The sequence below is a fragment of the Lagopus leucura genome, unplaced genomic scaffold (genome assembly GCF_019238085.1).
Source record: "Lagopus leucura isolate 7727_CA_CO unplaced genomic scaffold, USGS_WTPT01 Super-Scaffold_797, whole genome shotgun sequence".
NCBI classification, from domain to species: domain Eukaryota; kingdom Metazoa; phylum Chordata; class Aves; order Galliformes; family Phasianidae; genus Lagopus; species Lagopus leucura.
In genome coordinates, this window is record NW_024962259.1 from 2,102,819 (window position 1) to 2,244,079 (window position 141,261).

At 40.0% G+C, this 141,261-nt stretch overlaps 6 protein-coding genes, 1 long non-coding RNA gene and 1 other non-coding gene across 32 annotated transcripts in view; 6 read left to right on the forward strand and 2 right to left on the reverse strand.

Moving 5' to 3' along the window:
* Window positions 1-7,815, forward strand: part of PITPNC1 (phosphatidylinositol transfer protein cytoplasmic 1) — a 71,081-nt gene extending 63,266 nt beyond the window's left edge. For 4 of the 7 annotated variants that reach the window (XM_042865083.1, XM_042865086.1, XM_042865084.1 and 1 more), the window contains one exon: window positions 3,409-7,815. In XM_042865083.1, the coding sequence (XP_042721017.1) occupies window positions 3,409-3,668 (260 nt within the window). In that variant the 3' untranslated portion in view covers window positions 3,669-7,815. The other 3 variants (XM_042865088.1, XM_042865089.1, XM_042865087.1) reach the window with 3 other exon arrangements.
* A 1,821-nt stretch (window positions 7,816-9,636) lies between these two features.
* On the forward strand, window positions 9,637-21,033 carry NOL11 (nucleolar protein 11). Of its 2 annotated transcripts, none has more exons than XM_042865268.1 (18): window positions 9,637-9,804; window positions 10,575-10,688; window positions 11,563-11,619; window positions 12,197-12,342; window positions 12,629-12,686; window positions 13,073-13,211; window positions 13,587-13,784; window positions 14,369-14,445; window positions 15,119-15,242; window positions 15,868-15,971; window positions 16,147-16,224; window positions 17,097-17,281; window positions 17,578-17,703; window positions 18,415-18,633; window positions 19,029-19,107; window positions 19,865-19,957; window positions 20,202-20,309; window positions 20,624-21,033. In XM_042865268.1, exons 1-18 carry the CDS (start codon window positions 9,655-9,657, stop codon window positions 20,735-20,737), a joined length of 2,169 nt encoding a protein of 722 aa, XP_042721202.1. In that variant the 5' UTR covers window positions 9,637-9,654; the 3' UTR covers window positions 20,738-21,033. The 2 variants fall into 2 exon arrangements, with proteins under 2 accessions (XP_042721202.1, XP_042721204.1); XM_042865270.1 differs by lacking the exon at window positions 9,637-9,804 and adding an exon at window positions 10,009-10,112.
* Window positions 21,034-23,814: 2,781 nt separating this feature from the next.
* Window positions 23,815-70,452, forward strand: BPTF (bromodomain PHD finger transcription factor). Of its 11 annotated transcripts, none has more exons than XM_042865328.1 (32): window positions 23,815-24,661; window positions 33,866-34,688; window positions 38,591-38,814; window positions 39,971-40,171; window positions 40,632-40,820; window positions 43,210-43,380; window positions 43,512-43,687; window positions 44,565-44,920; window positions 45,180-45,311; window positions 45,627-45,756; window positions 46,060-46,195; window positions 46,568-46,786; window positions 47,078-49,502; window positions 49,962-50,086; window positions 50,318-50,446; window positions 50,735-50,885; window positions 51,643-51,685; window positions 52,873-53,125; window positions 53,550-53,711; window positions 54,630-54,778; window positions 55,186-55,309; window positions 55,780-56,003; window positions 57,299-57,521; window positions 57,753-58,636; window positions 59,431-59,513; window positions 60,975-61,200; window positions 61,622-61,974; window positions 65,235-65,408; window positions 66,098-66,290; window positions 66,571-66,655; window positions 67,452-67,638; window positions 68,796-70,452. In XM_042865328.1, the coding sequence occupies exons 1-32, from the start codon at window positions 24,019-24,021 to the stop codon at window positions 68,800-68,802; spliced, it is 9,600 nt and encodes a 3,199-aa protein (XP_042721262.1). In that variant the 5' UTR covers window positions 23,815-24,018; the 3' UTR covers window positions 68,803-70,452. The 11 variants fall into 11 exon arrangements, with proteins under 11 accessions (XP_042721262.1, XP_042721260.1, XP_042721261.1 ...); XM_042865326.1 differs by having other exon boundaries at window positions 69,538-70,452; XM_042865327.1 differs by having other exon boundaries at window positions 55,186-55,294; window positions 69,538-70,452.
* Window positions 70,453-72,253: 1,801 nt separating this feature from the next.
* On the forward strand, window positions 72,254-76,134 carry LOC122176646. 2 transcript variants are annotated; one of them, XR_006177793.1, is made up of 3 exons: window positions 72,254-73,039; window positions 73,122-73,221; window positions 74,921-76,134. It is a non-coding gene; the product is annotated as an uncharacterized LOC122176646 (long non-coding RNA). The 2 variants fall into 2 exon arrangements; XR_006177792.1 differs by having other exon boundaries at window positions 73,122-73,212.
* On the reverse strand, window positions 73,507-79,978 carry CUNH17orf58 (chromosome unknown C17orf58 homolog). The gene is made up of 5 exons (XM_042865338.1): window positions 79,504-79,978; window positions 77,032-77,652; window positions 76,829-76,909; window positions 75,165-75,356; window positions 73,507-74,645 (listed from the first exon to the last, which is right to left on the reverse strand). Exons 1-5 carry the CDS (start codon window positions 79,565-79,567, stop codon window positions 74,458-74,460), a joined length of 1,146 nt encoding a protein of 381 aa, XP_042721272.1. The 5' UTR covers window positions 79,568-79,978; the 3' UTR covers window positions 73,507-74,457.
* A 569-nt stretch (window positions 79,979-80,547) lies between these two features.
* TRNAR-CCG lies at window positions 80,548-80,620 on the reverse strand. The gene has a single exon. It is a non-coding gene; the product is annotated as a tRNA-Arg (tRNA).
* Window positions 80,621-80,931: 311 nt separating this feature from the next.
* Window positions 80,932-88,290, forward strand: KPNA2 (karyopherin subunit alpha 2). Of its 5 annotated transcripts, none has more exons than XM_042865177.1 (11): window positions 80,932-80,948; window positions 83,111-83,221; window positions 83,321-83,458; window positions 83,849-83,937; window positions 84,569-84,837; window positions 85,542-85,636; window positions 85,729-85,992; window positions 86,599-86,832; window positions 86,921-87,103; window positions 87,209-87,358; window positions 87,823-88,290. In XM_042865177.1, the coding sequence occupies exons 2-11, from the start codon at window positions 83,150-83,152 to the stop codon at window positions 87,913-87,915; spliced, it is 1,587 nt and encodes a 528-aa protein (XP_042721111.1). In that variant the 5' UTR covers window positions 80,932-80,948; window positions 83,111-83,149; the 3' UTR covers window positions 87,916-88,290. The 5 variants fall into 5 exon arrangements, with proteins under 5 accessions (XP_042721111.1, XP_042721110.1, XP_042721107.1 ...); XM_042865176.1 differs by lacking the exon at window positions 80,932-80,948 and adding an exon at window positions 81,446-81,636; XM_042865173.1 differs by lacking the exon at window positions 80,932-80,948 and adding an exon at window positions 82,332-82,398.
* Window positions 88,291-101,065: 12,775 nt separating this feature from the next.
* The window catches only part of SMURF2 (SMAD specific E3 ubiquitin protein ligase 2), a 56,304-nt gene continuing 16,108 nt past the window's right edge, over window positions 101,066-141,261 (forward strand). For all 3 annotated transcript variants that reach the window (XR_006177753.1, XR_006177754.1, XM_042865048.1), the window contains exons 1-9: window positions 101,066-101,190; window positions 124,689-124,727; window positions 126,224-126,332; window positions 133,113-133,246; window positions 134,407-134,472; window positions 138,039-138,123; window positions 139,288-139,371; window positions 140,094-140,296; window positions 140,461-140,545. Coding sequence is in view for 1 of the 3 variants with exons in the window: in XM_042865048.1 (XP_042720982.1) it covers window positions 101,139-101,190; window positions 124,689-124,727; window positions 126,224-126,332; window positions 133,113-133,246; window positions 134,407-134,472; window positions 138,039-138,123; window positions 139,288-139,371; window positions 140,094-140,296; window positions 140,461-140,545 (857 nt within the window). In the remaining 2 variants the exon portion in view is untranslated. The remainder of the gene's footprint in view (window positions 101,191-124,688; window positions 124,728-126,223; window positions 126,333-133,112; window positions 133,247-134,406; window positions 134,473-138,038; window positions 138,124-139,287; window positions 139,372-140,093; window positions 140,297-140,460; window positions 140,546-141,261) is intronic.

The window sequence follows — 141,261 nt, forward strand, 5'->3', positions numbered from 1 at the left end:
GAGCCATGCCAAAGCAAGAGTATGTCAATTTTTAAAACATATTCCCATCCTCAACTGATAGATGCAGGGATCAGAGAATAGCAGCCAGCTGATCTTGCTGATCAGTCAGTGGAATTTCTGGGAGATTTTGCCTCGATCAGAACAGCATTCAGCATTGTACTCCCTGCAGTGCGATCAGACCTTTCTTCTGCATTGTAAATGGCCACTGAAGAAAGGGTGGGTTTGGGCTCATGTGCACCTGCTTATCTTCAGAGAAAACAAAATTATCCAATCTCAGTTGGATGCATAAGAGGTTGTTAAACATCCATTTTGCATTCTACTATTTGAATGGTTTAAAATGCAAAAGTTCAGAGTGCTTCAGTCAAAAAGCCAGGAACGTGGAGAGTGGAAAGGGTCTGTGAGACTGGTAATTTTTTGGTTGACCGGGAAAGAAAGTGAATGACTCGTTGACTGACTAATTTAATGTCATCACTAACCAGCTACCAACAAGGTTAGAGGCAGCACTTTTCAGAAGTGTATACCTGCAGTCTGTGCAGAAGAGTGGATTTCTGTACAGGTGCTCTGATTCAGATTGTGGAAACTGTAAGAAGCTGTGTTCCTCATTTAGGCACTTCAAGCAGATGCCTAAAATTGAAAAACATTAGTGTCTGCAAATAGAAAAGGTGTGGTAATATTTGCTTCTAAAGATATTATTCTTTTGCTTCTACTGACTGAGCTGTAGAACACAGCAATGGTTTTACTCAAATAACAAGCATGGGGCAATGCCTGCTGTCCTAAATCCTTTGTTCTTAGTAAGAAGTCTCACCAGCCTGATACAAGGTTACCTGCAGCATAGACCGAGAGTCAGATTTGACTTTGGCTCTATGCTGCAGCATTTGCATTGAAGGAAATATGCCATTCTGAGTTCCCATGCAGCCAAATTACCATGGAGGTCAGGACAGAATTAGTCATTAAAGAAAAAAGAGACAGCAGGTGCATTTCCCACAGTCTGAACCTTTTTAGCTCAGGGTAAGTACTTGTTTTGCTTGAGTGTAAATCAGAACAGAGGAGATTTTAAAGTGAGTGTGAGCTAAAAAGTGAAATTTAGCTGAAGGGACAAAGAGTATTTCGTATCTGAATTTAAAATCAGCAGTCTTGGAGAATATTTTGTATTAAGACTTCCATCAGTCTTCACTTAAATGGACAGTAAACTGATAAATCTTCCTGTCCTGTTTCACTCTGATTCATTCAAGATAAGCTTTATTTTATTTTGTAGAGAACTCCTCAATCAAAAAGAACTGAGATAAATGCATGGTCTTCCTTCGATGTCAGAGTATTTTCAAACAGTTTGGGTTCAGAAAGACTGCACTCTGTTACAGAACAAAATGCAGTGAAATCAGCAGACCAGGTTCAAATCTGTCTCAAAGACAAGTAGGTGCAGTTCCTCTGAGACCATCTGTTTATTTCCACCACTTATCTCCGATTTGAAAATTGCTTAGTCCTCACCCCTGATAAGTGGCACAGCTCTGCAGGCTGAAAGGGTCCTTGAAGTGTAGTCTGCATCCAAGTGAGAAGGCAGCTGGCAGCTTGTGTGTTTTGTGTTTCATGTGCTGTTATACAACATAAAGCTTCTTCTGTGTAACATTTACAGCTAAGGCTACAGATGCCTGCTGCTGGGTAAGATTAAAAAGTTTCAATGTACTGAAAAGGTAGGATTTTGTCATACATATGGGAAGCACTGTTGCCAGTCCCATGTCTCAGACATCCAAAGGTGCCAGAATCTTAAGTTGATTGAAAAGCCATTATTTATATTTCTGGGTTTGTTTGTTTTGTTGTACTTCACAGAAAGCAAAGAATCTGTAAAATGGTTTATGGAAACCTGGATGGAACAGCCAAAGTGCAGTCTTGGAAAAGAATGCCATATACCAGGAGATTTATATAGTCATCAAATTGAAAACAGTGGAGAAGAAAGAAGAGAGGGGGGAAGCAGAAATGGCTTTTGTTATTTGAATATGAAGTGGTCGTTATCCATATCCTACCAAAGTCCCCCATGGGTTGGATCAAAAGTTCCTTTCTTACCCTGAACATCACCTGACTCTGCTGTCGTAGTGCCAGTGGGGCCAGGGAGCAGCAGAACTATCTGACATGTATTCAAAAAAATAAACAGAATTATCAGCTGACTGTTTTTTTAATCACATCTCCCAAAGATTTGTTGGGATTAATAGAATAATTGCACAGAGAGAACTTAGAAGAGATTTTACTGGACATCCTCTCATGTGTTGTTTTTTCCTCTTTGGTGGCAGTCAGCTATTTCAACTGGTATTTATCAGATACTGGGTTTTGCTCTGTTCTGTTTGGGTGGATCTGAATATGCTGAATTTCATTCTGTGAATCCTTCAAACACAGATTTACCAAAACGTTCTTTGAAAACCTTAAAATGTATTTCACTTGGCTCAGTGGACATCTTGCAGGTGGTACAGGCGTGAAGCAGCAGGTTTCAAAAGTGCCTTGCTGATGTTTTTGCTCAAATTATTTGCCATTCATTTAGGATTTTATCAGAAAAACTTTTGCACAGCTCAGTTTAGAAAACATAAAATCACAGAATCGTAATTTAGGTTGGAAAAGACCTTCAGGATCATCGGGCATTAATGCTGGGTTCACTCTGCCCTCTTGTGGGTTTTTACAGCACTGTGACACATTTGTCACCTGGATAATAAGGCTTTCACTCCTTTTAAAACATCCCATGGACCTTCTCTGTACAAAGTGTCCTTGACCTCTCATCTCATTTTGCCTCTATTTTCCAAGGTATTGAGCATTGGATTGTTGGAAGGCATGTTGTGACTGTATCAAGTCAGAGAGAATTCTGTAGGAATTTGCAGTAGAAAAGCATGATGTCCTCAGTTATTTGTGTGCCACTGTAACTAGAAGTAAATGGAAGCTGTGCATGGGGAGAGAGAAATGTTCATCCCTTGATAATTATGGTGAGGAAACAAACCCATTTATCAGCTCATGCTGATAATCTAGGTGAAAAGAAGAAGAAAAAAAACACCTGTCAGTTCTGTTTGTAGTTCTGAAGAATTCTACCTGCTGACTCTGTATCCAAGCATATTTTTAATTGCCTGTGAAATATCCTGATTTTTCCAGCAATTAAAGAGGTAGTTCTCTTAGTTCAGTTTAGACCCAGATGCAGACAGGCCCATTAATACGTGCTTAATGTGCTCAGCATCTTTTGTTTTACACTGTCCATTTATTGTACTCCAATCAATGCATTAAAATAGGAAGGAATTCCTGCAAGACATTTAGTGATATGGCTGATAAGCAGACATTCTCTGATGTAAAATTCGGATTGAGGTGGTTTAACTGAGGTAATGAAATCATCGTTCAGAAGGATTCTGACATGCCCTTTATCTTTTTTCCTTCTTGTTGAAGACATGACGATGGATGAAGTCCGAGAGTTTGAACGAGCAACTCAGGAAGCTACCAACAAGAAAATTGGCATTTTCCCACCTGAAATATCTATCTCTAACATTTCCATGCCTTCTTCAACCCGCAGTGCTCCATCTAGTGCTCCGTCAACTCCTCTCTCTACAGATGCTCCTGACTTCCTAACAGTACCCAAAGACCGGCCTCGGAAAAAGTCTGCACCAGAAACCCTCACTCTTCCAGATCCAGAGAAAAAGAAAAATTAAATTAACCCAGCATGATTCCTCCTGATAAGCCATGGCTACCACAGCAAGAGTAACATATTGTAGTTTCTAGGAAGATCGTGGTGGTTGGTTGGTTGTTGATGTTTGGATATTTTTGCTTAAAATAATTTTACTGTTGTGGAAAGACTGTTTCTTTCCTCAGACTTGATCCTCATAATCTTCAGAGAAGTGCATGCAAAAGAACATAGTTGATAGATCTCAAGTAGTGTTCCAAGCCATATGGTCCATCTTACTGACATACAATGAAGTCGTCTGAGGAGAACTCTATAAAAGAAAATCTTTCTGTAGCAGTATCTCTATGTACAAATCCACATCTAGGTCATAGCATTTATATTTAGGAATAGGTATTTAGTAAAGCTGCCAAGGACTTCTGAGGCAAATCTGTGCCAACCAGAATGCAGGGTTAATAGGAAAAAAGCTCCCTTCTTTTTTTTTTTTAACTGATTTTAAAATCCTTCCTGTTCTCAGGCTTGTGTGTATTCATAAACCTTTGACCTGCAACTCATTGTACTTGAACACCAATAACAATCACTCAGAATCATATCGTGCTTAATATGACTCAGGATTTGGGGCTTTGCTAACAAAAATGAAACTTTTCAAACCTAAAATATCACTGTATGAAGCCCCAATTGTAATTAATTATATTGACTTTGAGGCCATTTAAGTATTTCTATCTTGCACAGAATTTGTAAAAGAAACCACCTATTTCTTGTAGATAATGTATTTTAATAGCTCTCCCCTGTCCTTTTGTGATAAAACTTAAGTTCATGCTGGTGTTCGTCAGTGGTGTTCTATGTACAAGATTGGGGGAAAAAAGCAGCTAAGTTGAGCCAGTTGAGAAGGAAAACCAATGAATTCTGTCTTGCCCACTCTGGAAGAAGAGTGGTGGTTACCCTCTAAGACCTTGAATGTAAAGGAGAGAAAATATGAGACTCTTTTTTCTTTCCTGCCTCTCATCTTTCCTAACCAGCACAATCTCTGCTGTCAGAAAGCTGGCTCTGGGCTTCACCACTGTCTCTTAGGGAAGGGATGAATAAAATCAGTCACTTGAAAAAGCAAATGAATCTTGGGGCTTCTCAGTCCCACATAGGGTGGCATTAAGGAAACAGCAGTGCTCCTCCTGGTCTGTGTGTGAAATCACTCTTCAATCTCAGGAATTAAAATACAGAAAGGATGCTTCCCAGCATGGAAGTGTAGATTGTAGGGGGAAGAGAAATGAATTTCAGAAGTGTTCTCTTCCTTCATTTTTTATCAAAAAGTAAACTCAGTGACAAACCTTCCTTCTGGCCCCCCCTTTGGGGTACTTTGTTCTCTTTCAGACTAATTGCTATTTAATTAATGTTGTCCGTATCTATCTCAATTGGTAGCTGTAGTAGGCATTAAATAAGCTGGTCTTCTATTCCCAGTGAATGATAGCTATTACCTGAATCATATGATTAAAGTGAGTAGTGTTTTGTACCACTGGTGGTGATGTACATGGATGCAAAACAGTCCTCCAGAGCTGAACTGTCACTGAACATTGAACAATCAGTTTGGGGATGGCCTTTTACCTGCACAGGAAGTTTGTGCCATCTTCTCTGCACAATGCTATGATTTGACTGGCTTGAATGCACTGAACTTCTCAATGGCTGTAGATCCAACAGAAGTTATGTTGAATGTGTGGTATTTCTAGAGTAGTTGTAGAGCAGGGAAGGTGATTCTGCTGTCAACCTGCACTGAAAACAAGTGTATATTTGTTTGATAGTTTAAACCCTGTACCTAGCAAAATCTAGAAGCTCCTTGTAGGTTAGCTATGATCTGACTTCATGTATTTTCCCACTTACTGTCCATGTTTTACGTTGTTTCCCAGAGGTTGTAATTCTGTGTAGTCAGTAAAATAGCAGGTGATAATAATTTTTCGTTTGAAAATAGCTACTGTGATGCTACAAACAAAACTTTCCTTCGTTAGTAAATGATTTCATCTTAAAATTGTGAGAAATAATAATGACTATAACTGGTCTAATCTCTTTTTTTTATTATTATTATTTTTTTTTTTTTTAATTTAGTAGCATGATTGGAACATTGGCTGAGAAGGGAAACTCTTGAAAAGACAAAGCATTGATTATTATTTTTTATTTCCTAAATTTAACATATCAAAATAGTTTGGGTCACCTCTGCCTATTGATAGTCTTATTTTTTAAAGAGCTCGTTGTTTGCCCAAGAAGAAATTGCCCAGCTCTAGTCATCACCTCCTTGTGCTTATGTGTTACTGTTTCGATACAAGTTTTGGTATCTGATGCAGATTATTAGACCAAAGCAGTCATATCTTGTATTTGACTGATTCGTTCCTAATGCCATGTGGAGATGTGGATTATCACATCATGTAGGATTTGGAGATGAGACGTATGATAATTACTGACATGCCTGAATAGGACACAGCTTACTAGCTGCATGGCAAATACTGTAGGAGAAAAATGCTGATCGTGTTATGGACAAATCGCCTCCCCCTGCATGCGCTGCTGCCGTAGCTGTGCCACACGATACTGCTCCAGAGGAGCACCAGGTTTATTGACCAGACAGCCTGAATTCACTGCTGGCCAGAGCGAGGTTCATGATTATCCACATTACCTCCTTTTTGCTCACTAATGAAGGCAAATAAAAAGATGTAGAGTGTCTCATTGCTTTCGGTAAGAAATATCCCGGGCTTTCCATTGCCTGTGCTTGTAACCTCTGCTGTGTTCTGCTTTGTTTTCCCCGTCAGCCAGCAATTAACCAGTTTGCCCAGAAGAATTTTAAATATCATCTCTTTTTCTGTGTGTGGTTGTTGTTGTTTTACATTTTTATATAGGATAATGTTTTCCCAGCAAACACAAAATCACAAAAAATTAAATGGAAAGGAAGGTCAGAATGTCAGTAACATCTTGAGGCAGAGGTTCTTTCCGTTACTGATTTTATCGCAGTGCTTTCTCTTGTATTTTCAAACTTTTTATGTGAGGAGAAAGAAGGTATTTTGCAGGTGTTAGCCCTTCTTTTGCAACAGTAAATCACGTGGTTGGTGAGTATGATCGTAAGAGGATGTTGGCACCCTGCAAAGCTGACGAGGCACAGTAGCTGTGTTCCTATTCTCTGCCAGGGCAAAGAATTACATGATACAGCTCTGCTAGGACAGGAAGTTTTCAGTAAAGACAATACAGTTCCAGAGCAAATAATGTGATTAGTTTGTTTGGGTTTCTGTTAAAGCCTTCTCCCAGCTTTGCTCATATTTCATAGGGAGCAATTGAAATAACAGTTCATTGTGGTCTCCTAATAAATTCAAAAGGGTGGTACCTGTAAGGACAGTGAGGAGCAGCACATTCCTGAAACAAGCTGAACGGGATTTCTGATGAATGTAGTTGTAAATGACTGGATAAATCCTATGGAAAGAAACTATTTGACCTTATTCTTTGGCTTTTTTGGTTATTCTGGAAGGCGATTTTGTCACATCTAGTAGCCAATTTGCATTAATTGCTGCTGTAGAGAATTTGAAACAGAAATGTTTGTTCCTTGACTTTTATTTTGTAACAAGACTGCAAAATTTGTTTAAACTGCTTTGAAGCTTGCTGCACTGTAACTTCAGAACAATGTGCTAGCATTTGAAATAGCCAAACAAGTGTGCTTTGTAAGAGTTAGTGAGCACAGTAAGAGAGATTCATGATCTATCGTTAGGAGCTTTTCTGTTTCCATTGTTTGGACTTGGTTTTATATGTGCAAGTTAAAATTGCTAAGTAAGTCTAACAATGTTTTGCTTTAAAAATGAACAGCATGATCATTGAATTACAATCTCCTGTAGTCTTATGGTGTCACTTTAAGAAGTTTCATTGTTTTATTTCATTTCTGTGGTAATTCCCTGTGACTCTGAATGTCTGGTAATTCATTTCTTTTATTTAGAACTATGATAGCTACATTAGGCAATACATTACTACCATCAGAGAAGGACCAAGTCTCGAATTGCTCTGCATGTTAAATAATGCAAGGCTAAGCAGGAGAATTTGATTGGTATATTTTTCATCCATTTCACTTAGTTTCTGACTTTTCCAAGTTATTTATTATTTTTAATATTGTATTTTTCCTCGTGTTTTGTTGTAAATAAACTGCCAACAACTATTCTTTACAAGTGTGGCTGTTGTCTTTTACACATTGTTCTCTGGCAAGGAACATGGATATTTCTACCACCAGCTCTACAAGTCAGTTCCTCAAAGTAAATAGCACAACGAATTGGCATTGTAAGGGAAATTGAAACCACTTTCCCGCACCTCCTAGATTTTGTTGCTCCTCCACTGCAGGGTGAATGCCCTGTCAGCCTCAGCTTAGCCCATTCATTTGTAAAAGGCCACTTGGTTGATAAGCTTTCACTGGAAATTAGAAATTAGAATTTCTAATTCTCATTGGTGTGTTTTGCAGCCCCGTGTTGTGGTGAATAAAGGGAAAGAAAACAGGAAAGCTTTCAAAAGAAAGAAGTCTTCCATCACTTACCTACAAGCCATTTCCTTTGTTGACGTAAATTTCATGTGTAAAATGATTCTTTGAGTTTTCAACTAAAAGCTTACTCGATACACATCAAGTTTTCTCCGCCCCAAAGGAAGTGACTTATTTGCTTATTCCTATAGAGATGTTTCACAATAGTGTAGATGTGGAAATAAGGAAAATCTGTGTAAAAAGCATGTAAGGTAGAAATCACAGAGTGTGCCCTTCAACCTGTCAGGTTGCCACAGCTGCTTTGGGAGTCAACTCTGCATGCAGCAGAGGGTGCCACGAGGAGCTGGCATCCTGGGAGCTCCTACCAGCCCCACAGTGCAGCTGGGGAATCACTGAGTGCCACGTCCCAGCCAAGCTGGAGGAGTGCCTGAAGCAGTTCTTAGACTTTCATGACCAGCTGAAGAAATGCAGACGCAGGAATGCAGCAATGACGTCAGTAATGACCCATAAAGTCCTGCCAGAGGGAATAAATGAAACACCTGGCATGGAAACACGTCTGTCATGCACAGGTGCAGCAGTGGATGGGATGGGATGGAAATATCCAGGTACAATCCAACATTGAATGGTTTGGTAACAGCAGGCTGGGGCAGTGCCTGCACGCAGCTTTGGTTCTGACTGCTGTTGTCCCTCAAGTGTGCTTATGACCGTTCTCCACTAGACAAAGGCAGAGCTGGACTCCTTGGCAGAGGTCTGTCTGCAGCACAGCCTCAAAAAGTGCTCACAGCACGTGGCCTCTGACAGCACGCAGCAGCTGGGGCCTGCGGTAGGCATTGGTTGTCTTGCCTTTTTTTGGTTGGGTTTTACATGTTGGATTTGTGTTGCTAGGGCTTTCACAATTTGCACACAAACAACAACAAAAAAAAGACTAATGCACACATACATCATGGATCAGCCCAAACCTGGAGCTGATCTTTGCTCAGGTTGTGTCAGTTTGCACTCCTGCAGAAGGAATGCATTCATTACAAAACTCTTCTATAATGTGACATTTCCTATGGCAGAAGTGCCTTTAATTAAAGCAGCAGCACTTCACTGTGTAGATGCAAAACCACTGAAGCCTTTTGTTGAACACCTGTGCACATCTCTCCAGCACCATGAAGCCCTCACACATCACACTGGAATGTTTGGGGTTAATATCACACATGAAATACATTGGAAACAGCTGAATAAATAAAATCCTAACTGTTCTTAATGTCCACTTTGAAATGGGACAGTGAAAAATTATCAGCTCTTCGTTTTTTTGTAATACTTAAAACCCGCAGCGTTGTTTCTATACATGCTGAACGCCGCCTCACCCGCAGCTCCGCGGCAGCGGCACAGCTCTGCTCTCATCGGACCGGAGCGGAACTTCCCGAGCGGCCTCGTCCATTTCCGCCGCCGTCTCGCAGGGGGGCGCTGCCGCCTCGCCCAGCCTGCGTAGTGCGCAGGCGCAGTGTGACGCCGCTGCTGGTCTCGCGAGAACTGAGCGCTCGCTAAGATGGCGGCCCTGTGCGAGGCCTTCACGCTATGCGGTTTGGGGCCCACCGGCGGCGTCGGCCTCGGTAGCGGCCTTCTGGCGCTGGAGCCGGGTGCTGATCCCGACCACGTCCTGCTCACCGACCGCGGCAGGACGGCCACGCTTTTTAAGGTAAGGGCCCAGCCCTGGCCGCTCGGGTGGCCCGTGTCGGAGTACCCGCGCAGCGCCTCGCGGGGAAGCTCCGGGGATGCCGCGGGCGGAACGTGGTGGGAGCGGCCTCGGGCAGCGGCCCCGCTTCGAGCCGCGCTGCTGGGGAGCAGCCGCTGTCCCTCCCCACTTACCTGTGCTTCTCTCCCTGCACCCGTGGCAGCGGCCTTAGGCGATCTCCCGAGTGGTTCCCGTGCTGTTTCTTTTCCTCTCCGTTCCCGTGGCACGCAGTATTCACAGCCCAGGGGTTGTCACCTCTCCGTGTCGCTCAGGTGACGGCATTTGAGCCCAATTGTCAGTTTGTTGTCAGCTGCCTTCCTGTTTGGTGGAGAACAAAGATTTAAGTGTGCTCGCAATACTCGACCTGTAGGTTGTAGTTGCTTCTTTTAACGTATGCATCTGTTGCAGCGACCATTAAATGAAACTTTCTGAAAACGCCTGTCTCTATGTATTTGGTCACGGGGCTGGGGGTTGTGTCTTAATGAAGCCGTGGTGTGATCTCCTGTCATGGGCCATTTCTCCATGTGGAAAAAAAAAACAACAAAAAAAAAGCTCTTAATTAACGCAGAGCTCCACTGTACTCTGAAATGCTGGTATTGCAGTTAAGAACGCTAAGTTATGAGTCCTGTTAGGGTGGAACTTTTCTTATTTTTATGTTCTCATTTGGTCATGAGAGCAATCCCCAGCATGTACTGTTGCATATTAATTACGTGACTTTGTCCTGATTTTTCTAGGTCTCAGATCAGAAGCCACTGGGCTGTTGGTCAGTTAAACATGGGCAGATTATCACGTGTCCAGTTGTATGCAACTTTGAGACTCACGAATATATAGCTGTTCATGATAACAAGGTGAGATTCTTTTCTTAAGGGGGAAAATGATGTCACGAGTCATCTGGGTGAATGTAGGCAGGGAAGAGATGGGGAGCGCTAGATTCTTAGCTAATGGGAATGTGTGGAGCTCTCAGCACTTCATGACAAGCTTTCAAAGCCGGTAATGGTGCTTTAGTGCTGTTGTATCTCAGGTCATCTCTGCTCTTATTCTGGATAGGGCTGTGCAGTTCTAAGGCTGCACAGTCCGTTTGTTAGTGACATGAAAACCATCTGTGCTGAGCATCAGTTACACAGTGGCCTTTTAAAAACTGAAGCATTCTCAGTGAAGAATGCCTCATGCACACATTTACTAAGAGTAAGCTTTTCTTGTTGCAGACTGGTAGAAATTTAGAACTGCATGATTGTTATATTGAAGTGGTTCAGGACTGCATCCTTGTCTATCTACTCTTGTCTTATGGTTAAACGTTTCCTGGTTGTGTACTTTTGGCAATGCTTGCTCAGCACTTACTGATCACTTGGCTTTTTTATTGTTAATGAAATATTCTTTTTGACCTTGAAATGTTCCCTTCCAGATCATACTGTCTGTATCTTAATCTGCCTCCATTGCTTTGATCAACTTGAATTTAGAGTTCTGCTGTCTCTTTTTTGTTAGCCACATTCTTACCTATCACTTCTTTCAAGATCAAAATGTTAAGCTGTATTTGTATTCTTGTGGTTTCTGTTTCAGCTTCTTCCCATGCAAACTTCCTAAGTCTGTTTTCAGTAAGGCTGCTTAAATACTTAGCTGCATGTTTTCCTCCTTTTTCAGTAAGGTGCAATTGCTGTTATTTTATATGATAAGAAGTCGATGTGCTGCTGGTTTGCTGCTTAAAAAATGATATTTCTCTTTAAGGTTTTACGAATATGGAAGGATAAAGATGTTAACTTGGACAAAGTATTTAAAGCAACAGTAAGTCTCTTACGTATGTTCACTTTTAATGCTTTGAATCTCAGGGGGTTGAAGAGGTGCAGACTTTTATAATACTGATAGCATTACAATTTAGCTGATAGGTGTCTTGATTTGTGGTTTGTGATGTTATGGAGCATTGCAAGGGATCCACTTCAGTTGATAGGCTTAATCATCAAAGCACCACACATAAAGTGATGGCTGTCCAACATTTGAAAGGATTTTTGTGATTGTGAATCGTGGTGAAGGACAATTATTTTCTGTTCTGCTGGGGGACATGACAAACAGCACTTTGTGTAATGGTGTATAGCAGTTGTTTGAGCTCTTTACTTCAATTTTTCTGATGTCATTTATAAACTTCATGCTCATTAGGATGCTTTCCTGGCTTTCTGTTGGGTAGTGATTTGCATTACCAATAGCATTTCCAAAAATAAGCATTTTTTTGGTATCTTGCAGGTTCATCATCCTTGTGTTACTCATTTAGTAAGATAACTTCTTAAAAAATGTTATGCAAAACACTTGGCTTTCAAGGTAATGCACTGATGAACATAGGACTTAAACAGTTGCCTTTTATTTTTAGCTTTCAGCTGAGGTGTACAGAATACATTCGCTGCCCCATGCAGAGCCATTGGTGTTGTTCAGAGGAGGGGGTGTTCGAACTTTAGATGTTCTTCTGGAAGCTCCACAACAAGAAATTGAAAACGTCATCTCAGATGAAGTTATCAAGTAAGTGATACAAAGTTATGAATCCTGATCCTTGATCGGAGGAACTCACATTGTTGCACCCTTCTTCGGAGGAGGAGAGAGGAAACCTTAAGGTTAACATCCCAAGGTCAAGATCTTGGGGTTGATTTGTTGATGATGATGATTTTTTTTTTTTAATGCATTGACTTTTAAATCCTCAGACTTTTAGTACAGATATAAAAGTAAGAGGCTGCCAGAATAATTATGATGTGATTTTTAACTGTAGTCCCAGCACTTAGAAAATGTTTGTACCTCTTTCTGCTTTCAGGTGGAGTGAAGCATTACTGGAAGGTCAACAACCTGTCTTAATTTTCGTTACAGAGAAAGTGAGTTTAACAAACGTTTAGCTTTCACAACTGCAAATCTAAATCCTTCTTCTAGAATCCATTGCTTGTTTAACTGGATTCTAAGAGATTTTAGTGAAATAATTATTCTGTGTGCGTGTTGTCTGTGGCCAGTACTGACACAGGGCTGTTTTCAGGGCTGGATAGCTTGGCTCTTAAAAGTTCAGAACAGCTAAGATTAAATATAATATACAATTGATTGACTTCATTTCTCTCCTCATGCAGTTGTTCCTCCCTGTGAATCTGTTTGTTGCATCAAACACAAATTCCTAGTCTTGTTAGCATTCAGAATAATTCAGTAGAAATATCTGAACTTGTTAGCCCTTCTTTCTGTCAGTTAAAGACAATCTTTTTCCTCTTTGTTTTAGGATGGGGATTTTTTTGTCTACATACAGAAACTTAAGATGAGGAGTCTACATAAATACAAGCTTGAACAACAGGAATTGTCTAATCCGCTTTGTTTCACAGCATATATAAAAAAGCAGATTATCACACTTCTGTGTTTATGTGAGTTGAATTTTCTAATGTTTTTTTAATATTAAAACCATAAGTTACATAGAAGGACATAAAATACTGATGTTTGTGAATTCCTGTTTAATATTTTTGCTCTTCTCTGTTGAACGTTCTATAACAGCAAATGGTAGACTGAACAGTTAAATTTTCCTGATGTTTTAATTGTTGAAAAGGCTTACTGATCTTCAACATTGTAACTTGTACTTTAAAAAGCTCCTGAAAGCTGTGCTTTCATTTTTCTGCTTTGCATGGTAATGTGCCCTTTAAGTATCCTATTTTACTTCTTTTCTCAGTGCTCATCTTGCCATGTTGTATTGAATAGTTTTTCTTATTGTCAGACATAAAGACATCATTTGTTTGCTTTGACAGACTCCAGTGACTCTGTATATAAAGTTCTGATACCTCTACAGCAAAATAGTGAAGAGGAAGAGCAAACTCTATCCAAATCACTACTACTAAACCTTTCAATATCTGGAAGTGCTCTAAAAGGAACTTCTTTTGTTATTCTTGATAAAGACCATGTTGCAGTACTGGGAAGTCTAGCAGCATCTGGTGAAGAATCCAAAGGTAACTGGAAAAGTCAGATGAAGGTGTCTGAAGTTCTACAACATTCTTAAAGCAGCAGGTGTTTTGTGTCTTGCTTTTTGTTCTTGATTGTTTTTGATTAACACAGCAGATGAATAAAGAGCACTGCTGTTTCTTCTGTAGTGAATATTACAAACACTGCATATTAAATGAAAAGGTTGGCTCTTAAAACTGAGATACGCAGGGAAATGAACCTCATGCACTGTAATAAAATGGTATCTTAAAGAAGTTGAATACTTGTTTCATGACTGAACTTCTGAGATGTGGGATCACTGAAAGTTAAGCCACTGAACAGCATTTTATGACTGAAAGTTACAGAGATTTTGGTTCTTCTCACTGCAGCTTTTTCTTCAGTGCTCTTGGCAGAGAGCTGGTTTTCGGACTTGTTTGTTGAGAGACCTAACCAAAAAGACACATTGCGTGATGCTGAGTACATTATTAAGCAGAGTTATTTTGAAACAGTTACTTGTGTTTCCTGAAGTGTTTCTAACTGAATGTAACAAAGGAAAATGTAGCATCTTTTGTTGCTTTTGGGTTTGTCACATTTCTCTCTTTATTTTTCCTAGAATGCCTAACAATATGGAATACAAAATTTCAAACATTACAAGCTTCAAAGGAACTGCCCCTGGGAACCAGTGGACAAGTGAGTTCAGTCTTTACTTTGTGGCTCATAAACCTTCATTGAGTGCATATGGCACAATGGAAAGGAGACCAGCAAACTGCAGTTATGGTTCTGGAAGAGCAGTAAATGCCAGCTTCTGAAACAAAACTAATATGGCCAACTGATGACCTGTTTTTGTCATAATCTCTAAACAGGAGCATGGTTTAGCAAAATCCGTAGTAATTCTGTACTTCTGGTTTTTGTTAGCCTTGTTTGGTGAGAATGAAATCAGTTGGTATTTATTACATTCTGAAAGCTTGCAAGTGACCATGGTTCAGAACATTCAGCTGTCAATAATAAGAGAACTGGAACCTAATAAATAAATGCACTAGTTAAGTAGAACAGCTGACTCATTTTTGTCATAAAATTGTACAGGAAGGAATTTAAAAACTAATAATTAAAAAAATCAAGTGGACCTGGTGCCTCAAAGCAGTCACTTTAGTTTAAGGCATCCTTGGAAAATATTCAACAATGCAGTCATTTCCATAAGTAGAATCAACAGTCAATGAAGGTCTGTTAATGTGTTAAAAGCTACCAAAAATAACTGCTAAAATCATCTGATTGCTGATTTCCAGTTGAATTTTGTAGTTGGAAATTAAAGATTAGCATGTACAGAAATGCACTCCTCATTAACAATGTGTTTAATGTTTTGTAGCTGTGGTGTTATGGGGAAAAATTTTTCTTCACTCATGGAAAAGTGCTAACAGTAGTTATATACAAGTGTGAAACTTCATCCTTGGCAGCTGCTGTGGGAAAACTGAAGGACAGTCAAACCTCTGGTAAGAAGTTCTCTGACTGCAGTGATGGCTAGCAGGAAAACTTCTGAAATTGCATAAAAATTGTTTTAATATTGTTGTATAAAATCAGTTAAGCCTAAACTGCTCGAAGTAAGTTGGTGTATTCAGCTGTTAGATCTTAGTGTTCTTGGTGAGAACGTCAGAGAATTTGAAGCATGCAAATGTTTGAACTTATGGGGGCTTCGTTGAAGCATCATTCAAATGCTGCAGTTATTGAAAACACTGAGATGCTGGTATAAACATTGAACCAATTAAAGCACAGTCTTTTATGTTGTGTTTTCAAAGCACTTATTACTAAGTGGAGCAGTACCAAGCCTAAGTTTGTAAACTTGAGGTTAAAGAAAATACAAGTGAGAAGTACTGCTTAGCACTGTACTGAGAAAATGGCAAATGATGTTTGCAATAAGTTGTGGAATAACTTTTCTCCTCCTACCAGAGACTAAAAAGGGAAAACATGCAGAACGTCTCAAAATTACTTACTGCTAAGAGAAAACAGGGAAGTTTCTTTGCAAAAAATGTATTACACTTCAGAAAATGCCTATTAGCATCAGAAGTTTTTAATAAGTAGCATTGTTAACTTCATGTAGCTTCATTTTTGTCTTCGCAGATCTTTCTTCATTTGTAAACTGGAATACTCTTGGAGATGAAGAGCTCCTGGTTTCCTATCAGTCACAGCAGTCTGTAGCTCTAAAGTCTGAATCCAAAATGACAGTAAGTTAACACAACGAATGTGTGAGCTTGTGTGTTTTGTGTTTGTCTCTTCCCAATGCTGCTACTTTTAAATGTAATTTGTAGCAAATGACACACGATGTTCCTATTTACCTTGCTTGAAATCCTTGAATTGCCTCTTTGGAGCTGAATAATAACTCGTTTTTCCTTATTACAGTTAAGATCAAAAAAGAGCGCCGTTGAGAACATGCAGCCAGATGCCTCCACAATTGGGCAGTTCTTACTATGTATAAAAGTAAGTACACCAAGTGGCCTTAATGAATTTTCAGTCACATTTGAGAATATTCCAGGCACCTCCTAAGCTGTTATCTTCTCACATCTCCTCTTGTGTAGATCAAGCTGAAGAAGCTGCCTTAAACAGGTTTGTTGGAGGATTCTGTTATTACTGTGTAAAAGTAGTGTTTGGGCACGATGAAGTTTTGTCTTAGGAAGATGTAATATAAGTGTTCAATATGGGGTTTATAAGAGCTGTCTGAATTCTGAGAACTTGCACGAATGCATTTTCATAAATGCAGTAAATAAGGTGAGAAGATGTTTCATCTGTTTTTTGTTTTTTTTTTTAATAGTTTAACTTTTTTTTTTTAGTCTGTTTTTCACTTTGATGATATTTTGGATCTAGTAAGTCACAGTGCTAGGAAAAAGGTGCTGTAAGTTGCTAATTGTAGATTATTTGTCACATAATTATGCATCTTTATTGTTTTCAGAAGATAACATTTAACTTATTTCCAAAACAAGTCAGAGAATGTACTTGCCTACCCATCTGGTCACTTGGTTCAATATATCATTTGGTGAGTCAGCATTGAAGCGAGTCCCAAGATACCATGGGATGGGTTGTGTTGGACAGGACCTCAGAAGAGCACCTCATTGCAACCTCCTGCCCTGGGCAGAGGCACTCCCCACTTGATTGCTTGGTGTTGCATCCAACCCGACCTTGAAAATAAACATAACGGTGACACAAAAGATATGGTAACTGTATCTGTATTCTGATACGGTTCCTTTTGAAATCTTGTTGCAAGTGTTGTGATACTTTGATCTACTGCCTTCCTCTGTGAGCAGTCCTCAAACCTATGCCTTGTACATCTGAACTGCGTGGTATTTCATTTTCAGGATGCTTCCACAACTGCTGTTGAAGGTGAATTGAGACAACTGTTGTCAAAAGCACAGAGACCAGATTTTCAGGCCACCATTGGATGTGTAATAAGTGCTCTAATGAACAGGTGTAAAACAGATCCAATGTTCTACCCTCGAAACTTCCTGGTACAGATGATCCAGAAACGAGAATTATCTTACAGGTGATAATTCTGGATTATTTTTTTCTTTTTTTTTTGTTTAAAATTGTAAGCCAAAGTTTCTAAAAAGCAGAAATTCAGTTCTTCATTTAAAAAAAAAAAAAAAAAAAAAAAAACCTCCTTGATTTATCAGGTGCTTATATTTGGTTTCCTTTGAAGTCTATTGCTTGTTTTCTGATGAAGCTGACAATTCTCAGATGGATTTTTGTGTAAAACAAGATTAATCCTTCTGCATTCTTTGTAACTGGAGCTTTCAGTGAGTGTGAACTCTGCAGCCTATTCTTTTCATATTCTAACAGTTTGTGTCCAGACTTAATGGCTGTTGCTTTAGAGAAAAAAGATGTACATCTCTTACAAATCTGCTTACAACGGTTTCCAGATATTCCTGAAGAAATTACTTACGCTTGCTTGAAAGTATTTTTAAGGTAAGTTGGAATCGGTCTTTTTACGTTATTTTTGTTTAATTACTTATTTATTCTTCACCAAACCAGGACTTTTACTTAAAGCAAGTTTTTAGATGAGTAATTAAGTGCATAAAACTGTTAATTCTGAGTACAGCGTGTGTTGCAGTCCTGCAGACTGACATGCTTTTTACAAATGCCCGTTGCATGCACGTATTCTAAAACTTGTATAAACAGTAATTAAAGGAAAATGCTTTTTGGTAAACTTGCTGGCTTAAATGGCACATCCTTCTACATGCTGGCCATTTACTGTTGAACAGACGTGTTCATCTTCTGCCTTAAAAATAGCAAATATTTATTACTGAGCAGTAGGAAAGCCGTAGCTGTCTTATAGGTTGAGGTAGTCCCAGCAATGTCAGAATACAATGACAGTCTTGAACAGTATGTGTATAACCTTTAAAGAAGCCTATGGCAACATCCAGTAGTTCAGCAATTTGCATTGTTGGAATACTTGAGCAAAAACATGTTGCTCAAGCTAATGGTAAAGGCTAGCTGTTTTCTTGTGGCCTTGATCCATTCTGAAACTCTCATTTTGCTGTGTATTTTCATACTCGTAAGCTTCAAAGAGTCAGTGTGTGTTGTTGTGGGGTTGATGACATTGTTGGGCTTTGTTTGTTTGTTTGTTTTTAAGCTAACACTAAAAACACTGAATGTGTGTGGAATTTTTCTCTATAGCATTAGTGATGATTATCTGGAAGGAACAGACGTGGATCTAGAATCTGTAATCTCTTACATTGATATTGAACCAAACAGTAAAGTTAAGACTGAAGTTGTAGAAAATGGTTTCAGTACTGAACTGGAAGAAGATGGTTGTGATGTCAAAGGCATGAAGGAAACCCATATGATGGACAATGTTGAATTCTGCCCTGTTGGACCTCATAAGGCAGCATTATTGTATCCTCTGTGCATTTAAATGAAGGACAGTCAGTGTGGTATTTATGATTTGAATGTCTGTGTGGCATTGCTGAAAATGATCTTTTGCTATTGCTGAAAATTGCTCTGTACCAATTTAAATTTATGGAAGTGCAGACTGGAACTTTGTTCAAAGCAATTTAGTCTCAATGCTTTTAATGTTTGTCTATTGAAATGTTGGACGGTTCCTTTCTTGCAGTAGATGGAACTGTGTTCAAGCTGACTATTATGTTTCAGTTGCTGTATATATTTCATAATAGAAATAGCAGATTCAAAAAGACCTCTCAACCTACAGAAATATTTTAATTAAGGTTGGTTTTAGTTTGTAGTAACCAGTATTTTTCCTGCAGTAACATTTCCTCAATAGCATTGCACAGAAATGCTGTTCTTCATTCAGCTTACAGTGAAACGTTTCTTTTGCCCCATCTGAAAGACCTTCCAGCTCAGCAAGCTGTTGTAAGTATTTTGAAACAAAGAAAGCTGAAACGCCTTCATTATTTGGGGGAAAGAAAAGAAGAAGGTGTTGGTGTGTGCATGTGTTTGTTCTGTATCAGCAACTTGCCACTAGTATATGAAAATAACATGACTAATAAGATCTAATGCTGTGAAGTATTCCATATATCCCAAATGAACACATACTATTTATTATAGTCTGCTTATTTTAAATAAATGTAAGAAAGAAAACTTGATTATGACCAGATCTGCATGAAAAATATTTCAATGGTGTAGTACCTACTCCTGATTTTTAAATGCTTTTAAGCTACTGAGATACTAACTTAGTCAGATGTGGTGGAAACGGAGATTTAGAAAATGCAATTAAAACCAGAACAGATTAAAAAAAAAAAAAAAGAAACCAACCCAACAGTAAACACCAAACATCAGAACTGCACTTATATTAATCAACACTGACTGATCTCCTCAAGTCTTATTCTGGAGACAAAAAAAAAAAGTAGGACTTGTGCTGAAAGTGCACCTGGCACGAACACTGGAACAGTGCCTACCACAGAATGTCACTTCACACTGAGTATTCCTGAATTTTCAAATTCACAGCTATAGATGATGGAGGAAAGCCATGACACTTATTTTTAATGCTTGAGTTTCTTAATTAAAGAAAAAAAAAGATTATCACTGTGTGTTATTACCTTGTGCAGGGCAGAACTCCTAGGTCTTAAATGTTTCTTCTTACAAAACATTCAGTCTTTTCTCCTCTCAGCTGTTTCTCAGGTATTTGCACTACCTGTATGTGAAATGCAGTGAAAAAATCAACACAACTCTTCCTGGAGTACTCCCTCCAACTATAAGTCAGGTAAGCAACTAGTTCTAAAAAGTTGGGCCTCCTTCAGTTTCTCTAAAATCAACTGAGGCTTTTGTTAATTCTGTAAGGTATTGCTCATTAGTGGACCTTATTGAGTAGCATGATGCTTTCTTTTCTATCTGAAAATAAATATCCTGTATTAAACTATGAAGCCATGTCTTTTTGATCAGGAGTTAGTATTTCACAGTGTTTTTGAAGTAAAACCCATGTCACTTCTGTTTTGTTTTTTGTTCAGATTATGGATTGGATGTGCCTATTACTTGATGCTCACTTCACAGTTATGGTGATGCTACCAGAAGCAAAAAGATTGCTTTCAAGCATGCATAAGTTTGTGAGAGCCCAAGTAAGTTTTGCATAATGATTTCATTGTAGTATTGAGTTAAAACATGGCCATTAGGATTACTCAGGGCAGGGTTGGAGAAGAACAACGCGTGTAAATAGACAGTGTATCAATTACAATATATTGAGTGTTATAAGCCTATTCCTGAGCACTAAATACTGCTTGCTTGTCTTCATCATCTTGATCCCTAAAGATGCTGCATTGGTTTTGTTTGAATGTATTAAACTGTGTAAGACAGCAAATGGCTACATGGTATGAATTGTGTAGAACAAGATTTAAAATCTGTTTTGTCATAAATGTGTGGTCTTTGTTTTTAGGTACGATTCTACTCTGAACTTAACAAAATCGAAGGAAGTTTGCAAGAACTGCAAAGAATTAAATGCCAGGAAAACTCTCAGGCATATTCTATTGAAGTGCTGGAACTTATTTGAATATGAAATGAATTATTAACAAACTTGTTATTGATTCCTTTTATGACAAGGATGTATTAGCACTCCATATTGGGGATGTGAAAAGTTGAGTTTTGTGCACAGGAAGAATGCGGTTACTCAGTAGCTACGTGGGGGGTTGTGTATTAAAAGCTCTTTTTTGACTGGATGATTTTCATATATTTTCATTGTAATTTTGTTATGCAGTCACAAGAATATCCTAAAATTCTATCTGATTCTTGGCCAAGAAGTGATAGGATATTTGTAAAAAGGTTTCAAGAAATGTTTCATCAAATCAATTGTCGCTTCTATTCCATTTGCTTCTTTTTCACTTACAGGCAGTTGGATTCTCAGATTCTTCAGAGCTCTCTAATCTTTGCTCTGGTTAGGATCTATAGATACTCTGAGTTTGTTTCTTTTGTTTTCTATTTTTAAGTTGATTTTATTCTCTATGTATACATACACATTCATATTTATTATTTTCTGAACAAGAACACTTAGCACCAAACTAAGAACATTTTTACCTACATTCTTGTCCATTTCTTCTAAGTACTTTTTCAGAGTGAACATCTCCAGTTAACCTCATTCATACTGCTTGTTCTGTACAGCTTGGATTCTAGCATTCCAAAATGTCATAGCTTTCTGAATGCAAGATTTGCTGAAGGTACTGCTGATATGAGCAACTGTGCATTGTGCTTCTGATGAGGCACACACTTGAAACTGATCTGTTACAAGCTACTTGTTGGACTAAAGGTCTGTCTGAATGAAAGCTGATCAGAGATGCAAGAGAGATATGGCACGTAAGCTTAATGCTAGATTTCTTAAGATTTAATATAAAATGAATGTAACAAGCAGAAGCCTCCAGAGAAAAATGAGTACATCAATAACTGTTCAGAATAACACATAAAATCTTAATGACCTTTTAAAATAATATTAAGTGAATATTAATGTATCAGCATATTTATATGCTTCATATTTTTCATTGTAATAAATAAAATGGTAGTTGATAATTTGAATTAATCAGCAAAAGTCATAAGCCCTTGCTTCCTCACACTGACTTTAGTCTGCAGCTGAGCTCTAGTCTTTACCTCACATAGCAACAACTTGGTGTCTGATAAATGCACGTGTAACTGACTAGAATAGAATACTTAAATTCAGCACCTTTTACGAAGTGATTTGGAGGAAAAAGAATGGACAAAAGCAGCTCAGTAATTTAAACAAGAGGATTTGCTGAGTTGGTTAAGGCCGTGCCTTCCAGCTGTAAATTCCTAGGTTCTTCAATTCTTTCCTTTACCCTTGGAGAAAGGACTTGCCTAGCTACCAGCCTGGAACAACTAGGCTGTACATCTCCTGTGTACATTTTGAGAGAACCTATTTCTCCTCATCTGTCTCAAGAATAGATGCAGTATAGGGTATCATATGTAAAATTCTTCTTTCTTTGGTGTTCAACTCACTTAGATATAGGCTTTTTTTAATTATACCAATAGACTGATATTTATAGTCCTGACTCTGAAAGTTAACATACCTCTCCATGCAACCATTTCTCCAGCTCTAGAATTAGAACTCTTTACTAAACAGGATATTAAGCACTTCTAGATGACAACTAATAAATGAGAGGTCATTAAGAGACACAGTGTTCTGGTTTACAGCAAATGTTACTTGGCACCTTTGTCTATTTCAAGTGATCAAAATCCTCACTGCTTTATAGATGTTAACACACGTAGTGCTATGGGCTGTATGTGGATTTGTGCAGTACATACACAACAAAGTATTTCTTGATTCACCCTTTATAGGTGGCAGAACTCACAGATGTTTCACAATGTGAGACAGTAAAACAACTTATCCCCTTCTGTGTATCAATGTACTTGTATGTTTGTAGAATTGCTACAGTCTTCTGCAAGCATAAGATCTCAAAAATTGACCCAACTGAAGAGTTAGCGAGAAAAAGGCTGGTTGTAGGTATTGAGAGATGCTGACGGGCCTTGGACTGCCTTTATGTTTTATCCTGCTTTTGGTCAGGAAACTGATACTTTCAACTGAAGTGGTGGTATTAGAAGCCCAACAGGGCATCTGCTCTCTGTGGATTTTTAAAATCCTGGAGGCTCAGGCAAATGTGAAAATGAGGGAATACAAACTAAATGAAGCCCAGCTCCATTTTGTAGAGCCAAGTGAGCGGACACAGCAGTTCAAAGAAACTACACTGACTAAAATTCAAAGAGCAGGACCCAGTGAGGTCTTTTCAGTCTTGTTCTGCTTTACGGTAATCCCAGCAAGGTAATGGTGAGGTGTAAAAACATATTCATTTCTGCGTGAAGGGGAAAGATTTAAAGCCCGGGATCTTAATATGGGACACGGGTGTTTGGGCTGAGGAAGGCTGCCAGCGCGGTGCAGGCGGGGGAGCCCGCCCTGAGGGGAGCCCGCCCTGAGGAACGATGGCAGGAGCGGCTGAGTCTCCTCAGGCCGCAGCGGCGGGCGCAGCCCGTTGCCTACCTGCGCTCGCAGCTGTCCCGGGCGGGACACGCAGCCGGGCTGAAGCTGTGGGACGTGGAGCGAGGGGACTGCCCTGAGGGCGCGAGGCGAGCCCTGGGATCGAGGACCGGTAACGGGCGTCTTTATCCAGGCGCAGGGAGACGGTGAGTCTAAGGTGGGCTCGCATCCGCCTCCAATGCGGGCAGCGGCCTCGGGGCAACTTTAGCAGGGGGTTGGGGAGAGCGGCGGACAGCCCCGGGAGCGCCCGGCAGCGGGGCTGAGGTAACTTCGTGGTAGGTGGCGTGCCGGGACGGCGCCGCGACAGGCGTCGTGACAGGTTGTGGGTCGGAGGGCTCCGTCCCGGTGTGAGGGGACGGCGGCAAAGAGGGCGCTGAGGGAGCGGCGGAGGGGCAGCGCGTGCAGCAGGGATACCCCTCGTCCGAGCGCGGAGCCGCCCCCGAGCGCCGGCTCCAACATGGCTCTCGCGGCCGGCGGCTGCCGCGCCCCCTGGCGGCGGCTGGCGGATGCGGCGGGTCACGTGAGGCGCTCGGGGCCTGCTGCCGCCGCCGCTTCCCCCAGTCAGAGCGGAGCGAGCCGAGGCAGAGACGAAGAAACAAGATGGCGGCCGGTGGCGATCCGGAGCGGGACGCCGGCAATTCGGATTGAGCCCTCGGCCCTCACGGCTCGGCGGCCCCCCTCCCCGGCCCGGATCCCTCGCAGGGGGGGGAGCTTCCCCGTAGCCGCCTGTCCGGACTCCGAGCGCCCTCCCGAGCCTTCCTTTCCCCTCCCTTCCCCCTCCCGGCCAGCGCCCAGAGATGCGGGGCCGGCGAGGCAGGCCGCCCAAGCAGCAGCAGCCGGCGGCGGGCACCGCTCAGGCGAGCTCCCCGGCTCCGCCCTCCGCGGCGGGCCCCATCGGGGGGCTGAGGTCCCGGCAGCGGGGCAGCAGCCGCGGCAGGTGGGCGAGCTCGGCCCAGGCGGAGACGGCGGCGGGGCCCAAGCAGAAGGGGGCCGGGGCTGCCCAGGCCTCTTCCTCCGCCGCCGTCTCCCCCAGGGGGGGCAGCAAGAGGAAGGGAGGCAGCGGCAGCAGCAGCACCCCTGGTGGGGGAGGCAGCGGCGGTAAGGGTAGGGGCAGGGCCGGGGCTGGAGGAGCAGGGGGAGGAGGCGGAGGAGGCAGCTGCAGCAGCCAAGGCAGGGCTGCCTCGTCCAGGAGGAGCATCAGCAAAGTGGTGTACGATGATCATGAGAGCGAAGAGGAGGAGGAGAGCATGGTGTCCGACGAGGAAGAGGAGGCAGACCCCGAGGATAACCAGGACTCTGAGGAGGAAGAGGAGGAGGAGATCATGGAGGAGGAGGACGACGACGACTCTGACTACCCCGAAGAGATGGAGGATGAAGACGATGCCAGTTATTGCACTGAGAGCAGCTTCAGGAGCCACAGCACCTACAGCAGCACCCCAGGTAGAGAGTCAGCGGGATAAATCGCACCAGCCCAGGGCAGCACACACGCTCCCTCTAGGTTTGCAAGTCCAATCCGCATGCATTCTTCCTCCCATCCTTGTACGTAAGGGATGCCCGCAAGCACTCACAGGGGTGAGGGGTATGCAGCTTAACTCCTGGCAGCCCCACAGGTGCGGGGGGGCATTAGAATGTGCTTACAAACGCAGCGAGGGGAGGGAAGGAAGGAAGTACATGCTGGAACAAGGGGCGCTTTGCAAATATGCATGGGGATTCTGACTGCTGCAGAACTGCATGGTACACCAAAACGTGTTACAAACAACGTCAGAAGTGCATGGAGCGTTCACTTACTATTAAAAAGCAAGGAAATGAGATGCGTGCCTTGCAAAGGGGTCATTTTGAATAAATGCAGCAAAGGATGACTTATGCTAGCAAATGTAACTTGATGTTGAAAAGGAGCACATGCAACTTGAAGTGGCCTAAAAAAGCCATAAGCATTAGAAATTTGTAAGTTTTCGAAATCAGAGTATACCTGGAATCAAATTTACTGTCTTTAAGACAAAATGAGCTTTCCAAGGAGGGAAATGAGGTGCATTGTTCAAAATGGAGATTGCATTGTTATAGTTTGGGGAAAAGTGCACAGGGCCTCATTGCAAGGGTGTAAACCTAGTTTTACTTAGTAGGGCACGGAGATGAAAAGGTGGAGGTTAAGTCAAATGTCTGGGTTTTAAATCCTGCAGTTATTTCAAGATGTGGCAACCTTTAAAACTTGCATTTGAGTTAAAGCTTTTTAAGTGTCTTTGTGATTAAATTTTGTTTTTTGGAACCTCATGTGACAGATTTGGGCTCAGTTTTTCTTTTAAGGCCTATACTTCTGGTTGTCCTTAATTAGTTCCCTAGGTATATAGGTTTCAAGCTTCAAAAATTCTTTATCTAAACTTTAGCACTTTAAATTCATTTGAATTCATTCCATAACAGAGTTCAAGCTTAGAAAAAAAATTTTTTTAAGTCTCTGAACCAGGAGAGTAGTTAAACTTAGGTGTAACCTAGGAGTGTTTCTGAACTGGGCTGCAGGATGATAAACAGTGGCCAATTTGGAAGGGGGCAGGAACAGATTGGGGTTTTTTTTATGTTGGACTTTTTTTTGTTCGTTTTAAATGTAGTTTTGAGTAGTTAGCTGGGTTTTTTTGTTTTGTTTTTTTTTAAACATGAAGTGTCATTATGTGTGTCATTTAGTTTTATTTTAGGGAGTCAGTGGTACAGCCCATTATATGACTTTATTACAGTCCTTTAAAAAAGTGTGTGGACACTAACCTATTAAAAATCTATATCCACAAACTTAAGAATGTAAATGAATTCAAATAAATACATAGATTACTATATTAGTTAAACTTAAGGGGCATTTTTTAAGGTGTTAATACTGGTTTATTTGTTGCAGTTGTCCTGCAATGAAATGGATTTTTTTTTTTTTTTATATGTTACCAAAATTTGAAGTACTTTCCTCACTTTTAGTTCTTAATTTTCTGTTCAGTTTGGTGACTCATTAACTTGTTTGGGGAGTGTTTTTGTCAGGGAAGGAATCTCTGATGATGTTAATTGTCTAGGTCAGGAAGGTGTTTTTGATGTGAACATCCAGGTTTAACATGAGTTCTAGGAAGTATGGGTGTATTGTTTTTGAAATATAGTGAAGAATTTTGGCAAATGACAAGATGCCTCAGTGTGTTTTACTGTGTGCAAGCAGAGACCTGTGCAAGCAGGTTGTAGGTGGTATTTAAGTGTATCAGAAAACTCTTCCCTGATTTTGTGTGTGTATTTTTCACCTGGTCAAGGTAATTTATTTCTAAAAAGTTTGTGTAAGCATTTTCATCTTTATTTACTGTATTACTGTAGATGTATTACTTACATCTTTATTTATTCAGCTTTTTTACGCTGTGTGGTTGATGGTTATAATGTTGATGTTGGTTAGGCTTTTACTGGTGGCTCTTATTAGTTCAGTGTTGGCCTGATTCCTCTCCCCCCTCCTTTGCAAAGAGGAAGGTACAAACTTTTCATTTCATCAGCTCACTCTGTGTCTTGTTTCTCTTGGATGAATACCTGCATTGTGAATGTGCTACGCAGTGGTGGCACTAATTGAAATCTTCATCTTATCGGAATCCAGGAAGAGACCCTAAATGTTAGAACAGTTTTAATGGTCAAGGAAAAGATCCTTCAAAACCCAAAGAGTAGGGCAGGCACACAGCGACATGCCTTCAGGCTCCAGTGCTCTTTGACCCAGGTGCATGCTGAGTCTTTAGCTCTTCAGAGTGTTTTACCTTCCATCTATTTATCTTCAAGTAATACAAACTGTAACATACAGTGACAAAGTTCCTGTGGTTATAACAGTGCAACTTGGTGGAGTATCTCCTTTGTTTTAGTCAGCATCACAGAATCATGCAGTCCCACCAGTTCTCTTAGATGAGGTGATGTACAATTGTTCTCTGCTTATCTCCTCTGGATCACAGGCAGCCTGAATTACTGACAACCAGGATGCAGTATTCAGGGCTGAGGAGTTCATTTTGTAGAGCAGAGTATTGAAAAATCGTAGTAACAACCAAACTGTCCTACTAACCAAGATTTGCATTTAAATGGCATTCCACTTAAATGGGTGGCAGACTTTCCACATTTTTTTCTTTTTTATATTCTTAACAGTTACTGTAAAAGAACACAGTACAATGTCTCTAGCCAAGTAAGGCGTGATTTTTGTGCTTCACTGTGGTATTATGGTATGTCTCAAACTTGAACAATGATTACTATATTATTATAAAAGTATTTGGAGAATCACAATATTTGGAATAGTAAAAATGCCTTCAATATCACGCTTATTAATGGAATACTTAAAGTTTATGTGGTTGGATGTGTGTGACTGCTGTCTCTTGTTGGACTGGCCTTTGGTGGGGGGATTTTATGTTCATGTTTTTCTGTAATTCCTTTATCCCCAGAGGGCAGCTGTACTTTATGGACAGGTGTCCCATATATCTTCTCACTAAACATTTTACCGTTACCTGTTTGCTGTAACAAACCTTTAGGCTCATCACAATTGGGTTGTTTTCCACACATAGTGGAATTTTAAAGAAAATCAAGATGCTTAGAAATCCTTTTTTCTTTTTTCTTTTTTTTTTTCTTTTTCCTGGAGACTTTGTTTGCTTTTTGCTTTTTTTTTTTTTTCATTATCTAAAGCTTGGCATCTAGATTTTGGCTAAGAAAATCATCAGCCTGTCTAACAAGCTAATGCACAATGCTGAAGATGCAAGTCAAAAGATCTGTCATTTAAGATACATTAATTTCTTTAGACGGATATTGATGGGCTGTGAGCATTACAGTGATTGACTGTCGCTTTTGTTAATTAGTTATTTCACCAGAGAGCTTTGATCTTCAGGGTGAAAGAATTTAACTGGAAACCAGTTGCTCCGTTTTCTGTCGGTAGTAATTTTACACTTTAACAGACTTTCTTGCTCACAAAGAGTTAAGTGGAGGCACGGAGATACAATTGTAAGATATGCAGCCTCTTGTTTATGTGTGAGAGGATTTGTCAGCCTCCCAAACATCTCACCTGCTCTCTACATCTGGCATGCTCTTATTTTACAATTTAGGGATTTACACTTTGATTTGCTAACTGGAGAACTGTCGCTTGTTCAGCCAGCAAGTCATGAAAGATACAGAAGGCAAGTTCAAGTCTTAGCAGGGAAATAGCATGGGTCAAATTAGTGGCTGATACTGCTGTAGAGACATGCAGATCTGCACTTTGTCTTCAGCCATTTCTCTAAGCAATTCTGTGCAGCAAATACTATTCTCAGGGAGCGTACATTTTAAAAGATAGGAATCATTTGATGTACTGCAGATGAATATGGAGTTCAGTCATTTTTATAGGTCTGCAGTAAAATTTCTTGGTCAACCTTTGTGCTGCATAGAAGTGGCGTCAGGTGAGTAGCTGGGGGCTTTAGTCAATTAGAGGGGGAGCTGCTAGAGCTTACTAACTTGTGAAATTAGTTATAGCTTATCTTGAATGTGTCCCAGCTAAGAAATGGTCAGAATGTAGAACTGGTGTGGTAGTGCTGCTTTTTTTGTTTAATTTGCCTGGGTTGAGGCACAAAAGAAGTGTGACTGAGTACTTCTCAGAATGACAATGTGAGATCCCATTGGCTGCTTGTTTTGCACTGGTTCTTCAAGTGATAAAGTGATGCTCTAGAGTATAGAGATTGTTTGTTCTTGGCTCCTACTGACATTGCAGTGCTGATCCCAATGTTGAAAAATGCTCACAAAGCATTGGTGGTGCTTGGTATGTCTCATTTTTTATGTTGCCTTAGATTTGAGTTTACCCTGTTGATTTCCTTTTTCCAACCAAATGACTTTCAGTTAGGTGTGACTGCTGCAAAGCAATGTATTGGAGCTGTGCTTATGATAGAATTACAAATGCATCTTGTTCTGAAAGAGATCATTTGAGTGCTGAATCTTAGACACATTCTGCTTGTCATGTCAAAAGGAAATGGAAACATTTCACCCATCCTAAGAAAATAATTTTGATTTTTCTGTTACTGCTTTTCTTCAACAATTCTTATTTTATGTTAAACTAATTCACTTTCACTGTACAGTTTTTTCCACTCTGGTGTAAGCTGAGCAAATACTTTCCCAAGAGGTTGACTTTTAATTAAGGAACCGGTTTGGATCTTGCTGTGACAAACATGTAGCTGTATCCAGTTTGCATGCTGCTGGGAGAAAGGGAGCAAAAGTGAAAACCCACTCAAAATGTTTTCTTAGTACTTTTATCAAATGTTGTAAGTTTTCTCAATGATATCCAGCAAGAACTTTTGTTTCTGTGCATTCCATTTGAAATCTGAATGATGCAGAGTAGTATATGGGTGGGAGATGTCTGATTTTGTGTTCTTAAAATTGAACAGAAATGAGGCTGCAGGTTTAGAAAAATGGTCAGAAGTCAAACTTTCTAGGATGAAGTAAAGCACAGCAGAGGGTGTCTTCTCTAAAGACTGCTCATGCTTCCAGGACATCATGTAATTGCCAATTGGTCTTTATGTTGGGAAGTTTCTGTAGTGACTCATGCTCTGAGACACAAGTCTAACTCAGTTCTATTTTACTGAAGATGGACTTTTTATATAGGAGTAGCATGGTTTGACTTAAACTGTGGAATTTGAAGCCAAAATTCAATCTTCTTTCTTAGGATAAGTTGAAAACCCTTTCACTTGCTGGCATAAATTCTGTGCTGTGTGCCTGTGAGGTTTTTTGTTCCATTTTTTTCCTCCTTCTGTGACAGATTTCTGGAATATGTGGAACTGCAGTCTCTGTTCTTTCCCCTGTACTCTACTGAGTTTATTCTCCCCATCTTAGCCACCAACAGAAGCTCTGTGCAGGAGCCTTGTTGCCCAGGTGCTGAGAAGTTCTGAGGAAGGGAAAGTTTTAAGAGGCATCAGAGCAGTTGTGATCTTTTTAACCAAGAAATACTGGAGCCAGTGTTTATTTATAAGGTCATAACAGTGTAGCTACTGCTCTCCCTGTTTAAACAAGACAGTGATTCTGGCAGAATATTTCCCATATAGGACCTTCATCCCCAAGTCCGTTACTTGAAAAACCATTGGGCTGAAAGCTGTGTTTCCTAGCACTGTGCATCTGGAATGAAGGAGAGGTGACATAAGAGAGATGAGGCAAAACTAGATTTTTTTGACTGATTTTTGTTAGCCTACATGTGTATGGCAATCAGCATACAACTGAGGTGCAAAAAATGCCACATTTAGTCACAATATAACCTTGTTTTGGACCTTGTTGCAAACCATTCAAATACTGTTTTAAAGCTGGCTACATAGAGAAGATTCATTAAAGATGGAAAAGTTTTTTTGTTTTTTTTAAGTTCCATATTCTCCAGTGTTAAAGTATAGCAGGTCTGAGGGCTGCAGGCTTTCATTCTGTAAATGGAGACAAACTCCTGTTTGTTTCTAAATGTCAAGAAGTCAACATTTAAAGCATTGAAGTTGAATAGACTGAATAGACTTCACCAGTTCAGCAACTTCAGTTTGTTTCAAATATCATGAGTGTATTGTCCTTGAATATTTGTAATATAAATTATTTTAATAGATTATGGTAAGTGTAGACTATAATTATCAATATCTATAATTAAATGTGCCATGCAAGTAAAATTGTTTACTCTTTAATCTTAATTACAGGCAGCTCCTCAACTAGAGAATTCCAAATAGGGAGAGGCATCTACTGCAGACTGCTTCATCACTTTTGGAGACGACTAGAGAAGGAATGTGATTTAAAAGAAGTATATGTTAGATGAATGTGTAATGCTGGGACACTCAAGGTGCTCTGGATGCTGTAAATAGTCCAGTTGTGGCAGCAGGAGTCTATTGGCAGATCGGTTTATCCTTCACAATAAAGCTGTGGGATTTGAATGGAGCAGAAGCAGACGTATTCTGCCTTTGTTCTGTCTCCAACTTGAGTGTGGTAGGGTGTGTGATTTTACAGTACGGAGTGGGAATGTTGAGTGATATGGTGCAGCAACTCTGCTGTATGCCATGGGGCATGATGCCAAATTCACAAATGAGGTACTCGTTTTCTAATGCAGTCTTTTTTCTTATTGTTTAACCTATTAGATACTATAATGACTTCTGAAATGTCTGTGCTGTGTGCCAAAGCAAACATGATAGTGTGTAGGATGTTTCATACAGGAGATGGAGATTGGTGTGAATAATACAGTCAGCTGACTACACTGTGCTTGCACAAAAGTACAATACCCTTTATGGTATTTAGTGATGTACTTTGAGTCCTGATAACATTTGTCCATAGCTCTACCTGAACCACCATGCTTCCTTTTCAAAAGGAAGTGTTAGAAAACATTTTAAGAATGTTTTCATAAAACATTAGGAATGCCTTACTTTAAGGTTCCTTTTTTGCTGCTTCTTTTGTCTGGTGTAATGTAAATACATCAGGTTTTTACTCCTGGAGAAAGAAACACCAAAAGGACTGGTTAATCTGCTTTTTCAGTGGAGAATGAAAATGTGTAAGAAGGAATTGTAATTTTGTTCTTGGAGTAGAAGATCTCGAAGAATGAGAGGACAAGCAGTAGCTTCTTTCACAACGTTCATTTGCTGTAGTTTATCTTTGCCTGAAACTGTTGTCCTTGGTGGGCTTTTGTGTCTTTTGTTGTTGATTCTGATTCATTTAGGCAAATCAAGGCCATCGTTCTTTCTGCTTGCTTTCGTCAAGGGCTGACTCATTTATACCTTTACTGTGTGAGAGACCAAGGATTTTTTCTGCTAGAGCTGCGGACACTTAAAGAATCCTAGTGTAAAGCTCTGCCAGCTTTTTGTGGCATGTGGGCTTTAAGGTGATCATCAATGATTCTGGAATGTCTGTGATGCCTTACGTGACCTCTTACTAGGCCTGCTCTTACACCATCCTGCAATACTGAAGGAAGTTCCAGGACCTTCATGTAATGTCATCTGTGAATGTGTGTTGTGTTTTGGAGGCTTTTAATTAAGGCAGCTTTGTTTTGTACATATACAGCCAAGACGACTTAAGCTTAACCTGGACATCTCTTGCTATAGGGATGCTTGCCTTCTGCCTGCTTGTGAAACTCTTATGTTTTTTTACATTTGCTATGGTCAAACACTTTCCATCAATACAGCAGCAAACCGAAAGGCAGTCACACAAGCGTGCTTTCATTTTCTGCACAACTCAAACTACTAAACCTGGAAATGTATTTTTTTAGGCAGGTGATGTTGACCCATTGCTTCTGTAATAGAAACATCTGGCCTCTCGTTTTCTGAAACATTGTTTTGCAGGGTCTAGCTTGTAGCTAAGATTTTGTTCCCACCTTTAAAGACAGAAAGGGAATGCTGTGTTGGTGTTGTCTGCCTATACTTGCTCAATTATTGATTTTCTTCCGGAATCATTTCACAAATTCTTCTGTACGTCTTTTTTATTTATAAAATATCTACACGCTGTTTCTTAAAGGCAGCTTTTCTGTGTTTTTTTTTTTTTTTTTCCCAGTCCATTGGATTTTTCATAATAGTATTTTCAAATTCACTGAGATCTGTATTTCAGTATTTATGTGCTATAGTTTATCTTATCATTCTCTGCCACCCTACCTCGTTAGACTCATTTCCTATCATTACGGAGGAAGTGTGGGAGGAAGTCAAGTGGTTGAACAAATGCCAGGGAGCACTATTACTAAAACTTATTGACAAATTAGAATTGTAGTTGTTTACCTAGATCACAGTATGTTTACCAGAGGGCCTAAAACCATTTTTAATCTCCATTCTTGATTTTTAAACCAAGATGATTATTTAATAGTTAGTTTGAGATTGTCCAAACTTCATTAAGTATAAAAAAAAAAAAAGGTGGTTCATCCTAATACTTCAGTTGATAGCTGTGAAAAAAGTTGTGTGTATTTGGATACTTCATTATTTTGATTGAATATTTCATATTTCTTTTAACACCATATCCAGATACCTTCCTCTTGTGTTTTTCCTTCTCTTGGGCATTTAAGATAGTGGAAGTAAAGACAGGAAAACGTGGCATCTCATCTAGTACAGCATATTCATACATGTCTCATTTGGCTTATTTCTGGCTTGTTGGCTCTCAGTAGGAAAGTTCTAGTAGGACAGGAGTAGATAAAGGGATTTCGGTTCTCTTTTGTGTTTTAATTCAGTTGAAATTGATGTCCTGAGACATCTGCTTGAAATAATGTTTCCTCTATGCTACAATAGGAAAACAGTTTGCAGTGTTTTTATACAAAGTACCTGAAGCTTGATTCTTCTAGAATGTTCCTAGGAGGAATGATTAGCCAGTATTTCTGAATAAAAATGAGAATTTCCAATTTAATATTTTGTCTGAGGAAAATATTTGTCTTTTTAACTAACTTGAATTATTGAAATTCTAAATGTCATTTTAAAGATTAATAGACATATCTTGTGTGGGAAATACAACAGAATACAATAATATTCTGATTAAAAATAAGATATACATATCTGAAATTCTGCTTTATATTTGTAGTTAAATAAGATTATTAGGTGAATATCACTTAAGTAGCTGTGAAGACATGAATCCTTAACTTGCAATGGTTTGGAAAGATATTTTAGCACAGTCACTGATGACAGATACTTTAACACGTTGATCTGGAAATGGCAAACTTCTTACTGTTGTTTTTATTTCCAGGTAGGAGACGACAAAGAGTGCATCGTCCTCGTTCTCCAATATTGGAAGAAAAGGATATCCCACCTTTGGAGTTTCCTAAATCCTCAGAGGACTTAATGGTGCCTAGTGAGCACATCATGAATGTGATTGCCATCTATGAGGTACTAAGGAACTTTGGCACTGTTTTACGCCTTTCTCCTTTTCGTTTTGAGGACTTCTGTGCTGCTCTGGTAAGTCAAGAGCAGTGCACACTTATGGCAGAGATGCACATAGTGCTTTTAAAAGCAGTTTTACGTGAAGAAGACACTTCAAATACTACCTTTGGACCTGCTGACCTCAAAGATAGCGTTAATTCCACTTTGTATTTCATAGATGGAATGACGTGGCCTGAGGTTCTGCGAGTATATTGTGAGAGTGACAAGGAATACCATCATGTTCTTCCTTATCAAGAGACAGAGGACTATCCTTATGGACCAGTAGAGAATAAAATCAAGGTTCTGCAGTTCTTAGTGGATCAGTTTCTTACAACAAACATTGCACGTGAAGAGTTAATGTCAGAAGGTGTTATTCAATATGACGATCATTGTAGGGTTTGTCACAAACTTGGGGATTTGCTTTGCTGTGAAACTTGTTCGGCTGTGTACCATTTAGAGTGTGTGAAACCACCACTCGAGGAGGTACCAGAAGATGAGTGGCAGTGTGAAGTCTGCGTGGCACATAAGGTGCCTGGAGTAACTGACTGCGTCGCTGAAATCCAAAAAAATAAACCATACATCCGACATGAGCCTATTGGGTATGACAGGCACAGGCGAAAATATTGGTTCCTGAACAGAAGAATCATTATGTAAGTAAAGGAAACATTTAGTGCATTCTAAAGAATAATATTGAATTGAATGTGAATTTGCAACGTTATCCTGTAAGGCGCTGTTGCCATCTCATAATTATTCTTTAGTTACATAGGACTTTACTGACTTTTTAACTTGATTACTCTAAAGAGAATATAATTATCCCATAATTTTTCTCCAAAACAAATGTTCTCAAATTATATTTAAGAAGGGGAGGAAGGCGGGGGCTAAGGCTTAATTTTAACGTACCTGAAATGCATAAATGTGAGGAAAAGAAAGCAAACGTCATAGTATCCCTTAGTTTAAATAGATAAAACAATTTTGAAGCCTGAGTTGATCCAAAAAGACTACGTGAGGATTTTCTTGTAGTTCATCTGTTGCTTGCTTTCAAATTGATGTTTTTATACTTCCAAAGACAGCAATGAGAAACCCTATAGCCAAACTGTAGTGTTTCAGAAAATGGTTTCTTTAAATAGTGCTGTCCCACTTGTACCTTCACAGTTCTGCAAAAATCTTCAGGGTTCCCCTGCAGTGAAATATCTTGTAGTCTTTCATTCTGATGATGTCAACTTCTGCTGTGATTTCAGAGTGAGGTAATTAACCCATGAAAAATCAGCAGATTGTTCCTTTTAATTTTTTTCTTTCTGTTTTCTGTTTCAGTACAGCAAATAGTACAAAATTGACATACGTTTTGTCCCTGACTAAAACTGGTAGTTTGCCCATGTGTTGTCTCTCCAGTTTTCAGGCATCTTTCCTTTTGAGAAAGGGCTGGAGGTAAAGGAGTGTAGAAATTGTTGTGAAGAATTCACATTCCAAGCAGTTTTCCCAACGAATGTTAATTTTTGCTTGCTTTGATACAAAGTTTATACAGTATTAACATAACCTTTCTTGAGTAGAAATTTTAGGAGGCATCAGTACTAAATGGGATACAGAACTTGAATATGCATTGAGAATGTGAACGTGTTGTGGATTTGCATAGCTACAGAAACAAGTATCACAGATTTACTGCAGTTAGTTTCCTTCATGTGTGGGTAGCTCTTCCAGTTTTGGGCTAAACCATACCACTGATGCAAATGCACTTGAGTTGTCTTTCTGAGAAGCCATTAGGGTTTGTTTGCATTTTGCTGGTTTCTGGGAAAACTTTTATAGAACTTTAACTAAACTAGTGTATGTAGCTGTGCTGCTTCTGAACTGAGGTTTGTTTTTGTGTCTCATTCCTGGATGGTTTCAGTGAGTCAGTGTGGGTCTGGAAGCAGTAATGTAACTGATTGATCTGTGAGGAAGTGCTCCTTCTCCTTTTGTTCCATGTAGCTGAACAGCTGCCTTCATTACATGGACATTTATTTAGACCCTTTTCTTGTCTTGATTAAACACTACTCAGTTGTGTCCTGTTGGTTGAATTTTCTAAACCCAAAACAATCCGTTTGGGTTTTTGTTTGTTTGTTTGTTTGCTCGTTTGTTTGTTTTGAAGTGAAAATCTAGTAAAAACTAAGTATTTCAAGTGTAAAACCTTAGTGAGGTTTTGCAAGTATAATGAAAGTATTTTTCTCTTCCAAAGGGCAAGGAAGAAAGGGTCTTTTCTGGTAATCACAAAAAAGTAAAGTAAAATAGGAGGAAGATGACAGATGAAGGACAATCTCTCTTCTCTGCCCATACTTTTTGTAATTTCTTTTCAAACTTGCAAGGAAAACCTTGCCTTAGAGATGGGTTTGTCTTAATGCTCTACTGCACTGCAAAATGATTTTGTTCTGCTCACCATTACAGATTTGAGAACAAACAGAAGTAGTAATAAGTCAGATTTTTATTAATGGAAGTTTTGTATCTTAATTGGTGTTTATATAACAAGAAAACATCATTAATTCATTGGATATCAAAAAGGATAGGAACTATAAACAATACAGCAAAAGGAAAATTGCTATTGGAATTTCCATTTTCCTGATTTTCAATTAGTAATAAAATGTTTCAAAACATCAATGAAAAATTTGTGACGTTTACCACGGTCAGAGTAAATGCAGTTCATCCATTACTTCCTAACTTTCTTTTATATTCCCATGCAGGTTACCTAAGTTGAGGTTTTCTATCCTTCCTGTTGCAGTTAGATGCCTTCTGCTATTGTAACTGTACCTGTGCCTGCTTCCAAAACAAATTGGTTCAGAAGTATGTGGCTTGGATTAAAAACTTCTCAAATCCTGCTGATGGGATCAGAGTGACAAACAGACATTGAGACATCCTGGCAGCCCTGCAGCTGTGGTGCCCTTCAGCATGATGTAGGATGTACAAAACTGACTACTACACTATTCATGACACTGAAGTGTAATTTAAGTTATTTGTAACGTGCCCTGTAAAGCTACTTCATAATGAAACAGAAGCATTAACTGTATAACAGAACTGTACTTCAGTTCACATAGATGTTAATCCTGTGCTGTCAGTTCTAACGTCCTGTAGATTTAATAACTACGCTGCATAGCAAAAGCAACCATTTTGCATGTGGAAGCATGCTTTATGCTTTGGAAAACTGAAAGAGGATTTGAAGGGTAACTGCCAAATGTTAAAACTTGAGATCCACAAAATGATATCATTGTAGCAATTTTAAAAAAGCATTTTTCAGCAGTGTTTAGCAGTGCTGTGTGATCCAATACATCAAAGGATGCAAACAGTTCTAAAAACAATTTGTGTAAATACTGGTATGAAATCTTGCCTGGGAGTTAGAGAACTGAAATCCATAATTCTTGCCTTTATTTTTTTTTTTCCCCCCCAGAGGATTTTGTTAGGCTGTGCTACTTCCTGCCCTTCTCCCCTTTCTGGTAGTTCTAAGTGTTACCAGTCTGTCACATCGCTGTTTTCCCCGCCTGCTGAAGAGTCAGTCCTGGCACAGTGTCCGTCCTTCCATCTTCTTTTTATTCATAGCCTGTCTCTCGGGTTTCTCCAGATCATAGTGATGTTCCTTTAACCAATTCAAGAAGGCATTTGAAGAAAGCTTGACTCTTTTATTAGTTATTTTAAATCAACTAATTTTACCTAAACAGATTGCATTGAATGTTTTCTGTGTTACTGCTCGGACTGTTAGTGAGTCAGTATGGGCACCTGGGGGCTTCCACTAGCTCACACCTGAGCCTTGAAAAGAGATCTGACCAAAGACAAGTTTCATCTTTGTACAGAACAGCCAGCTTGTGCCCTTGGATGTTCTATCTGTGCACTGTCAAGAGACAGCTCTAATTCTTGAACTTGTTACTGAAGTGATGGTAGCCTTTAGTTCAAGAGAACTTCTGTGCTCAAAGTCCAAATGAGGAAGGGAAATAAAATACTCATGCATGACCTCATGGATCATTTCTAGAATGTTAATTTGAGCATTTCTTTAATGAATATGTAGAAAAACGAACGGTGGGTCTTTTCTGTGGAATGCTTTCTCTTTGTGGTCTGGTGCCTCTGGGTTTTATTGGCTTGCAGTGCAACATATTTTTACCGGTACTAAAGCTTGCTCTTGAAATAGGTAGTGAAACTGAAGATAACAGCTAATACTGTTTCAGTCTAATGGAACTTTGTAACACTAGAGTAGGAAGAAGGGACTTTTAAGAGCACCTGTGAAAGCTGTACAGATGTTAATATAAAACATTTTATGAATGTAAAACTACCCTTCAGATTTCCTGAATTTGGAGTCAGAAGCACAGCTTGTTATGGATTCTGGAGACGCACATTCTTTCATTGCACATTCTTTGGGACTTAGTAGATTGCTAGTTACAATGATATTAAATATAATGAGAATGAAACAAGTGATTAATATTGGTTTATTTGCATTCAGGTGTTGACATTTAATATTTCTCTACAAAAAAAAAAGGGTGATAATCATTTTTGTCATCTCTCCAGATATTTTAATATTATTATTTTTAAAACACTCTTGTAGAGAGGAAGATTCAGAAAGTGAGAAAGATAAGAAAGTCTGGTACTATAGTACAAAGATTCAGCTGGCAGAGTTAATTGAATGCCTAGACAAAGATTACTGGGAAGCTGACCTATGCAAAACTCTGGAAGAAATGCGTGAAGAAGTTCATCGGCACATGGATGTAACAGAAGACCTTACTAACAAAGCCAGGGGCACCAACAAGTCTTTCCTTTCTGCAGCAAATGGTAAGCATATTCTGTCTAGTGGGAATAAGTACTGCACTTTGAATCAAATTCTAGCTTATATTTATTTTATTGTAAAATGTTCATTGAGCCAAACTGATAATAGCAGTTCTTTTCAGTGTGTTATTAAATTCTTGTATTCAAAAAACCAGTCCATTTCTGAATTTACAGGGAGAAAAAGATTTTTACATCAACTCGTCAGAACTTTTTTGGTGTTCACTGTCATTTTTTTTTTTTAACAGTTTAACTGCTGTTTATATCTGATAGCTGGTTTGCATCAAACTGGATGTGCTTCACTCTGATTTAGCGTGGATTTTGATTGAACATTCATTTTACAGTGAAAGTGACTGACCTAAAGGAAGTGCTGTGTAGCAAAATGTTAGCATTTTCTTAGCTGGATTTGTTTGGGAAGTGTTCAACTAAATGAATGAATATATGGCAGGAAATTATTTTACATCCTACTCCATGAATGTGTCATTAATGCTTGAAGCTAGGTCATACTTGCATTAATGTTGTTCCTGCTAGCCACAGTTGGACTGTGAGTAGAAAGCTTTGGAGAACCATCGTGCAGTGATGGCTGTGTAGTGATGACTTAGGCCTCTGTATCGTGTGTTCCAGGATCTCCTGAATGATTCAAATTTCTGATTTGCTTAGGGTGTGCCAGATTGTGATCCCTTCATGTGTTGGAGCTGGGCTGTCAATTATTTGTTAATTTACTGTTACTCTCTCTTGCTCATTCAATCTCTATCTTCATAAACATTTATCAACTCAATGGGAGTTGCAGAAATCTTCAAGCTCAAATATTTTCTTCAGTATTATATAAAGTATGAAGGAATGCTGTCTCCCTTGCAGTTCCCTGCTAGAAGTTAATGTGCCTTGAAACAATGAATGCCTCTGTAAACCTGTGGAAGCTCTGGGGGAGGCCATGAAAGTTGGATATTCTGCTTTAAAAATGGATTTGTCATCATTATATAAATGCATAATTTGCTATCATTATTAGACCTTCAGAATTGTTTCTTCTAAGAAAAAAAAGTGATAAAGTTGGATGTTACTTTTTGTCCATAAATGAAAGGAAACAGTGTCTATGCCATGCTCTTTTCTGCTTATAATCTCTGCAGGTGCTGCTTAGTGTGTATTGATGACGTGCGTTTTATTGTAGATGAAATTTTGGATGCTATCAGAGCAAGAAGAGGAGAGGTAGAGGAAGACAGAAACACACCAGCAGACGAGGCAGAAAAAGCCAAAAGCGATGCTGAGAATGACCAGGCAGATGGTGAGAAAGGCAAGAAAGAATCTGGAGATCAAGATAAAGCTGAGGACACATCCACTGAGCAAACTATGGAGAAAGTGAAAAATGAAGGTAAAGGAACATGACTGTGCTTTAACAACTACAGTTATGTAAAGAGATGGTTTCGTTTATGTCCTTACGTTTCCCAAGCTAGTTTGTTGTCTGATTCTTTATTTTTAAGCAATATTTGTTGATTTATTTGTGGTTGTATGTTATAATTATTTCTTTCGTTAAGTAATTTCACGGTACTTTAGCTTGAGGTACAAGTGGCGTTGAAGGAATGTGATCAACATCTGTAGTAAGCAGTATTTCAGCGTTGTTTTAACATTGTTTTCCTCATCTGAATTAAGTAGTTTCAGACAAGACTTTCCAATAGCAGGAGACAGAAGGGGGGAGGGCGGGAATAAGAAATCTCAGCAACGTGAAATAGTTGGGCAAAATTAATAAAGCTGCTTTCTATGAGTGACCCCAAATGACAACCTAAGACATACTGGAGAATATCCCTAAAGTTTTGTTGTGCATTTTACTATAGAGGCAACAGTCATTGGGGATAAAAGTAACTGTCTGACATCGAGCACTGACGACAACAACACAAATCCTTCTGCAGGAGAGAATAGTTGCTCTGAAGGGAAGAACGCAATGGGGTGTCAGTCAGAAACCCCTGATAGCAACAACGTGGCAGAGAAGAAGGTGGCATCAGAGCTCCATCAGGAACTCTCAGGTACAGAAGGCACTGTTACTGATGCCTCTGTAATTTGGGTAATCTGTTCAGTTTTTCTATCTGGTTTGTCCACTAAAACCATTCACAGCGTATGTCACTCATGCTGTTTGCTTGCAGTGCCATCCTTTACTGCTACGTTGTCATTAACATTTCAAAGTTAATTTTCTTGCAATCAGTGCTGGAAATTTGTGGTCCTCCATGACATTAGCATTTGTTTCCATGCTTTCCAAAGATGACTACAGCTAAGCTTTTTACGTTCTATTTTCTTTATATTTTGTTTTTGCACAGTGATCCGTAATGGTTGTTAGTATCCTATCAAAGTTAATTTCAAATTCTAATTTGCGAATGGCTTTTATTATTTTAACCTCTCATTTACTATATCAATTACTAATAAAATAATTTCATTCACATGAGTAAACTGTTGCACTGAGATTTCAGGATAAAAATTGTCATGATTGACAGGAATTTTAAACAGATTTAAGACTTACGTGCACAAAAGCTTTTGTATTTTAGATGTGTCAATGTATGTCAATGGTTGTAAATAATAACATTGTGTTTAAAAAAGAGCTTTAGATTTAGTAACAAACACAATTTGATCCACTGTGATGTGAGTTACTGGAGTATTCTTTTAGAGTGATATTCTCTCAAGCTTACTGTGTAACTGGAAGTTACTCTAAGCAACTTTAATGTATTTTCAGTTGCTATAAATAAAGAAATACTCAACTGTGTAATGCAGACAGTTTGTTTGAAATAGTGTAGTAGTAAACATTTTCTCTCCAGCTGAAATAATTGCAATCTGTACCCAAGTGAATAACTCTTGAACTTCTTCATATGAATACATCTCAACTTGGTAATAAACTTTGTCAATAGGAGAAAATGAAAGTTAAGATTAATCCATAATCTGGAACATATATATATATAGGTTAATGCTACCTTTTAAAAAATTTATATTGACACACTTTCATACAGGTACTTTTCTTCTTCCAGAGCTGCTGGCTGCTATTTCTAAATTAGTGAGCTTTGTCTTTAGGAAAGCGTGGATGATGAGTTTTTCCTGCAGTCTATTTACTGTATTTATAGTGATGCTTGCGTTCCTATTAAGAAGTTTCATTTTGAGACCATTATTTCAGAGAGAGCAGGGATACTGAACTGTTGTCAGTAAAGCAGCCAGCCTTAAAGACAAGAAAATAAGATAAAATGAAGAACCTGAACAAAACTATGTCACTGTCGTTGCTAAATGTAATGTGGGTCTTTTGAGTCTATGTTTCTTCTCTCTTCCAAACAGCAGGCACAAAATTATTCCATTTTTCCCATACTAAAAGGGAAATGGGTCAAATAATGTCAGTCACCCATTTGGCAGTGCCAGAAATCAAGATGTGTTTGGGTTAGGGCTCTTCCAAGAATCTAAGAATATTTACCTTAAGATCTTTTTGCTATCTGTGAATGTTTCACAGAAGGAAGGTTTTGGTCTGTTGCCTTCTTAATGGGATCCCTGATCTTTTGAAAGAGTTCCAGAAATAGACAAATCTTTTTTTTAAATTAAGCTATGTCTGTGCACAACATTAAGATAACATTGCTTTTGTAAGCGTTGATGCCTTCTTCCTGGGAAGAGGGAGCAATTTATTTCTAGGCCATTGCAATTCAGTGGCACTTAAGTTGAAAGATCATACTTGGACCCAGTCTTGTAGAGACAAGAGAGGTAGCAGTTATGTCTGCAGCTATCCAGAGAGATGGCAGCAAGGACAGCTGAAGAGTGAGAACTCATTACTCTTACAGAGCTTGAAGCAATGTGTAGATGCACCAGATTGTAAGAGAGAAGCTGATATTTTAAGTTTGTAGAAGAGAAGATCTGATAAAGTGATACAAATGGAATTGAAATTGGTGGGACTCCTCAGAATCAAATGCGCTGAAGAAGAGGAGATGATCAAAGATGGGATTAAAAATGGGAAGGGAACTGAGAATGGCATGCTTTGTTAAAGTGTGATATCATCAAAAGAGAGACTCATAGAAGCTTCAGACCAAATTTCATTAAATCTGCATTCTAAAAGCAAACCAAAATCTCAGTAAAGAGCTTATTGTTTGTGCATATAGAGGAAAAAAAATATTTCAAATAATAAATACATGAAGTAATGTGCTTTAAATTTCACTTTCAGAAAGTTTAAGGTTTAATTTGGAGCTATAGAAACCACTTGGAACAGAACAACAACAAAAACTTGCAGGGATTCAGTGCTCTGGAGGAAACTAATATCTTACAGGTGTTCCTTTGCAGTCCAGCAAAAGACGTTCATCTGACTTTGAATTTTTCATTAAAAAAAAAAATAAATAAAATAAAAAAATTGCACTGATTCAATTTAAGAGGAAAACTAAAAATCAAGTTCTTCTTTTGTAGAAGAAACTGGTCAGATGATCCCTAGCAACAGCAGTGCGTCTGCTGCAGCTCCGCAGACAGATGTTGAAAACAGCAACAGTAGTGAGCTCAGCTCCGGGCAGAATGACTCCATTAAGATGCCTGATGATGCTGAAAATGCAGAGGGGGGATCACAGACTTCAGAGGACATAGGTAAAAAAAAAAATTAAAGAAAACATTGCTATATATTTTCATGTTATTTGTTTTTTATTTTTACTTCAATACATCAACAGAAAACTCTTAGCTTTTGAGTTTGTTTTAAAAGCCTTTTTTTTCTTGGACAGGAGAGAAAGCCAATGGTGAAAGAAGTGATTCTCCAGGCGCTGGGAAAGGGATGCCAGGTTCAACACGAATGCTCACAAGATTACGAAACCCGGATAGCAAGTTGTGCCAGATGAAAAGCCAGCAGGTTGCTGCTGCAGCGCATGAAGCAAATAAGATACATAAAGAAAACAGAGAGGTTTGTGCACTCTTGGAAAATTCGGGGGAGAAGGAAGACTGTTTTAGAAAACTGATGTGCTTTGTGTTTTTTTTTAATTTAAAAAAAAAAGTGATTTGGAAGATACTTTTAGAAAGAAAGTTCTAATAACCACACGTTGTGTCACAAGCTTTTTTTCTCCTTTTCGTTTGCTCTTGCAGTATAAGTTGCTATCTATACTGTGGTATAACAGTGACCCAGTGCACGTACTTGATTTTAAAGTGCTGGTCACAAGCTATGGAGTTGTTCATGATATGGCCAGTAGTAAGTTATATACATTTTCTCTTACTTCTGTCTTCAAAGTTCTCAGAACGGCTGTGCCAAAACTGTAACTTAATAGTGGTTTGTGTTTGGTTGTTGTTTGAGTAGCTGGGTAATAACCAGGTTTCCAGTTCATAATCTGTACTGGCAGATTATGTCCACGTAAAAATAGTAGCACTCCTTGGTACAGACTGAAGTGAAAGCTCTCAGATTTAGAACTCCATTATGAGGAGTTATCCATGTCATGTTTTCAAGTCAACAATATTTGTTTGGATACATATATGAGTTCTGTGATTTACTCTGAAGGTGTTTCACAGAAAGCTTATTTCAGTTTAGTTAAGCTATTCTCCCAGAGCCATCAGTAGACATAATTCAGAGCAGCAGAACAGGATCCTGTTTGACTTGCTGAAGAGGCTTTTTTTTTTTTTCTTTCGAAGTGTTGGTCTTGGGAATATTGTAGCTCTCTGTGCAGTGAGTGCAAATATATGATAAACAGTTACAAACTAATGCTGGGTATCTTTACTAATTTATATATAGGCAGTTGAAGCCTTATAACAATTAAATTGCAAACTTTGAAAATCATTCTTTCTTGAACTAGGTTCTGGTGGTCAACTCTCAAGGTGAAGTTTCCCGAATGAACACAAAGAGGGAAATTGTGATGAAAGGAAATATCAACAATTATTTCAAATTAGGTCAAGAGGGGAAATACCGTGTTTATCATAATCAGTATGCCACTAATTCCTTTGCATTGAACAAGCACCAACACAGGGAAGACCATGACAAGAGACGACATCTCTCACATAAATTCTGTCTGACTACTGCTGGAGAGTTCAAATGGAATGGGTCTGTACATGGGTCCAAGGTTCTTACCATATCCACTTTAAGGCTAACTATTATTCAGCTAGAAAACAATATCCCGGCATCGTTCCTTCACCCTAACTGGGCTTCTCACAGGTAAAGATATGTTGTCTTGTGTTTTTGCTAATAGTATGAATGGGTAATAGCCTTTGTTTAATCAAGTTGGTGATTTTCAAGGACCAAGCTTCAGTATATTGAAATATAAGAAGTTTGAGTCTTGTGATGAATGACTAAAGATTGCACATTTGAGTTAAATATTAAAATATAGGAGGCTTTATCCTGTTATGTTCATCGACTTACCATGCTGTATCAGTACGTGTATATGTTTCATGTTTTTATCTTGTCTCCAATTTAGGTCTAACTGGATTAAGGCTGTTCAGATGTGCAGCAAACCTAGAGAATTTGCACTAGCTCTGGCTATATTGGAATGCGCAATTAAGCCTGTGGTGATGTTGCCAATCTGGCGGGAATCCTTGGGGCATACTAGGTAAAAAAATAAAGAAAAAAAATCCATACACTTTCAAGCTTTATATTTCTAGAGGAACTAGTAAGTATTAATTACTGCAGCTGTGTCTAAGAGTAGACAGAGCTGCAGACAGCTATGTCTGCATTATTGGAATAAGCAAAAAATTGGGTTCCTGTTGCAATTAATGCATATAACCTGATATTAGCCTTTCCTCTTAACTTCAGATATTTTAAATTATTGAAATGGGTGGCATAGACAGTTGTTTGATTTATTGTATTTGTTTGTAAGATCCTGTACTTAAGTATACTTAAATTTGCCTAAACCTGTATGTACTAGATTACGCAGAATGACTGCAATAGAAAGGGAAGAAAAGGAGAAAGTGAAAAAAAAAGAGAGAAAACAAGAAGAAGAAGAAACAATGCAGCAAGCTACATGGGTGAAATATACATTCCCTGTTAAACATCAGGTAAGGTTTTATTTTGCATGAAAAACATGCAAAATACAGAAAGTATTGATGTCTAACTTTTTTTCTATTTTCTTTAAAGTCTTAAAATATTCATTGATTAATTGATTCAGTTACCAGCAGACACATCTTGAAATTTAGCTTGTATGTTATTTCACATATACACTTCAGTTTGCTTCAAAAATTCTGTAAATTAGAAAGTTAAAGATTTAAACTTAAGACATCTTAGGTTTTTAAATGAATGTATACATTAGCAGTGCAGCAAAAAAGCATGATTAAAATGAATATATTTAAAATATTCATCAGGTTTGGAAACAAAAAGGAGAGGAATATAGAGTAACAGGATATGGTGGCTGGAGCTGGATCAGTAAAACACACGTCCATAGGTTTATGCCCAAATTGCCTGGAAATACCAATGCAAATTACAGAAAGTTGCTGCCAAGTAAGTGTCTGCATTAATTAGAATCTTTTTTTTAATTTTTCACGTACTGCCTTCTGTTACCTATTCATATAATTTGTGTTAATTATAAAATTAATAGTTCATAATCATTGTTAATATACTCAGTTCTCATGGATATTTTTTAGCTACATTAAATTTTTACAAGTATGAAGTTCTGGGGTATTGGTAGATTATGTAAATTAAAGACTGAGGAAAATACACAGATTGGCAAAAAGTGGCATCTAATACATGGGTGAATGTATGTATCTCTTTTTTTCTGCATTGACAGATGTGTGAATAGGCATTGAAATGTAGCAGATTATTAAAAAAAAAATAAGCCCTTTGAATAATTGAAACCATTTAATCTGTTAACAGCAAAGAATGAAGATGAAAAATGCAATTTGGATAAAAGAAAAGGTCCAATAAAAGTAAAAACAGAGAAAGATAGAATGAAGGATTCTCATGATCTTCAAGCAAAGGACAAAGGCAGCAGCATGTCAGAAGCAGCGGAGAAAGTACAAGTGAAGGAAGAAAAGTCACGTGAAGAAAAAGTTGATACAAATTCTGAAAACTTAGGTCATGCAAAAGACAAAGGTGATATACATAAATCATTGTAAAACTAGCTATTCATTGCAATACTCTGTGTAGAAGCCTATGACCTCATGAATAACTACTAAAAACTGTAATGAGTTGTGTTGAGACATCTCAGTTAAGTATTTTTTTTTTAATTGTCTTTTGTAGAAATGTCTAAAGTTTTCATTTTCTTTTTCTTGAAATTTAATAATATGTTATAAGGTGCATTTATTTATTAGTTTTTAATGCAAAAACACACTTTTGGGATTCATTATTAAAGGAACTTATTGATTCAGAATTATTTCTTCACAGAGGAAAAAGAAATCGATGCTGAAAATTTTAAAGTCATCAAGGAAGAACCTATGGATATAGATTTGAAAACTGAATCCTCAATAAAAGATGAGGATAATCACTGTAAACTTGATATAATCAACGTCAGCGAGGGATTTCATTTAAGGACTTGCTACAAGAGGAAAGTCAAATCATCAAAATTAGATGGACTACTTGAGAGACGAATAAAACAATTTACACTGGAAGAAAAACAACGTCTAGAGAGGATGAAACTGGAGGCTAGTGCTAAAAATGGAGGCATTCAATCATTAAGCTCCCAGAAAAATTTAGAAGAGCTACAAATGAAAAAAGTAAAGGAAGGAAGTCAATCAGACACATCTTCCCAAAATCAAACCTATATTTCAGATAAAGTCCAAAATGAAGATACAGGTCAGGATTGCTTGCCAATCAGCAGCATCTCTTCTATGAAAACTGGTGAGCTAGATGAGCTCTCTTTACCTTCAACAAATAGGCTGTCAAAAAGAGAAGGTCAGCTTCTAGATGAAGACTCACCTCAGTCCTCTGAAGGTGAAAGATCTATTCAGAATGATAGCAAAGACAAAAACTCTGAACCTGTGGCAGCTGATAAGAGTCAAGTACGAGAAGATGTTAGAGTGTGTGAGAGTTCCATTGTTGAGGACTTGAAACAAACAAGTACAGATGGTAAAGTCAAATGGGATGTTTTGGAAACAAATGAGAAGCCTTTCAAACAAAAACCACCTATTACCAGAGTATCTCAGAGAGAATGTGAAAAGTCAGAGCCAGTGATAAGTAAAAGCAGCTGTAGAAAAGGTGCTGTGGCTATTTCTGACAAAACAAATACGGAAGGGAATTCTGAACAGCAGAGCAAAGATCCAGAAAAGAATTGTATAATAAAAAGCCATTTTGAACCACTGTCCTTTCAAAAAAGTGAACTGGATAAAGACATTACTCCAAGAAAAACTGAAAGTAAATCTGAAAACAAGGTTGTATTTCACCAGAAATTAGTTAGTAAAGATATAGAACCACTTAAAACCGAGCTAATTTCTGAAAGAAACCTTGGAAGTCAAACTTTGGAACGTGAGGATGGAGTGAAAGTTGATGAGGAACTACTGAGCTCTCAACTAAATGAGGCTAATGGTCAAAAGAAAGGTCAGGAACTGAAGGTAGACACAAATACCATAAACAAATACCTTGATCAAACAAATCTAAATAGTGTTACTGACAAAATGAATAATAAAGATGAAGAAACTGAAATGGACTTAGAAAAAGGTAAATCAACATTTCAAATGAATGGAAAAGACAGTGATATTAAAGTACTATCAAATGATGAAAGTTTAGTTAAAGTCAACTATGAAGCGACAACAGGAGATGATATTGAACCAAGAGTTAATAATATTAATAAATCCTTTCCAGAGCATGAAATGAAACCACTGACTTCTAAGGAATCTTCAGTAAAACCATTCATGAATGGTGACATCACAACTGAGGACAGTGTTGATAAAAATGCTCTGGACCCTAAGTCCTCTCTGCAGAGTTCACCTGAATTTGAAGCTGAAAAGACTCTTCAGCCATCAGAGGAAGTCCCAAATTATGTGCAGAAAACTGAAGAAAAACATCTTTCTCCTCAAAGATCTGCCTTTCTTGATACTTCTTCCACACCAGCACATGATTTCTGTAAAGAAAATAATCTTAGCAGTGAAACAGAATCTATGGAAACCGAACATGCTGAGGATAAGAAAGTCGCTTCATCTCCTGTAATGTCATGTGAGGAATCTAGCTTGAGTAGTGACTTTGCTGATCAGAATGGTCTACAGACATACAAAGTAGAAGATGTTAATGGAGAAAGTAAAATAAAAACTGTTATTACTGAAGTGACCACCACAACATCAACTGTTTCTACAGAATCCAAAACTGTGTTTAAAGTTGCAGAGACTCTAGCTTCTAATGATGAGAAAACAACAGTGGTGTCATCTACAGAAAACTGTGCCGTATCCACTGTAACTACCACCACCACTGTGACTAAGCTTACCACTCCAGCTACACACAGCAATGTTGATGTCATTTCTGTACAAGAACATCGTAAAACAGTGGTTACAACAACAGTGACTGATTCTCTGTCCACCCCAGAAGGCACATTGGTTACTTCCATGACTGTCAGCAAAGAGTATTCTACAAAAGACAAAGTGAAGTTAATGAAATTTACAAAACCCAAAAAAACACGTTCTGGAACTGCCTTGCCATCATATAGAAAATTTGTAACCAAAAGCAGTAAAAAAAGCATATTTGTTTTACCCAATGATGACTTAAAAAAGCTAGCCAGAAGAGGAGGGATCAGAGAAGTTCCCTATTTCAATTATAATGCAAAGCCTGCATTGGATATCTGGCCGTATCCATCTCCAAGACCAACTTTTGGGATCACTTGGAGGTATATATGTTATGTTTTAGAGGAAAAGTTTAGGATAAAACAAAATTAACTGGATTTAAAAATAAAGATGACGCACGTGTTCATGCCCAGAAGTGACTTTTTCACTAACTTGAGTCCAAGTGGAAAATTTTTCCTCTTGCTCACAATAAATTCAGGGTTTTTGAAATGACAGTAATTTTACTTACAAGATTGGATAACTGTACTGTCCTTGTTGTTCAAACCTGATTTTCTCCTACCTTTTTAATTTTGAACTTCCTTCTTGGAATTTCAAAGAGTGCTTTGAGCTGCAAAATGAAAACCTCTTGTATAGTTGGCGAGATGGGAGCTGTTATAAATTTTGCTGTTATTACAAACAAATATATTGTGCAGTACAAGTAGAATGGAAAATGTGTCATTGGTTTACTTAGGTAATATAAATACATTTTGATTTTAGAATTTACTTTAATACTTTCTTGGTAGGTACCGACTTCAAACAGTAAAATCTTTGGCTGGGGTGAGCCTTATGCTGCGACTGCTGTGGGCATGTCTCAAATGGGATGACATGGCTGCAAAAGCTCCACCTGGAGGAGGAACTACACGTACAGGTATTCCTTTACATTTTGGGTACATTCTGAATGCAACTGCTCTTGCTGTTAATTTTGACTGTTACTTTGATTCCATTTTTTTCTCTAAAGGCTTGATATTGATTTGGTTTTACACTTTTTTAATAGCCAACAGTTTGCACTGTAGTTGCTCTTTACCTTGAGTATATTGGATTGATTGGAGATTTAACCTTATTTTCCTGCTCTTAACGTGTTGGGACTAATTTGTTTTAGAAACTACTGAAACTGAAATTACAACAACAGAAATAATTAAGCGAAGAGATGTTGGTCCATATGGAATCCGGTCAGAGTACTGTATAAGAAAAATTATTTGTCCCATTGGTGTACCAGAGGCTCCAAAAGGTATGTTTGTTTGTACATTTTTCCCCTTCCATGTAAGCTTCTGCAGAATTAAGGTAACTAGACCTTTATAAGAATTCAGACCATCAAAGGAGCAAACATAGTTGACATGAACTGTTCATTCTCCTGTGTGAAAAAGATAATGCATTTAAAAACCTGACTTGACTTCTCTAAAGCTGAAAGGTATTCCAGTTTCTAAAATAAGACTAAAAAAGGTACTAAATTTTGGTTTACACTTCAATTCTTTTTTATGATTGAGCTTAATGTGTATGTTTTGACTGTTCTCTAAAGAAACTCCAACACCCCAGAGGAAGGGACTTCGATCAAGTGCACTAAGGCCAAAAAGGCCAGAAACACCCAAGCAAACAGGCCCTGTTATAATTGAAAGTTGGGTAGCAGAGGAGGAATTGGAGTTATGGGAGATCAGGGCATTTGCTGAAAGGTAAGCCAACTCAAATAAGCTTTCTTTGAAAGTTTTGGTTTTTGTGTGTATGTTGAATAAAAGTTCCCACTATAGAGGACAAACTTGATAGCTGCAATCAGTTTAGGCTGATCTGCGTTGCTTTTTATTTCTGTGCCTTTTGTTAGTAATGCTGAAGCACAAAATTGTAAAACTAAATTATTTGCTAATACTAAAACTTAATTTATGCAGATCTAACAGATTTGTTAAAATGATTCCATTTTTGTGAAGTCATCAGTGTTGCATTAGTAAAAGGCTATTATGGGAATGCTTTTTGCTTGACTTCAAATAGTATTTTTAAATACTTCTGTAACACAAAATTATTGTATGTATGTGTTTTTAAGTAAAGGTAAATTCAATCTTAGAATATTCAAGTGATTAAAAAGAAAGTATTTTCAATGTTTTGTACTGAACATTGGAACATTTTGAGTCCCTTGAAAATAATGTAATAGAATGTTACATCATATTTGCGGTCTCAGATGTATTTATAAATTCTAGTTTTGATTAATAGTTTCTTCTAAGGTGTCCGCATGACTTTAGCACCTGAGTATTTTAGGAATGTTGCATGCACTTTCAATACCTTATTTCAGAATACTTTTAAAAGCATAACCCATTTCTCAGTGATCTTCAGACTTGATGTTTGTTCTTGTTAAGAGCAGTTCAATTGGATGAGTTGACATCCAGTTTGATGGTTGGAATTTGTGTGCTAACTTTCTTTCTGGTTGTGTGTCTTTGGCAGGGTGGAGAAGGAAAAGGCGCAGGCAGTTGAACAGCAGGCTAAGGTTAGTGAACAGAAAAAGGCTCAACTAAAACAGCAAGCATTGGCTGCCCCTGCTCTTTTTTTTTTTCTTTTTTTCAATCAAGTCTGAGAAGCACCAGTCTCCAGTTAAGGTCAACAGTGTTTTATGCTGTAATGGAAAGCTGCCATGGTGTACAACTGACTTTGGAATATTACTCTTTTTTTTTTTTTCCCCCATGCTTTAATCACATAAAATCAAAAGATTGACCTATCCAAAGTTGGATGAATGAAGCCCACAGAATTGTTTCATATACATATAGATATATATATGTGTGGGTGTATTTTGTATGTATGTATGTAAATATGTATACATGTATAACTAAGAAACCCAGTGCCATGATGGTATTTGACATGCAATAATAAGAAGTGGTTTTCTTACAGTCTGTTCATTTTTTTGTCATCTTCCCTGACCCATATGAATTACTGTGAATCAGAAAAACTCATTCACTTCTAATTACCTCAGTGCTAAAGATAACCAATTACTGAAATTTAAATTAATAAGTGTCGAGGTGATTCCACTAAGATAGGGAAGAATGTTAACACTTTTGGCGTTGTTAAAGAGCATACTGATACTGCCCTTTTACAGGATGGCTCTCTAAATTAAAGGTACCTCTTTGACAGGCACAGCACAGAAGGTTGCTGAGTGTGATAGGATAGGAAGGATATTGAACCTGTTTTATTTAAGCACTGCTTTAGTTAGAAGAATATGTTTAATGGTTAATTTGATGAAGTAGGAGGATTGTCTTCTGTAACTGGCAGGATTTCAGTGCAGGCAGCTCTAGACTTAGGAATGCCAGTAATGAACCCTTCTGGTGTATCCCTGAAGTACATGGTGTCTGTATATACACAGTCAAAGCCAAATACAAATGAATACTTTTCAAAGTGTTTTTTTTAATCTTCCAATCTGAGATTAATTAATATGTTTTCTTTAAAATGTGTAGTGAAATTAACTGTGTAATCTGAAGGGTTTAGAGAAGAAAATTACTGGTTGAGTACTGTAAGCAGGGTGAAGGATGCTTGTGCTTGCAGTGCTCTAAGGTATGCAAACAGTTTATACTTCAGTCACTTACAACTTGAACTGAAATCTTACCAGGGTTATTTTTCAATACTGCATTTATTTTACAAAATCTGAAAATTATTATTTTTTTTTTTTTTCTCTGAATTCTGTAGAAACGTCTGGAACAGCAGAAGCAGATACCTGTAGCAGGTGTGGCTGCCACTGTCACTACAGCCAGCAGCACTACAAGTACAGTCTCAACTCCACAGAAAGTTGTGGTGGGCCCTTTAGCGGGCCCGGTTCCCACTGGAACCAAAGTAGTACTTACTACAAAAGTGGGTTCTCCAGCTACAGTAACATTCCAACAGAACAAGAATTTCCATCAGACTTTTGCTACTTGGGTTAAACAAGGCCAATCTTCAACAGGTAATTGTTTATCTTGGAAAGAAAATCTAAGTAGGAGGAATTTATGGACGCATCCTACCTACATCCAACACTTCCATCTTCTCCAAAATATAGCATAGCTGCATTTCATATCATTGCTCTTAACTCTCTGCCATGTCAGCAGGGTGCTTCTAAAATAATACCTGTCTAATCTTTCTTTGCTCGGACTTCCTAGATGTTTTTATTTCTGACCTGTCTCATTTATTACTGACAGTTGTTGTACCAGTGATCGTTGATGATGAAAGCATTCTGTGCTGTAACTTGCTGTTTCCAAAAATGTCTTTACCAAAGAAAGAATGACACACTGTAAAAATAATCCTGTAGTTTGCTGTTTCGTACTTGAAAATAGTCATATTCTTGACTAATTATTCTGCTCTAAAATTGACTGTTCTGTGTACCTCAATAGCCACTAGCACAGCTGCCACTTCAGCCACAACCATTGCCAGCACAGGGCAGACCTTCCAGATCTCAGGCAGTCCAGTAACGATGGCAGGGAAAGTGATAACTAAGCTGCCACTCCCTGCAAACAGCAAGATTGTTGCCGTCAATGTGCCATCAACTCAAGGAGGTAGGGGAAAGGGAACCGAATTAAAAAATGTATTCCAGCTTGCTGTTTAATTCTCCATTGACGCTATTTTCCCAGTGAAGTAAACTGTGACTTGAAGGGGGAAAAAAATGTATACCATTTTCTCCCTGTATGGAGTATTTGTGTCTGGGGGAAAAAATGCAAGTGTTTTGCCTGTAAATTATTCTACTTTAAACTGTGTGGAATGAAGCATGCTTTTTCTCGTTATCTACATTAAACATCAACAAAATAATTTTCTACCAAACTAAAAAAAAATCCACTGTTGTTCGTAGACATTTATGCCTGCATCTGCTCTTCACTGATGAGCAAGAGTTTGACTCCAAACTAAGGTTAGCATTTTCCTTCTTGCCTCAAGAAGAGAGCTCAATACTTGGAGATACATGAATGTATGTTAAATAGAAAAACTTGATTCTCAGTCTCCATTTTACTTAGTGTCTAAGGAAGTCATGAAAGTTACCAGGCTTGTGTTGAAATGTCTTAGGTGACAAGAAAAGTGTTACCCATTTTCTTTAGAACCATGAGCTTGTAGGTGAAAGGTTTAAACTGGTCTCCTCCATTATAAATGAGTCAGATTTACTTATACTTAATGGTTGCATAGTACTAATTTTGTGGCACCGTGTCATGCAAGGCCTGATTAGCAGTTACCATCATACTGATCTTTATGAAGATTCACTCTTTCCTTAACCTTTTCTGAAATACCTGTCTCATAACTTCAAATGTAGTTGGACTGTTGACAAAGTATAATGCTGGCTTTTTACAAAGATTATCCCAAGAAGCATTAAAAGATGGAGAAGTGTTTTAGAAACCTGAAGACTTGTTTTGAGAGCTACCCTGGAGTTGCATTTTGTTCTTCTACTAGCAATTATATTATTAATGAATTCTCAATTTTTCTTTAATTAGGTGTTGTTCAAGTTCAGCAAAAGGTATTGGGCATCATTCCATCAACAACAGGTGCAAGTCAAACATTTACTTCATTCCAGCCAAGGACAGCCACTGTAACAATTAGGCCAAATACCACAGGGACTTTAGGAACTACAAGTACTTCACAAGTAAGATGTTTTTCTTATTGTTAAGCAAAAATTTGGTGTGCATATATTGTAAGTTATTTGGTAAATATACTTTGGGCTAGTCACTTTTCAGTGTTTTTGCTTCATCTCAGTAATAGTGTCAGTGGATCCTTTGTTCCCAGCAGTTATATCAGTTCTCTCCAGTGTGGAAAAATTAATAACTTAGATGCTGGTAAGCCTTATCAGTAGGAGCACAAGTGGAAAAAATACTGGATCTACTTGCATCTTTTGTAGAAGGATATGATCCTTCTGTTTCTTGCTATACTGAAAAGAAAAAAAAAAAAAAAAAAACCAACAACTTAAGGGCATATCTCAGTGTTTTTGTGTTGTGTTTTGATGTGTGTGTTTGTTCATAAGTTCACATATGCTTTGTATTCTGGTCTGTGTAGGTGATGCAAGGGACACCACTCCGTCCTGGTATGACAGTAATCCGAACACCACTACAGCAGTCAACACTTGGGAAGGCCATCATTCGAACACCTCTAGTGGTGCAACAAGGTATTCTTCCAGCCAGTAGGTTCATTTTAATATTTAAATTTCCAATGTGAAATCTGTAGTTTGTTTCTAGATAAATACTATCTGTACCATACATTCCAATGCAAAAATACCTCATTTTAGTGCTTGACCTGTAACAAGTGCCTTTTTTGACACTTGAACATGCTGGTAGAAATCTAATAGTTAAAATTGCCTTTTTTTTTTTTTTAAGAAAAATGTTCAGAGTAACTTTTTATTGCGAGATCCTTTCTGTATATTAAAAAAAAAGCGTTTGAAGTTCCTTGTAGAGATGTGAACTGGATGAAAATAAAAAACATTTAACAGACCTTTTTCAATCAACCACATAGCAAAATGGTTTATAATGGAAATTCCTGTGCAAACTGCAATATTCGCTTCTACAAGGAGTTCTGTTTCAAAGGTTTATAGTGTCAATGACTAAAATATTAGCAAGTTTTTCTTTTTTCTTATCACAAATTATTCTCTTACAGGTCAGTCACAGCAGGTAGTGACTCAGATAATCAGAGGTCAACCTGTCTCAACAGCAGTTTCTAGTACCAGCACAGCTTCTACTAGTTCTGGACAGAAGACTGTAACAAGTCCTGGAACTCCACCTCAGCAAATACAGCCACAAACCACATCGCAGCCCCCTCGTCCTCAGCAGGGCCAAGTGAAACTTACCATGGCCCAACTTACACAGCTTACACAAGGACAGGTAAAAATAGCCTCTGAGTGTGAAAATATGCTTGTCCATATGATACACTTTCTCAAATCTTTTGATTTCGGACTTGCAGTTCATCTTCTTGTAAACCTATGTTCTTAGTTATGTTTCAGCCTTCATTTGGAATGACCTGACTGAAAGAAGCTTAAGTAGTATGTGTAAAGTTTTAAATGTGTCTTCCAACAGTATTCCCCAGTAGTATAACTAACATCAGGAAAATTTAGCAGCATAGAAAAATATCTCTGTATTAACAGCAGTGTGGGACAGTTATTATTTTTATGGCTGGTTTCTTAGACCTTTGGAACATATTGTTTTTTCCTTATTTCCTGATGTTGTATGAAAACTTAGTTTTGATTCAAATCGTCCTGAATTTCAGAGGAAAAACTGTCTCTTGATCTGGGATTGGAAAAAAATTATTAGAGCTTCTCAAATTCTTAGGATCTGTTGGAAAAAAGAGAAACTTAGAATTATGCATAGTGTAAAAATTAGGCTTCTACAAGTTTCCACAATAAGTGTTCTTTTCAGTGTTTATTGAATAAGTAGGTGTTTGTAATGTACAGGCTGCTTGTGGCCAAGAAAGATTTTTTTCTATGTAGAAAAAGACTCAAGATTTATTTATTTATTTTGAGACCCCATTCTGTTCTGTGGATTCCAAGCATGTGGAGTTAGACATCTAGGTGTTGTGATGATACCCTGCTTTCTCTGTTTCTCAACATGGAGTGATGTCATGAGCTGAAATTTTATCTGATTCATGGAACCAAAGTATTTCTATAACACTTACTGATAGCTGGAACTCTAATGTCCAAAGTGTCATCTTAAGCAACAGAAATTTACAACAGGTTACAAACTGATCAGTCAGTCATAGGAGCTCAGAGTTGAGTTGGATCTCCCAGTCATTAAGGAAACCTTTGCACTGCACAGAATTTTGATGTAAAATGGTTGGAATTTTTGAGGAAGCATCTGAAAATATCCATTCTTTGGTGTTGCTTGTAAATTCTAGGAACAGAGATGTTCCATTTTAGTGCCTTTCTGGGTAGGGTTCTTGCCAATATTTGGATGAAAATATTTGTTGTTAACTCCAGCTCAGTTATCTGTTGATAGCATTGTTGAAGGAATTTTATACTATTTCATTAATTCAGAGCTGCTTTTGTATTTTAGAAAAATGGTATGTAGGAAATAAATGATATGAGTATTAAATTCTGAAATCCAAAACCATGATTATTCTCTGATTTTGAGCAAGATCTGTCTAAGAATTGTATCACTAATACATTCATATTAATATTTTTCAGGGTGGCAGTCAAGGATTAACAGTGGTAATTCAGGGACAAGGTCAAACTACTGGTCAACTACAATTAATCCCTCAGGGAGTGACTGTAATACCTGGTCCAGGACAACAACTTATGCAAGCAGCTATGCCAAATGGTACAATTCAGAGATTCCTTTTCACCCCACTGCCAGCAGCTGCTACTACAGCTAGCACAACTACAACAACAGCTTCTACTGCAACCTCAGGTAAGCATTAATTCTATTCAAGAGAAAAAGAGGCTTCAATTTAGTCCGCATGGGAATTCTTTTGCAATTGGAGAAAGTATCTTTTAAAAGTAAATTTACTGGAAATGTATTGAGCCTAGAAATACTTTGAATTTCTTCATAGATTTTTACGGTAGTTCTGGAGGGCTCAACTGGGTGAAGCTCATAGACTTGTCATTTGAAGTGAGTGAAATTTATTTTAATCCTGCACAGCTACAGAGCAGAAGCAAGCTCTACAGGCACAGCCAACATCAGTGCAGCCGCCAGTTCAGCCACAGCCTCAGAGTCAGCAGCAAGTCCAGCCTCAAGCACAGAATCAGAGCGCTCAACCTGTGTCCCCCACCCAGCCACAGGCACCACAGCCACCGCTTCAGCCTGAAACTCAGACCCAGCCCGAATCTCAAACTCCAGCATCTCTTGACTCTCCAGTCACACCTGAAGCACAGTCATCTAAATCTCCGGTGCAGTCTCCGGCGCAGACCCAGGCTCAAGGACAATCTCCAGCGCAAGTCCAGAGTCAGCCGCAGAGTGCAGTCCTTCCACAAGGCCAGTCCCAAGTCCAGCCTCAGCAACCAGCTCAGGTGCAGACTACAACCCAACAACAGATTCAGATGCAGCCCCATGCTCCCATACAAATTCAACCTCAGCTGCAGCAATTGCAACCTCAGGTTCAGACTTCGGTCTCAACCCTTCCAACTACTCAAAGTTTAAATCAGGTTCCTGTGCAATCCCCAACTCGTCCTCAGCTGCAACTTCAGCAGCCTCCAACTAAAGTTATTACAGTGCCTCAGCTTCAGCAACAAGTCCAAGTTCTCTCTCAGCTTCAGTCACATGTTGTGGCTCAGATACAAGCCCAACAAGGCAGTGTACCCCAGCAGATCAAGCTTCAGTTACCTATTCAGATTCAACAAAGTAGCCCAGTACAGGCTCACCAGATTCAGAATGTGGTAACAGTTCAAGCAGCTAGTGTTCAGGAGCAGCTGCAGAGAGTTCAGCAGCTCAGAGAGCAGCAACAGAAGAAAAAGCAGCAACAGATAGAAATTAAACGTGAGCACACCCTTCAGGCTTCTAATCAGAGTGACATTATCCAGAAACAGGTAAAGTTAACAGAAGAAAATAAAAATTTAATGAATGAAAGAAATTTCATTTTAAATGCCTGTTCTTGTTAATAATGTTGATACATTTGATAGGCAGTTAATTTGATTTTTTCAAAGCTAGCATACAATTGGTTTTGGCAGTTTAATTAAATATTCTACATTAATTCAGCACATTAAGTCAGTTGTACTATCTTTGCAGTCTTTTGGCACATTGATTCAGCTTACCACTAGCTGCTGGGACAGTATCTCGTTATTCTCAGTTCAGGAAAGATAGGTTATAGATAGGAGAGCTGATGTTCAGAACACGTGTACAGTACTTTTGTTGCCTGCTATAAGGAACTGAGGTTTCAAAGAGGTATCTGAAATGTAATGCTGTTGGATGGCTGCGGGGCTTTAAAAACAAACAGAAAAACCAACGTTTATATAATAGAATCTTACCTTCTTTCTTACTTTTTTTTTTCTTAAATAAAAGTACCATCACTGAAGAAATACTGTCAACATATGTTTAGTCCCTAGGTTTAAACTGTGCATAAACAAAATATCCTACTCTGTCTGGGAGGTGGAGGAGGAATTTTGAATTTCATTTTAAAAGACTTCAAATTTTAAATAATTACTTTAAACAAGTGCTGCCCTGATTAAAAAAAAAAAAAAAAATCAATTCCATTTTTTCACTTACTGAAGTAAATGCTACTTTTTTTCTTCTAACTTAGGAAATGTCCTGGTTCTCCCAGTGGTATTGTGAAATACCAGCTAAAGTTTTCATATTTTGTTTTGGGTTCTCTGTTGTTCTGCAGGTGGTTATGAAACAGAATGCTGTCATAGAACACTTGAAACAAAAGAAGACACTGACTCCAACTGAGAGGGAAGAAAATCAGAGGTGAATATGCATCATGGTGTATCTTTAGATTGGAACTTTTATATTTATAACATCATTTAATATATATAATAAAACAGGTTTATAAACACCTGCTTGAAGAGAAATTGCTATTTTAAAATTGGTTCAAGTAGCACCTGAAAGTAATTGGTGAGAATTGTAACTCAATCCTGTATATTCCCGATTTTACTTTGATAATATGTTTTAAGGTCAGGTGTTGCATGCGTGTGTCTGGAGCTGGCCATAATTGTTAAATTGAAGGTAAATCCATCCTTAAAGAGAATGGAGAATGAATGATTCTGTTGCAGAAAAGCCTGCTTTTAGTCTGTCCTTTATTATGGTTGTTTATTTCCATTTTTTGTCCCTTGCCATCACTTAGTCTCATTTCAGCATTATACGTTCCACTCTACAGAAGGAACTGAAGAGTTGGAAGGTGGCACTATTGAACAAAAGAGGAGATTTCCTCCTTGGAGCTGCTAAACGCAAAATTTTGGAGTGCTTGTCAATTATCTTGGGTTTATCTTGACATCATCTCAGATTTTTATCATCAAGTTAGAGTAAAAGCTTTGTTGATTACAGTGGTGCAGCTAGATGCTGCTTGTTTCACAATTTGATAAAAAAGAAAACAAGTAAACATATGCACCTCATTGAATGGTGTCAGATAGTCAAGATGGTATTTTGAATTGGATTTCTGTAGCAGCAGCTACTTTTCCCAGCCAGAGCTATTTTGTCTGATTTTTGGATCAAATGTCAGTGAGTTATTTTTCATGGTCACTCTGGCAACAAGAAGCATTTAATTTTCTAGGAAGTTTAAAATAGAATGGGAAGGGAAATCAAAGTGTATTTATTATCTTCTGGAAAAATAAAGCAAAGTAAGTGAAATATACAGGACAAGTAAGCAGGGAAAGAGGATTGTAATTGGATGTACAGCAAACATGGAAGAATAATGATTTGTTGCCAGCAGTGAGGAAGTCTAAAACTGCTTTAGTTATATTCGGTCCTTTACACTGAAAAGTATTTGTCATCCTTATGCCAAAGCACAAAATCTTAGTAATATCAGTGCTCAGGGAAGAGTAAGAATTAGTTTTCAGCAAGTTAGAGGCTTCCAGCTTGCATGGCTTTCATCCTGCATCAAAGTAAACAAAATCCAGCTCTTTCCAATGGGTTAGTGGAAACTGAGCTGAGTCAAAATGTCTCTGATCGTAGTCTAAACTTTGTTAGGAGTTTTACAGGGAAAGGCAGGAATCGGTTGAATGGAATCAGCCCTCTGATTCATGACTTGGTATCTCCCATTGGTGATCTAGTAAAGAATGAGTGGGAGCTATACAGTAAATACCAAATCTACCATTTAATTTTAATAAACATAATAATTTAGCTTGAAGCTTCCAGAGACTGGAGAACTAAATGATTCTGCTCTCTCAATCGGGGATAGCACAATATACTTTTTCTTTATTTCTTCACCAGAATGATTGTATGCAACCAAGTGATGAAATATATTCTGGATAAGATAGATAAGGAAGAGAAGCAGGCAGCTAAGAAACGAAAGCGAGAAGAGAGCGTGGAGCAGAAGCGTAGTAAACAGAATGCTACCAAGCTGTCAGCTCTACTTTTCAAGCACAAAGAACAGCTCAAAGCTGAAATCTTGAAAAAAAGAGCACTTCTGGACAAAGAACTACAAATTGAAGTGCAGGTAAGAACAGTTATTCTCAGTCTTGCTTGATTTTAAGTTGGGGGCAATGTTTCAGCATTAACTTCTAATGGATCTATTTTCTTGGTGAGCTTTTAAGGGAACGTACAGAAGGCAGGTCTGGTTTTGTGTGCATGGTTCTCTGCAAAGCCAATGGATGTCCTTTTCAAGCTTCTTGCTTCTCACCCGTGCTGAAACTACCTTGTTTCCTTGAACAGTTTTTGTAAAACTGCAGCCAGCGGGTCATAGTGTGCCAAGAGTGCTATCCTTTATCACTGCAGGTTGTGCACATTAACAGTTTGCACCTTGGGAAGACTTGAATTATTTTTCTTTCAATTACTCATGGGGGTATATGTCTATGTTTTAAACTTGTTCCGGAATAACCATGTGAAGCCTCCCTCTCTATTTATTTAATATACTTCAGGAGGAGCTAAAGAGAGACTTGACTAAAATTAAGAAAGAAAAAGAAAAAGCCCAGGCAGCTGCTGCTGCTGCAGCTGCAGCCGCTGCCGCAGCAGCAGCTGCTGCCACTGCCACCCCACCACCACCACCGCCAGCACTGCCATCGCCACCACAGCACCACACAGCCAGCGTCACCTCCTCCTCCTCCACCACAGTCCCAATGCCAATATCCTCCCAGAAGAGAAAGCGAGATGAGGAGAGAGACTTGTCAGCTTCCAAGTCCAAGAAAAAGAAAATGATTTCTACTACCTCAAAGGAAACAAAGAAGGACACAAAGCTTTACTGCATCTGTAAAACGCCTTATGATGAGTCTAAGTGAGTAGTGAACGCCATTGGTTTTTGATGTGTGATGTTAGATGTAGGTTTAGTAGTTAGCTAGCAGTGGTAAGGCAGTTCTAGAACTGAAGTATCAGGTGTTACTGCAGTGATCAGTAAGGTGTAGAGAAAAGTCTCTTTTTCACTAGCAGTTACAAAACTATTAACATACTTGATTTATCTATTAATGTACATAACTTATATTTCTACTTGTCTGCATGTTTCCATTGTATGATCTTTCTGTCTCACATGCACATTTCTTTTTTTCCTCCGCTCTGTTCTTTCTTTTTGCCGTTTGCCTCTGCCTCGGAAGCAAGTGACAGTTTGGTGTGAGCAGTTTCTTGTGAACTGGACAGGTGGCTGATGCTCTTTAGAACTAGCTTTGGTACCGTCTTCCAATACATTATTTTTTTTAATTGCTAGCCAGTAAAGGAGCTTCCATGTTACTTGACTGCACTTCACTTTGGAGAATGTTTTGGGTTGGAATCATTTTTGTATATTAATGTGTGTTCTGAGCTTGATCAAAAATTAAGCGTGTGAGCATTTGACAAAGTGAAAACTGCAGTTCCCTACGGACAAGGAAAAATATTTCTGTGAAAGAGGAAATGCTATATACGAATCTTGCAAAGAACACTATTAAATGCTGGAGTGGGAGATTTTGTGGATGGCAGGGGACAGTGTTAAGCGTTTCTGCTGAAGCTGGAAGTGATTAACATCCTTAGTTATAGTTGCTATGCGATAGCTGTCTGATAGATAATGTGTGTAAAAGAAATTCGACTTCAGACCAGTTCCATGTGAGTATTTTATCTGCTTAATGAGTGATGATACAAGAAGTATTAATTGATACCATTTGGTTGTGCTTTCGATACTGATAACAGAGGTGAACCATAGAGATGGAGCAGTGTTTTAATTCTGGGAATGGTTTCTCATTTCAAACTCGGGATCAGGACTGGAGGATCTCCTGCAGTTCCTTCTAGCCTCTTTTTTTTAAATTAATATTACTAAATTCAGTTGAGGCCTTTGGGGTGTTTTTTTTATTAATCTTAGGTGCTCGGTAGTTCTGACCATTGCAGTTTGACATCAGCGTGGGAAATTGTAGACTATCTGTGCTAGCATCTCTTTGTAAACTGCAGACTCCCAGTGTCCTGGATGTAATTCACTATTATTTCTGAGGCATATGTATCTTGTCTATCTCAATAAGAATACTGTATTAAGTTCACTGAATGACAGAAACCTAGAAGGAGGTTACCTGCTCTCCTTTTGTGATGCTGAGTGCTGGTCTGTATGAGCACTAACAACAGGTAGTCAGCAGTAGAACTGTCGCAAAAGTAAAATGGGATGAATGAATTCTGTGAGCAAAAGGATTTGCTTTTCATTATATTTCAGCGGGCATTTGTATAAGTTGATAAAAATAGTGTGAATTTTGGTGTCCTGAATCAGTAGCAGTGCTTAAATACATAGAATTAAGGTAGTGAGATGTTACTAACTGATCAGTGCCCTGAGCAATATGATTCAATTCTACTGTTCTGCTTCTTGTCAATTCTGAATGTTATGTTCCTAAAAATGATGACTGTACCATTGAGCTATGTTATGATTCCACTATTTGGAAAGCAATCAGGCAAATTTAAAAAGAGCTTCCTGGTAAACATTGTCCATATGTATGTGTATATACACACGTGTAGGCATCAGATACTCTTTGTACTGGTGTCTATTCTCTGCTTTCAAGAGGATAGATGTGAATCTGAGATTATTTGAGATGTGTTTCAAATGCCCTATTCTCATTAGGATTTAGTAAGTCCACCAAGGTAATTCTGTGTATTACTTATTCTATTGCTAGGCTCTTACATTTAGTTCTCACTGGTTTCACACCAGGGTTGTAGGCTCTATGTATGTTGTATGGAGGGTGGTCAATGAGGACATCATTCTAAGATTCCTACTTATATTCAGCTGATTTGTTAAAGCATAATGTGAAGCCTGTGGTGAACGTGAATTCTGGGTGGTGAGTTTCACTTTAGCTTCTTGCTCCAGATTGGAGCAGCTCGGTCTGATCCCCTTTGGGAAAAAGACCATGGCTAAGTTGTTGCTGATTAGAAGGAGCTGCGTTGATCCGTTGTTGATGGAAGGTCGGTTTGTGCCATTTTCAGGATTTGTCTGACTGAAAATGGGCAGGTAGGTGTGGAGTAAATGGAGCAAACACCCAGGAAGGCAGGGGTGTTCATTTCATGGAGCGTTGGCTAGCTGTTGTCCTGCTGCTGGTTTGTACTGAGAGGTGGTTGGCTGAAGACTGATGAATTAGGTAGGGCTGCAGAAACTGATAAAGCAACATAGTGCAGGTGGTTGGTGGTCTTTAAGATTTAGGAAGATCCCCAGGGTCAGCTTGCTTTTGCTCAGGCAGAGAGAATGAATGTGTAACTTCGCCCATCTGGTTGGTTTCCATGAGTCATAGGTGTGTTCTGAGGTATCCATACACAAAATGTCAAACATCCTTGCATAATATTTTAGAGTTTTGTCACGTCATTCTGTGCAAGGTCCCATTCACATGATTCTGTACCTGGTTCCCTTCACGTTGTGTCATACCACATCTGGTTCTGTCACGTAGCTGTCTGAGAGTAGACACTGTTCTCTGAAAAATGATCAACGTACCGATTTACTGCAGTTCTCAGTAGCTGAATCTCTGTTTTTCAGCCTGCCTCCCCCATGCCCTAAATTAAAATTATGACAGCCATGTCCTGACTCAGTTTTTTTTGTATCATGTTACACCAAGATGTATGGTGCACATGGCTGGAATGCATGTTCCTCGTAGTATACTTGTAACTCCTAGCTGGTGTTTGCGCTTTGCTTTTGTTTTTTAAATTAACTGAGACCTGCATTTTCAAATCTTAAAGTAATGTTTAAGTAGCTTTTGAGCTACAATTTTGAAAATGTGCATCTTTTCCTTTGGCCTTGTCTTCTTGTGCCTTTTACAAATTTTTGCACGCACATTGGAGATGTGTTTTTAGACCGGTTTTGTCAAGGTCTGGTTACATATTGATGTGCATTTCAATAAACTGTCAATTTGAAATTGACCCAAGTGACCTTATCAACAGCATAGCTGCAGCATGAGATGTTAGCTTGTAAGGATAGAATGCAAGGAAGCAGGGAAAACAAGAGAAACTTGAAAGTAGGCCAGCAAGAAAGTGCATCAGAGAGAAATGCAGGGAAAAGTGCCATGCCATTTGAAATGACAATTACATTGTCATTTTCATTGTGAATACTTTTAGGTTCTATATTGGCTGTGATCTTTGTACTAACTGGTATCATGGAGAATGTGTTGGCATCACAGAAAAGGAGGCTAAGAAAATGGATGTGTACATCTGTAATGATTGTAAACGGGCACAAGAGGGCAGCAGTGAGGAATTGTACTGTATCTGCAGAACACCTTATGATGAGTCGCAGTGAGTTCTGATAAGAACCTCTTATTTAATGTCTAGGTAGCAAACTGCTCTGACTTTGGTTACCTGTTCCTTACAAAGAAAAAAGATATTCTGCATATATTGTATTCATTTGTAATACAAATTCATTTTCAGTAATTGTCAAATGTGGTATTCAGTGGATTTTTTTGTGCTATAGTCTGATCTGGATAGAAAGCATAATTTTAGTATGGGGATATGTGATTGGCATCTTTCTGTAAGGTTCTGACTCGTAAATACCCTCTTCAGTACTCAACTACAACACTGATGCTTCCATATGAAAAATGTTTGTACAGAGTGAAATAGGAGCCCAGCTGTAGTCCAGTTTGCAGAAAATGTACCTTGAATTGTTTGGGAATACTGCTTGGGAGATATTGCTGGCATTACACCGTTCCTTTCAGCTCTAAAGCAGATGGCTGATTTTGAAACCTTGAATGCTTGATAGCGTCTAGCAGAAAATGCAGTAACTAATTGTGAAATGTTCTGTAATTCAGTCTGTAAATACAAAAGCAGTTTGAATAACGTAATTAGAATTTGTCAGTCCAGAATGTCACGTGCTATACTGTTGTATTTGTGTCGGGTATCTTGTGTGCAAGGGACTGCAGGTTTATGTTTTTAAATGTAATCTTTAATTTAAATAAGTGTAGTCACTAACGTATTTTTGGACCTTGCAGATTTTACATTGGCTGCGACCGGTGTCAGAACTGGTATCACGGTCGGTGTGTTGGCATTTTGCAAAGTGAGGCTGATCTCATTGATGAGTATGTGTGTCCACAATGTCAGTCCACAGAAGATGCCATGACTGTCCTCAGTCCGCTGACCGATAAAGACTACGAAGGGTTAAGAAGAGTTCTGCGCTCTTTACAGGTGAGAACACAAACTGCAGCAGGGTGGGATGCTTTACTCTGCAAGAGGTATCTGATGAGTCTTGGAGTTCTGATTTCTCTTCCAGTTGCTGTTTCCTTTTTTAAAAAAATAATCTGGAACAAGACCTTATTTTGTGCAAAGTGCCACCATCTCAGCTGGACTTAACTGGCATTATTGTACCATGGAATACTTATCTTAAGCATTTCACTACAACTTAGTGAAAGTATCTACTGAAGAGTGCTATTTTTTTGTTGTTAATTACCTGTTGTTTTCCTGACAGGCTCACAAGATGGCCTGGCCATTCTTAGAACCAGTAGATCCCAATGATGCACCAGATTATTATGGTGTTATTAAAGAACCAATGGGTAAGTGTTTTAGAACAATCTCGTGATGAGCAAGTAGTTTTGGGATTAGGAGTATCGAATTTGTTACCTATTATGCTTGTAAGTACTGCAAGTAGATGTGCATATTTTAAAATACACGAGATAATCTGCCCATCAGTGTGTTCACACATTCTCCATAACTGATGTTTGAAAATAAGCACCTCAAGGGTATTTTCCAAAGGTAAGTCATTGTTTTTCCAATTAAAAGTTGTTTTTAATTTACATTTGCATTAAAATAGAACAATTACTGTTTTGTCATTCCTGTCTCATTAATGTATCCAATTGGTAGGAGTGGGAGCACTAGTATTTTGTGTGGTAGTACACTTGAAATCTTTCATCTGTCCCATGTGATAAATATGCACATATTAGTGCATATTTAGAAAATTTGCTTAAGGTGAGTCATGAATTCAGGTGACCAGAGGATTAAATGTTCATGCCTGGATCAGTCCCAGTAAAGGCTGTAAGGAAAGTGAAGTTCAAGAATCCAGATTTTTTCACACTTTTGGTTTTTTTTCCTTAATTTCTTCAGGAATAGTAAATAGCTTCCTGCAAGAAACCAACATCTGCAGGATCACCTTGTGCTTTTTAATTCAGCTGCACATGGCACATTCATGGATAAGTGCTTATTGTAAAGGTTTACTGGTGTTACTGTGTCACAACTTGAGTTCCTGGGAATACAACTAAACTTCTGTAGGCTTTGTTTCCTGCTCTCTGATAACGTTAACTTCTGTTGAAGTTGAAAAGGCCTCGCTTTAATAATCTTTGCTTTCTTTTAAAGACCTTGCCACCATGGAAGAAAGAATACTGAAGCGTTACTACAAAAAGGTCACAGAGTTTGTGGCAGATATGACCAAAATTTTTGATAACTGTCGTTACTACAATCCAAGTGACTCTCCTTTTTACCAATGTGCAGAAGTTCTTGAATCATTCTTTGTACAGAAACTAAAAGGATTTAAGGCAAGCAGGTAAGCTAAAGTGTTCCTAATCATAGATGTTCTGTGGGTCCCCTAAAATCTCCTTAATGCTTTTAGAAGCTTACCTTACATTCATACAAAGATTTGCTTGTCCATGCGCTTACTTGCACAACTGCTTTTCTTTGAAAGGGGAAAAAAACCTGTTCTATAGCAGCCAACTGTCATTTTAATCAATATTAGGGCTTAAATGTTTGTGGGGTTTTTTTTTTTTAGATTACTTTGTAATACTCATTCAAAATGAGATGTTGTATACAAGTTTAATATAATGCTTGTAGAAAACTTGAATGACCCTAAGTCATAGCTGCAGAAAACTTAAATGGGAATCATTTCTCAAGCAGGACATACTCTGTGCTGTTCTGAGTCTTAATTATGTTCTACTGTGCACCAAGTCCTTTTTAGAGGCTGAAAAGAGACTGTTCTTCTGTGAAGCTTATAATTCACTGAAAGAACTTAAAATAGTTTGCTTCTCTAATCGTTTTATAACTTACCTTGTTTCAATCAGAGAGATAAATATAGTTTAAAGATAGATGAAAATCTAAATACAATTCAAATTTGAGTATTTAAAATCAAATTTTCTTTTCTAATGTTTTTCTGTAGAAAGACTGAAGAGTATTTACCTAACATAGACATTTCTGAAAACGAATAGGCCACTGTTCTATGGATTTTTCTATTGTCTATCTGTATCCTTGCTGTACTCCAACATGAGCCAACTGTAACTGAATTACAAACCTTGACTGCTTTCCAGCATCATACAGAAATCTGTATGTGTGCAGTAGTTAAATTTGTCCATCTGACTGTAACAGTCAAAACTAAGGTTCCTAGTCTGAGGTATTAATGCAGGATTAAATTCGTTTCTAATCAAGTAAATTGAACACTTTGCTTTATACCTACCGCTGTGGAAGCTCTAATCCCATGGGAGTGTAATATTGTTGAGAGAGGATGTGAGACCAAATGGATTAGACCAGCATTTTTCCTTCCCAGTATAATACTGTAGTAATAATTTTTATTAGGTAGTTCTCAACTCACGTTTCTTTCATCATGCATTTGCTGGTTATCCAGCATCCACTGCTTACACAGTAATTTCATTGCTGCGTTTTATTTGTTATTGTTTTTCATTTATACCATCTGTGTCCTTTCTTCTCTTGCAGATTGTGATATCTTTAGTCTGAACTGTTTTAACTGGAATCAGAAATTTCTTTTATTGTACAATTCAATAACATGAAATAGCCCTAAAAAATCCAAATCATTTGTCTAAAAAGTAAACAATGAGTATTTTTATTATTACCAGCAAATCCTGCTGGTTAAATGCAAATGTATTAACAGGGAAAAAAAATTGTCCCATTCCTGGAATACTGTAATGAGAGAAATGAAAATTTCATCTCGGAAGCCATGTATCCCATTGTTTTATTTTCAGTCACTAATAAAATTGTGGATGTCAAAGAAGGGTTTTGCTGAATGGTGATAAGCAGAGATGTGATTTTTAATATGCCTGGTTCAGTTTTTTCTATTAAGTTAATCCAAGGATTTCTTGAATAAATTTAGGCTGAATACACCTTATTATAAATATTCACCTGTATAAATTGTCTTTTTCCTTTCCTTTTGATGTACTACTGTTATGTAAACATGAGAATAAAACTGACTTCAGGCATTTTGAAATATTTCAGTGACACTGTATTTGGCAACCAGTGAAATATTTGTGTGCAGGACATGAAAATGTGAATAAAATTCAGGGAGAATTAAGTGGGTTTTTTGGAAGAGTTAAGACAAAAAAAAAAGAAGCAACACGATGGTAATTCCCTCCTAGTGATTTACCTGTGGCAACACCTTGCAGCAACTATGTTTCCCAAAATGAAGGGTGCTTAATTCTTCACTTTCTTCTGTACTCTGCAGGTCCCATAACAACAAACTGCAGTCTACAGCTTCTTAGAGTTCTGCGTGTAAACCTAACAAACGAGCAAGAATCTGGTTGTCTGAAAATTTTTAATTAAGAAGCCAGATGTTTTTAGTCAGGTTATCCTGACAAGACTCGATGTAAACTGCGTTTTTATTGGTCACAACAGTCAAATTATATCCTTGGCTTATTTTGTCCAAAGGACAAAGAAATAAAAATCAGCAGCACCACTTTCTTGTCAAGATCAAATTGTTGTACTATGGTGGCAGAAGCAGGAAAACTTTGTTTTGTTGAAGGAGAAAGAGCAAGAAAATAAAAAGATACAGTAAATGGGGTCAAGTTTAACTCCATGGAAATGCCACGTCTGTTCTTCAGTGAAGAAGCTGGTTTAAAGTCCACACAGAAAACTTTGACTGTATTTATTTATTGTTGCAAAAAAGACGCTTTTTTATTGCTGCCCTCATTTGTCAGCTAATTATTTTTTCTTATAAAATCCAGCCCCGGTCACATGTAATCCATTCTGTATCTTAACATGATTCCTGTAGGTAAAAGTACAAGAAGACCTCTAGATGTCTTTTCTTTCTATGAAAGGAGCTGCTATGTACACATGTGCACACACACAGAACTGGGAATCAACGATGAGTTTGTCATTCATGGTAGATTAAAAAGAAACCAGAACAATTAAGCTTGCATAAAGGTTGGGCTAAGTGGTCATGGACTACAGACTCTGTTGCCTTGAATATAACAGTACAATTTGTCATTTACTCTACACCAGACTGAAACGAGTAAAATCTATTTGAAGGTATCTTGTTTGTAAACATTTGTCAGATTCTAATTTTTTTCTTTTGTATTAAAATTCAAAATATGGATGTATATGAAACAAAATAAATGGAGATAATTGTTCTCCCCACACATGTAGGTGTCCTTGAGTGTGCGCTGATATGTTTGTAACGCTCTGGGGATCTGGTGGAAAGCAGAGGTGTTACGAGTAAGTGGGGAGGGAAGTGGAAAAGGAGATCTGACTTGGCTCCCGAGGTGGCATTTAGAACTTCTCTTTTTTAAGCAGCTGTTATCCCGTTACAGAATTCCTACACTGGTGCCAAAATTACTGTAACGGGTAACGTGGTAGGAAGCGTTTGGTGAGATGTCACTGCCCACTGCTGAACTAAGTGATATCTTGCCAAGTACCCTAGAAATGTACAGTTCCAGGTGTCAGTGTATCTATGAGAGGCGTTCCAGATGGCTTTGTTGTTTCCTGTATAAGGAGTTGCTGGCAAGAAGAGTAAGTTGTAGTCAAAAGAAGATGCAATTTGCAGATGTTTCTTTTTCTTTCTCACTTGCATACTGCGTAAATGACTGTCTCGTATTTCCTAAATCTAGTTACTGAGCCATGATTTGTATGCAGCTCTCCAACCATTTGACTTAAGCTTTTGCACTGATTCGCAGTTAACTTCTGTTCAGTGAGCTGGGATTTCCCTGATGTATGAATAAGCTCCTTCTGGGTTTAACCTCACACCTTGCTATGCAAGAACCTTCCTTGTTGTTTTTTCTTAAAGATGTTGCTACTGACCACACTTTCTTATACTCACAGGCTCAGGTGTACAGATACTTCTGGGATAATTTTATCTAATAAAACCCATGGTTTTTTGTACGTTCAAATGTTGTCATTTAACCTATATGTGACAAAAATAATTGCTCAGTGTGAAAACAGTTATCCATTTACGCTTCTTGAAGTTAAAGAGGAGTAGTTGCATTTAGGTTATGTTGTCCTTGACATTTAAGATAAAAATGCTGCATATTGTACGCATTGTGTTTTTAATGCAGAAAGGAAAAAATTACAGCTTCTAACAGTGTTTTAACATACCTTGCATTTCATCAGAACTTGGTAATATTTCTGTACTATATGACATTTAAAACTTTCCTACCTGTAGGCAATAGACTGCTATGTTTTTAAAAACCTGTGGCAAATTGAAGAGTACTTTTTTTGTACCTTAAAGGACACATCATCCTAGACAAATAAAATAACGTGCTTGACATTGATTTGGTGGTGTTTCTAATGAAACCATTGGTGATGTTGTGGCATTGTTGTAGGTCTTGGCTTTTCCAGATTAGGTCTAATTTCTAGTGAATCAGTTTCATCAGGGAAATAATCCATGCACATGATTTCACCTTGCTGAAAGCCGCCTTGAGTTTTTCAATTGCCGATGAATGCGGTGAGGCATTTGTCTTGGTTTATTAGAGGTGATATTTTTAGTTAAAAGGTGTTTCTGGATGAAAGCAGTCTTGTAAAAGTTATTAATTCCCACCTTCCTAAAAGTATGGCAAGTTCCTAAGATCTGTGATCTCTGTTCAGTCATCTTCCTTTTAATTTCTTATAAATAATAGCATGTTTCAAAATAGTCATGTATTGTAACATAGATGTTGATCATGTGAACCATTCTGGCTTGATTTTTGTTTCTCAGACAACTTTCAATCAATTTCCTATGACCTAAATTCAGTTCATCAAACGGTTAACGTGGATTTAAAGGTGGTTAAAAAGTCAAGCTTACCCAAAAGCCATGAATATCTCCTAGGAGGGCAGGAAGACAACACTGCTCTGCACCTGGGTTTCTGTGTGTTGGCTGCAGGATGTTTGTGTGTGTTCTGGGGGGGAAACAAAACGATCTGTTGTGAGATATCTCACTTAGCATTGCAACTATTGCATCTAAGTAACATCTTCTTTTCAGCGTGCTCAATGCTGCAGGTTTTTTTAATGGTAAGTGCTACATTTTGGAATTCCACGTGACTCAGAATGTTTTTCTTCAATCCTGTAGCGTGTGATAGGCCTGGTCAGAAGAGAAAACAGTAGTGATGCTTCCCTCCAGCTGCATTGCAGTTGGGCTGTGAAATGCAGTGGTTTGTTGCTTGGCTGTTGTGGTAATATTTTAAGGAACACCTTCCAAGAAAGAAAGGGAAAAGAAGGTGGCCTTGTGATGCAAACAGGGAGAATGGAATCCACTGCTGTTCAGGCTTGCTTCTAGAGCAGCACTTGTACCTGAGGTAGCAGTAGAGGCTGTGTCGGTTGCTGGCCTTTTACTTTGGGTTTGGATGTCATTGGCAGTGGTATGCTGTTATCTCTTCTGAGATAACATCTGTGGCCATATCCCATCTTGGTTGTGTTTTTGCACCCCTGCTTTGCCTGCTTTAGATTACGATGACGTCTTGGAGGTGGGGATGGGTGCGTAGTTGCTATTCTGGGCAGATGATTGATCTGGGACTTGCTCATTAGTCCCTGGGCTGCATTTGAAAATAGAAACAAAGAAACTTGAGATGCACATGTAACCCTTCCTCCTTCCTTCCCCTGTCCCACCCTCAGAATCACTGCCAGGAATGATTTTGCCAAATCAGGAGCCCTCTTAATTAAAGTCTTGGGAAAATTCCAGCTATGTACGCTATGCTCTGTATGACCTCTTTCACACTGCAGAAGTGAGATGGTATATTTTAGATGAACACAAACTACTGGTGAGTTTATGTCCTATAGTAACAGTTTTCTAGGTCCTAAAGTGTAGGATGTTCACTGATGGTATTTTGTCTCCTATTCCAGGTCAAGAAGTATCTCATACATGTGACTTATCCCACATGCTCTGCTCCATAGCTTCTCAGTGACTCTAAACCAAGCTGAGGATTTATCTGAGGTAGAATTGGTAAAAAGAAAATTAAACTTTTTGTTGCCATTAAGATTCTAGTGGCTTATTTGTAGGGATACTTGCAAATACTGTCAGAGCTACTGCTTTGGCAAGAATATTTTGTCTTACTAACAATAGTAGTTAGCAGTTATTTTTCTACTCCGTTGTTTGAAGTAGGCAGATTTGAACGGTGCCTTGAAATCACCAGGTGATCCTTCCAGCAAGGAGATGCTCCCATTTAATACTCTCTGCATAATCTTTTTTGATCTTTTGAAACCCAGAAAAACAGTGAACTGAGAACCCTGTGAACACTTTATTCATTTATTGTACAGACTTAGAGTTTGTGAATACTGACTGCTGGAGCAGTAAATGTTAAGAGATGCCCTTTGCAGAACATTTATATAATTCTTAAATCTCCACTGCTTAATGGTACTAAAGGGTTGTGTCTTTGATTCAGAATAACTCCTGATGTGCAAGTGCAACTTTGATAATTCTCATGGGAAGATAACATTCAGTACAGAGTTCTAAAGCTGAACTTTTAAGGAACTGACAAGGTAGCCAGGCATACAAAATGTGCTTGCAATTGCACGCTCAGTTTGCATTCCTTGGCAGGAACTTCTGCCATAATTTGTAAGCCTAATTGGGCATTTGCGTTGTGTAGTTACATGATTTGCTTTCAGTTAGTTGTTAATTATTCAAGTATATGAATACACTACTTTATAAGCTTTATATGAAAACTCAATTCTGTCTAAAGAAGTGTATTTGAGGAGACCAACATAATATGAAAGATACTTGGTTTTGTTGGTTTCTTTTGCATCACATGTATATAATACTTAGAGCTGAGTGAAAACACAACTGACATTCTCCATAGATTTGACATCCTCTAAGGTTTGTTTGAGGTGAGGGGCTTGGAAGTACGGTTACTTCTTGTGTACCTAAGAACCATGTCTTCAGAATTTCACTGAGCAATCACTACAGATTATTAGTGGTACGTTACAGCAGAGGAGGCAACAGCCTGTGGCTCTGAAAACAGCTAGAGCAAGGTTACGACCAGTTACTGTAGATGGACTTTTGTGCTATGTTATAGGTGGCTAGTCAGAACGTTCAGCTAGTGTTTGCTACAGCACAAATGCAAGTGCTATTACAATCAGTTTCAGACATCAGTAGAACTACCTCCCACTGTTGCTAAATCATTATGTTTAGGTGTAGGTGAATTCTACTGCTGCCTGCGTTACAGGAGGAGCTTACGAAGCCTTATCTACATTTAGTGCGAGCCCCTTGCACTTTGCGGCTCCTTTTCCTGTTGAATCTCTTCACGTAGCTGCTGCTGCTTGCAAGCAAGCCATCCCCTGGCCTCAGGTGCCCACGCAGGAACTGCACTAGGTTTGCAGGGATCTGTCTTCTCTTGTGGTAGATCTGACCCATCACGATGTATCTGCTGCCTGCAAGGGAAATGAGATTTCTGTGTTATGAAGAAAACATTGATTCATTCACTGCACTCACAGTAAGGACAATAGATATATGAATAGATAAAAAGTTAGACCCTAGCAAAATACATCCTGGGACTTGGGGGTTCTCCTTGCACATGAATTAATTATTCTGTTGTACTGCAACTAGAAGGTTTAGTGGGGAAATGCTGGTATTTGATAAATCTGCATTTAGAAGGGAAACTAGACTATTTACAAAGAGCTTATGCTCCTGCTTAATTTTGTTTAAGCAATCCTAGAAACCTTTGCAATCATCTTGGAACTGGATGAAGTTGAAGAGCTGTGCTGCTACCTGATTCCTTCATGCAGGTGGGTCTCTTACCAAGTTGCAGAAGTAGGGTAGAAACAACCCTCCAGTTTAAGCACTTTTTTTGTTTTGAAAATAACCCAGGATGAGCCTTTTGAACGGAGGCAAACTAAAATTGCACTGCATGCAGGAGGAACAGTAGAGTGGATTTAGCTGGAATTGTTTACCAAGTTTGAAGTCTGGACATGGCTTGCTGCAGTTGAAAGAATCCACAACTAGAATGTGAACTTGGAAGAAGAAGCCATCAGGAGTAATAAAGAGGCGACTCATCTTGTACAGGCCATCACTGTTTACCAAAAGTGTAACCAAGTGGACTCCACTCCCCAGTCTTTCCATGTTATAAACAATTCCGTTCACTGCTGTTTTAAGGGCAAGAAAAAAGAAGCACGAGATTACGTATCGTAGTGGCAACTCAAGGTAAATTCATTTAAAGTGCTGTAAATACCAGCACAGAAATTATTTGGTGCAGTAATTGGCAGGACTGAAGGTAGCAGTTGCTTCTAATTATGACACTGGATAACTTACTAACATTTCTGTTCTTTACAGCTCCGAGATCTAAGTGAAGTTTATAAAAGGTTCAAATTAAAGCGATGGTTTTAGAATTGTTCCTCACCTCATATTCAAAATACTTACTTGACAAAGTAAAACTTACAAGTTTTCAACACCACAGTGTGGTCCAAAGCTAACCTACTAATAAACCACTTTGGATTTGAAAGGAAAGGCCCTCATCACATCAAGCAGCAAGGGCACCAAGAAGGCAACGTCATGCTATCAGACAATTTCTGCATGCTATCTACTCAATTTCTGGTTTTAATAAGTCGTGGAACTGGAAAACAACAACTGTGTTAGGTATTAAGAACTTCTGTAACTGGCATTCCACCCGCATCACTGAGAACTTTGATTCGGTCTGTGGCTGTAAACATAAAGAACTGAAAATTCTCTCTGTGATCACAGCAATGGAACTTGGCTGATGTCTTCTTTTGTACCCGGCTTCTTCAGTGTAAGACTTGGAGGAGACTGCTGTTTGTGAAAGGCTGAGAGGTCCAAAGGTTGTGTCACTGTAAGGCCTATGTTTGACAGGAATGCGAGAGTTGTAAAACAAATAATAATAAAAATACATAACGTTTGTAGAAAGCACTTCCTGACTTCTCCATTTAGAGAAAACAGATGTCTTATAACGTGTTTATATTCTGCAAATGGAAACATCTGCTACCGGTAGGCATGTATTCTGCTCATCTCTTAAAATACTGTGGGAAAAAGTTGCTATTTGATGTCATAAGTGTAAGGAAAGATTTCAGTCAGAAAATGCTCTTCAGTACAACATTACCAAGTTATTTTCTAACATCTTTAGCTATACCAGCTTGGATGCAGGGACTGAAGACATGAATCCCAAGGAATGTCATGAGGAATCCTCTATACAGAACGCATGCTGTGCGGGTTACTATTTATTTTTGTTGGCATCTTTACCCCCCGGATCACAAACTTGTTCTAGGTAGTATAGGCTGCTATACAGCTACACTGTTTAACATCAGAGTATTGAAAACTGTTGGTCTTCAATTCTGTAGATCAGCAACAAGAGCTCTGCCTTCTGATTTGGAGTGGAAAGTGGAGAAAACGGGGAAAAAGAGCACTGGTCCAAGGCAGAGAAAGAGTAATGTAAGACTTGGTACTATTGTCACAGTACTCTTACAAACAGCTGTGATGGCTCCCTTTAATGCACTTAATGGTTACCTAATATATGTAGTGAAGTAGTACCCTAAAAGCAGAAGTGTCAAGGAATACATCAACAAAGATGGCTTTGGCTTTGTGTGGCTCATGGAAGACAGCTTACCAAATTCACTTGTGCAGTAGGCCTCCACTTCATCTCTCTCTTTCCTGCACTCGGTCAGACATGCCTTCTCCATATCGGCACCTAGAACAGGCACAGAGACTGAAGGACAGCAATGTGCCCTTCTGGGGTATTTTATTCAAATTGTGGCACCCAACCTGTGGAAAGCTCACAGCCTTCCTTACTGGAGCAGTCTTCTCCCTTACCTTTCTTCAGCAAGCTGAAATGGTGTGGCAAGCTGGGCGGCTGGCGGTTGGTGACCCAGGAGGGTTTGCTGATCATCTGCAGCAATTCAGTGCTTTTGTAGGGGTTTACCTTGCCTGGTCGGTTGAAATGATCCAGCACATTAGGATCAGCTGACTCTGCTGTTCCAGACTCTAGAAAAGGATGAGCTCCCAGTAAGGATGTGATCTTATGGTAGGAAGTTGCTGTGTGCTGGAAATGAGCTGACACGCTGTTAGCAGCCTCTGCCAGCCGCCTGTCTGCCTGCTTTCTGTTTGCCTGGTTCAAGTCAAAGGAGGTGGGAGAAGGCCCCTCGCTTGCAGGTTCCAGAGGCAGGGTCCCTCCATGCTGCAGGAGGTGTTTCCTCAGCCCTGTGCTGTTTTCAGTAGAAGGCTTGGTTCGTTTCTTTTTGTCTGAAGAGAGGGAGGTGATTTCAGGAGGTTTTGGGTGCTGCAGGTTGGTGGGAGACAGAAATTGGTATTCGGTGGGATCCTCTCTAGTGGTGGCCCAGGCTGGCAGTTTGGCTTGGCCGGGTGTAGCATCTGCTGAGTTATACCCATATTTGCTGAGAGACTGGCTGGCTTTCTCAGCACAGGGCAGGGATCCTGCATTAAAGACGAAAGAAAAGAAAAAAAGAAAAGAAAGAGAGAGAGAGCAAGTCAGAATTGTTTATTATTCCATGCCCATGTGAATGGGAAGTACCTGGCAGATTGGATGTCTGCTCCATAAATGAGGCCTTCGAGTGCACGATGGCATAACTCACAGCTCAACTGATAAAACGGAGCCCTTCATTTGTCTGTATTCAGCCACAGAAGGCCTGATACAGAGAATGCAGCTGTGAGCAAAACACAGGAGATTTGCATTTTTACTTTATTATTGTTGTAAATTAAAAACATCACTTATAAACAAACCCTTTTCTCAAAAGCCTGAATCTCCAGGGAGCATCTGAGGAAACAAAATTCACATTGCCATTTGGGATGCTTATTTAAAAGACCATGACAACAGAACTATTTGGTTTTCCCATCCATGGGATGCCTTATTGACAATGTCATCTGGACTTTTCAGCGGCTTTCGGCTTTGAACGCTACTGAAAAGATCTTTATCCACAGTTTTGGATCTCTGACTTTTGCACTACAGAGTTGTATGGGAGTCCAAGAAGACCTAGTCTGGTAGCTAGGCTATTGCTGCTGAGTAACAATTATTTCAAGCCTTTTCTTAAGCTGAGAGGACAAGAGCTGAAAAAGACAGGAAGCGTCTGGGACTGCAGTGACAAAGGGACAGGCTTAATGGCACTGTTTGTGCAAGCTGCACAGTTACCTAGAGCTTAGTTTATATTTCACCTTGATTGCTCGGAGCTCACAAAGCAAAAGACTTTTCTTTTATGCTGGGAAGAGAGAAATTGCCTCTTGCAGTTCTCCCTCCCTGTGCTTGAGCCCTCCCTTTAGTTGGCCGGTGCAGGGCTTTAGAGCAGTTCACCCACACACAGCCGCTGTCTGGGTGTTCGCTCTGTGGTTAGCACTGTGTAGGAGGCTGATCCTGACTCCTTATGTGAAAAGAGATATTTGACTTACACAGATGAACAACATCCTGGTTTATCTTCCATAACTGACTCTCAGCTGCTGACCTTGCCATTTCTCCCCCTCTGCTCTCACCAGCTGCTGTCATGGGAAAGATTCCCTGATATTTGGGCTGGCCACATGTAAAGTCAAAAGAATGCCCATGAAGAAAAGGGTGGAAGAAGTCCAAGCTGAGGAAATTAATAGGCAAGGGTGTTATGGAGCTGTTCCCATATGAAGCTGTGTGCTCTGAGCAGGTGTTTTAGATTTGGCTTTTATAAATGCACTTTTCTGTCAGTTTATTGAGCCCTCTCAGTCACGGGCTGTAACGAGAAATGGTTCATTTGTCCCTACTCCATCTGTTCAGGATGCTGAGCCTCGTTCTGCGACACCAGCATGTTCCCGTGCACCTCTTGCAACCTAAGAAATACAACTGCCCCATCATCAGTTCCTGGACTTCTCCTTCCTTATGGAATAGATCACCTTTAGTTGCAGAAATAAGATACACGTTTGCTCATGACAGCTTGCTCCAGGGGATAAATTCTAGACCCAGAATTTATCAATGCAGAGAAAGAGAGTAAAAGGGCACGACCACATGCAAATGGAGAAATCCCACATGCAGAACGAAGGCAAACTTCACCTGCAGACCAGTGCAGGCAGGATGGATGCACAGCACCAGCTGCCTGCCTGCTTCAGGCAGGTGCTCCTCGTTCTTTCTGACCCCAACAAAGCAGCTACTACAGTTTACATTCCCAACCCGTTTCTTTCCTGAGCCTTTACGTTATTCGTGCTACAACTTGCTGGAGAGTGGGCTGCTTTGGTGAGAATTTGTGGAAATGCCTTTAACCTCCCCTAACACCGCAGACAGATGTGTGCCCAGCCCCGCTGTGTGGAACTTACCGGCCACCGAGCTGCAAGACGATCTAATGACAAAGCAGAGGAGCCAGAGCGCTTTGGTTGTCATTTTGAAGTAAAAGTTTTCTTTTTCTTTTTTTTTCTTTTTTTTTTTTTTCCCAGCCTCAAAACGAAGCGGAGTCTTTTATGCCCTTCCCCCGATTCATGCTAATGAGAGGCAGCCTTAGGGGAAACGGGAACCGCCGCTGGACAGCCCCCTGGAGCAGCACCAAGCCCGCACCCACAGCCCCGCAGTGCGCAACGGATGGACGGGAGGCTCGCGGCGAGATTGAGGGAGCGCCTCGCTCTGCCCGTGGAATTGCTCGAGGAGAGCCGGAGAGCGCGAGGCTCTGCTGGGCGGCGGACAGGCAGCCAAAGCTGAGCGATACCGCAGGAACCCGAGGGCTCCAACCGCGCGGCCGGAGCATCGCCTGCCGAGGGACCGCTCCCGTGCAGCGGTTATCGCCCGGCGCGAGGGGAAGCCCTGCTGACCGCAGACACCGCTTTATTTCTCGATTTCTATGAGCTGACGTGCAAAATTTTACACCCCAAACCGACCCCCGTGTGGGTTGCTGCGTTTAAGCAGGTTTATCCCGCCGAAACAGGCGATCTCGTTACCGGACCGAAGCCCCGTTGTGACAGCCGGAACGGCCGCGTCGCACCTCCCGACGCCGAGAGCTGCCCAGGGCAGCGCAGCCACGGCCCGGCTGTCCGCGCTGCGCGCTGCGCGCTGCCTCGGCTCGGCAGTCGGACCGGGCCGCCCGAAGTACCGGCAGCTCTGCAGAGCCTCTCATCGCTCGCTCAGCCGCACGGCGAACCGACGACCGCTCCGCTCCGCGCACCTCGCCGCTGCTCCGAGGGGAAGGACGGGGCGGCGCTACCGGCACCGCGCTCGGCACCCCGCCGACGGAGCCGGGAGGAGAGCGGCGGAGGGGCTCGGAGCCGCTGCGGCTGCGGCCAAAAGTGAGGAGTGCACGCACTACGCTACGAGCTACTCGGCGGGAGACGCCCGCGCCGAATGTACCGAGCTGCCACAAAACATCGGCGGCACGACCCAGATGGGACTCGAACCCACAATCCCCAGCTCCGGAGGCTGATGCCTTATCCATTAGGCCACTGGGTCACCCAGCAAAAGCTGCGAGCGCCGTGCCGTAAGAGCCCCGCCCGGAGGCGCTGGCTCCGCCCCCACAGCGCTTTAACGCTCTCCCTGCACATGAGCGGGAGGCCCCGCCCTCGTCAGTGCCTCCCCGAGGCTCCGCCCCTTGAGCTTCGCGCGGTCCTGTGCGGCCCTCAGAGGTGGGCTCGCGCCTCGGCCCCTCCCCTGTCCCGCGCGCCTCAGTCTGTCACGCGCGGTGGTCGTTGCTTCCCTCAGCGCGGCGCGAGGACGTGAGCGCCGTTCCCTCCCGCGGGTGGCTGCCTGAGGAGATCCGCCGCCGGCCGCCTTCCCCGAGGTCCTCTCCTTTAAAAACTCTCCCCCTTACGGCCTCCCGAAGCGCCACTTCCCGCCCCTCGGCTGTGGTGCGGTACCGACAGCAGCCCCGCCCCATCTGCTCCTCTCGCAGCGCTCTCCCGTGAGCAGCTGCGGCGCTTTTATCTCTTGTTCTCCCTCTGCTGTCCTCGTTACCTCAGGCGCAGTTCCATCTGTGCGGGGCCGCCCATCCCGTCCGCGCCGTGCGCCCCGTTCTGCAGTAACCCGTTGGTTTCCCTCAGCTGCCCGCCCTCTCGCCGCCCTTTAGGCCGCCGCCCCGCACGTGGAAGAGGCCTTCAATGGCCGCGCACGGCTCGGCTCCTTGGAGCCCTCCCTGCCCTGCAGCGCCCATCCCTGTGCTCCCACCCTGGGCACGCTGCTCCACACAGCGCCCTGCAGCCATTGATGACCACCTCTGCACGCCGCCGTGCCTCTTCTTTGGCCCGCCGGGTGTTTTAGCTCAATTTCAACTTTTTTTTTTTTTAATTTTCCCTATTTGCCATTTCGGTTGACTGATGTGCTTTCTCTTGACTTCCTTACCCTTGCTTGAACGCTGAGGGATGTTATTATGAAGAGCAGCATAGTAAGGCACAAAACCAGCCGTGTAAAACATGGCTGGTAATTCCTTCTTCGCTCAATTTATCTTTGCTAACTGCTGTGTGCCTCTCCAGGTCGGTACGGTCTGTTTAATGCAGTGGTTTAATTGGTAGGAATCGATGTGATCTTTTTACCCCGATTTGTCCTTCATAGGCATTGAAGTGCTGAGGCTCTGGCAGCTGTGGTTCCTTGGTTGGGATCCACAGTAATGGTTGTATGATTTTATTTTGGTTCGTACTGGTTGCTGCTGGATTGCCTTCAATTCCTACAGGACATTCCTACACCGCATTTATGGGATTGGGATCGCAAGGGGAATTCAGTAGAAGCCCTCGACGACTGATGGTTAGTGATGCAGAAGTGAAGCTGTACGTGAGGAAATGATGTGTTACTGACGCAAATCGCTCAGGACGGGCAGCATGAGCAAGAAGAACCTCCATGCTCTCTGCCCACTCCGGGTACTGTAAACCCGTGGCCGCCCCACTCATTGCCCAGGCGGCACGAAACTACAAATCCCAGCACGCCACGGCCGTCTGTCCCCAGGGTTTCGGCCCCGCGTGCGGCGCATTGGATGCTGGGAGTTGTAGTGCCGGGAGGGCGGGCGGCGGTTTGAGTGCGTGACGTTCGCTGCGCTCTTCCGGGAGCACGGCGGAGATTTTCTCCCTTTCATCGCGAGATGAGCCGCATTTCAAACCGGCCAATCAGAACGTTGCTATGGCTCGAACTGGCCAATGGCAGAGGGAGGGAGCGGGAAATTTAAATCCCGCCTGGGGCCGCCGAGGTTAGTGGCAGCGTGGTCCTTGGCTGGGGGCGGCTCGTGTGTGGAGTCTGCAGCTGAGGTGCGGAGCCGGAAAGGAGGGGGTGCCGCAGAGGTGCTGTGAGGAGCAGGGTGGTGTGGCGGAGGTGTGGAGCGTGTGCTGCTGTGTCTGAAGGGGCTCTGCTCTTGTTGGCGGTGGGGCACTCTTGGCTTCTGCTCGGGAGCTTTCTGGGTCTCTGCGGTCTCATACTGCTACTCAAAATGAATCCGATGGGGTTGGCACGTCCCGGAGGGGTTTTCGCGTTTTGGTGGGGCTGCGTATGAGATAAAGGTAGCTTTTCTGTAGTGGTTCACCTTTGGAGCTGGCCTTGTGGAAGCCTGCTTCATTGGTAGCGTATCTGCTGGCTGCACCGACGTGGTGAGCTCGCTCAGAGGGCCTTCCTGGTGCCAGGGCTCTGCTCTTCTCGAGAGGAGCTGGGGTGGGTGTGGGTGGCAGCCTGTGCCATAGATCCTTAGGACATAAAAGAAATAGCTTATGTGTTCTAAAATGCTGTCTGTGGGAATGAAAATGATGTTTGTGGCTAAGAGGGTGTTTAAAATGTGTTCTGTTAATACTAGAGGCTGCTGTAACAGCTAAGCTTTTTTAAAAGGCAGCTTGTTATGTTACTAATATCTTTAATCAAGTCAGAGGGTGTTAATGTATTTGCTATTCTCTTGGATTCAAATCTTGAGTCTATCTTTTTGTGTTCTTGTGACCTAAGCTTCTAGTGTTTACCATTTACTCTGGTTTTCAGGCTTTTTTCTCCTCATTTGTCTTTTGAACTCTAAGCAAGATGTCCTCTAATGAGAATACCAATACAGCAGCTCGCTTGAACAGATTCAAAAACAAAGGAAAAGATAGTACAGTAAGTATTCAAACGTGGGTAAATATTATAGCTAGCTATCAGTAGTTCATAAATAGAGTTGTAAAAGTAAAGAACTTAATATGAACGTGTTTTCTCTAGGAAATGAGAAGGCGGCGTATTGAAGTCAATGTAGAATTGAGGAAAGCTAAAAAAGATGACCAGATGCTTAAAAGAAGAAATGTTAGCACTTTTCCAGACGAGGCCACTTCTCCCCTTCAGGAAAATAGGAGCAATCAGGTAAGTAGGTACCCAGAACAAGTGGCAACAACTTCAGTGGCACCTACACATTACCAACTGAAGGCTGTGATAATAACTTCAATAGACTACAACTTAGATCCTTAAGTAGCTTGTGAGCATGTGCAATATTTATCCTCTTCTCAGTGCTGCTGCTGAGGTATCTTGTAAAGAGCTTGGGCAGTTGTTCAAACGTGCTGTCTCTATGTATCAGTCACGTGAAACCAAGTTTTCAGTAGTTCAAATAATTATAGATTAAACTAGCTGAATTTCTGGAGTGTCACATAAGGGCATAACTTTTATTGAAGGATGTGACTGAACTAGCACTGTGTAAAGACTTCTGCAGATGTGTGCCTCTCCCAGCAAAGTGCTCATGGAACTTTTTTTGTACAGGTTTCTGCACACTGGTCTGTTGAAGAAATAGTCAAAGGAGTTAATAGCAATAATATGGAGCTTCAATTGCAGGCTACTCAAGCTGCCAGGTAAGGAAATGTGAAGTAACCAACTCTGTGTGCAAGTCAGTAACTAGGCGTGGCCAAAGGTTTGGCTTGTGAGCCTAAACACTGAAGGGCAACAACTATGGCTCTTCTCATCAGGCAGTGCTTCAACAGACACATAAATTGGCTTTATATACAATATTTAGGAATAATTATTTTAGTCACAATATTATAGAGACCATGTGGCTTCTGAATGTTCTGAGTGCAAGTATGCCAAACTTCCTCTCGCTTTTATTATCTAAAGTCTAAGTTGCTAAACTCTAGGAAGCTTTTACCCCAGTGCTGCTTCTGACAGTCTCTACCCTTTTGTCTATTGAGCAATGTCTGTTGACTTGGATGTATTGTAACTTGCAGGTCTGCTTTGCTTCTGGAGTTGTAACAGAGCCTCTTGTGAAGTAAAGACATACCTAAACAATGCTCACTAGCTTTAGGAAGCTAGTATTTAAGCTGTCTGTAGCTTGTCTGAATTTTCCCTTCTTGTATTTTTACTTTGCCCACCTTAGTCCTTCTCTCTCACTTGTTTTTTGTTGTGGATGATTTTATACTGACTTAGTGGAATCTGTTGTTCAGATCTCTGCAAATGCAAATAACGCTTCCTGTTTGTATCCCTCCTTAGGAAACTCCTTTCAAGAGAGAAGCAGCCCCCCATAGACAACATAATTCAGGCTGGTTTGATTCCAAAATTTGTCTCCTTCTTGAGTAGAGCAGACTGTAGTCCTATTCAGTTTGAATCTGCCTGGGCGCTTACCAACATTGCTTCTGGCACATCAGAGCAAACCAAGGCGGTAGTGGATGGTGGGGCTATCCCAGCCTTTATTTCACTTCTGGCCTCTCCTCACATTCACATCAGTGAACAAGCTGTGTGGGCATTAGGAAATATTGCAGGTATGTCAATATGCTACATAACTTTCAAACCTAATTCCTTTTCTTGAAATAAATGAACACTATTAGATTTGTTGTGTATAGCATGCTGAGCTTGGAAACTACCTTGGTGATGTTCAAGTACATATGTGATCTACCATGTAGAGTGTGCTGTGGACAAGTCTTTACCTTCAGTCTAGGCTTATGTCATGTATAACCTGGCAACCTGTAAGATGTATTAAATGGGTCACATATTAAAATTCAAGTTTCAAAAAGCTATATAACCATGCTAGGACACAGAACTTTTCCCTCGGAGGCTTTTGACTTCTATCAGTGAGCTCTGCTGTGTCTACTGGCTTGGAGGAGGAAGCAAGAGGCTCATGTAACTGTGTATGTGATGGCCGATGCTCTTTGCATTGTAACAGTTGCTAGTAGTAACAGTTACTAGTACTCTCATATCAACAGCATACTGAAGTTTTTCATGCGCCTTTCAGGATTACTTGACCTGCCAACGTTGGATCCCATTCTCCAAAATATAGTGTTATAACTGCATTGTTGTTTTCTTACATTTGTGTTTTTATAAGACTTAACCATCAAAACAGCCCTTTTTCCTATTTTACTTATTTCTTATCTAGCCCTTAAGTGTAATATCATGTTCCACCATCAGTGATTGTATACATGCATACTTCTGTTCCTTAACAGGTGTTTTTTTTTCATTATCTTTATAGGGGATGGTTCTATCTACAGGGATCTAGTTATTAAATTTGGTGCAATTGAACCACTGCTAACTCTCCTAGCTGTTCCTGATCTCTCCTCTCTGGCTGTAAGTTTACAGTGTTACTCAAAGTACAATTGCTGATGAGTGAGCCAAGAGTTAAAGTAACAGATGTTAATGGTTTATTTTGACTCTTGCAGTCTGGATATTTACGCAATGTTACCTGGACCCTCTCAAACTTGTGTCGTAACAAGAATCCTGCACCACCCTTGGAAGCTATTGAGCAGATTCTTCCAACCCTCGTCCGACTCTTGCATCACGATGATCATGAGGTGTTAGCAGACACATGCTGGGCACTCTCCTATCTGACAGATGGTTCCAATGACAGGATAGAAGTTGTTGTGAAAACTGGATTGGTGCCACAGCTTGTCAAACTGCTGGGATGTGGTGAACTGCCAATAGTGGTAAGCTATTGGGCCTGGAAGTTGCCATTGCTTAACTTGAGTTGTGGATAAAACTGGGGTTATAATAGCATTCATTTAAACTGAAGAATCTTGTCATACAGAAATTTGATGCTTACTCCAGGTTTTGTGTACATGAGCCTTGAGCTTCTATCTTGACTGAGAACTATCCCAGATGAGGCATAGGCTACTGTTGAAGAGTGGCCTTGACACACGATGAATGGTTTTTGCACACAGGCCAGGATGACAATCAATGTTCTTTAAAGCTTGGCTTCAGTTCTACACTATAGTTGGAAATACTCCCTCCAGAAACAGTGTTTAGAATTGGGCTCTTTGTGCAATGTAACTACACTGCATCAGTAGTATAATTACTATATCAGTACTTAAACTTTCTGTCCTGAGTAGTTTGCAGACCGGGTCTCGAAGGTATGTAGTCAGAATGTGTTTAACATCTGTCTATATAATGCTCATTATGAGCTTTAAGCTTGTCTTATTATCAAGCTGTTAACTAGAAGGCTGGAGCAGAGAATCATTAATGATGGCTGTTTCATCAAGCGTGGCTTAGATGACACTATTTTTTCATAATTACTGCTTTCACATCTGTTTCAGACTCCTTCACTGAGAGCCATAGGAAATATTGTTACTGGTACTGATGAGCAGACACAGATTGTTATTGATTCAGGAGCCCTATCTGTCTTTCCGAGCCTCCTATCTCATCATAAAAACAACATTCAAAAAGAAGCTGCATGGACAATGTCCAACATCACAGCTGGACGTCAGGACCAGATTCAGCAAGTTGTGGATCATGGCCTTGTGCCGTATCTCATTGGTGTTCTGAGGAAGGTAAACACAAGTTGCATCTACTGTGCTGTGGCTTCAGCTTGTTATTGTTGTCTGTATTCTAATACTTTTTTTTTTTCCACCTTCATAGGGAGATTTCAAATCTCAAAAAGAAGCTGTGTGGGCTGTGACTAACTACACAAGTGGTGGAACAATTGACCAGATCGTGTATCTTGTTCAGGCTGGTGTTGTTGAGCCTCTACTGAATCTCCTCACTGCTAAAGACAGCAAAACTGTGCTAGTAATTTTGGATGCTGTTTCTAATATCTTCCTGGTATGTGGATGCAGTATGTTCAGTTGCTGTCCAGGTTGCTGCCAGCTGTTTTTCAGTAGTTAGCACCATGCACCTTTGATGTTACTTCATGATTGTCTTTTCCAGGCTGCTGAGAAGATAAATGAGACTGAGAAACTTTGCCTCATGATTGAGGAGTGTGGAGCTCTAGACAAAATTGAAGCTCTTCAGTCACATGAAAATGAACAGGTGTACAAGGCCTCAGCCAGCCTGATTGAGAAATATTTCTCAGCAGAAGTAAGTGGCTGCTGTGTAACTTCACTCTGCTTTTGTAGTCTAGCACTGATTAATTGATTGAAATGTTACTGATTGTATGGGAACTGCTGAGTCACGGCCTGAACCTCTGATTGATCACCTGAGGTGAGCCATGAGTCAGCCAGAGGAGCACAGGTGAAGGCAATTCACCTGTGCTACCGGAAGGGGTGGAGCCAGGCTCCACCCCTCCTGGACCTATTTAAGAGCTGGCTACCAGAGGGGAAGGATCTCTTCTGGAGATCCTCCTCTTTGATATCTTCTAGTGAGCTCAACCCAAGGGTAAGCTCTTCTACTTATTCTCTTTTGTGATCCTTGTTTGCCTTACTCTTTTGATTATATTGCAATTATAACATCTTGGTTATACAGCTTTGCCTTACTCTTTTGATTATATTGCAATTATAACATCTTGGTTATACACTGATCTTTTCAACTTTGTTTCCTTCTAGGAGGAGGAGGACCAGAATGTTGTACCAGAATCTACTGCTGCTAGTTATACTTTCCAAATTCAGGGCAGTACTCCCGATACTTTCAACTTCTAGATGCTGCACACACTGCAACCATCTGCAAGCCACTTGGCATATGAATGCTGCCACTTCTGTGTCTTAATAGCCCCCCCCCTTTTTTTGTGACCTCTAGCACTTTGTCCAACTGAAACATACTTGAACAGTTCAAAACTGTACATATGTGAATTTTTAACTGTTAAATTCATTCTGACATTCTTGTAAATACATCTTCTCACTTCTGTCTTCTAGCCTTTTTACTGTCTCTGTCTCACACAAGAGTGCAAGTAGGTAGTATAAGCTTCTTTTTAAATGTAACCCCTTGCTCTGTGTAACATATTACAATCAAAACACTGAGTAAGCTTTTAAGGAGGATTCGTTTCAAGTTCAATAAAGTGTTAACAATACATCAAATTAATTGTGTCAATTGCGTTCTTGAATGGGAGCTAGGAACTGGTATGGTAAATGCCATGATCAGAACATACATGATGGTAAGAATGCTGTAGTAAATCATGAAACTTAATTCCAAAGTTGGTTAATCAATGGTAAGTATATTCAGATAGTCTTAGCACAGGTCCTTAGAGCTTAAAGAAGTTACTTTTAGTTACCTGTTTAAAAAGGGAACTTTGTAATAGTATCTGGTCTTGTGTTATATACCTTCATATCTATCTTAAAATGCTTACAAGAGTCAGATTTGGATGCAACTCAGTTCTTCACAGAAGACATCTGATCTTAAAATGGTAGCTTTTCCTAACTAAATTACTGTTATTCTTATGTGCTGTTAGTACTTCAGCAATGACTCCTTTGAAGTAGTAGATACCATTCTCACTTTGGTTACCGTATGCAAGGCTGCTACAGTCTGTTACACAAAAGGAAAAGTGGCTGATCTATGTATGCTTCAGCGAGAGTTCCAGCTAAAGAAGAAATGGGATAAGAGTAGAAATCTGCTGTGCTACAGCAAATGGGGCCAAGCTTATGCTTACACAAGCTTCTCAGATTTTCAAATAGCTTTATTTTATGATAAGTGTTTATTAAACTCAGATGTCATGTACTACTGGATCATGGTACTGTTACAAGAGGTATCAATCCTTTGTGTATGTGTCTGCTTCTATTTTTATGGTTAACAGCAATATGCTTTCTTGTAGAGAAAAGTCACTGGCTATACTGGATCAAGGAACTGAGCTAGCATGAGCTTGTTTCTGCTGATCTCCAAGCATGGAGTTCATCCATGGAGCTAAGACCATGGCTGTATAGACTTACATCGCTGGTACATCACATCAACAGGGAGTTGTAAGCTTCTGCTGTAAGAGATGTTCCTGAACTGATTGATGGTTTCTTGCTTTTGACTACTTCTTTATCCTGGCCCAGAACAAAGCTATAGCAAGTAAGCTTTGCAATCAGTTATTGCACCTAGTAGGTATAGTAATGCTATTATATGTTTTGGTGAAGTTCATGTTTCAGTGTTCTGTCTCTATCTGTCCTCTAGAGATAATGGTGCTGCTAAATAGGTGATGATTAAATGTGCTTGGTGACAACTGCACAATAAACTCTTGGCAGGGACAAAGAGGTGGCACAATGCTGGACTGATGGGTAGAACACAAGTCTAGCAGCACAGATACTGCAGCGCTCGTAGGATGTGATTACACTATTCCCATTGTGCTAAAGTAGAAGGAATCATTTGCCTTGTAATGCTGAGGCTTTAAATATTCTGAGAAACATTAAGAGCAGCAACAGAAGACAACCACGAAGGTCTTTTATGCCCCTGCAGTAAAGACTTCTGTCATCTTCACTGTGCTGTGGAATCTCCAACTTTGACCTAAAAATACTTGCAGTTACAGAGTTGTGTAAATGTCTGTAGAGAACTAAGGAGCTAGCCTATATAAAAGTAGTTATGCAAAACCAGCTTTCATAAAGCTCCTGGTGCCATGTAGTTATGTCCGTGGGTTGTGAAACATAATTCAGAATTCTTGAGTAATTTTAGGTGTCTAATTCTGTAAAATAATCCGTCTCCCAGCAGAGGGTGCTACAGGCAGCACCACAGTTCCTTCTTCTCTGCTTTTAAGAGGTTGGCATGCAGTTTCTTCTAATGTGAAGGACTCGGGAATGACGTGCTTTAGCTTTTCTTTAAAGAAAAAAGATGAAACCTATCAAGAATTACCCTGTAATTACAGGAAGCCACTATGTGCTAATTCCTGAGTGTTTAACAAGACTAAATATTTAATGTAAGGTATAGTCTTCTAAGCACGTTTTCTTTCAGGTACTGCTAAAATATGCACAACTGACTTCAGTTGCTTTTTAGGATGTATACAGTTATTTGACTCTCTCTGGGATGACAATTGAAAATGCTTGCTGAATAGTGTTATCTCTACTTTTCTGTCACGAGGTACTGGTCTCAGAGTTATTTAACATACTGAGTTAATAGGACACTGAGCAGTCATCTTTAGATGCCTGATAGACCAATAGTTTATTTTTAACCACAGAAAGTGTATTTAACCTATCCACCAACAAGCCCTGCTCTTGGCAGAATGCATTTCCACACGCAATAATCCACAGTGATTATGAGTAAGTGACAGGGGTGAGTCACTCTTATTTCAAGAAAATGCAAACTATTTCTGAAGTTAAAATCTAGTCACCCGTTAGGCTGTGTTTTGAGCTTTAGAAAATGACAGGAGCAAAAGGGGAGAGGAGAGTCGTTAACTCTCTTGGTTAATTTGTTAGTAGCTTTGTTTTGTTGTGCACTGTTTTGGAGTTACCCAGCTTGACTTAAGAGCTAGCCGTATTTATTTGGCAGATACTTAATTCAGGGCAAGGGCTGAAATAAATGTCTGATGGCCTGTGTGTCAGTCTGCTGACTTGTCTGTGCTGAAAGCAACAACAACAGGCTCCTGCTGACACCGACTGCCTTGGAATGGAGTTGTTGCTAATTCTTCTTTATCTGTGGCAAGATCCCAGCAAACATAACAGCTTCTGAAATTCTGATGCTGGGAAATGCTGTTGGTGTGATTGCTTCCACCTGCTGCTTCCTAAGATGTGAAGGAAGAGCAGAGGCTTTGCAGTCTTGTTCTTCAGTAGGGTGTCCACATATTTTCCGCTAAAAGAAGTGTTTGAAGTTGTAGAAAAGCTAGACCTGTCAAATCAGGAGAAATCTGTTCTTGTTTTTGCATGATTTAAATTGTGAAATACTGTCTTAAATGAAGCTAGTTCCTGCTGCTCTATAGGAAATAATTTGTGTAGAACTACCTGATGATGTACCAACAAAAAGAAACAGCTGTGAGTTGACTAGAAAAGGAATTCTCTAACCTACAGCATTTCATAGGTCTCTTCTGTTTCTAAATCTGCTTTGCAGAAGAGCAAACTGAGATATAAGTTATTCACAGATGTCCAGAAAGTAATGGGTAGAATTAACTTGGAGCCTGGGAATCATGATGTCCATTCCTCAGTGAACTCATGGCACCCCCAGTTGTAATTATCCTTTTGCATGGTTATCCCAGCAGTATTGAATCTCTTCTATGATAAGGTATGAAAAAATGTTTGACTATAGGATTAAACCATGGGAGCGTGTGCAATTTCTGGAAAAAATAGTGTTATTCGAAGCAGAAGTAATGAATGAAGATTAATTGTGACTAGTCATATTTGGTGTGGAGAGGAAAACATTGGCACTTACGCTTAAAACCTAATAGGAAACATGGCAAACCTTTGGCCTGAGTAAAAACCTTAAGCTTGATTCACCTTCAGAGGGATGTGTCAGGAAAAAGGCCTAAGAGGGAACTGAGGTGAGCCCTCCTAAGGCTGGAAAAGGTGTAACCTCACTTATTGCAGGTTTTAGAAATCATGCATTCAGAAAAACATTCAAGCTGCAAGCGTGTGAAGGTGTTCAGTGTGCTTGGAAAACACTTTGCTTTTACTGATCTGTAACATGACGCTTGATAAGTCAGGCAGAAACTCAGCATGTGGACAGCAAAGAAAGAGCCATGAGCTTCACAGCACTTCATATGGAATAAGGGTCACTGGATTCCAGTCTGGTTTCTGACTGCAGAGCACTGTCTGTCTCAGACTGGCTCCAGGAAATGGACACTTCCACTGAAACCAAAAGATTTCGTGGAAGAGCTGTGGCCTGTTTCCAGGCTGTAGTTCACCCACTACCCTAGGGAGGGTCATTGGTGGGAGGGAAGTAAAGTTGGGATTTGAAATGATGAGGTAAGGAGAGAAAAATTAAAGCAGAGTGGAGAAAAATCCCATTAATTCTTACTAAGCAGAATGTGACCGCATTAAAATGTTGTGCTTATTTAAACAAAACCGTGGGCAAAATCCAGAAATGATGTATACATCATATGGCAGGAAGGGAGTTTCAGCTGACTGATGTACAAAAGGCCAAATCAATGGCACTCTGATTTCTCTGGGGAAGAGGTTGGGTTACAGCCCTAATCTTAGTGAAAGAAGCAGTATAATGAAGAAGTTTTCTACATTATTTCATATATTTCTCAGTTTGCACTGAAATGCTAAATTAAAATTATGAGATCAGCTTTTGAATGTGTGATTTCCATACATGTGTATACACATTATTTATCTACACGCACATATGAAAGTGAAAAGCTGCTTCATTTGTTATCTAGAACAGATTGGATTGTGTACAGGTTCCCAGTGCTAGAATAGTTTTAATACCAGAAGTATGTAACTGTGCTCTGTGGGCATGTGGAGGAATGGATGTACAGAGTTATCACAAAATCTTGAATAATCTCCAAGGCACATTTCCATCATCCAAATCACTTCATTTTTATCCACTATATGAAACAGATGTAAAAATAGCTCTTTCATCAGTGGATTGTTACACATATTTGGGCTGCGGAGGTTTGATGCTGTTCAAAGCAAGACTGCAAAATCACTTGCAGAATGTTACTGTTAATCAGAAGCAGCAATTTAACGTTACGTATCCATCCCTCTTCCCCCAACTCCCCTTCCCAATTCTGAGCAGGAAATGACACTTGGACGCAGCTCAGAATACTGACTTTCTGGACAGACTCTCTAGGAATGAGGAGGGACTTGAATTCTCTCCATATGTCATTTCCTTTCCCCTAATGGCTAAAAAAATAACGTTGTTGCCATCCATATAACTTGCAATGGAGAGCACATTACCAATATAGAAAAATAAATGGGGGGAGGTGTGACAGGACGTTCACATTCCATTTCTCAAAAACTGCTCTGCAAAATTTGACTTAAGCAGAAGTCCTTTTTCTCTGTGTAGAAAATCTGTTTCATACAATTCCTAAAACTGAAGCTATTACCCCATCTGTGTGTATCAGCACCTGCAGACTGCAGCCAGGCATGGATTAAGAAACAAAAACGAAAGCAGAGTAGGGATGGCAGCAAATATGCAAGCTTTAAATTTAAGGAGAACAGAGTTGTTTTGGGAACACAGTTGGAGATCGAATCATGTCCAAAAAAAAAAAGAACCAAACCTATTTTAGTAGCAAATAATCCTGAAAATTGCTTACGAAAAGTTAGATTAGCACATTCCTGCAACCAACTTTTGTCCAGACTACCTTTAAAACCTTTTCTGTTCTGCATAACCAAGAGCACATGCAGTTACCTTAAACTGCTGCAAAATGCAGCATTTGATCTGTACTGCACAGCTGAACTGTAACTGTCAGTGCAATTCAGTGTGCCACAGTTACAAACAAACAACCCTCAGAAATAAACACGGCAAAAGCAAGTGAAAAAAACAAACAAACCGCGATTGTAGCTGAAGAGAAAGTTTACTTCCTTGTAGCCAACCCACTGTGGATTAGATTCAAATTGGAACATAATATCTTCCTAGCATTATATTCCAAATGCTTGTTAGATCTGTAGTAATCAAACTGTGCAGTGCTCATACAGGGACTAGATGCATCTGCTAGCAGGCTGCTGATGGGTGACTGCAGAACCAGGAGCTCACATCATTCCTTAGACGTGTTACCTGGTTAGACACATTGCCCCTGAGCTTAGTACTAAAAAAGGAGGAAAAAAAAAGAACTCAAACCCAATATGCCTCCTTTCAGTTCTATTTTAAGGGATTTCAAGAATGGAATAAAGGAATATTTCAAGACCAATGGTAACAGATTTTGCTTTTGGTCACTTTTAGCACTTCACTAGACCCACTAACCTACTTAAATAATTGAGCTGCTCTTACCTGGCTTGCAACTTTACTTCCTCATTTGTAGGATCAAATCATGTTGTTTATAAATGTTCACAAACTCGTTAATGTAAGAGAAAGGAAATCCCCTTCAGTCCTTTTAGAACCCAGTTTAACCTTTAAGCTGGTTAAACTGGGTTCTCTGCAGTGTTCACAACACTGTGAACACACGCATTGCAGTAAATTTCCCATGGCAAAGTGATAATCTTGTGGGGTTAAGGCTTTGTTAGCTGTTTTTGTCTTCGAACCTTGCAGACTCAATTACCTGTAGCAGTATGCAATATTGTTACAGTTGTTACAGGAATGAAACTCATCTCTTGACTGTTTGGAAATAACTTGTATGAGACATATGGAAAAATTTGCTAGAAGAAACACAGAAAATCAGAACTGCAATGTGATGGCTGCTTTGTTTAAATTATTTACACTCACCCAAGAGGCTTGATTTCTCTGCTAACATTAGATAGAGGAGTACGTTGCCTGCCTCAGTGCCTATTTGTCTTTAATAGCCACAGTCTCAACAATAGATGGGAATGGGATAAATCAGCCCTCTTGAAACCTCATCTTAACCCCTGACATGTACATAATTCTGTAAAGCCAGAAACATGAGGTTTTAATCCCTGAATATCTGGATAGGTAGCAATGGCCAATGAGAACTAGCTAGTTATGCCAAGGTAATTACAGCTTGTCAGATAATATTCTGGGGGTTTTCAGGAGTGAGGAAGGCATCTCCACTTTCATTGGCTGCATGGATGGAAGGTGCATCACAGAATATTTTTTACCTCTCCAAAGCATTACAGACTGGCCCTGGACCAAGCCTTGTATTACCTAGGCAAGCTGAGAGATTGAATTAATATGGCAGCTACCTTCCAGTGTTTCACTCTTGATCAATGGTGTCTAAGGGATGAATTTATAGCAGCAAGAGTGAGTCAGATTTTGGCATCGCTGTCAGTGGCACCCTGCTCCCAGCATCAGCATAATTAAGACTTGGAGAGACTTACCATACAGGAGATTTTACAGCTCATCTTTTGCAGACAACAGAATTATTGTTTCAAATTGATGCTGGACCACAGGGGATAGGAAAGATTAGACAAGTCTTGGTATTCCTTTAGTGGCTACATAATATGCCTCAGTCAAAAACAGTGCTTTATGTCAACTGTTTTAAATAGTTGTTTGAGCTGACAGTCTTCTTAATAACACTTCATTTGTCTAAGCTGCATACCACTGGGACAAATACACACTGTGTCAAGTTGAATCAGACTATATCTGGAGACAGATGTTGTAGTACAGTAGTAAAGTAAATTCTTGATACATGTCGCTCAGAGGAGATTGTTTCTGTCTTATTCAGTGAGGTCTTTTATGAACCCATTTTTATTAGCCAGATAAATCCATGGATAAGATTTTACAGTTGTTCCTTTCACAAAGCAACTGGAGAAAGTCCTGCAGAGTAGATGCACGATGGAACATACAATTCTTCAGGAACCCTCAGCATTTCAGATGGAATATTTAGCACGCAGCTCTCAAAGCACTTGACAAAGCCGTTCTTCAAAGAGTCTGCTATAGAAATTATGTTATCTACAGTATTTAGTGGATATATAATTAGAAATCAATCAAGAAAAAAGGCTAATTTATTTATTTTCAGAAATAGGCCTTCATTTTTGCCCAGGACTTTTGAAGACCTATTTTTTGTATTGAATTGACACTCCCACTGATACTGAAGGTAAAGCAAATTGGACAAAATCTTTTAGGTCTAAGATACTTCACTATACTCAAAGACTGAACCTAGGTTCCTCCCTTTTTGTTGGGCTGTTCAAAATGCTGTGCAAAGCCAGTCATTGTGTCGTGGTGTTTGAGACACTGCACATTTAACAGCACGGAATGGTACTGACTTGAGCTAGATGGCAGTGCTGTGGCTAGAATGTTGGTGTAAATGAGAGCAAAACCCATTTCACTTCCAGTCTTTTGTCCAAGCACCACAGCATGGTTTCTCACTTTAAATGAACAATAGACACCTCTTTCTGAAAGTGAATTTTAGGTTCTGGCTGGTGATGATGCAATATATCTATTTATGCTGTGTCGATACCTGTCACCTCATTGAAATCTACTTTTCTTCTTACAAAGTTGCATTTGGATAGTGCTGTCCTGGAGGACCATAATAAGGAAACAACATGGCTAAAGCAGTGCATGGAATATCTGTGCATCAGTTACCAGTCTGCTTTGGATGGATGGATTTAGAAGTTATCTTAGTGACTAACCACTGGAAAATCCTGTGATATGGGAGCTCATGCATTTTTCTGTAGCCACAGCTGCAGTCATTTCCCTTCAGAGACACATCATTTCCCCAAGACACATCCTGTCTCAGAGGGCTCTGCTGTCTGCTGCTCCAAGCTTCTGTCCCCTTTTTCAGGAGCCAGCGTATGGGTGGAGATTTCCTTCCTAGTTTCTTCTCCTGAAAAGCTTCATCTCAAGCTCCAGCTTGAGAAATGGACTGAATCTTGACCTCTTGCATAAACAGTGTCTCTGCATGCCAAAAGGAGTCTTAGTGAGAACCAGAGCCTCTGTCTAGACATGTTTCTTCATCATATAACTGTGATAGGTATGCCTTCCATTGCTGTGTTAACTATCATTATCTCTTACTAGTAGCGATATCAGAGTTGAGCCAGGTATTCAATTACACTTATATAATTTTATGTAGTGTATTCAGTTCATCAGCAAGCAAAACAAAGGCCTGATAATTCCTATAAGCTGCGTGGGTTAATAAGTACTTCTGTACAAAAATAAACTATCGATTACTAATTTTCCTGAAATGCAGAAGTGCTTCATCTGTGACTTCAGTAGATTTGGGTCCTTTCATTCAGGACAGCAGTAGGGAAATTAACAAAAAGCCACACAAAGGATGGAATTCCTTGCAGAAATGGAATTGTGATTGGTCCACAATGAAGTGGGGAAGCACCTTTGCTACAGTAAGAAGTAATGAATGCATTAGAGAATGATTAAAAGAAAAACCTGTGCCAAAGAGGCAGGTTAGGAGAATGGTACCTGTTGCAGGCAAATGTATTAAGCATCTTTGAAGATGCTTGCTATTAACTGTGGAAATTGGTTTGGGACAAACTGAGTGTGCCAGGGAAATCTGCTGTATAATGTCAGGCTAACAATCTAAGGTTCCTTCATTTGTTCACTTTCAAATGAAATTGGACCGCATGAATCTGAATGAGGTTGCCAAGGTTTATACTACTGCAACACTTTTCTTCTTAGGACTACACCGTTAGGTGGCAAAAGCATGCATCAGCATTCAGCATTAGCACTTACAATGCAAATACAACATAGAGAAAAAGGAAATGGGGGTAAAATTCCCTTCTAATTAACTCTGTCTTTAACTTGATGATCTCTAGTGGTGTCATCTCTAATTCAAACACAAGATTAGGAAATTGACTAAGGGAAGACTAGTAGGAAGAGATACAATCTAGATAATTTTAAATAGCTTTATTTTTTAAAATTATCTCAGGAAAACGCTGTTCTGACCTTTTAATTTACTCAGAAAAGCTTGACAATAGTGGCAGAACTGTTTTGCTTTCTTGATATCATCACAGAAGCTGGGGAAGAATGTGGTATAACACCAGCCAGCTCTCATTACTGCTAAAGGAATGTGGTGTGATTAAACCTCTATACGGAGAAAAATGGAATGTAATTCTTACATGTTGATTTGCTTTGAATGCATGCCACATGCTGAGGAATGAGTTTCCAGTGTATTCTTCAATTTTTAAAGATGCAGACGACCTCACCTCCAAAAAATTAACTATCCCTTTCTGAAAATCAGGAGCATTTGCTTGAAGACATTTGTTCTTATTTTCCAGTATCCAAAACCACCAAATCCTTTGAGAACTATCTGTGAATGCAAAGCCTTCTTTTCCTTCCTATTGGGAAATTCAAGTGTCGAAGCCCTTTTCTGTGAAGCCATAGAACAAAAGAAGTTTTTGCATTTCTACATATTTCTTCAAAAGTTTCACTAATATATTACCAACTGCTAAATTATTTTGTCCTTCCAGAGTCCTCTACAGATGCCTGAGCTCACTCCCTTTCTATATGACCCTGGAGACGGTGTCTCAGCTGCTAACTTCTGGCTGAAGAAGACTGGATGGGACTCCCTTCTGAGTCCAGCAGCAAGCTGTCATCCAAAAAGTGAGCTGTGGGGTGATGCAAGACACTCCCTTCCCTCCGGATCTGAGCTAGCTACCTCATCTTGAAAGGATTTGTGGCTCAATGATATCAGCTTAGAGTGAAATACAGATCACTTGTCAGCAGTTAATGATAATATTTACTTGCTTACCTCACAGGATCAACACTGTAAAGTGTGAAACCTCTGCTCACCCTTGAAAATGAACTACACAAAACTCAAAATTTACTGTGAACTGTTGGCTTATACAACCTGAAGCAGGATCAGTGAGGTATCTGTTCCATTATCCTGAGAATATTTTCAGAACTTGGGGGATAGCACTGGCACAAGAAACTCTTTGGATCATAACAGTAATGTGGAATCCTTTTGTTGGAAAAGTAGCACTTTCAATCATCAGATGCTGTCAGTATTTTTGGTATCCCGCATTCCCTGCAGTTCTTGGCTCTTTGCGAGACTTCCTGACCTCTGCTCATTGCAGATCTTGCACAGATCCTTCACTGAGCTGCTTGTCTTAAATTCCACTTGGCAATTCTACTCAGCAAAGGGGAGCAATGAATAAAAACTCTAATTTCCCTACAGAAAATTGTGGGATACCATGGGACAGAAGCATCTGTAGAACATCCAGGCTACAGACATTGAAATGCTTACCCAAAGCCAGAAAGGAAGAAAAGACTATTTTGCATCTGGTGCATTTGTCTATTCAAGTGCAACCTGATTGAGATCATTTGTACTCACATTACTCAAGGATGTAGTCCTGACCTAAATGGGGCAAGTATCATGCGTGCAGGATGCTAATGAGAGCTAAAGCCCCTCTTCTCTTACCCTATTAGATACATACATACTGAATAGAACTATCTTATGTGTCACTGATAGATAGATTTTGGACGTACCAGTAAAAACTCTAAAATAACGTAGTTGCATTTTAAACATAAATAAACACATCTTCTGCGTGCATGGCAGTAATAAATATTGCAGCCAGTGCATTTTATACAGCGACACAAATGTGTGAGCTCTCAACTGATGTTCCAAAAGTTGCAACGTATCACAGCATTTTCATTGGAAATTGAGGTTCTTTACCAACATTTGCTATCTCTGTATTTAACAGGCAACTTTGCAGGAAGCAGACACAACCCTGTCTGAGGAAGAGGCTCGATTCCAGGACTCCTTCGTTCCCAGGTGAAGCGACACTGGAACAGCAGTGTCACTGCAACAGGAAGTACGGAAAATTTCCACCTGAAGGAATCTGGTGCTTGAGACATGCTTTGGAGCAATGGAGATGTGAGTCTGTGCGTACGGGAGGGGATCCTGTCATAGAATCATAGAATCAAAGAATGGCCTGGGTTGAAAAGGATGACAATGATCATTTAGTTTCAACCCCCCTGCTGTGTGCAGGGTCACCAAATCACCAGACCAGGCTGCCCAGACCTACATCCAGCCTGGCCTTGAATGCCTGCAGGGATTTCCCCTTTCTCATTTTAAAGGGGAAAACTGAGAATCATATCCTGTTTGTGAGGCCTTCAGTAGGACAAAATCAATTCCTGCTCCTAGATTTGATTTGATGAGGTCCAAGTCCCAAACTCAGCCAAGATGAGACAACTCTGGACATGCTAGTTCAGTTCTGTGCTGTATGCAGCTTCAGAAATTAAATGCTGGGCTATGCAGAAGCTACATTACTAACTCTGTGAAGCACAGGTCATCTTTTCGTCCTGACTTTGGATTTTGGTACACAGGCTGGATCCTAATCTGTGACTACCCTTATAATAATACTTAACAGGTTGGCTCAACAGGAAGAAGCCAGTGCAATGACATGACTGAGTGAGTTGCATGTAACATACAGAGTATTAGTAAGGTTGTTAGTAAGAATAGGTGTGTGGTTTATCAGCTCAGTCTTCTAAAGCAAACTTTACTGTGGCAACCTTACAGCTTTTCCGGAAGCTTTTCCCAGCCTTCAGAGCCCCCTCTGGCATTGGTGCTGGGCCCTGCACAGCTCCTGCTGCAGTGCGGTGTTCCTCCCACGGGAGATGTGCAGGAGCTGGATAGACTGTGGAAGGAGTCACCTTTCCTTTCCTGCAGGATGGAGCTAAATTAGGCCTCACAATGGGAATGCAAGGCTTTTTTTTTTTTTTTTTTTTGGTTCAGTTTTGAACATGGCAATCCATTAACACAACCCGGCTGCTAATTTTTAGAAGCACAGATAAGCAGCACATCAGTTCACAGTTCGTTGTTCCCACAGCCAGTCTGCCATGCCCCCACAAAACACTGCCACAGACTGCAAGCACTCCTGCATGGCGTACCTGTTCCAGTTCAGGCTTTGGATTTATTCCTACACTATTTCTTCTCATTTGTACCTTTGTCCCCCCCCCCCCCCATTTCTTTGGCTTCCCTCCTTCCACTCCGCGGTAATTCCTCCCACCCACCCCCATCTCCCCAGGCTCGCTGCCACCTGATGCGGCCCCCGTTCGGCATCCCGCTCAGAGCAGCCCCGAGCCTGGGAAGGAGCGGGACTCGGGGTGGGCGCCCGGCACCGCGGCCTCCTCCTCCGGAGGGCAGAGCCGGGCTGCCCAGGGGAGGGGAGGCGGCCGTCCGCTGCCGCGCCGCTCCGTCCCCGGCTTTGTTGTGCTCGTCGCCCGGGCTGCGGGCTAGGGGGCGGGGAAGCGAAGGGAAGGGAAGGGAAGGGAAAGGAAAGGAAGGCGGCCGCGTCTCCTCCTCCGCCTCCTCCCCGGCCCCGCTCATGGCGACGCTGGGCACATCCGGGCTTCTCCTCCTCCTCCGGCGGCCGCCGCTGCCCTGAGCGCCCAACCCGACTCCATTAGCGCGTCCCCTCCCCCCGCCCCCCCCGTCTCCCCCCGTCTCCCTTCCCGGACCCAGAGGCAGGGGGAGCCCCGGGCAAGGCAGCGCCGGGCCCGAGCCGCGGCCGGGGACATGTCCAACCAAGGGGCTCGGAGGAACGGGCCCGTCAAGCTGCGGCTGACAGGTGAGGCTGAGCGCGGCGGCGGGGAGCCCCGGCCGGGCCTGCCGCTGCCTCCCGCCGCCGGGCGGGCACGGGGCGAGCCGGGGCGGAGGGGCGAGGAGCGGCCAGGAGCGGCGAGGAGCGGCGGGGCTTGGCGGGACGGGGCGCGGCGGGGAGGGGAAGCCCGCGGCCCCGGGGGAGCGAGTTCGTGGGGCGGCGGGGAGCCCCGGAGAGCCCAGCTGGAGGGAGGGAGAGAGCGAGCGAGCGGGAGCTCCTCCATGTGTATTTGAGGTTGAACCTGGGCTTGGAGGCGTCTCTCAGGCCTCAGGAGGAGAAGGGGGAAAATAGGAAAAGTGAACTCTTCCCTCTCCTCCCATCCTCTCCCCGCGGGCCGCTCGCCTGGGGAACAAAACGCCAGCAGGAGCTGCAGCACCGGGCGCCTCGGCCCGCGTCCCGCTGCCCCCCAACGCTGCTTTTTTTTCTTTTTTTTCTTTTTGTTCCTTCGCCTTCTCAGCGTGAACTTGAAAGAAAGTGACACACGCTTTGTTTTGATCTCTTTGTTTGTTTCTTCAATTTTTTTTTTTTTCCAAGCCAACTTCCTTAGTGAAGGTTGTATACAGCTGGTTTGACATAGTGCCTTACGTGGCCAGCTAGCTTTCAGAAGACCACTTGACCTCAAGTGTTGTTAAATAGCATAAAAAACGGCTCACCTGCATGCAGGGGATGAAAATAAGCTATTATCAAATACTTGAAGTGTGCACTTTTTACATGTAAGAACCCAGGTAAATTGATTTGGAGAAGAAACACTGGAGCTCTCTTTAAAAAATAAAATAAAAGTACAGAGAACTTAAGGGGACAGAGCTGTTCAAAACTGATGTAAGGCCCTCCCCCAGCAGGTAAATCATACCTTGTGTTCCCAAGTGTGAGTGCTGATGGTAAGCCATTGGAAAGCAATAGGTATTGCTTCAAATACTCTTATTTGCAGGATAGTGGATTTAACCAACTTGCAAAACAAATGTGTTTTAAAGAAACCTGAAGGAATTGGAATATTTACTTTAGGCACATCTGAAATATTTCCAGTTTGATGTCTAATAAATACAGATGTTTTCATACTTATTTTTGCAAGCATGCTATTTTTACAGAGAAAAACAATGTATGCTTTGCTTTGGAAATACCTTAGACTAAATTTATAATCTAGCTTTCATTGACTTGTGTGAGTACCTGCATAGTACACTTAGAAATAAAATTTGTGAACTAAGTGTGGCTGGGACCGATGCCTGGAGCAGTGCTGCCATGTTTTTACAGTGTTTCGAAGCTTTCTCATCAGGTTATTGCTTTATTGATGCAGTATTTTAATGCATTTTTCCCTCTGCTGTGAGTGCTCAGACTTGCTTATCTTTGAAACGTTATGAATAGTTTGGAGCCTTTTGTAGAAGCATGGAAAATACTGTTCAGGCAGTTGCCTGCTTCACCTTTGGATTTTGTATTCTGTTTTGTTTTATTTTGATTAAGGATTAAGTATGTCCTCTAATCCTGTCTTTGACAACATAAATATGTCATGGGGAGTGTAGTTGTGAGCAATAGGCAGTGGTTTTACGTGCTGAGGAGACGGAGTGGTTGTGCAATCGTTTCCCAAAAGAAGCAGGTACGTTCCTGAGGAATGTTTCTGAGTTTTTCATTACCTTGTTTTTTAGGAAGGGTGAATGCTGAGCACTGGATGTGAGCAGAGTTGCCTTTAGAGAGACATTTCCACATTTAGCATCTCTGTGCAGTTGCTGAGAACCAGTTCTGTTATTTGGAAGCTTACATGAAATATTGACCTATTTCTCAAGTTAGAAAGACTCGAGGTATTTCATGCTGTAGCGAACTGCCTGTTGTTTTTTATAAGGTCATTTGTTGTAGGGAAGTTTTATATGTTTAAGGAAAGCTGTTGCAAACATTTAATTTTATTAATTGAGCTGACATGTTGTCAGTTCTTGCCTAGGAATAGCTTTAAGTGTACTTTGTGGTTTTGATTACCCTTTTTGATTGGAAAAGCAGTTTGAGAGCTCATGAATTCTAAAACCGTTTGGAATTAAAAGAATCTGTATATTCCAGTGTTTTAAAAAGTTTATTTTCAAACTTGCAAATGCTATATAATCTTAATTTTCCTTGGCTTTATGATGCTAGCAGTCTTCTGTTCTGGCTTGAATATTTATAGGATTAATTCTGTAAACACTGTGTGATACTTATCTTTTCTATTCGTTATCTCTAAATTAGATACTATAGACTGAAAAAATGGATTCAAGAACTGGATTCAATTAGCAGTTTTTCAAGACATAAACATTAAAGGTTTAGATGGAAAACATTGTTTTGACTGACTGGATAAATGACAGGGTAATGTTTGATGTGAGGCCAAAAGCTGATCTGTAGCTGGTGCCCAACTTCTCAGTCGATCCTGAGGAGCCAAATAAAATATTTAACCTAGGCCTCATTTTGCAAAAAAAGGTTGATTCTTTGTTGGGACCTTAAGAAAGTTCTGAGAAATGTTTGGCATACCTTTACACTAAGTGTTTAACAGTTTATTTAGGTCTGGGTTCCATAACAGAGAAAAACCACAGCAGTGGCATACTTCTAGTAAGTTTTTATTTAGTTTGCAGTGCATCTGCGTTGAATGTTTCTTCAGAGGTTCTTCTTCTGCTCGTAGTTGTAGCTGTCGGCTGTAAATATCACTCCAGTGATGTGTGTCGGTGCATTTTGCGCAGTCTTGAGCTGGAAAATTTCTAGTTAATTGTTAAAATATAAAATAAAAGGCCTTCTTTGATTGTAGCGTGGGTTACAATCAGACGTGTACAACAACGTGTAAGTTATTGCTTATGATTAAAATACAGGCCATGTAATTTAAATTAGCTTGAGTCTAGGATTGCAGCGGTCTCCAAAATTTGTCAGCAGCTTGTAGTGACATTATCCAAGGAAGCTGTAATGCAAGGAAATTTCCTTCAACTCTGGGATTTTTATCATTGTTTTATCTAGATTGGTTCCTGAATTCTGTTTAAAACTTGAAGTGCAGCCATCCAGTCATCCTCTTCCATTCTTACTGGTTTTTTCTGTGTTTTGATTTATTTATGGATTTGTAGATATGCTGTTCTCCCTTCCAATCCCACCCTGAGTGTTGAAGACTACATTGATCTTGTATTCTTCAAACTGAGGGATTAACCTTGCTTTCAGTTGCACAGTAAATATTTTGTCTCAACGTGTGAATTACCTGGAGCAGCAACATCTGACTGCTTTGACTTACAGCGATGGTTGTCTGTGTGAAGTCTGTAAGGCTGTCCTTATCAAACAGAAAGATATTTTTAAGTCATTTTGAAATCTTCAAAAGTGCATGGCTGCTAAAATATGAGTTGAATAAAGGTTGATGCGTAGTTTAATTTATTTCTGGTCTTGTAACTAGTGTTTGTTGTCAGAATAATTAACAAGTGAAGATGCTTTGATAGCCACAAAATGCAGTTGCACTGTACTGTACAAGGTGGTAATAAATATCCCACAGATAATATGGGAATGAGGTGGGCCGTGTTTGTTGGTAAGGAGCTGGAGGTAGGTCTGGCTTTTTCCTCTTACTGTAAGGCTTTCAGGTTCCCTGGCAGTTTGTTAATTAAGTTAATTAGAAAAGTAAAAGCATTGGATCTTTGTACTGTAGAAAATGGGCATCATCTCCTGCCTTTTTTGTTGAATTTATTGTATCTTGATGGATAAAAGTACCTACTGTATTCTGAAGTATCAAGGCCGTGGTTTTGTAGCTGACTGAAACGGTAATCAGACTTGTTTCTTCTGTCCTTGTAGTTGCTGGATTCATTTGGCCCTACCTGGTGTTGACTCCAGCAGCTATGTAGCTAGCTCTGTGATGAGTGCAAAGCTAATCTTAGCAAGAAAAAATGCTGTCTTGTGTTGAAGGGCTGTAGCATGAGAAACTGAAGAGAGGGCAGAACTGCTTGACCAGCAGCCTGTATTTAAATGGTCTTTAGTCAACAGTAAAACAATAGGGTTCCTTCAAGAAAGGTGTACTTGACTTAATGACAAGACTTACTGAAAACTAGTACTTAAGAAATTGGAATTGATAAATTACATGGTAGTGTGATTAAATGGCTCCAGTAATGACAAAGTCAATGGACATGTATGTAGTAAGATTGAATAGGGACTGACCGATTCTTGGCCCTCTGTGTTTTCATAAGTGTTGAGTGTGTTTTTTTCTGTATAGAGAGATATAAATGCTATACATTTCTAAAGTGTGTGTGTGTGTGTATATATATATATATCTGTGGATATTTCTATACATATAAATCAGTTGTGGATCAGACAGACTGCATAGGATTGTAATAAACAACGGAGCAGTCTCATCAACTTATTTTAATGGGGTCAGTTTATATGACCAAGTTTTATTTGTCTGGATATAAAATTTGTGTTCAGGGATATGCAGTGGTGTAAGTGGTAAGGAAAGCAGAGATCCAAATGGCTTTGGGGAAAGAAATCAGGGTACGAAAACCACCCAACACAAGCTTCCTATCAAAGGAGTAAAAAGACTCAATATTTGACTGTAGAATTAGGAAAACATTGTGTAAAAGATGTAAAGAATTTGTGCTTGTAGGTAATGTATGGGACATATGTAGGGGACAGACACGAAGCTTGCAGACAGTCCCAGAAAAATAAATCTGTCAGGGTTGGAAAATAAAATAGAAATCCTCGGGTAGAGAAACAGTGAGTAATTTTAGAACTGTACTTTTTGGTTGCATTTAAAGAGTTTCAGCTATAACATAATGTCTGTCTGCGTAGCTGAGTAACTCAATTAGCAGTGACAGATTCTTCTCTATTTTCTTTTTTGTTAATCACTAGAAATCTGACCAGGCCCCGGATGAAGATGTTGTGTCTTTGTGTCCTTAAGGTGAATAGGTTGATTCCTAAAAGCAGGCAGCCTTCAGTGTTTTGTTCTGTTTTATCTCATGGCCTTTGAAGTGTCTCCTTGCTTTGCCGTCTTACTTAAAATGACGTCTCATCTTTGGGCTGCATCTTTTTGCGTGTGTTTGAAGAGGTGGGTGATTTCTGTGGGTGTCTTCCCTCCCGTCATCACAGTAATGAGATGACCTGACTTCTGACTTGACTTAATGGCATGAATGTGTTGGTACGGCATCATTTATTACATCAAATGTAAATGCCCATGCTGTGCAGTGCCTGAGATCATTTTGGTCACTTCTGAGAGGAAAGTAAAGAGAAATGTCAGTTACATTAGATAATGCATGCAGAAGTAGCTCCTGTGTGTTTCTGCTATCAGCAGAGTGTGTTTCCTCCTTGGGAAAGAGGATCAAAATCATGTGGGATATTTGATGATAGAATGCTCAAGAAAACAAACTGTTGGCTTTTTCTGGCTACTTAAACTTTAAATGTGCTCAATGAAAGCAAAGATAAGAATGCTTGTAACTTTAAACAAGTCTTCTTCTGTAGATAACAAAGCTCAGGACCAAATAGCCTAAGCGTTATCATGTGAGCTTAAGTGGGGAAAATGACCCAGAATGGAGAACAGACATGAAGATCGTAAAAAGGATAAACCTGGTAAAGCTGGGATTTAGAGCCATTGACTTTCTGCCGGTGAACTTGGTTTCTCTTAAATATAAATCCACAGAAAACAATGGTTCTGTTTGGGCCTTCTGAGCCTGCACTTGGGGCGATTCAGGGTCAGTTCTATCCAAATGTTGTGCTGTGCTCTGTTCCAGCATGCTGCAGGTTCTTGGAAATTACTTTTTTTCTACTTCAGACTACTTAAGAGATTTATTTTGGTTGTTGCTTAAGCAAATAAAACTAAAAGGGCTGATATCCCCCAAAGTGTGGAGAAGTTATTCACTCATTCAAAGTCCTGAAAGTGAAAGAAAAAGCAGTATTTGAGTTTAAATGGCTGTATCCTGTTAATTTTCTGGAAAGACTCTTGGCTGGTACTTACTTGACACGGCTGAGAAGGATTGTTTCCTTGCAGAAGGGAGAGTCGCTCTGGCCGTGGCTTTGGTGGTGTCGCTGCTGTTCAGTATCTGCTATCCAAAATGAATCTGTTCAAGTTGTTTCAAACATGCAGAGCACGTACAGATCGTAATTTACAGGTCACAGTAAAAATACGTTACCAGATTCTGCCATCCCTGCTCAAATTAGCGTGTGCAGTACCACACTGCCACAAGCAGCCAGTGACAGTGCCATGGTACAAGCATCCCTCTGCTCCGTGGTGGGCTGAAGAACATACGCAAGTTAAACCCAAACTCTTCCTCTTATTGCTGTTCTTTTTAAGTGGAGGTGTCTGGGCCTGTGTGTGAGCAGTGACTTCAGCCAGCCAGGTGCTCACAGAGTACCAGGTTGCTGGAGGTTGCCCTGCCCAGGGCAGGAGAAGCTTTTAAAGCAGTGACATTCGCTCATTCTTGTTCTGCCTTGACCCAGATTTTACTATTACCAATGGAGTTGAATGTAGTCATACCTAATTGTATCTTTTTTTTTTAAATCATACCTAGCTACTTGATTTGGAGTTTGGCATACAGCTAAGTTAATGAATACAATTATAGATGCAGTTGTGCTCATGTTTAAGTGGAGGTGAGAATCTGCATCGATAACACAGACATTTCCTGAAAACTTGAGCCAATGTGGTGACTTCAGTAAGAGAAAAGATCAGACTGTGTGCTTCTGTCACTGCGTGTGGTGAAACTGCTGCTCTGTGCAAATCATAGGACTTGAAGAGTGTCTGTGCAGTGTACTCAGTACGTTTGCTGATTCCTTTGAGTAGCAGGTAGTGTGCTGCATGCAAGGATTTTGTCAGGAACATGTAAACGTACTAAAATGAATCATCTTTTTTTCTTGCTGGGGAAGGAAGCTGAATCTGGGTTAGAGTACCTATGAAAGCTGCTTGTTTTACAGATAAATATGTCATAAAATGTGTGTTTAAAAGAACTAAATGTGTCCAGGTAAAATGCGTGGAATTACATTCATGCATAACTGCCTGGGATTAGAAATTTATTGTGTCAATTATGCCAAATATTTAGGTGTCCTTATGGCAAATAGTTCTTCAATTCAACTCTTAACAACAAATTTTCTTTTTTTTATTGTTCTGAAGCAATTAATTTTATACTGTGTGTAAATCTTGCTTTCCAGAAAAACAGATTTTACCCATAATTTCCCCCAATGGTTTTATTAAAACAAAGTTTTGTGGGTCTGAATAGGATACTGTATGCAGGACTACACGGTTAGCAACATTGTGCCTAGCTGTAGTAATATGAAGGTATCCCTTTTTTTTGTTTAGTGGCTAAATAAGTACTTCTGTCTTAATTTATAAGATGTGGCCTAAGAAATGGTGTAAAAATTCACCTGCAGGGACTGTGGTGGCAGAAGAGACAAAATCAGGAATCTTGGTGAACAGAACCTTTGGCTGTATATATCACACATCTTTGTAATGTTAGCCAGGTGCATATGTGTAGATTGGGGAATATTGCTGTTGACCTCCACTTAAGCTAATTAATGCTGCTGCACATGCAAAGTGCCCACGTGTTCTTCAAGAAGCAAAGGGCATCTGTAAATTCAAGATGCTATGCAGTAACTTGGGCTTGCCTTAAAGAGCTGGATATTTGTCCAAAAGTTAAGGGCTTTAAATGTTTGTGATGGCAGTAGTGCAGGAGTGGCTATGTTATGATGTCATGTTCCATTGTAGCCCTTCTGTGAGAATCTCTCACATATCAGATCTCTGCTTAAGAACTGGGTCAAAGGATGATTTTAAACGATGTTGGTTTCTGCTTTATTCTGCAGGAAGGATAGAGAGGGCCTTTTAGAAAACGGTGACTTACAGTCATTTTCAGTCATATAAGCACCATACCTGGCTTGCCATGAAGTAGCTGTGCAGTTTCCCCTCCTTCCTTCTGCTGTCTGTTCCCTCAGTTCATAACACTGTCATACTACCTGCCTTGGAAGGAGCTGCTGAGGGGAGCTTAACATTCCCATCATCCTGTCAGAGACAGGGAAGTTTTTGGTGTCCCTTCCTTGCAGCACGTGGTTATTCTGCCTGGGGAGCTGCTATATGTTCCATTTATCCATGTCTTGCTTCTGTGGCCGTGGGATAGTGAAGAAATTTCACTGGTGAGATCTGAATGTGGCACTGTGAATACGTGCCTCAGATTTCCTCATTACAATATTTATCATTTTTCCTGCAAGTTTCTTTCCTCTGGTGTATTGTCCATCCTGTAGAATAAGTCAGCTATTTCCTGTGCATCCTCGTAATGCAACTTAATCTATGCAGGACAGTGCTTTGGACCCCTTCAAAAGCCTTATATTTTAAGTAGGTTTGTTGAAATTCGGAAACACATTTGAGCAGGTTTTAACAGTGTGGCCCAAGACCGGAGGTTTCCTTGCTCTGCACCTGCATCACTGTGACAGAGCAGCAGTAAATGGAGAGTTGGCCCTGGGCAGTTGGACCTCGTGAGCATTTGTTCCCTCTGCACTTCAGCAGTGTGGTGAGTAGGAGCGCCTGTTCCCTTGTAGCTTGAATACAGTTTGTGTGTGAGCATCTTAGATTTTTCTTTGCTGTCAGTGGATTTAGAGCTATGCTTGAGCCTGTAATACCAAGCTGAAGCTTTTACACCGGCTATAACAGCCAATGAAAACAAATGGAAGCGCTGGCTAAGTTACGCTGCCTCTTAACAGATACTTTTCATGCTCAGTGCCTAATTTGGGCAGAATTTATTTGGAGAAGAGTCTGTTAAAGTGATTTCAGGGAGATTAACATTTTATGTCACACATCTTGAATTGGTGGACCTTATCAGACAGGGGCCCGCACCAGGCAGATATCTCTGAGTCAGCAGAGGAGTGCTGCCAGATTCAGGGACGGCGGGGACAGGAGCTGAGCACACCCAGACTGCTTGTCCTGTTAATGCTCAACTTGGGGGCGTGAAGAAGGGCATTAACCAGAGTACTGAGGGTTCAAAAGTTGGACGAGGGTGGAGAAAAAGGGCGTAAACTGGAACAAGGAACGCCTGGGACAAACAGACGGGAGGTGGAGACTGATTTTGGCAGGATGAGATGCTGGGAATATTTTGATGCCCGGACTCTTAAGGTTGCAGCAGTGAACAAGACTCAGGCTTGCAGGGGCAGCACTAATTCTCACGTTTCCAAGGCTTTTAGCAAGGTTTTGAGCTTTTAGCTGAAGCAGTTTTTAATAAAAATACTTGATTCCAAGAAATGATGCCTTGATCGCTTCTTTCAGTTAATAGGTGATAACAAATGGAATCTGTAGATTTTAATGTTTCCTTGAGTAATCTACATGCCATATATTTGCAAAGGTTTTGGAGTTGAGAGATCTTCTTTTCAGTAAAGAGTGACCTGCTCTTGCTGAATTAGTTGTGTGGAAGATTTGACCTATTTTAGTTCTTTTTCTTCATTTGATAATTAATATATTTGTATCTACTTCAGTGGTAATCATCAATGTCTTCTGATGTTGCATTTTCTGTGAAGATATCTTTATAGAAGAGGAGAGCCTCTAGATTTACATGAGGTGTCACCACCAGATGTGTACAGAACCAGCTTATTGCATTAATTGCTGACAAATGCACTGTGCTTTGCTTGTACCCAGCAGACTGCACTGTGAGGAGCGCTGATGGTTGCTGTCCTGCTGTCTGCTAAACACATACATGCACAAATGTGCAAAAGCACTAAAACTGTGAAGAAAGAAATCAGAAATGGAATGTAGGGCAGGTGCATCTCCAACAAGAGAGATGCATTGACTTTTATTAATTCTTGTGGAGGTGTCCTCAGAAAATGGCTATATATAGACAAAGTGAGGAAAAATTTAAAGAATGATGCCAGATGTGTTTTTTTAGTTAACTAAAAGTAAATGAACTGATGGAACGCGAGACTGCTTGGTTTCACTGTAAGGAAACTTACGCTTAATTATGAAGAAAAGCAATTAAAAAACAAGTTTATATTTGTGCAGTGTAACTTGCTGATGATTACAGTACTACTTTTTTCTTCCAGTGTAACTGATAAAAATCCAAACAAAATCTGCTCCTATGAAGACATTGTTCCCCAAAAGCTGCTCCTTTCCACACCTCCTTGAGCTCTGGGCAATTATAAAGCTATTAAACACTTTATTTTTTCAGCTGATCCCCTTTTCCCCTGTGGAAGCCCTGACTCCTTCCTAGGGAGTTGTTTAGCAATCCCAGGGATGTTGCTGGCTTGAACTTTCCAGAGCTAGAGGTCGTTCTCAGATGCACTGCGTGCATCGTCTTTGTGCTGAAATGAACATGGTTCCATAGTGAGACTGTGAGAGGTGAGCTCTGTCTGTTGCAGACATGAACTTAAATAGCTACAGAATACAGCACAGTTTTATTAGAACAGTGCTAACAATATTCCATGGAATTACCTTTTTCTAATCGGATTTTTTTGTTATTTGAACACCTACATATTATTATTATTTTTCTTAAAGGTCATTGTTTCTTCATTGTATGGAGTTGTTTTTTAAACTTCTTAATTAAAATATTTACAATATAGCTATTTTTGTTACGGTGAACCATTTATTGTTTCAGAAGTGAATGAATCATGTATTCTGGGTTATTTTTTCCTGGCAGATATTTTTCTTTAATGATTACTCAGGGCTAGCTTGAACTGTGCGGATGAATAATACTTGAAATACAGTATCTGATTCATCATTGCAAAGGCTACAATGAAGAACCTTGTAAAAAAATATATATATATACAGAACTTTTTCCTCTATTTGTAGGAACAGTACCTTAAAGGAACTGGACACGTTTTGCCAGGTGAGCAGCAGGACGTCCTGCCCATCACCAGCAACTCCTTTGTTTGCCCCAAGCTAACCACAGAGGTGTACTTTTCGCCTATAGGTTTGCTAAATCACTGTCAACTGCTCTGAATTGGCTTTTTCCTGCATCCAGGAATCTCTTGTGCTCCACCACCTCTTATTTTAGGAACTTCCTATGACTTTTCATTCATACCATGTGATAAAAATGTTGTTTTTGCCCGTTGGTGCCTTCCTCCCTGTATCTGTATTCCAAAAGCGATGCTACCTGTATGGGCAGCTGTTCTGGAGTTTGTGCACTTGTTTTTTCATATTTCTTTTTACTATTTTAATTTTCATGTCTGAAATCTGTTGGTTTTGGTTTGCATGTTATATGGATATTTTCTTGAACAAAAACATCAGTGGATGTCCTCAGCTGGTCTACAGATAAGCAGATATAGTTTAGTTTAGTTCTGGTGGCAAACTGAGCAGAAGCCATTGGAAGGGCAGTATGGAACCTGCAGGTAGAACACGGCCATTCAGAGCCAGTCCCAAGGGAGAGCTCAGGTCCAGCACCTCAGATCACCAGGAATTCATGGAGCCAGATCCGAATGCTGGAAATGAGTAAGCAGTTCCATGGTCCTCTAAAAATGGGAAGAAAAAGAAAAAAAAAGAGGAATGTAAATACTTTTTTTATTTTTTTTTCCGCTTGGGTGGGGGAGAGTAGATGTGTTCTGGTGTTTTTGTTGATTATACTGAGTTGTACGATATTTGGAAGGGTAGAAGTATCAAAATAGCATCCAACATGGGCATTAGGTGAACTCTTGAGCTTTTTAAAGTGCAGTGGGAATTCTGGGCGCCTAAAAAGGAGTGACTCCACTTGTTGCATCTGCATAACTGATGTGTGTAATGCAGAACGTAAAGACAAATTCTGGTAGATTTTGTTTAGGATTAGAAGGGTCGCACAAATTGTTTTTCCATCTATTTCCCACACTCCATGGAGGCAGGTTGTTTCGGTTGTTGGGCTTTTTTTCTTTGAAAACAGAACATATTTTTCTGTAGCCCCTACCCTGCCCTTTTAAGCTGCTGTCCAGACAAATATTTATAAACAGAAAGTAATGCAGTTTTCTTCTGCATGCACAAAGCCCTTGGGAAAATGAAATGTTTTAGTGTGTGAGGCATTTAATACTTTGTTCTGCTCAGATTTATCTTCCGAAGAGATGTGGAAGTCTGCCTTAAAACTTGAATACATTCCCCGTGAGCTTATATTACCTTCATTTAAACTAGTCTGACTTCTACTGCTGAGACTCACGAATTCACAGCCAGAATGACCAGAACAGCAAATACTACTTAAAAAAAGTAGTGGTTACTGGGTAAACCGGTTTCAGCTCAGTTGCTGTGGATAAATTGATTTTGCTGTTGCTTTAAATCTACGTGTTGGTATTTTGGCAGAGTAAGAAAAACAAGGATATTAGAAAGTAATTTACTGCAGTGGGATTAGTAAAGAGTTCTGTTTCTGTGATTGGGGCAGAACAGGATGGTTTAGATGTGTCTGATAAACAGGACGAGGTCTAGTCTGACAGCTGGCAACAATAGTTTTTGCTCAAAGTCAGGTGTACTAAATTAGCAAATCTATTACAAGGATACAGGAGAAATCTCACAGAAGACAGCCTTGTAGGCAGAAGTGTTGCCAAATGGGAAATGATTCATCGTCTCTGAATGGGATGAGCACTGAGCAGAAGCAGTTTAAACCTCAGACTGCTTTGGCTCATAAACCACCAAATATGTGATTAACACTTTATCTTCTCCAATCCTGTGTTTTTTATTGTCTCCTGAGCAGCAATCTATATTTAGGATCAAACCACCAGGCTCACTGTTAGTTCTAATTTCTGCTTTGCAAGTTGCAGCTTACATGGGATTTTTAACAAAATCATGAGCTGTTTTCATGCATTTTAGATGTACTCCATTCTTATGACCCTTCAGCAATATTTCTTCCTAGCGAGGACTGTTACACATCTGGAATGCAAGTATGACGTGAGGGATGCTGGCAGAGCTTGGTAAAACAGAGTAGTGGATTTTTGCTCTTAATGTTCAGTGAAAATAAATGATTAGCTGGAGATGTAGTTTAACGTAGTGTGCCAGTTCCAGGGCAGCCATTGCAATTTAATTTTTAATAGTTGAAAATCTTGTATCTACATAATACTGACAGTGCCATTACTATTGTACAATACGTGAAGAATAGGCCAGGTGTGTCAGATGTTCAGAACAGGAAATAGTGTTTGGTTGTATCATCTGTAAGATCTGTAGATGACAGAGAAACTAAAGGAATTGCGTCATTCGAAGGTGTTCGTTATTAAATAACTGGGATGTAAGAAGACAGTTGTGAGAGGGAAAACGGTTCTGCTTGGTAAGTTACTGTATTGTTTAGAAAATATTTATATGTTTCTCAGGCCTGAGACAGCACTCTGTTAGCTCCTGAGATATCCAAGGAGCAACGTGCCCAGGAAACGAATGTAAGGATTCCTCTGGAAAACTGGCCTTCTCAGCCTTGGCTCCTCCCTTACATGTGCAGCCTTATAAGAAGTGGTACAAATCTTCTGCCATATGCTCCTTACTAAATATACATATATATTTGGCAGGATAGGGCTGGACTGGGTTACCTGAGATCTTTAACAAGGTGTGTGATTGTGACCTTGCTTTTCCACGTGTACTTTCTATGAGCTGTTGATGTTTATAGTATTAGATTTCTGTAGGTAGAGATGCAAGTAATCAGAGACATAAGCTTGGCAACCACGTAAAGGTATAGAGATTCCACAGATCTTTCTGCTGACCCTATTCTTTTGTGTAGGCCCTTAATAAATACGTAGGACAAGATTAGGCTTCACTGAACTGCCAAGCTGAAGAGAGAGGCAGCTCCCAGAGCTGAAGGCACTTCACTGCAAACACTTCTTTCCTAGAGAAGTACATGGAGAACTCGCACATAAATGTTTCAACTACATTAAAGGAGGAGGCAGGATTCTTACTTTATCAGGGAGACAGATCACAATCCATGTCTAAAGTTGTGGATGCTGCTGGTACTGAAGGAAGATGTATGTAGAGTACATCAGTCATCAGTATTCCCCCAATATAATATGGTTTCAGTACATCAGGTTGTAGTAGAACAAAATTATGCTTTGAAACTTGGGAAATACCCAGGTTTGTCCTTTGTTAGTGTTCTTTTTCACCAGTGATAGCGTTGAGATCACGATCTTTGTGAACTTTCTACGTTGTCTTTATTTTTCAAGGAATCATTTAAACATTCTCTCAAATATTTCAAGTTTCTGAAATGCCAGGACGTTTTTTTTTCCCCTGAAGAAAGTTGTTGCCTTAGCTGCTGTCATGTTTAGGACTTATTTCTTACAAAGCAGCTGGCAATGCTTTTATTGGTACCGACTCAGTACAGCATTTTGCTGAAGAGCAGCCTGAGAGTTACTGTGAGTATGAAGGTAAATAATGTGAGTGTTTTGGGGCTGGTTTTGTTGTTTTTTTCTTCTGCCTCTTCCCAGGCAAGCCCCAGCAGCAGCGTCCCACCAGGACCATGTTTGTAGCAGCAGAATTTTGAGACTTCCTGTTTAAATCAAATGTGTGGCTGTCCTGACAGACAGAGCGGTCCTGAAGTCTGAAAAACTTCTGGTGCCTGCAGCTCCTGCTAGCCAGGACCGGGGTTAGCTGCAGGTGCCTCTTGTCTGAAGGCCTTTTGAAAATTCAGGGCATTTTTGTCTGGTTTGTAATTAGATCATGAATTTCTTTTGTTGTTGCCTCCATTATAGCTCATTCAGAGGGTGGAGAGTTTCACTGCAGTGAGACAAATCCCAGCGCTCTGCTTCTTATTAGCGAGGTTCTTTCCCCCCAGCACATTAACATAGGTACATGGAATAGATCAGAACAGAGCTATGATTTGTTACCTCTGTTAGCTTTCTGCCCCACTCCTGTGCTTATCAAAGGAGGCTGAGAAATCTGTGGCTAAATTTCCATGTTAAATTTATTTACTCATCCTCAGAGGAAGAATCCCATGTTTGCTAAATATTTGGGGGCATGCGACCTGATAATTTGGGACTAATTACTGCAGTCTACCCTGGGCCTTGCTTAAAAACTAACTGCTGGGATTTGTAACAAGTTTTTAAGGACTGAGGTAAGAATTCAGCATAATGATTCTGAAGAGATTGAGGTAAAATGTCCCCTTTTTCTGAGATCTTAAATACTGTTTTATTTCTGCATTTCTAGGATAATAGAATTAATGCTCACAAAATGCTCGTACTTCTCTCACATCTGAATATAATAACCACATCTGCAGGTTTCAGACTACTTAATTTTGGTGACTTTGTTGTGGTGTTTTGTTTTTTTTTTTTGAGGAATTATGTTTTTGATACTGCAGGAAGGTGAATTACATTTGATTGCAATTGAAAAGATCATGCAGTAAAGCTGACGGGCACACTGGTTTGTAAGGAGTTTGTTTCCCACCCTGTGTTTATTGGTGGACAATTTTATGCAGTCTACAAATGTGAGAAACAGAAGGGATGGCTTTTGAAACACATCATTGACTACTGACAGCTTTTTTTTTCCCCCCAAATATTTAACACTTTCTGATTTCAAGATGTAGACTTTTGTGCCCAATAATGAACCAGCATGGTATTTAGTGCTTGTAAGTGGTCTGTTTAGGATGACTTCTTGATACAATAGTGCTGTTTCAGATTGTGCAAAATGGGCGAGATGTGAGCATTAGGTCATTTTTTGTAGTAGGGTGGAGAAGTTAAGTGGAATTCCTAGTGTATGAAAGTTATGTGTTAGAAACATCCTGGCTGGTCTGAGAGGCTCCATGCACACTAAACCAGGAAATGCAAATATTCGCAATAGCCTTTGTTTTCTTAAAGTTTCCCACGTGTTTCTTCTGCTTGGGGCTGTGATTGAACCCCTATCTTCCACATCCCCCCAGTGGGGATGGTGCAGTACTATTCCATGCAGATTAATTTGCCTATTTGGTATTTAGCTTTAAAAAAATTTGTATATCTTCAGGTTTTGCCTCTACATATTCCGCTCTGCTGGTTTAAACCTCTGTGTCAGACTTGCAAGCCTTCTGCTGACACTGACAGTGCTGGGGGAGGACTGCCACCTTCACAGCAAAAGTGGCAGCATCATTTCTTTCCTTCCCTCCTGACGGGCGTATCAAATAAACTGGACACATGAATAGGCTTAATGACGTGCGTGGCAGCCGGCCCATCGCTGAATGAAGCTAGGAAATGTGAATGCATTACTTGCTCCAACCAAGAATGCGATGGTGTCGGGTTTTTTGTGTTCTGTTTTACTTTTGGCTTAGAGTGGAATAGGGGAGGAGAAGTGGAAAAGGAAGCCTTTTGTTTACAGTAAAACAATACTGTGAAGTAGACATCGTGATGTTAAAACAGGAGTCTAAACATGGCAAATCTCGGCAGGCTCCATGTGGCCGCAGCCATGGCAGGCACAGGCTGCCCAGCCCTCGTCCTGCTGCTGCTCCTCCTATGGGAATTTACAGCAGCGTTTTGTTATTGCACGAGGTGAATGATTTGTTGTCCTGTTTCTATTCTGTCATACAATACGTATTTATTATCGCTTCTTCCACAATAAATACATGGTGTTTGTCATCTCATCTTTAATCTCCATGAGTTGCGTTCAAGGAAAATGTGGGTCAGGAATTCTAAAATGAGTTAAATGCAGCCTTCTGCTGCAGGCAACATTTCATACAGTGAATCTGCAGCAAAGAAAAGTTACTGTTGGTTTCTGTCACATTTTGCACTAAATTGTATTATTTAGGACTTTGTTTCACATCTCAGCAATCCGTACTGGCGTTTGGTGTTTGAATGTAGATTATGGTGCTTCTGTTTGTTTAGTCCCAAAGGTATCATTGCAATTTGTTGAGACAGAATTCAGAGTGACAGCGCTCACAAGCAGGTGCCTGTGATCCTTTGAAATGGGTTTCATTTTACGTGCAGTGTATCAAGGGTTTAGCGTCTGGCTTATGTTGAATTTGAACTTGCAGGAATGCGTTTATGGGATAATTTAGAATTTTAACAATTATTAAAGGAAATTCTTGTTACAAGAGCTTTTCTTATGCTAAGAATACCCTAGTAGGTATTTAAAAAGTGTATTTAAAAGCTGTATACCTTGTGTTTGTATATCAGCCTAATATCCTAAATAATGGATTAATGTAACTTGGTACATTTGTTTGTCACCCTGATTTATCAGTACCTTAATACCACTTCACAAAAGCGTTGGTAGTTCTGAATTGTTCTAATGTGCGTTCCAAGTAAGAAGAGGCAACTGGAATAGGGATGTGATTCTAAATTTAGGTTTTATAATCCTGAAAGTGAATTGTAAAATAGTTTTCTACCAGTGTGAGCAGTGTGCATGTTGTGAGCGTAGAGGGAGATGTCAGCTCCAGACAGTTGTGCCTGTTAAGAAGCTGCCAGCCCTTCCAACTTGTCCTGGGGCAGAAGGGAGCACGGTATGCATTTCCTAATTCAGGGAGAAAAGACATGCAGATGAAACAGTCAGTGATGGTGATTCCAGGCCTACCTGGCTGCTTCCCTTCAGGAAGACAGCGGTGCTTGGCTGGTCCTCCAGAGTTCACACCTGGTTTAATGGCAGTCGCCACTGGTTTGTTGCCCAGCCCTGGGGGAGATGGGCATCCCTCTGCTTGTTGTTTGGGTCCTCCGTCTCAGCACGTGCTGCCTCTGGCCAGCATCTGAGTTTATTCCTGTTTTGTGCTGATTCTTCTTTAGTACTCAATGGGTTATCCTGAATTCGTGCTGTATGCTGGGACTCCAAAAGAGAAGATGTTACCACGTAAAGGCAAAGCACTCTTAAAGCAGTTGTGTGTGTGCTTGCTAGAGTGCTTTGTTCAGTGCTTTGATTCTGTGCTTCTGTGTGCTTTGGGAAATAAAAATAGTAGTCTGAGGTTTTAAGATTGTCTCTCTCAGAACATGGAGCTGATAGCTACTTATTTTGATATCCTGATGGCAAAAAATGCTTCCTTTATATATCTATCTGTATTTAGTAAATGTCTGAAACTGCATAGCAGAGTCAGAAGTTAAACTATCAGTCTGCTTAAAAATGAAAATCTGGGTTTTAGAACTGCAAAACTCACTGGTCTGGAGTGTGTTTTCACAGCACAGCTGCAGGTTACTGTCAGAATTGTAGTCCAGCCTCTCCTCGCCTCCTCTGTTGCTTCCTTGCATTAAGCTCCACTGATGGCATGGCTGCAGGGTAAGTCAGTGCAGCTCTTGGAGCCAGTGGAAAACTAATCCATCTCCCCAGAAGGTTAGCTTTCTGTTAAGCCAGTTCAGCTTCCTGATCTACCTTGCATCCATAGGCTTGCTAGACCTGATTTGAGAGAGGAACAGCTGCAGCTTTCCTGATTGCTAGGTGCAACCTGAAACCTTCCAGCACGTGTTGATTAGTGATCAGGGTTGGAATAATAGTCATAATAGTCAGCTGCTGCTGTTTTAGGCACTTCATGCCTCAATACCTTCTGAACTCAGAACTCCTATGCACCTGTAAAACATTTCTTTGTTAGGTTTACTTTAAATTTGTGTGTCCCTTCTTGATGAGAATCAATTGTAATCTTCTTAAAATGCACAAATTTCATTAACTTGAAAGGAAATTCTTACCTGATGATTGTGGTCATTTAGTTTGTTCATCTGCAGGAGAAAAAGATAACAAAAAACTTTTCAAAGGAAATGAAAATTGAAAGGAAATGAAACTTAAAAGGAATCCCCAGAGATAATTGTAAAATAAAATTTAATGTGAGCAGTTGGATAAACAGTTTCATTTTAAAACCTTAACTGAGAAAGCAATTAGCTCAATAGCTGTAGTTACAAATCTGTATGGCATTATTTACAGCTCTCTTTGTATTGAAGACCTCCTGTTTTATATCTTCCCATGTGGGAATTAAAGCAGATCCAAGGAGGGAGGGAGAGCAGGAAAATAAAAGTTGCTCAGCAGTTTGCCAGCAATGGCTGCAAACAGTAGGAATTTGTTTGAAATGTTTAAGCATTGAGCTATGCTGCTGGAACCTGTGCACAGCGCATGGTTTGCCCCTCTCAGATGTTTTTCTAAGAAAACAACATTGCGAAGTTGTATGCAATCTGAGGAGAAGTGTAATGTCAGCCACAGGTTCAGAACAGCCCAGTGATTGCTGTGTCTCAGGGACAGCAATGTGGAAGCCAGGAGGGGTGTGCTGGTGGTGTGTCCCTCCCTCTCCCTGCCCCCAGAGCAGGCTCATTCCAATCAGCAGTGTAATTGGAATGCAACCACAGTCTGGAGGAGGAAGGGGAATTTTTGGCAAGAAGAGACAGAGCAGTTGGGAGCTTTATTCAGATTAAAGCATAGACGACCATTCATTATCAGTACAACACGCATTAGCAACAGCATAGCATTGTGTTTCTACAGCTGGGACTTATTTTAGTGATTGTATTGCACTGCATATTACATGCAAACAACTGGGATCTGATCACAAAAAGCAATGCTAATGGATTTCATTAAAAGATGGTGTTTCTGTAGGGGGAAGAAAGACTTGTCTTCAAAATGAGCTATTGTGGTAGAAATTGATAGGCAGCCTGTCCTTCTCCCCCCTATCCCATGGGTTCCGTATCTTCTGGAATAAGCACTTTTTCTGGGAGAAAAGCCCTTGGGTTAAAAAACAAAAAAATACACCCAGAAATTACAGTGCTAAAACTTGAACTCTGGAGAGGGCTGAATTAGTTCTACGATGGTGATGACACTGAAATGACAGAACATCAGTAAACACAGCCTTGGCTTTGGACCTACTCGTTTTCTTCCTCCGCAGAGCTCTGGGCTGCCACTGGCACAGCAGTGCTCACCCAGCAGAGCCTGATGGGCATTGTTCTCTTTCTCAGTCACGTACTGAATGTTAAATGCATTGATCATGTGTTTCCTTATCTTTGTGTGCTTGCTTTCATGGACATTCGTGACTACTTCTTATTTTCTTTCTTTTCTTCTTGTATCTTTCGTCCAAAATATCAATCTCTCCAATACACGTTTAAAAATTACTCTATAGGATAGCTTAAGAATTAATACAGTTTGTGATGTGTTTTAAAATTTCAGTGTCACTATTGTCCATAGCATGTGTAGAATGACATCTTAAGGCATGATACTGAGGTATGTACTGAACACACAGCATGTAAACCTGACGTGTGTGTTTGTCTTGGCACACGAACGTTGTTCCTTCATGTTGGGATAGTGGTGTTCTCTTTTCTGTAGACTTCCCAGGAAGTCTGCAATAGATACAAAACATAGGTATCCACTGACTCACTGATAATTTGTGATGAATGCTTTATCTACTTATGTGTACTGGAAGCCATTAATGTCTTTTGATGATGCACTGCTGGTACAGTGCTCCTCCTTCTTTTTCAAACCAGTGTTGATAGATATGGGTGCTGGTTTGTATTCCAGTTTCTGAAAAAGTTCAGTGTAAGTTTAAATAGCTTCGTACTTTTTTCTGCTTCCGAATAATTTTAATAAGAATGTTACTTGTACATGTTAGTTCTAAAACAAATAATATCCTTTTGTGGCCTGTAGAGGGTCTGTTAATGGTGCAGCTGCATAGATCTGGTAATGATGGGTGTTTCATTCATTGCATGGGGCTCAAATCAGCATTTGCACTTGGCTCTTTGAGGAATAACATGACCTTTCTTTGGTTCTTTCTGTTTTTGGAATCTTTGGCTGAAATTTAACATAGGACAGAGGTCTTAAAGATAAGTAAGCCCTGTGAGTTTCATGAGAATTGCTGAGACCTGTCGCAGTGACCTGAACAGAGAGGAAAAAGCTGCAGCAGGAGATGAGGTGTTGGTAGATCACTGCAGAGCCTGCGTGGGAGAGCAGCCATGTGAGTGCCCTGCCACTGGGAAAAGCTTCAGCTGTAGCTTTCAGACAACAGTAAAACATCAATCCATAGGAAATGAACTTCCTTCGTTTTTATTCTCAGGGAGCTATTAATCAGTCGGTTATCAGAATATTCAGAACAGGTCTAATGCAGTGTTGAAATGGTTAGAAAAATGGAGCATAAACCACGGTACGTTTCCCATCAGTGGGAAAACATGCAGAAGTCCTGAGGCAGATTGGAACTCCAGACATGGAAGAAGATTGTTTCATTTAGAAGTGAGCTGATGCTGCTGGGATTTTTTTTATGTGGAAATACCTGGTAGAAAGGGTGTACCTAAGAGGCAGTTTCTCATGTGCCTCCTGTTTGCTAACCTGATAAGGCAGAATAAAGACTGATTAGTCAGAATCAGTGCGGTTACTAGGAGAGAACTTGGGCCATAGTATGAGTTTCTTCACTAATGGCTAATTGTTGGGGAAACAGTTATTAGTTTGTATATTGTGCAACATGAGGCACTGGTTAAATTGCACTGACAGAATTGATTAATATTTTGAAAGCAAGTTTTCATAATCCATTAACCTTCTGATTTCTTTCTGAAAAGACTCGTCAAATCTCTTTTATTTGGGGCATTTTGCAATTTCTGGAGCATATGGTCTGCCCACTGTGCTGGAGATGAATTTTGCCTCAACTGTCATTTAGAATCTTTGGCTTCACTTGACAGATCCCATTTTTTGCAGTGGATGAAATTATGCAAGTAGTAATTTTCTGATATGTTTAAGAAAGTGACCATCTAGATAAGCATCTGCTTTATATGAAGATTTCTATACCACTGGATGAAAGATGCCTTGGGTGAGTGGTGTTTGTTGACAGCTGTCAGGCTGAGGATATTCCTGTTTTAATAAAATCTTAAGGAATTGCAGGTGCATTTCTCTAAGTTTCTGTTATTATCTATTTCCTTCAATGTCTTTTAAGTTATCAGCTGCTTATAAATGGAGCAGTGGTTAAATTGCTGGGCATCTGGAGGCCTGTGGGGTTCTACCACATCATCCTGCAGGCATTATACGATAGATTCGTGGAGCAGACTGTGGTGCTATAGTCTTCTTGTTGCACATGTTGAACTCCAGGTATCAGCAGCACCGAACATGTTTGGCACGTTATCAGTGTGGTACCATCTGTTGACTGTTTATAGTGAGACTTATTGGGTGAAAATCCCTTAAATACAGTAATGTTTTAGGAGGCCCGTTGTGTCTTTGAGCTGAAAAACTATTTCTTGACCCTTTTCGTCTTTAGAAGGAGCAACTGATAACAACCTGGCACCAGTCCTTTTACTTCAGATTGACAGTATTGTTGTTAGCATCCCACTGCATTAAGCTAATTTGCTGAAACTTTCCTGGGAACTTACATATGCCTTTCCTATAGTGTGTGCCAGTGCACAGGAGATTGTTTTATGATCACCTGCAGTCACTAATGAATATCCCCTTCTGTATCATGGAACACAGACATTTGTTAGACCTGAGCAGAGTTTTAGTGAGACTTTACAGTGTTGAATTCCTTTGGAAAGTGCTTTCACTACGTTATTATCTCTATGAACGTGGCCACATAAAAATTGGGGAAGCCTTCATTCCACTGACGTAAAATAATATGTAAATATGTAACTTGGACTGAGCTAGCATGCAAGGCTATTCAGGATGGTGCTTCTCTGCCCCACTGTGGAAGTCTCCACGACATACGAGAGAATGTGGGGGATCTGTGGGGGACCTTCCATAGGGAAAGCCTGAAATGCTTGGGGTTGGTGGCTGTGGGATGCACTGACTGGGTGCTCCTTTCTCTCTTGTGTTTCCTGGTAGTGACAAATACTGGAGGTCTCATTAAAAAAATGTCAAAGGGGCTCCTATATCGAGGAGTCTTCTGCAGCATTGATTCCAACCACATACTTCCATGTTTTCTTTTTTCACTCAGTACTCTGGAATCTTTCTGTGTTACCCATTAAGTGTTTTAGTGTTTTGCAGGGGAATCTAATAGTTCCTGCTTGCTAAACCTGCCATAATGAATAAGTGTGTGTAGTTGAATAGCAGTGCGATTTGTGAGAAGTCTTGTGTGTGTACTTTGGCACTGTTATATGAAAGTTGTCTCCTTTTATAGATGTATTTTTTTCACCTCCATTTTTATATACTCCATTCTTATTTCCCCCTTGGTATTTTTGGTGGAGAAGTACAGATGTTCCTTCCTATTTACATAATCAAAAAAGCTGCCCAAAATGTTCAGCTTCTACAATAATACATATTTTTGGAGCTATGAAACTTTAGTGTTACAATTTAGCCTGCTCCACCCTGATGTTCTTTCAGGTAAAAAAAAAAATAAATTTTCTTATCTTACATGGAAAGTAAATACAAAAGCCAAGACCACCTCGTGCACTCTTCTGTGGTCAGAAAGCTGTGAGCGTTCTGCAGGGCACAAGAGCTCGTGTTGTTTGTGCCCCCGTGTGCTGAGCTCGTTAGGACTGATCTGGTTCCCTCAATAGGTAAAGGTAGGAAGGAGCAGCTCCAGTTGGCACCGGGGAGAAAAACGCATGCGATGCTGCTGCCAGAGGAGAGCACGGCTGTGTGGCTTCCCTGCAATCTGCCCACAGGTGAACTGCCAAAAGCTGACACTTCTGGCTCAGCTTTCCGGAATTATTTTACATGATAATAGAAATGGTGTAGGTGCACAATTCTTTTATGTTCGTTCCTGTTGTTTTGAGCAGGATTTTCTGGTATGCTGGGCAAGTAAATTAACGCTGTTGGTATTAATAACCAGAAACTTAATTTTACATTTCTTGTTTTTCTACAGTACTGTGTGCAAAGAACTTGGTGAAAAAGGACTTTTTCCGTAAGTAGCTGTTCAAGTTTTAAACATTTATAGTTGGGATAAATATTATGCAAGTTCTGTAAATCCCTGTTTGCATGTGATTGCTGTATTTGGTTGGTTGCATTAAGGGGTCTTTCCTGTTTTTGCTCCATTTTATTTCAGGGCTTTTGATTACTTTTTTTTTTTTTTTTCTTGGATGACACAACATTCATAATAATAATTAAAACCAAAATACATTAAAGCTTTCCTTCTCCCCTTGTTTTTTTTTTTTCTTTTTTTTTTAATGGGACTGGGAAACAAACCTACTCTCTCAAGCAAATGATGTTTTTCAGCATTAGTGTCATGTACTTAAAATATAGAAGAACTTTTTGTCCAGCAGTCATATAAGTGCATCTCAATTATTAATTGTATCATAATGCTTACGTACTCTGAAATTATATTTTCATTAATGAGGAGGTGAAGCAGGCAGACAGGAATGTTATTGGCTCTGTAGGCATGCACACACACATCACCTGCCTGCTGCCTTCTTGCTGGGGGTAGGAAGAATTTAAAAGATCAGACCTGAGCTTTGAAGAGAACAGTTCCATACTGCAGCTAAGCCAGTCGGCAGCATGGATCCCAGCAGGCCCCTCCCTGCCTGCACTGCCTTTATCCCCATCTGCCATGTCTGGCACCAGCCCTGGGCCACTGGTGCCAGACTGGCTCTGTCTGAGTCGCCTGAGGAAGCAGAGCTGGTGCAAACCTTACACTACAGAAAAAGCAAATAATGTTTCACCTCTGCAATTCCTGCAGCTGAGTCACTGGGCATGCAGATGAGGGCAGGAATTAGTGTGAGGGAAAAACAGTGTTAGTGGTGAGACCATCCCTTCTGGGGTCAGTTAATAGCTCAGGACAGCAGTTGCAGTAGAGCTAATTGTAGGCTGCTTTGGTCCTGCTTTTTTCCCACCCTCGGCTGTGTCGTCCAGTACTGTCTTTGCATGGGGTTTTGTTAGCAGCTGAACCTGTGCTGAGTATTTCTGAGGTACTAAGATAGGAGAAAATGCAGCAGGAAACGAGCAGAAAAACAATGACGGCCTCAAAAGCATGTATAATCTGCTATAGACAATTTCCTTCAATGCAAATGTCAACTAAAATACTGATTACAGTCGGCCTTTAAAATAGGAAGAGTGCAGTTCTGTTTTCCCTATCTTTTGCTGAATGTTTCATATACCAAAAACTTACTCCATCTTGAATTAAGGAAATTAAGGTGCTCAGAGGCTTCACAGAAAGATTCCCTCCACCCTCCCCCAGGCGTTTGATAGTGATAGAGACTGAGAGAAACTTGTGTGGAATAACTTACAAATCTAGCCATTTCCAGTCCTTAATACATCATGCAATTCTTTTATATCATAGTCAAGAAATATGACTTACTTTTAAAATTGCAGATGGCTTTTATTAACATATGTTTGTTAAAAAAAGCAGTGATGTAGGATTCTGAAGCATCTTGATCCATTTGCTAATTTTTTTCCTTCTCTTAGGACTTCCTGATCCATTTGCTAAGGTTGTGGTGGACGGATCTGGCCAATGCCATTCTACAGATACTGTGAAGAATACACTTGATCCAAAATGGAATCAGCATTATGACCTGTAGGTGGTAACAGTGATAACCAAAGGTTTGAAGTGCAGTCCTCTAAAGTACACAGAAATTATCTGATGTTTGTAATACTGTCCTACTAACAGCCTGGCAAATATCACAGAGTTTATTAGTTTGGGTGAAAAATACATCTGTCAAAATCACATTCTCATTTCCCTCAAAATCTAAATGCTGTACTTGATTTTCTAGTGATGATGTCTGTAACATGCCTTGTACATACTGTAGTATTATCTTATAGTAATATTTTCATATTGACACCTGTAAAGTCAGTAATAGTGTTTTCCTCAAACTGCTCGTTGTATTTTTTTGTAGTACTACACTGTCTTTCTGCTCTGTTTCTTGTTTATTTTTCCAACTTCTGTCTCAGATTCTCTTTTATTACAAATTCTTACGTTGTTATCATTGCTTGAGCATCCTTCTGTGTAGTTGAGCAGTATAATCAGTATGACATGTATATGTTCTGTTTTTCTTCTGTTTTTCTAAAGCATGGAATATGCGATGTAATATGGTTTATTAAAACTTCTACATAGGTTTCTTTGTGCTCATGCATTATATATTTTCTGTCCTTTTTATCAGTGCGTTTTCTCTTTCTTGAAAATGAGGAAGAGAAGTGAAAAGTTCTGCCTCACCATGTCCTTCTTTCTTTCTTTCCAATGCATTGTTCAGATCTTTTTTTTTTTTTCTCTCCCTTGACTCCATTTCATACCTGTGTTCTGTGTTGAAGTTGTCATCAGTTCACCACGGCTCCCACGTATCTGTCTGCTGTTACTTTGAAGTGGTGACAATGCAAGTAAGCCATTGACAGGTGTGGGTTAGAAGGGACTGTAGGTGCTCCATGTTCTCATGATTTGGTTGAATTTTGGAGAAGGAGCAGAAGACATGGGAAACGAGGGAGGAAGTTAACATGCTGTAAGAGTAATGGAAAAAAATAGTAAAACCTTCTGAAAGAACTTCCTTTTTGGTTGCAGTTTTCAAGGAAGGATGAAGAGAAGGTATTTTTGCATTCTTAGCTTAGAAGCAAGACTGTGATCACAGTCTGCATTCTTTTATACAAAACAGGGATAGAAAAGGGGCTCCTAGCAGAACATTTTGTTCTGAGGCAGATTTGGGCCATCTCTGTGTCGTCGTACTTAAAATTAATTGTGCATGTTACTTAAAGTGCACAGTTTTCCTTAAAGGTTCCCAGATCTTCATTTCATTCTTCCATCTAATTTGTGTTTCTGTTGGTGACTGGTGACAAATTGCTCTTAATCAGGTACAGGTATCTGTCTCCTTGCTTAACCTGTATGTTTATAAGATTTGGGGAAGAGCTCCTGCTAGACTGTTGTAAGGAATTTACACTTTTTTTTTTAAACATGACTAGATTTTGCTTAGTTAGGATATTATTTTCAATATAAATTACATGTTCTCTAGGGTTAACTGCTGTGCTCGATTCCAGCAGTTGAGTTCTTTAATGAACAGAAGTATACAGAGCCTTTCTAATCCAGAGTACAATTAATTGTTGTGGCAAGCCTTGTAATTTGAAAGTAATCCTCGCTCTCTCAAAATCTTCATAATCATTTATCCCATTTTATTGTTATTGTCTTGCTTGTCATCCTTTACTCTATAGAAACTTATTTTCATTTATAAATACCTGCAGTTAGTCTTCAGTTCCTCTTTGAAGCAATAAAAGATCAATTGTTTGAGCTACAACAGCTCACTGTCTGTCTTTTATTTTAGATATACTTTTAATATACTTAGGGTCAGGTCTCAGCTCTTGATCTGAACCAGATAATTAGGTAATGAACTACTCCTTTTTTGGGGAAAAAAAAATTAGTAAAAATAGTAACCAGTCTACTGCCAAGCACCTGATGGAAGACCTCGTAGGCTGCAGGGATTCATTTTCTCATTCTTTGAAAGTAATAGTGTATTAGGTTTTTAAAACTTCCTAATGTTTACCCTGACAACACACCACTGCATGGGAACGCTGGTCTGACTTACAGCACTTCCACTGTTACAGGAAATACTTTGCACACCAAGCATAACCCGTGGAGTCTTGGTGGCAGAATGCCTGCTTGCCTGCTTCTGCCCCCACAGAGCATAGGAAATCCACCAGAGGAAGGTGGAGTTATGTAGATTTTTTCTTTTTTTCTGAAGTCCTGCTTTTCTTCCTACCATTTTTGAATGACTGCAGTAGTTTTACATGCAGTAAAGTTGTTCTCTTTGTAATTGCATTCATTGAAGTCCCCTGTATGGGATTTGTGTAACAGGTTAACACCGCTTCTAATCTTGTGTACCACATAATAGTGTATGAAAATGGCCCACTAAGATGGATCTGTTGCAGTGTGTTTATGGAATAATGTCTGAATTAGCTGGCTAAGTCCAAGGGAATTTTGTTTTGTTAACCTGGTTCAGCATAATAGATACTCTGTTGTATAAGATGTTTTTAAAGAATTCTTTAGTGTTATAAAGAACAAAAAAAGTTTTGTTTTTGCCTTACATGGTCCTTAATTTCTTATTGTGAAAGAAAGCAGCTGAATTAGTTAGATGCTGTGATTCTTAAGTCTGGATGGGTGTGTGTAGAGGGGGAAATGTGAGATGCCTTCCAGAAAGAAATTACCAAATAGTTGCTGTCTGAATGCAGTTTAATGTTAGCAAAATACCACGCTTGCCCTGGATGTATTCCCTTCCTTATTTTCAGGCTTGTTTGTGCTTTCCCTATTGTTAAGGGCTCTTCTCAAAGCTTTGAATAACCAGACTTTGTGTCTACGCATCTTCTTGCACTAAAAGCATTCAAATGCTATTTAAACCATACCCAATTGCTTTTGTTCCCTTCCTCACCCTTGTCCCATAGTTGCAGTCTCTCCCGCAGCTTTCCCACTCTCACCTATTCTCTCTAGCCTGTTCCAGCCTTCTCTATCAGCCTCTACCCTTATAGCACAGCAAACTCTAAAAGATATTTGTGCCATAGTCTGCTCCTTGACCCCTCCTTGCTCTGTGGCCTTCCAGTCTGCGCCCCAAGATTCTAGCAAGGATTCATGGCTTTTCCTCCTTGTTGCACCTCTCCAATTCACTGTAGCTTCTCCCAGCTGCTGTGACTACTGCACTCCCCAGCATCTCCTTGCTGCAAGTTCAAGTGCTGTTCTGTGCCTCTGCCTTCTCAAGCTGCAGCACTGCCCCAAGCAGAACCACCACTCTCCCTTACCATCACCGTGTAACAGTCTGGTCTCCTTGATGTGGCTGTTTAGACTGATGTGGTGAAGCTTTTGCCCTCTGCATTCAGGTGGAAGTGTTGCTGGCTCTGGCAGATCTGGCTGTTCCAGCTCGAGCATGGCAGATATGTGTCTTTGCTGAACCTTTGAGGTGTGTCTGTTGTGCAGTAGGAGCTCTTCTGCCTGCTGTTTGCTTGCTGCAGCTGCTTTACAGTGTTTTTTAGGCTTAATTCAGTGTTGGGTTGGGTCGTATCAAGGATGGGAAGAAGAGCAGGCAGCCAGTGCCATGTGTACATGCTGTATTCCTGCCCCAGCCCCTGGCTTAGTGCTGCAGGCTCAGAACACCCCTGTTACTTCCAGAGATGAGAGTAATTGTCAGGGTGGGGAGAAGAGGAAAAATCTGGGATGACATTTTTTGTTATTTCTCTTCTCCCTCTTATCCTTCAGCCTGAAAACAGTTGATAACTCAAAGCATGACATTACTGTGATATTTAAAACAAGCAGAAAAACAAATGTGGAAAAAAAATAACAACAGAAATTGGAAAACAGAGAAACAAACTAAATAATTTGTCCAGCTCATAAAAGGAAACAAAGCCTAAGTGACAGCATGGATTAGAAGTAGGGAATTCCTGGCTTCCAAGTCTGAATTCATTCCTCTTGATGTTGCATTTTTCTCTCTTTCTGGAGGGAATACATCTGGCTTGTGATCAGGAAGAGATGTGTTTTTTCAGGAATAAGTTTTTTCCACTTTCTTCATTCTGCTTCTCTACCAAGCTGAACTCTTTGGGGAAAATGTGTACAATGCCATGGGGCTGAAAGGCTGCGGGGTACCAGACCTTCCTGGCGTGGTATCTTGGCACAGGAGGAGTACTGTCCTGGCAAAGACAAATTTATTTAGGCAAAGTAACAACTGTCCCTGTGTCATACATTTGATCAAAATATTTTGCAGCTTTCCAGAATGGCGTTTACATGATTTTTGTCTAGAAGTGGAAGTGCTAAGAATAGGCAGTTGTCATAATGTTTCCAAATGTGTGATTCTTATCCGAAGCCCTAACTTCACAGCTTAGGGAAATGCAGGGATATAGACCAGATGCTCTGTAGTTAACAAAACATATATAGAAATTAAGTTTCCATATTTCCACTTCATTAATACTAATACTGTTGTCTTTGTTGAAGGATTTAAGCAGTGAAATTGATATTGCTGATGAAGTGGAGTTTCAAAAATAAATAAATAAAGCCTCTAAGAACTTGAACAAGTAATATAAGGAGAAGAAGAGAAGCATCCAATAAAATGAAGTTGTTTCATTTAACTTGCTCACTTTAATTTTTGGAACATTCTTTTTTGATAACAAATAAAATTGCTAACTAAGGCTTATGTTGGAACTTTAGTGCCAGATGATGTAAAACAAATGTGACCTACCCACCAAAAGAATTGGGAACATCAGCTTGTCCTACCACCATTCTCTAAATGCAGCCATATATTTTCATGCCTGAAATTATGCAGAATCATAGATGCAGCATTTCCCTATAAAGCCAACCAGCACTTACTGAGCTATTTCTTCTCCTCGTTTCTTTCTCTTCTTTTCATTTGGTGAATGCTGCTTGCCTTGCTTATTTCCTTTAAATGAAAGAATCAGCCAGGTTTTCAGGTCAAAAATCACAGTAGGTGAAGCAGTCGTGTCGTAAGTCCTCACCTGTTTGGTACAGATGGTTTACTGTCTGCATCTCAGCCATGAGAACCTCACCCTGGAAGGTTTCAGTAATTCTTGGAAATGGTGTTGTGTATTCAGCTGCTCTGCATATTATTCAAACTGTTCTGTTGTGAAATTGTGTTTAACCATATACCTTTGACTTTTTTAAAGCAACAAGGAAAACTGGAAAATTCAAGACAGGTCATGATAAGTCTTTATTTTTAAGTGCACTTAGCTTGTTCTCATAAAAATTTATTTTAAGTACATGAAACATTGTAGACTGCAACTGTGCACGTGAATACCCATCTTCATCTCGTTTCTCTATGCAAAATTGGCATTGTCAAGGTTGTACGGCCAAAAATCTAACCTGTACCATGTAATCTGTTTGCTCTTCCAAAAAACTTGGAGTTTGTTTGTGTCAGTTGTGGATTTTTAAATTTTTTATTTATTTTTTAATTGCGCACTTGTTATTTTAAAACAGATTCATGTGTATGTGCCTACATTGGGCTTGTCTGTCTTCTGTTTCTTGAATCAGTCCCTGTCTGCAGGTGGTTTAAAAAAGAAAAGTCAAAGTTCTGCTTTGAGTTTTATACCATAAAGGAAAAAGGAAGAAGTGTTAATTGAGAGCTGACCTGATCAGAGCTACGATTTTTAACCATGAAAGCCAGATCAACTATTTGGTTTGCCAACCTTGACAGTATCATTTGTATCTTTTTGAAATTACTCAGATGTGTTGAAGCCAGGCAAGTCTTCTGTCACTGGGGGAGAGGTATGTAGGAACTGGCTGAATTATTTGGTTAGCTTTCCTTCAGGAACAGAGAGGTTAGTTCCCACTTGGAACTAAACTGCAGAAGGCCAGAATCTGTGATCTGGGAGCAGTTCGCATTTTCTAAGCATAGATCCAAATTAATGTTCTTTGACTTAAAATTACTAATATTATGCAGTATTGCCAATAACTGGTATATCATCAGTGTTGTGAAGTTGTCCCCTGTAAAGCAAGACTAGCTCACAAAGCAGTTGCTTCAGAGGAGCAAAGATTCAAGCAAACAAAGAAGCAAAGATGCAGTAGCCTACAGTGTGCAGGCTTCCTCAAGTCGGTGAGGCACAGATGTGGGTTTCTCAGAGCATTTGTGTAGAAGTGCTGGCAGGATGCAGCTTGAGCTGGGGACAGGAGGGGAGCCTGGCACTTACTGACTGAGATATGGTTATCAACTTCTTGAAATGGGTCATACTTGTGAAGTAATGTGTGCTTCAAACTGGGCCTTTCTGGAGTTTTCTCAGTAATAATTGATAGCTTCCTGAAGGTTCACTGAGTGCAGGTTTGTAGCTGGGTTTACTTTCTGTTTTCCTGATTGCTCAGAAGAGCAGTAGGGTGACTTGCGCTCCCAGTGGCTGGAAGGGTGGCCTGAGAAAAGCAGTAGATGGAATGCTGCAGAAGGATGCTGAACTTTTCTGTCCTGGCATCCGACATGTGCTAGCACTGCTAACAAATACATCCTCTGCAGGCATTGCCATGGTTTTCCATTAGGCTGAATGTGGGCGTGAATCAAAGCATGTTCATCGCCCTGAGGAGATGGAGTCTCGGAGGCCAGGCCAGTCTGTCAGGGATGCTGTTTTAGACAGTTTTCAGTAGACTTTGGATTCTTATGAGTACCTTTGTTCAGAATCAGGATTTTAGATTAATTTGTGTTCAGGTAAATTCCTTTGTGAGATGCACTTCCATTGCGGTGTTACGTGCGCATCTAAAGATGAGTTGTTCTTGCTGGTAAAGCGTGTGCTCAGTTTTTAATGTAATGGCTGATAATTTTTTTTTTCCCCTGAGGTCATTTCTGGTGCATCTTCAAAGTATTCAGTAAATGTCATTCACAGTACTGTTGTTCACATTTTTCAGGTATATTGGGAAATCGGATTCAATAACGATCAGTGTGTGGAATCACAAGAAAATACATAAAAAGCAGGGAGCTGGTTTTCTGGGCTGTGTGAGACTTCTTTCAAATGCAATTAACCGCCTTAAAGACACTGGTTGTAAGTAAGCTAAATGCTAATGTTTCTTCTCTTTCAAATGTCTTATGTGCAGAAATGTTAAAGAGTGGCACTTAATTGAGTTTGTGTTGGTTTTTATGAAGCTTGTATGCTCCAAACAGTTTGGTAGTTTGTGCTTTGTTGCCGAGGATGGGTCGGTTAGAGAACATAACTTACCGTGTGCTTTCCAGTTCTTTTGCCCGGTTCATGAAAGCGGTGGGAGATGCAGTGCAGCAGTCTGGTTGTGCATTGTCAAGACTGAACTTACTGTGTTGGGATTTTGAAGAAAGGCAGATTCTCATTACCTCCAAATTTCCTTTTTATTACCTTCAGAAATGCACAGGGTAAATGAAAAGATAATCCTCTCTTGAAGTAAAAGCTGTAGTTAAAAATGTCTGGCTCTTCAAAATTAGTAAGTTCAGTCATCATAAAATGTTGTTTTATAACACAGCTTTGTGTTTACTTCTGAAAATGTTAATCGGTGTGCAAGATCCTGTTTCATTATTATCTTAATTGGTGCTGTTTACACTGATCAGTCATAATGCATTCTAATTTGTGAACAAAATTTGGCACGTTGTTTGTGATGGAAAATTAGTGGTTGCCAATAAAGGTCATTTTCTTTAAAAAAGGTGACTTGCTGGCAGAGGAGCATTCTGAATTTACTTCAAACAGGTTCCCTGCTGATAAAGTTAGAACTGAAGTTTTTGTTTTCAAATCTCTCTCATTAAATCAGCATTTCAGAACATTACATTTTGCTCTGTTTTATGAAGTTCCACTATAGTGAACATATATATATGATATGTTCATACTATATATATATAGTGAACACTATATATGATACAGTGTGCAACAAATGAGTTGATTCTGCAGTGAGATGGCACACCGTGAGCTCCTTATGACAGCTGCTGGTCAAGGGACTAAAATGTGAAGTAAGCTTCTGTTAACAGAGCTTTGTGAAGTAGGGCAGATATTTCAGAAACTTGTTTTCTATTTTGGAATTACGGAAAATTGGGTCTCAAGATTTTTAATTTTGCCTCCCTTCTTGAATTTTGCTTCTTGAAGTCCTGACTGTCTTGTGCTCAGGTCATTTTTGTTCTGATGGTACTTCGGAGTGCTTTTCAGAGGCATCAGAATATTGCATGACGTGTGTCCTTGTTTTCTAGATCAGAGATTGGATCTGTGCAAGCTTGGGCCAAATGACAATGACACTGTTAGAGGACAGATAGTAGGTAAGTGAGGCTTTTAATCTTTTAGTTCTCTTGTAGCTGAACAGTAGCTGTAGAAATACCCTTCTAATCAGGTTTCTGTATTTATTTATTTTTTAAATTCAGCATCTCATGCCAGAGACATTTGGACCTAAAGATAAAAGTTTGTATGCAGAGAATTACCAAATGTAAAAATAAAATACATACTGTAATAGTGTTGGGAGAGTTAAGATGCTACAGAGATCATATGAAAACTATTTAGGAAGTGTTGAATTTCTCGGTAAACAAAAGTAGCAGTTTAATCCTTGAACTACAGACTTCTTGTCCGTTGAGGGCACCAGCAAAGTCGTGCTTCCTGTATGTTTTGGGCAAGATTAGAACATCTTGCTGAGGCAAGAGTGGGTTTATATTTGGGGCTACTTGGCCAATTCATTTTGGGGTATTAACAGGCCTGTCACCAGTCTTGGTAACTGTGCTTCATCATTCCATTGCTTGTCAGCCATAAATAACTTAAGAATGAAAAAAATAATTGCTTAAACCTGACAAATTGGGAAAAATAAAGCATCCAGAAATGACTTCATAAACCTTTTGGTGCATTGTGAGTCGTTTCAGAGAACTGTTTTGAATAGGTAATTTCAGAGGTCAAAAATAGGTAGATAAGGAGAAAAAGTCTTTCTGGCAAAGTGTTAGTGAGAGTTTTTGGAGGTAGGAGTGAAAAAAATGAGTTTACATGTTCACTTCTGTGTTCAATTCCTGCTTCAAGTAATATGTCAGCCAGAGAAAACAATCAGCTTTCCTCTAGGTCCTGCTGAATAATACCTATGGCTTTATCTCATCATGTTGCTTTAATCTGTCTAGCATCTGATCTGAGAGTGTTTGCATGGTATTCAGATAAGAGTAAGGTGGCACAGAAGGGTCAAACGGTGGTAGAAGTGTGGAACTTAGGTGCACTGCTGACACTTCAGACCATTCCTGAGCATTACATTTTCCATGTGAGCTTGCACAAAAGAATGGAAGATAAACCAGACATTTTTCCAGGCAGTTCAGCTTGCTTTTTAGTTTTTGCTCCAGTATGCTGGTCCCCTGATCACCCAGGCTGTGTGCGTCTGTGTGGCTTTTTTGTTTTGTTCTGTTTTTCTGGGATGCTTTTTCAGAAGAATCTGAGCACAGCCGAGGAGAAAGCTTGTTCAGGGCCTGCTCCAAGCAGCAGAGGTGTCCCCTGCCTGCAGCCATCCTTCAGGCATGATGATACTAGCAGGGTCTGTGCCCTCACACCGTCACATGCTCTCATGCTGCCCTCCAGAGTACACAGCATGCATCCTTGTTGTCATGAGAACAGCAGTGTTAATGTGGGTGCTTTAAACGGGAAACAAAATACAAAGCAGAAAGATCTCAAGGCTGCTGGGATGCCACAAAGGAAACCTGACTCAAATGCCACGTGTGGGCATGGCACATACGCTTCAGAGACGTGGCACAGATAAGCAGCTGTCAGCCAGGTGGCCGGAAACCAGACTGACCAGTCGGCTTAAGCTGATGTGGTTGTGAGAAGTGGTACAGCCAAAGAAGCATTTATTCGTATGGCATGCTGCTGGGACTGTCCTTAATTAGTAGGAGCTGCTGGGTCATGCATTAAACCCACAGAAAAACCGCAGCTTGTTAGGTTACTGCAGAGACCTCTGTATGTTGTGCTTTATGCTGTTATCATCAGAAAGGTTTCCTCAGTCGTGGCTGTGTTTTAATTTAGTTCACGCTCAGCAAAATGTGGGGACTCCTGTCTCTTTTGTTGGAAATGTCATTATTAATCTTCTCACATTTTAATCTTTCTTCACTAATACAATTTTGCTGAATAAGTGAATGAGCCTGAGTGAGTCGGTGGTTCCACTGCAGTTGTTACATGGTGGAAAAATCTTTTAAAATTAAGTAACAAAATAGAATAAGATGTAAATGTACTCCCAGCCCTTTTAATGATAAATTGTCTTCAATGAGGAGGCTATGACAAATGGGAAAACAATATTACAGTGTCATTGATATCTTCAGGTGACAATAACCCTGCAAATCAAGTATGCAGTGGATATGGCTTTATAATTTGGGTCAGGGAGCAAGAAAAACTTTATTTTAAATATTTGGGATTGTCTTCGAAGGGGGGAAGAAGAGGGGGACACTTCTGAGTAGTGGATGCAAAGGGCACCTGAACTGTGTCTTAATCTTGCAGCTGTCTTCTGTGCCACCATTTTATTTCTGATGTGGCGGTGCAGAAAAAATGAGTCCTTACTCATTACAAAATGAAGCCGTGCACAAATTTTGGTCCTCACATAGGCAAAGAGGAGGTAATTGCCTTTGTTTAGTTTCATTTTTGTCTGTGTGTATTGCTTGCCAAACCTTGCCTACATGCAACAACGTGAACTTGTGATGTGTGGGTTTGTTGCAGAATAAATACATAATTTAAGATTTCATATTGTTTGAAATTAAATGTAAGGTACATTTTGCTGTAAGAAATTACTGTGTAGTGTTAGTGAATGTGGAAGACAAGGAGTTAATACTGATCAGGAGTAAGGCAAGCAGGTGCTGCAGGGTTCCTGGGTTGGTCTGGTGAAGGCCCAAAATCTTAAACTTCAAAGCATGCTGTCATTGACAGTTCAGCATCTCTGGCAAAAGTTACAGGTGGTGTTCCATCTTCGCTTAACTTTGTGATCTGGGTGAGTGTTTGGTTGTGTATACATTAAGGTCTGGAAGTTCATTCCACTTTGCATGCAGACAGAGCCTGAACAGCTGTCCAAAGGCATGGTAGTGCCACCTCAAGAAATGCGTTACAGCACGGATTTAGTTTTTAAGTAGTCATTTTATTGTTAAAAGCAAAGCAAAGCATCTTAAAAAGTAACCCACAGCAATGCATGTCATAAGGTGTCAGATTAGACATTTGCTAATTATGATACTGGGAACAAAGACTGCCCCTAGAAATCTGTTTTCGTAACTGTACTACGCACAGCAGCTTCGGACGTAAATATTCATCACAAGGAAACAAATCCAGTCATGATACAGTTCGGTTCTGCTGAGAGCAGGAGGGACTTTGCAGGGTGCTGAGCATTGCTTTGTGTGAGTGTTGGTTTGACTTCCTACCACTGACAGTAACTAACTCATGAAACACACAGCATTTCCAGTGGTGTTCAGTTCTGCTTGGTTTTGTATGTGTGTGTAGATGTCATGTGCACATAGAATGTTTGGTAAGGAGTCAAAATCATGTTAGCAGTAGGTTTGGCCCTCGCAGTACACTAGTACAGCCCTCTTGCTGCCAGAGCCATTCTGTCCATCAGGACAGCATGGTATGATAGTCCCCTTCCTACAGGGGAAAGCTTATGACAGCTTCAGAATGAACTTCTTTTCCTGCCTTAACTTGCATTCATATTCTTTAAACTGTATCTATTTAAACGATGTGTAGAGTATTAACATGTGTGAAAAGCTGTGGAAAATAGAAAATACACAGATTTGTGGTTCAGCTTAGTCCTCTGAATTGTGCTGTTTCTCTTTTTAAGCATACCTGTAATTCACCTGCAGATGTCATATCTTTAATGATTCCTTTATTATCTCAATAGTAAGTCTTCAGTCCAGAGACCGAATAGGCACGGGAGGACAAGTCGTGGACTGCAGTCGTTTGTTTGACAATGATTTACCAGATGGGTAAGCTGACTCTACTATCAACACAAATACAGTTCACACAAAGGACTTCTGCAGTAAGGGAAGTCAAAGTATAAATGGGCTAATTTATTTTTGTTCTGACACTCAAAAGTTCTACAGGTTCAAATTTAGGAGCAGCAAATTAGCCAACAAGGTTACACAGAATAGTTAATAGTTTGACCCCTCTCTTTTTCTTTTTGGAAAACAGGAGGAGGTGGCATGTGTGCATAAATGCATTTTTAAAATATGCTTAAAAAATATACCTTCTAAATTATAGAATTGATAAATTAATATTATGTTAAATCACAGTCAACAAATTGACTTCATCCAGTTTGTAGCAATGCAGTAGCACACAGACCTGGCTGTCTTCTACAGAGCTGTGCAGCTGTATATGCTGTGGGAGAAAATTGTGCTTTTTCTTCTTTCACGTAAATCATGGAGAAGAAAACATGATTGGAAGAGATAATGGAGCCTGAGTTCGTGCTGTCCTTACCTCCCAAACACTGGGCTTGGGATTTTGATTTTCCCTGGCAGAGTTAATGACATCATTAACACCTAAAACAGTTTTGCAAATACAAAAATATGCTCTGTTTTAGGTCTGGTGTTGTCATCAACTTTTTCAGAGCAAGCACAGAAGCTCTGAGTGTGATTCTTGGCAGATAAAGACAGGACAAACTCATCAGGTGATGAGCCTTAAAATGTGAATCGTCGTCTAGGTTCTAAGCAGCAATGCTTTGTTAATCTAGAATCTGAGGAAGTTGAGAGTGTTTTTGAAAAATATTAATAATGGAAGAGCCTTGTTAATTGAAGGTGACTTTTTAAATGAAACTAAGCATTGCATGAAGGTGCTGTGAGAGGACTTTTATTGACCACTGGTCCTGTTTTTTAGTAAATAAGTTTTTTTCAGTGACTATTTGAATGTAATTAAAATTCAAATATTTAGTGAACAAGAAGGTGTGATCTTGTTAATAATACCCTGGTTCTAAGGGAAAAGCATGTAAAAGTAATTAGAGTTGAACTTTCCTTTGTTTCCTGTTACCTTGTTCAGCTAACACGATTCATTATAGTAAGTCTTCCTGAGTTGGCATTTATGATGGAAACGTTTTGTGCCCTGGTTTCCTGGTTAAATACCACTCATTGCCTTATCTCTTCATGTCTGAATGGTAGGTGGGAGGAAAGGAGAACTGCTTCTGGAAGGATCCAGTATTTGAATCATATTACAAGAACAACTCAGTGGGAACGACCAACACGGTAAGAAATTGTTTAGGAGACCGTGCATATGGTGATGTTTGTCTGACCTGGAACACTGACCACAAGGAAGTCTGTCTACCAGGAGGTATTCTGCATTCCAGTCTCCCTTTGCAAACACGTAGCCCATTTCCACCATCCTTGTCTAATCACTTTCTTGAAAGGGATGAGGCATTATAGCTTTCTGAGGCTTATCAAGGGAAGGTGAGAAAGCTTGGGCTATGTGCTGCTCATAAAAGAATAATAATTTTACTCTCAGCACTCTCTTTTTTTAGGATGGGAACTGCTTGTTGTGAGCGTTTGATGTGACCTTGATCCTGTAATGTCATAAACTGAAGTGTTAGGTCAGACCGTGGGGTAGGTGAAGAGGTTTACTAATTACTCTGGGATGAACTCAGCAAGCACAGGACAGCTGTCTGCCCATCATCAAGGCGCCCTGGTCCAGGGCTCGACTGCTCTGTTCTGCAGCCCACAAAGTTTTCTAAGAGCCTTCAGATGAAGCTTTTAGTAACACTGACAGATAAAAGCATATAAAGGACAGTGGGGAGGCCATCTTGCCTGGAGGTGCCATGACTCCTCTCAGATTTCTGCAAGCATTCTAGTTGCTTGCCATGCATAAATGTCTCTACACCAGCTTTTAATTCATATTACCTGAAGTAATGGGGACAAAAATGTTGATTAATTCTGGTACGGAAAGCAGGTAATTTTCATGTATTTCTCAACAGGCCAGCATCAGAATACTCCAGTCCAGGCAGACCACTGAGCTGCTTTGTGGATGAGAACACTCCAATTACGGGAACAAATGGTGCCACGTGTGGGCAGTCATCAGATCCCCGGCTGGCAGAGAGGAGGGTCAGGTCGCAGAGGCACAGGAATTACATGAGCAGGACACATTTGCACACACCTCCTGATTTACCTGAAGGCTATGGTATGTAAATTAGTTAATTTTAGATATTTCAGGTAACTGGGAAAATGGGCTTTGTCTTCTGTATGTTAGATCACTTCAATTCCTTACTTTGGGCTAATCAGTCTATGTGAGTTTTTGTGTTACGTATTTTGTTCTCACATTTATTATTTGTCTTGATTTCGCAGAGCAAAGGACGACTCAGCAAGGTCAGGTCTATTTTCTGCATACACAAACTGGTGTTAGTACGTGGCATGATCCAAGAGTACCCAGGTAAGAAAATGCTGAAAGTATCCTTAGGTTGTCAAATCAGAACAGTTCCCAATCTGTCCTTGGAGCCCTCTGTGCAGTAATTTTTTTTTGCCTGTTGGCCCCTAAAAGAAATTATTTAAATAGTGGTGTTTTAAAACAATATGAAACACCCGGAATCAGTTAATTGTATGAATTTCAGCCGAGTCCAGATTTTAGTATTATGCAAAGTAATTAAACAAAAAGTAGAATCTGAGCGCTTCCAAAAATGTAGGTTTATCTAGGTCCTTTAGTTATAACTAGGCTGTTTTGTATTTGAATTCCATGTTTGAAGTGAACAAGGCCTGTATTTGTGTATTCTTTCACACTGATAATGAGAAACTTGCAAATCGGGAATTTTGAGGAGAGAAGAAAAGAAGCAGAGTCTAAAAAAGTCTAACCTGTGATTAAATATTCAAAGTGCTGTTCCTCATGCAGATATATTACACTTGATAGAAAATAAATCTAAAGAGTTCTTTTACTTCAGTATCTTTATTTATGTGTGCACATACACACCGACATTGTATGTGATTGTACCCATGGTTATTTCTGATGTGTTTGAGGGGAAGGAAGGATAACAGAGAAAATACTGTTAGTTTCTGATTGTTCTTTACAAATACCAGCCATACATTTTAAGAGGCAATAATTTTCAGTGGCTTTCTTTTTTTTTTTTTTTAAATATGTGCTGTTTGAAGTTGGCA

Excerpts from the sequence above, each read along its gene's own strand:
- NOL11 (XM_042865268.1), top strand. The coding sequence starts at position 9,655 with ATGGCGGCCCTGTGCGAGGCCTTCACGCTATGCGGTTTGGGGCCCACC. Across the intron at positions 18,634-19,028 it reads CCTCATAAGGCAGCATTATT|AAATGCTGTTCTTCATTCAG; the intron begins GTATCCTCTGTG and ends AGCATTGCACAG. Across the intron at positions 20,310-20,623 it reads ATAAGTTTGTGAGAGCCCAA|GTACGATTCTACTCTGAACT; the intron begins GTAAGTTTTGCA and ends CTTTGTTTTTAG.
- BPTF (XM_042865326.1), top strand. The coding sequence starts at position 24,019 with ATGCGGGGCCGGCGAGGCAGGCCGCCCAAGCAGCAGCAGCCGGCGGCG. Across the intron at positions 45,312-45,626 it reads GAATCCTTGGGGCATACTAG|ATTACGCAGAATGACTGCAA; the intron begins GTAAAAAAATAA and ends TGTATGTACTAG. Across the intron at positions 50,447-50,734 it reads TGTACCAGAGGCTCCAAAAG|AAACTCCAACACCCCAGAGG; the intron begins GTATGTTTGTTT and ends TGTTCTCTAAAG.
- CUNH17orf58 (XM_042865338.1), bottom strand. The coding sequence starts at position 79,567 with ATGACAACCAAAGCGCTCTGGCTCCTCTGCTTTGTCATTAGATCGTCT. Across the intron at positions 76,910-77,031 it reads TTTCAGCTTGCTGAAGAAAG|GTGCCGATATGGAGAAGGCA; the intron begins GTAAGGGAGAAG and ends TGCCTGTTCTAG. Across the intron at positions 74,646-75,164 it reads ATGTCCAGACTTCAAACTTG|GCAGCAGATACATCGTGATG; the intron begins GTAAACAATTCC and ends TTTCCCTTGCAG.
- KPNA2 (XM_042865177.1), top strand. The coding sequence starts at position 83,150 with ATGTCCTCTAATGAGAATACCAATACAGCAGCTCGCTTGAACAGATTC. Across the intron at positions 83,222-83,320 it reads ACAAAGGAAAAGATAGTACA|GAAATGAGAAGGCGGCGTAT; the intron begins GTAAGTATTCAA and ends TGTTTTCTCTAG. Across the intron at positions 83,459-83,848 it reads AGGAAAATAGGAGCAATCAG|GTTTCTGCACACTGGTCTGT; the intron begins GTAAGTAGGTAC and ends TTTTTTGTACAG.